The 133,198-nt window shown below is 52.9% G+C and overlaps 1 protein-coding gene across 1 annotated transcript; it reads left to right on the top strand.

Annotated features, from left to right (window-relative positions):
- Positions 1–25,604: 25,604 nt before the first annotated feature.
- PRDM5 (PR/SET domain 5) lies at positions 25,605–107,001 on the top strand. Its single transcript, XM_053658739.1, has 15 exons — positions 25,605–25,788; positions 37,915–37,998; positions 50,438–50,560; positions 61,584–61,719; positions 63,753–63,927; positions 65,283–65,404; positions 67,885–67,964; positions 69,785–69,869; positions 70,884–71,041; positions 78,177–78,270; positions 80,901–81,061; positions 83,708–83,801; positions 91,668–91,753; positions 105,083–105,187; positions 106,286–107,001. Exons 1-15 carry the CDS (start codon positions 25,696–25,698, stop codon positions 106,448–106,450), a joined length of 1,761 nt encoding a protein of 586 aa, XP_053514714.1. The 5' UTR covers positions 25,605–25,695; the 3' UTR covers positions 106,451–107,001.
- The last annotated feature ends 26,197 nt before the right edge of the window (positions 107,002–133,198 follow it).

Genomic DNA, 133,198 nt, shown 5'->3' with positions numbered 1-133,198 from the left:
GGCTCCCCGCCAAGTTCAGTTCCGAGTGGGAGATCAATACAAGAACAGTTTCAGGTGGAGCCTGAGTTTTATGTAGAAGGATGGTTAGGAGACTTCTTTCAGATTTTAAGTGTGAGTTGTTAATTTCTGAGATATTCACTGAAATGTAAGTCCAGAAGTCCAACTTTAAATACATAAACTTGAATTTGTAGCAGGGGAGAAAGCACTCCTTAAAACATAGAGTGAAACTTATGGCGACCACTGCAGCCAGCAGCAAGATTTAAGAATGTTTTCCTTGGGTTTTCGTCCGACTTTGGCTTGCCTTTCTGGCAACATCCAATTTGAATGTGTCCCGCTATAAGCTGAAAAGCTGACCAGTATCCTCGGCGAGGCAGATTTTAGCGCCAGCTGTACTTGCCTGTCAACCTCCTGTTTTTCAATCTCTTAGTCACACCAATGGACTGATTCTCTCGGAGGGGACTGATTGTGAAGAACATACAACTAACTGTTTTAATGCCTCCTATCTTTTCCACACTTCTTCATGTTCTTGAAGCATGCCTTTGTGGGCAATGACTTGCATCGTTTCTCATCTTGCTTGCCTGAAGTCTGAGCCACGAGAAGCGAGCCTCATCTCTGTGCCATCCCACAAAATAGTGTGGAGAAAGTAAGAATGGTTTTTCCTGGGGAGCTGAAGGAATCAAATCATGGGGATTTAATATTGGCCTGGAATTTGGGTTCCCGAAAATGTATTTAAATGTCAAAAATGGAAATTCTGAGATGAATAATTTTGTAGAGAAATTCTAAGAATCTTTGGCGTTTTAATAGGTGTTGCTCATGACGAATGAGGTGTTCTGTTGTGAACTTGGACAGGGTGCCTCCCCGGGGTGCTCTCATGCACTGGGGCAGGAAGGAGGCCACATCACTCCAGTGTCGGACTTGGAAAATGAAAATGGAATCATTCCCTGGGGTGGGATTTGTCTGTCATTTACTACCAAATAAGCTCAAAGGTTCAATCCTCTTTCTCTTCTTGGTAAAATGAATGCAAGAGGCAGAAGAAAATTAACTATTTCTTACTGCATTCAGATAGTTCTAGAAGTAATCCACATGCTCCCATGGTGCCTTTGCCTATGCCTGGTGGCAGGCGTGGTCGTCACCCTCCCAAGTAAAGTCAGCGTATTCAGTGAGAAGCCTCCCTCGTCTCCCATGGACCCTTCAGAAGAACAAGATGCTGCCCTGCAGCGGCGTGGGAGACCCGGGCATGAAGAGGTCCATCCTTGTTGCGTTCCACCTGCCTCAGAGGAACAGAGTAGAGTTTCAATGATAAAGCGAGATAGTCCCAACATCCTAGGGGAGTTGAAACTCTTCCCCGTTACCACAGAAAGAGGGACAGACAGGGACACCGAGGAAGTGAAGGCCACGGGACCTTAATCCTTGATCACTTTCTATGCAAAGGCAGATGCAGAGAATTTCTGTTTTCTGGTACCTTCTTCTTCCTTACTCCTCCTTCCATCGATGGACAGTTTCGGAGTCCACTGCAAACCCAGTGACTGGGCATCTCCACCAAAGGACCCCTGGGAAATAGTTGTGCGGGCTCAAAGCAGTTTCTCCTGTCACTGTCCTTTTGTTCTGCCTCTTCTGTAGTTGGAATTCTATTAGTATTGGTTCAGAATTGCCCAAGGGGGATTAGAGGCAAATAGCAGCATAGACTTGGGCAGTCAGTGATTTAAAGGCAGACCATCCCTACTGAGGACAGATGTGGTGTCTCTCGAGATGCTCCCCTGGCGACCCAGAGCCACGGGAAGCCTGTGTTCGTGAGACACGACCGACAGTCCTGCTTTCCGACTGCAGCTCTTTTCAGAGAGGGGTCGGTTGTAGAGCATACATAGCACTTTCCAAGTATTTCTCCTGTCAGTACCCGATGACCCCGCACTTCATCCGTCATCCAAAGAGCTCTGTCCTGAGGTCCACTCTGCATGATATTCTTCACCAGGCATGGAGGACACTGCAAAGGCCTGAGGTAGTTTTTTACATAAAGTAAACCCTCGAAATGTTTTTTCCAACGTGCTACTAGTAACAAAAACACCCGGAGGGGCCCTTCCTCGTGCCAACAGGAAGACTGTCTCCCTGGCACCTGTTGAACATGGCCTCTCAAGGACTCTCTCTGTCTCGGGGAGCTAGCTGTCAACTCCCAAACGTGATTCAGTGAGTGACGGGTGATCCAATACTTAATGCTTTGCTTTGAACATTGGTGGGTTCAGAAAGCTTCAGCTTTTCAAGAGGCCCATGCCTCCAGGAACCTCCTGGAGTAAATGTCCGTGTCCTGCTCCATAGCTTTACGGAAACATGTGAAACCGTGAAAGTTCTTTCAAGAGCTCGTAATGAATCGATTGTACAGTCGTCCTGCCAAATGCAGAGTGAGCTGATAGACCAAAGTTGTCCCCCATCAGAATCTGATTTATAGAGTTTCCCAAAAGGATACTCCCTGAAGTGGGGAGAATAAGCTGAGGCTTCTAAAACACATGGGGGCCACCAATCCCCTGGGTCACTCCTCACACAGTGGTTTTCAGGGTCCCACACCTGCACTTCTGTCATGCTTGGAGGACAGAGCAGACGGCCGTGCCTCCGATGACCCGGAGCTCCATGGGACATGCTGATCACTCACTTTCTTTCCTGCTCAGCTCTGTGTGGCCTCTGTGACCCGGAGGTGGGGTGACATCAAGCTTACGTGCTTTCATCACACTCAGTACAACTGCGAGAATAATCCGCCTCTGTTGGACGCTTACAGACTTGTTTAGGACTTGAATAAGCTCTGATCATTGCTCACCATCCTCACAGTTTCCGAGCATGGACTATTCTAGCCTCTCCCAGAACACTGGCTTTTAAATCTAGCTTTGAAATGCTATCCCTCCATCCATCCCTCCATCCATCCGTCCATCCATGCAACCATCCATCCATCCATCCATCCATCCATCCATCCATCCATGCAATTGCCCATCCATCCTGCATTAGCTGGGCACCTCTCAGGTGTGAACCAGTGTGTCAGGTATTACGGATTTTCCCATATTATAGAAGATAGCTGAAGAGTATGCTGCTTCATGCAAACTCAAGTAAGCAAAATTAAAGGTTGTAATTTTTTATTGTCTTTAAAGCCCACACCCCGTCAAGTTGAAATAGTTCAGCCTCAGTCATCACTTGCTACTACACAGAGGAAAAGTTGAGGAGCGGGTCTTACTGGCGTTTTATTACATAGTCTAACAGTCTTCTCATCCCCAAACCTCATATTATGTTCTGGGACTCTGTATAGAGTGTGAGCAAGTACCAATTTCAATGCTGGTGGTTGTCCTACAGAGCCAAATGAAGTGCAAGAGACAAGCAAACTCAGAAATCAAAGATTCAATGGGTTGCCACTCCAGCTGAACAGACACGGTTCACTTGTTCATCGTTCACCAGGCAGCCAGTGAGTATCCAGTTCTGGGTGGGCACAGAAAACTCAAAGATAAGATAAACACCCCTTCCCTCGGAGAACCCATAGCTGCATCCTTCTTACTGATAGCTTCATGCTGGTACAGATACTAAAATATGCCCTATATACCTCTGTGTGCCTTCTGCAATTGAAACAAATGAAAGTGTTTATGACCGGCAGCAGACTTAAAGGATAGGATGGCAGTTAAAAGCTTGCGGGGACATCCCCTAGTATAACTGGTGGTAAGTGGATTCTTGAATCACTTTACTCTCAGCTCCGAAACCCAACATAGTTACAACAGCTCTGACCACTTCTCAACCATGTAAAATAAAAGTACGTTTATGTACAGAAAACATACATCTGGATACACTCCCACTAATGGCTATCTCTGAATGATGGGTACTTATTACTTTATTCTTTATACATTTCAGAATATCCTGAGTGCTCTACAATAAACATTTACTCAGAAAAAATACTTAAAATAAAATTGACTAGATATGTTTCATTGAGTTATTTTTAAAGAGGAGGAGCAGCACCTTGAGTAACACGTGCCCTTATGCAGACTGTTCAACGGCCATTTCCATGAAGTGGTGTTAACCGGAGCTTACAGGCAGGCGGGCACACCTCCCTCTCCCCTCCCCCCCCCCGTGATTTACCCCCACAGCCGTGGTAACCCGTTCAACAGCCTGCAGCTCTGCACTTGATCTTTCAGCTCCCCCTTTGTGTGTGGGGTCCCAGCTATTCTTAGACAACTACAAGGGCAAACGAGCCTAGGTTTGTAAAGTGTTTCAGAGATGAGTCTCCATGTTAAATTGCTTTGCAAATTTTGGTGTGATTTAAAGCAACAACGAGGATGGTGATCAATGATCTTAAGTGTTGGTATTCTCGTGGTGAAAGCAAACAGAGCTCCACGTGTACAGTGCGAGCTGGCGTGGCGGCAGAACGGCGCGGTGAGCGAGAGCGGCGTGTTTGGGAATGCAGCAAAGGAAAACACTCACGGGTGAGTCCCTTCTCCGGGACCCACGGCGTTGGCTCTTTGAAAAATGTTATTTTTTTAATGTATTTTTGAGGCCGAATAGGAGTTGGGGAATCTTGAACAAATGACAACATTCTTTGCAATATTAATTAGAATATAAATAGGATGGAGAAAAAGTCCTAGAAATTTGAGAGATGATTTTTAGTAAAAGCCTCTTTCATTTGAGATAGCAAGCTGACAGCATATTATCAATTAAGCAAGCATCTTTCTGCAGGTCGAAAATAAAATCCTCCAAAGCTGACTCAGCCTGAATTTAATTTAGTGGGTGATGGTATTCTGGAAGTTTCTTAGGCTTAAGAAATTAATGGACTAGATTGAAACACTGATTAAGGTCCAACAGTTCTGAAATAACTTCTGGAAGCAAAGGTTACCAACTTTTATCTTTAAAAATCATTTCCTTGTCCTAAGTCAAAGTATGTTAGAGGAGGAAACAGATGTTTTTTGCATCATCGAAAGTGTAGGCAAAGAAAACACTCCGGAATGGGGAGGGGGGCCTGAGTGCAGAAGGACATTTAAAAGGCTGACAAAAGGCCCGTTTAAGTGTTTAAGAAGGTGGATCAGGCCTTTGATTCTGGTGGAGGAGCCCCTGTTGGGAATCAGCTGTGAGCATGTGGTTTGAGTTGCGTTCATGTCAACGCGATTTGTTCCGGGTCTTCTGTCTGCAACTGTCCTCCGGCCAGCAACACCGCACAGGAAGGGAAATGGAAGTCAGGGAGCCCCACCTTTCAGGAGCAAAATGTGGTGCACGGGGCATCCTGTGACCTTGGCCATGCCCCGTGGTGCGATCGCCTCATCATGTCAATCCATACCCCTCCTCACCTGGCAAGGGGCACTTGTGTCTGTATACTGAGCTAGTCCTGTGCTAGTGCGGAGCTGTCCAAAGCAATCCTTGTGAGGTGGAGGGTCACCTTCCAGACCCAGAACCCGGACAGCCCAAGGGTGGCCCAGAACCTCCCCAGACTCTCACTTGCACCCAAACAAACTCGCTGCCCATTACAAAGGATTAGCGGGGGGTCTGTCTTGCAATTAACTTCTGGCTCTGATTTTGTTCCTTTGAACCTTAGCTTAAACCTTCCAGGAGTTCCTTCCAGGTTTACAGTTTTCTCTCTTTGCCCCTTTAATGAACAGTGAGTGCATAACTCGGTGGTGGGAAGGGTTAGTCACATGTTTGCTGACCATATTATTTGCATTGCTTTTTTATGTTTATTATTATTTTTTCAATTTCTTTATTTTTATTTTTTAAATATATTTTATTGATTATGCCATTACAGTTGTTCTACTTCCCCCTTCATTCCCCTCCACCCTGCACACCCCTCCCCCACCATTCCCCCCCCCCCCGTTTAGTTTATGACCACGTGTCTCAAGTTCTTTGGATTCTACATTTCCCATACTATTCTTGCCCTCCCCCCATCTATTTTCTCCCCACCGTCTATGCTACTTATTTTCTGTACCTTCTCCCCCCTTCTCCTCCTCTCACTCCCCTGTTGCTAACCCTCCATGTGATCTCCATTTCTGTGGCTCTGCTCCTGATCTAGCTGTCCTCTTAGTTTGCTTTTGTTTTAGGTGTGGTTCTTAATAACTGAGTTTGCTGTCCTTTCACTATTCATCTTTTTTATCTTCTTTTTCTTAGGTAAGTCCCTTTAACATTTCATATAATAAGGGCTTGGTGATGATGAACTCCTTGAATTTGATCTTATCTGAGAAGCACTTTACCTGTCCTTCCATTCTAAATGAAAGCTTTGCTGGATAGATCAATCTTGGATGTAGGTCTTTGGATTTCATGACTTGGAATACTTCTTTCCAGCCCTTCTTGCCTGTAAGGTCTCTTTTGAGAAATCAGCTGACGCTCTGATGGGAACTCCTTTGTAGGTAACTGTCCCCTTATCTCTTGCTGCTTCTAAGATTCTCTCCTCCATTTTAATCTTGGTTAATGTAATGATGATGTGCCTTGGTGCATTGTTTTTTTAGATATGGCAGAAAAGTACGCAGTTTTTCAAAGGTCACGGACCCAGAGCTTTTGTTATGTTCTGAGAGAAATGTATGTATGGAGGGCTTGGGCCTCGTTTCAAGAAGAATATGAACCCTGTGTCTGGTGCGCTCTGTTGACAACGTCCCGATCACGGAGATAAAAGGGAAATGTGTGTGGGGGAGAAGAGTTTGACCCCAGCATTTCTTCAGTTCTTGCTGCTGACGGCCTTGACTCTGGGGCACAGACTTCTGGCCAGTTTGTCATTAATAAAGGGAGATGTTAATAATAGTAAGGGTTTCAGTGTTGAGATGATATCGGGGTGCAGCATAATGTGGGTTTGAACAAACTAAGAGTGTTTTCGGTTCAGCTTTAATGCTGAAGGCCTTGGCCAGCTCAGATTTCTGTCTTTCTTAGGATGTTTTTGTGTGTTGTCCATAAGCAAATAAATTTGAATAGCCAGTTAAAACTGCATGGAACTCTGGAAATTTTTCACACTTTTTTGTTATCACCAAATCTCATTCACTCGTTGATTCCCTAGGAAGTGGGTTGGGAAGTTGAGTATAACAGAAGATTCCTTCCTTCTGAGGGTATGTGGAGGATGCTCTATGTATCTCCTAGAAGCGTATCCATTGGCTGTTGATGGCAAGAGAGTTAAGATGCTGGGGCTTCCGTTTAATTCAGCTCCCAGAAATATCTTTTAAAGCCAGACTGCAAGTAGTGCGCCTTCTCTGTCCCAAGCACGCTTGCCCATGTGGACCACAGGTTTGGGGGCCACACTCTGCTTCCGTCCGCCTCCTGCAGAAGAAGGATGCGCCTATGCCCACTGCACCAGGGTGCGGGCCTGAGGAAAGCTGGCCTTGCCAAGGGACGATTGCACAGTGCTTGACATTTGTCACGTTAGTGTCATGTCTTCATGGAGTCCCAGCAGTCAGGCCTCTGTCCCCTTCCCTGGGTCGTTTGCAGTGGACCGACTGCGAGTAAAGTGATGGGCTGCTCGTGATCAAAGTCCTTGAGATTTTCCTCAAACCAACAGCAGGAATCACCTCGGAAGAGAGGACAGCATTTTCGAGATCCTGTGATTCAAAGGACACGGGCACCCCGCGGTCACTGCGGTGCTGCTCACGGGAGCCGAGACAGAGAGGCAACCTGGTGTCATTGACAGAGGACCGGGGAGAGAAGCGGTCGGTTCTCACGAACAATGGGATGCTATGCAGCCATAAAAATACTGAAACCTCACCTTATGCCACTACGTGGATGAACCTAGAGGGTGTAATGCTCAGTGAACTAAGTCAGACAGAGAAAGACAACGCCAGAGGATTTCACTTCTGTGTGGGATCTAAACAAACACAAATGAATGAGACAAAACAGAAATATTCCCACATATGCAGACAACAAGCTGGCGGTTGCCAAAGGAAGGGGGCGAGAATTTTTTAAAAAGAGGAAAGGCTGTTAAATTGGTGCCTTGGGGACCATGTAGAAGGAGGCTGTGCCTCAGGTAAACAGCAAAAATGACAACACAACGACAAAGCCCCCAATGTGGCCCCGGCCAGGCAGTTCCGTTGGTTAGAGCATCCGAGATGCCAAGCTGCAGGTTTGATCTCCAGTCAAGGCACATACAACGGTCAACCAAGGGAAGCATGGGCCGGTGGAACAGCAAACCCATGTCTCTCTCTACCTTTCTCTTTCTAAAATTCATCCATAAAAATTTTAAATTATTGTTTATAAAAACCATGAAGGTGGGAAGAAGACAGCTGTGTTAGAATAGAAAACATCCATGAGAAAAAAGAGGTTAAGAAAAGGAACCAAATTTCAGGTTAGAGGGAGCGTGAGATGTCTAAAATGTATTTCGGAAAGGTTGCCTACCATCTAAACAAACGTGATTTTCATAATGGAAATGTTGTTTGTCCACAGAAAGCGGTCATCTGTGGTGGGACTGGAGGAGAGGCACCAGGTCCACTCTCGGTGGCTGCTTTGACACTGAAACCACGTGTGTGTGAGAAGGAGTTGTGGGTGGATGGACGAAGGAGGCCTTCAAGGCTCAGACTGCAGAGAAGATGTGGGTGTGTGTTCTGGACTGAGGGGTGCGCTGCAGACTGAGGGGTGCAGGTGGGCAAAGGCAAGAAGGCAAGAACAAGAGCTCGGGCTTGCATGCCGTGCAAGGATGCACCTGGGAAAACAAGAGAGGCAAGGGAGAGGGGCCACGCCCCTGATCGTAGTGATGCATGAACCCTTTAAAAGTTATGATTAACACGGCATTTCCAACCACTTAACTGAAGAAGCCCGGGTTCAATAAGTGTTTCACCATGTGTTGAATAAACTGATAGGAAGGATGAGCTCACCTTTGCGATGCGTTTCCTTAGTATCCTGACCTTCAAATTTGTGGGAACTGTGTTTTTCTCAGGCTCCGGGAACTGGGGTGAGTACCACTGAATGGGAATGCACTGCCCACTCTAGAAGACTTGTGCTTTCTGGGGGAGATGCCCTGATGTGAGCTGTGGGAAGGATGGGGGCGGGACGGGGAGGGTTCAGATGCACGCCCATTACATTAAGTGCTGTGTTTACTGAAACTGCTTCCTATTGCCTGGAGGGAAGAGGAGGGAGAATTGTTTAAAAGTGATAAAAACTTGCCCGAGTCTGGTTTAAATGGCCTAATCTAATGAGTGATTTATTTCTGAAAGAAGACCCTCACACGTGCTCGCTCTAGAATCAAGCAGAACAGAAAAGTTAATTGCCGTGTTTGTCCATGGCCTGGCAATGGCTTCTTTATCAGAGTAAACACTGAGCAACACATGACTTGAAGACATACTCTTCATGGTGTGCAGCTTCTGAAGAGGAGAGGTTGCCCTGGTCGAAGAGTGAGAAAGAGTTGACCGCTGTGTTTTTCCAGGAAAGGCTGCCGTTTTGCGTGTTAACATTTTTAGTGACGGTAGGTGAGCATGAGTAGGAGAGGAAGCAGGGAAAATTATTACTAGTTTAATGTAACTAATAGAATTGGTGATTACTTTTAGGTGACTTCTTAACCAGGGTAGAATGAAAGTGGATTTTAAAATGGTGACGCATTTTACATAGTGAAAGGTTTCAATTAGCAAAGGAAATCAGCCTCAACACTTTCTTTATCGAGTATACCATCAACCGTGAAGCAGAAAGTAGACGGGCACAGTGTTTTTCAGTGTCTGGTTGATACCTTTTATGGGTGCTGTGGTTTGTATAGTTTCAGATGAAAATAAAAACACGTTTATTGGAAATTCAGCTACGTGACCGAGTGAATACTCTTGTATGCAGTTTTATACTTTCCACCCTTCTAATACTGGGCGACTTTTAGACCGTGTAATCAATATGCGCAGACCTGTTGGTGAAACCGAATGCTGGGCTGTGTGCTTGGGCGTGCGAGAGCGTGCACTTTACTTTTTATGAGCGTCTTTGAGGCCAGCGTGATGGCAATACAGAGAGCCTGCAGGGACATCGGCATCTTGACCTGTTGGCTGAGAGAGGACAGAGCCTCTCAGCTTCTCATGAAGGTAGAGGTGCGGCCATGGGTGGGGGTGCGGAGGGGGCAGGGTGGGAGGGGAGAGCAGCCCAAGGTGCAGGGGAGCCTGTGGGGCCTGGGCCACACCCCATTGGTGCAAGCCGCTGACTTCAGCACCTGGTACCTGTTTCATCCCCTTCCTCTGACACCTTAGGGTTCCAGGGAAACTATTTTCTAAATCTAGCTGCTTGATTTGGAAGGCAGAACTTATTCCCGTAAGAAAACACTGACAATTTGTCAAGGCTTCAACAGGAGTTTCCAACCACTTCCTGAACTTGACACAGAAACACAACGGCGCCTTCACAAAGGTCGGGGCTGCGGGAACACTGGCAGACGTCCGGTGGGTCTCGGCCCGGCTTTTCTCAGTCCAGAACTTAATGTGGGTTTATTAAATCCGCAAGCTTAGAGATGGGCTTCAGTGATTTAGAGGAGATGAAAGACAGAAATTATAGCGTCCTGACAATAACTTTATTAAAAATCCATCAATGTGACATTTATTACATGAGAAATGTACTTGAAGTAGTGTGTGTATGGGTTAAATCCTTTCTCATCACCAGATCAGCCCCACAAAGATATTGCGTTTTGAAAATCCCAAGAGATTAAGAGGAGGCGATCAGACTGGAGCGAGAGAAAGGCAATATAACTTGTTTTTCATAGAGGCTCAGGTTTCCCAAGGGACCTTTTTGGTTAAGTATCATCGGGGGCAGGTTCGATGCTGGGGTCCCTGTTACCAGCCACGTTATTATGGCCAGAAAGGATTAACATCTCTTTGAGAAGCAAATTGTTTCGTGTCTACATATTGGCCGGTCCTGATAAATGGTCCCCCATGTACTTTAAAATCTTCTTATTATATTGTTCTCATTGCATTCTTTTGACAAAGGGGATTGGGGCCAGCTGTCACTTACACTTAAGTGACCTAAGGCAAGGGTGGTGGGAGATTGTGGCACTTAGCGATGCGGCAAGCCCTAGCAAACTGCAATGAGTGAAAAATAAAATTGAAATCCAGAAATAAAAAGGGACTGATTGCAGGAACTCGCTGGAGTGTTAATTTTTTAGAATTCAGAGGAATCGTACAGTTGGGCACTTCCAACTCCCTTGTTCTGCAACCCAGGAAAGTGAGTTACAGCGAGAGCCTTGCCGTGTGCAGGTGGTGTATCGGACAAGACGGGCCCATCTCACGAGACGCTCGTTCCTGGTCCTCTTCTCCCATCAGCTACTGCGTTTGGAGAGAGAGTCCCTGTCACCCACATCCCGGAAGGCTATAAGGAAAGCAGAACAATATGGACGTGGGCATCTGACAGTCAAATGGGATGAAGGCTGTTTCTGAGAAGACCCAGGAGGGTGTCACAGAGGAAGTGGGGGGTGTGCTGTGTGGTGCTTCGGTTTTTAGGATGAGGGATGGGCAGGCAGAGTGGTGAAAGGAGCAAGCTGCAGTGCAAGACAGTGGAGTGCTGGGGGCATGAAAGCCAGGTGAGTGTGGAAAGGGGGAGGGTCAGCGGGATGGACGGATGGGCTCTCGAGGAGATTTCTGGTTAAGTAGGAGGAAGTGACACTGGGAAGGTGGCAGAGGCCAGGGGAGGGGCCAGGCCATGCGAACAAGTGACATTAGACCTCACGTACGGCAGAGGCACTTGGCTTTGATTCTGGGCCCAGGTGCCCCTTCTGTCAGGGCTCATTACTCTTCTGCCTGGCAGGAGAGCTCTGCGAGTGGGTAATTCAGATTTGATTATAACAGCGTCTGGGAACTACTGTAATCTTTGGCCTGCCTTTGATTTCTCGAATGTGGTTATTTAAGCGAATGCATGTGCCGTTATACGTGCATGCACAAGAGAGACCCCCAAGTGAAGCCCCCAAATACTACACATTGGCTCAAAAAGTGTTTATTCTAGCTGATCTCATGCCTTTCTGTGCCTTAAAATACCATGAAAACACTGCAAAAAGTGGAGGACAGTCCCTGAGGAGATTACACCCATTTGTCCCTGTCAGTCTCCAAGGGGAAATACTTTCTAAAGTTCTTCCATGCACAAATGCTCATCAGAAGCCATTTTTATTTCATGTGCACTTGGAGTTCTTACAAGGTCAATGCCAAATTGTGTAGTTAGTGTCCTACCTTTGCAAGCATTCGTTACAAGCCACTGAGATCACGGGGCAGCTACGCTGAAGGGCCGTGGCCCTGGTGTTTTCCTGTCCATGTGGGTTATCACCAGGTGAGGTGTTAACGACTTTGTGATCTTTAAGTTGTGGTATGAGGCAAAGACTGATTTTTGAATCAAGGACTAACGGAACTCCACGTAAAGCAATAATACTTACTCTGTTTAAATACCCATTGAAGCTTGCCTTCCCGCCCCAACTTGTCAAAGATTTCGCAGATATTTACTGTCATTTCTAAGACTTGTATCTTTATTTTTTAAACAAAAACATATGTGTTAACTTGGACCAAAATTATTTTTATCTCTCATCGATCGCTGCATTCAGACACAGTTCTGAAGGCCCGACACTTTCCGGGACGTGGCATCTCTGCTGTGACCACACAGTGAGTGGTGTTTGTGAGGAAGACACGCAGCATCACTCTATGGGGTTACGTCCTCAAGAACTTTCATCTCCATCAGGTTCACAGTGTTCACAAGTGACCGAGATCAGTGCGGTCCCAAATGTTTATCTCTGCATTACAGATGTTCTCTTTCTTCATTTTTCTGCCTTAGATGTATTCGATTCCTTTTCAACTTTACCATCATGAGTTCAATCAATCACGGTTTCTGTGGGGAAAATCGTGGACTTTCACCAGCTGCAAGCTTCACTGCGCCAGTAAATTGATGTTTATTCTGTAGTAAAACAGTAATGCAGGGCCCTGGCCTGAATTCACAGATAGGATGCGATCTGTGGAATTGGGCAGGTTCGGCCTGAGGTCCTCCTGTTCTTCACAAAACTGTTCTCGGTGGTTTACGATTCCCGCAAATCTCTGAGGGCCAGTTACGGTTTGGGGCTCAGACTGGGAACACGCGCAGGGTTATTCGGAAACTAATACCCCATCTGGGGGCACTTTATCTTTTTACAATGGGATATTTAATTTTATTGGGCTTAGAAATATTTGTCAAAGCGGCAAAAGAGAAAACTTTTTTCCAAGCCCTTTGGTTCTTTGCTCTTGTTTTCCAAGGTAATTAGTGTAATAGCGTCTCAATTCCTTCAACTGGAAAACAAGTGTTTTAGAGCTGCCGGAGGTTGTCCCCAAGGAGCCAGGGCTCCGTCCAGGTCAGCGAGTCATGTCAAGTCTGGGTGTGGGCCTCTCTGGAACCCCCCGGCAGGTGTCGCCCAGATGGAGGGAGTGCACCGGGGACCCCGAGAGAGGCAGGGCCTCGGGAGAAGGCTCAGCAGGAGCCGTGTGTGTTTGGTTTGCACTGAACAGAGAGAGGGCCCTGGCGTTCTGGGGTCACTCACTGCCAACAGACGCAGTGTGTGGAGCGTCACAAATGTTAACTCACTCCATCCTCTACCTCTCTCTGTTGTGTGTCCGTTGTCACAGATCTATACGCAGGATGTACGTGATTATTACGTGTATGATAGATAATAGATGCAAAATGATATTTTATTATATGTTATACTCTATATGCTAAATTATACATGATATTATTATATGGTATAAATTCTACATTATTTACGATATATGCTAAATAGTTATATTTGTATAATAATACATGTATTGGTATTCCTAGTTAGTAAAAGAGGAAACTGGTTTTAACACACTGAATAATTTTTCACTGTGGATCCAGATGCTAAAGCATGATCTTTGTGGCCCCAAAGTCTGTCCTCTTTGTTTCTTCATTTTTATTTTTATTTTAAAAAATTATACGTGTAACGAAAAATCCATTCTTGGAAACATCTAGAATATTATGGCTAAACTTAGGTCTCTTTTAAAACCTGCTCCGATCCTGGTCTCCTCCTACCCTCGTCTGAGGCCCACAGTCCAGTAGCCCCTTCCCCCTTGTCCGGTGACGGTCCTGTCCCCGAAACTTGCATTTCTAGGGAACGGCTCTCAGGCCCTGTGGGCAAAGTGGCAGAAAACTGATCTCGAGGGCACACGAAGATCATACACTTTCCCCAGGAAGTCGTTTTGGGGCACAGCTGCGTATTATCAGAGAGCTAGGGTGATTACCCTGTAAATTTTCCTCCTTTTTCTTCAGTCTGGGATGGTCCTGGTTCCAGCATCCTGCATTTTACAGCAGCGGGAGTCTGGACGCGGCCACCAGGGACTGGCTTGTCACCCCGCTGCACTTGCTTCTGTGAGCAGCATCGTATGCGGAATTGCAGCTGCGGAGGGAATCAAAAGATGCCTGTGTTCTAGATTGAGAGCTGAGTGACTTTGGAATGTTTTAATAAATCATTCCACGGAGGCTTCAGAATGTTTTCGCTCCTTCTGGGTACCTGGTTCCATTTCAGCTTAAGAGAGAGGCCCCTCCCCCGCCTCCTCCCTTCCATCAGGTTCCAAATCCCAGCTTCCAATTAGGCCAACTTCTGACCCCAGGGCTCCTGATAAAAAACAGCCTTTCAAGTGTCTTCTCAGGTTTCAGCCAGGACGCACAGTGAATGTCCCTGCAGCAATGAACATTGTTTTACGTTCAATTATTTTTTTGCCTTTTCTTTTAAACCAAAGGTGTACCTATTGAGTGACTTGAAACCCAAATCCTTTTATGACAATCTTGGATGCAAGAACAGCCCCAAAGAGGGTGTAGGGTCCAGTCCTCCCAGGACCCAGCGCTGCTCCGGAGGGAGCCCAACAACCCCACTGAGGGCGGGGACACTCGGTAGGATGGTGGCCCACGCTTCCGTGCCTGCTTCTGTGTGGGCCCCCAACCTGAATGGTGGGTTACCTGCTCATGCAAAACCCGACCACCTCCCTGAGCTGGGCAGGCATAGGCCACGCCCAGTCTTCTGGACACAAAGCAGACAAACAGGAACACAAGGCTGCCGCTGCGAGGGGCAGGTCAACAGCCCATGGGCCCCCGGATCCAAACTCGCAGAAGTCACCATTCAAAGACCTGATTCTTCCACGTGCTTTTCTCCAGCTCACCTGAATTTGGAAAGGAAGGGTCAAAGTGCACTTTTGCCTTCCCCTCTTGCCCGGGCACCAGACAGTGGTCCGGGAGGGCTGACTTCAGGAAGAGTTCGCCCCCTTCCCTGGTTTCGGATGGTTTTCCAGGCCCCACTGTGAACTGAACCAAGCTGGGAGGTCTCGGGACCGCGGTGGCTCTGATGCTGGGCAGCCTACCTCAGCAACCCCAGTCTGGCCTGTAAATGCCTCCAGGTTACCGCATCGAAGCGCTAGGGATGGGTAGTGACAAACAGCCAGCAGGCTCTACCCAAAGCCGACCAGAGCTTCCTGCTTTCCCTTCTTCCTTTGCTCCCTCGAGCCCCTCCCCAGCCCCTCCCTTCCTCGAGCTCCTAACCACTTCTGGTTCAGTGCTCCCCGATTTGAATCCACTTTTGCTCAAACTCTTAAAAAACCTTGAGGATGCCTCAGTTTACCTTTTAGCACCACCAACAGGCTTCAGATCGAGAAAGGATTTCTTCTTTGTCACCCAAGTTGGAAGGAAGAAAAGATAATGTTTCCCCTACCTTTCTGAGTTCATGGCTGAGACATATTGGAGAAAAACAGATGGCAGTTTGTCACTATGTCCCCCTCAGGTACATGTGGGTGGTACCCAGGAAGACCGGTCGACTCTCCAGATGACCCGGGTCTTCCCCTTAAACACCATCTTCAGCTGAAGACGGAAGAAAGATGCTGAGGGAGGAAGGGAGGAGCCAGTTATGGGAGGTGCCCCGGAAAAGCAGGGTGAAGAGGAAGGCTCATTACGCAGATCTGAGTCGCTGCCTTGTCCCTACGAAGTGTCTTGTGATTTAGAGTCACCCTTTCTCTTCCTGGTACCAAGAGGGAGGCATCCTGCGGACGGAGATTTCCTTTATAAACGCACATTTCCCCCGCAGAACGGGAACTTCCACTAACGACACCTCCACGGCTTCTCCTGTGTCTGTTGTTTTTCAGAACGACCAGCTCAGAATAAATCTCTGTGCCCGAACGGTGTATTTTGGGTGGCACATGCCGCTGCCCTTCAGTAGGAAAGAGTCCAAGGCATCTGTGACCTACTGAGACAAAGGGTCGTTACGGAACATTAGAGAAATGACTCGGGGCAGGCAGAAGTCAGGCCTGGGTCCTGAGCTGACGCAGTCTGCCAGCGGGCTGCCCAGGCAGCCACACACGTGCCGGGCGAGCACGGCCCCGATGCGGGAGCCCACCTCCCTCTGAACCGCGCCACTGTCTTTACAGGGGGTTTCCAGGTAAACGAGGATAGAAAATTAAGACAGTACCTGCCATCAGAGACCTTACCATCTAATTAGATAGTTTCAGGAACTAACACACAGACATGCCCACCCCTAACAATAGAAACTAGTGATTGTTAAACGCCAAACTGCCAGGAAGCAGTTATCGAAGGCCGAGTGACAGCAGGAGAGACCACTTCGCATTGTGGGGATCGGAAATGGTTTTGTGCAAAAGACAACACATAGACTGGACTGTGAAGGGTGGTAGAAGCTCGGAATGAAATTGTGGAGAGGGCATTTCAAACACTGGGAAAAACCATGCATGCAACCTTGAGCTGGGTATGATAAATTTGGGGGTGGGGAGAGGGGTCAGCGAATTTGATTGGCTGGGGGATTCTTAAAGGACAGCGGAAGGTGGGGTTGGAAGGGCCGGGCGGAGCCAGACTGTGGACTGCCCTTTGACTCAGGGTGAGAATGCTGGGATACTCTGTAGGTTTGTGGACTTGGTCAAGGTTTTGAGGACAGGATGTGTCAGACGTTATTTAAGGAATAGAGATCGACCTGTATTTCTGCACTGCACTCAGGTAAAGAGGTGCAAGAGTAACGATTGTACAGGACAATAGTCTGCGGGCGGCTCTGAGGGTCTGAACTCTGGACGGCACCAGGGACACGGGAAGGGCAAGACAAGAATGGAAGCGATGACAATCCAGGCCCTCTGCGAGGGCAGGGAGGGGCGGCATTTCAAGAGCAGATGCTGGCAGAACCGTTTCTAGAGAGGGAAAGGCAGAGGGTTAAGCGCACTGGGGCGGTGTCACGGCAGGCCCAGAACGACCTCGGGGCTCGTGAATTCAGAGAAAAAATAACTAAAGCCAGTTTTTCTTTTAGTTGTTTAGTTTCGTTATTTTACTATTTTCCCCTTCTGTTCTTCTTAGCACCAGTGGGAAAACCACCTGATTGCAACTAAATATGTTACGTGGATCTAAATGGTCCTTCTTAACGCAGGCAGTATGGCCTTTTCAGATTCCACACTGCAGCTGATTGTCATATGGAGTGTTACTGGGCTAGGAACTATTCATCCTTTGAAAAATTGATGTCGGTATGAATAAATATTGTTGAATACATAAAGCACTCTTTATTAGATGTGTTCTCCTTCTTTATTTATTTTTAATCCTCGCCCAAGGATACGTTTTATTGACTTTAGAGAGAGAGGAAGGGAGAGAGGGAAGCAGTGATGGGCTTCCTCCCCCACACACCCTGACCGGGCATCAACCCAGCAGCTGGGTGTGCGCCCTGACTGGGGATCAGACCCGTGACGGTCTGCTGCACGGATGGTGCTCCAACCAGCTGAGCTACCAGCCAGGGCTACTCCAAGTGCTCTTTCACATAGGTTACAGCACTTCAAAGCTAGTTAAATGAACGACTTCTTTTTAATTGAATTTTGCTGAGTGTTAATGTCTTCCTTTTGAAAGTTCTACCGCTGCTATATAATCATAAGCGTAAGAAATGTTTTACTTACCCTGCAATCATTTTAAGCTTCATGGGCCAAGTTGCGCCCTCAGATATGCCTTCTATGACTTCCTCTGAAGTGAGTGGAAACACAATTAAACTATGTGAGGGCAAATATGGGAATCACATTCGCAAGGATACTGACTTCTCCTGATTCATGTTTTATTGAGAAATTGGACATTTAAATTGGCTAGGATGATCTGTAATAAAGTATTTGAACACGATGCCATTTAGACATATCGGGGAAAGAAGAAGCATTACTGCAAGTTGCTACTTTTCAGATTTTGGCTTTCATTTCCCCTGGAAAAAAAAAGTAAAACCGGAGAATTAAACACCTCCACATTTTCCCCTACTGAGCCTGAAAGTTAAAAGCATTGCAATTGCATGAGTGAACTATTTTTTATGGTATTAATAACACCAAGCTGCAGGAGACTGGCAGGAAGAGGGAAGGAAAACAGAGGCTCATGTGTGTGAAATAGGGGACCCAGGAATCCAAAATAAATGAACCAAATAGTTTTAAGATTAACTCATATATTTTTCTCCTCTCCATTCTCATTGTGTGAAAACTATTGCAAAGATTTCAAACGGTTCTCTTTTTTTGGTGTGGACTTTAATTATCTTTTCTAAATATTAGCGTAATGGTATGTGTGTACCCAGACAAAATTCTGTGCCGGGGGACAGAATTCCACAAGGGATGTGCTTGTTGCGAGGTGTCCCTTGTGGTCACCAGACTTTTGACGGCAAAGCGCAGGTAGTGGTCATTCGGTTCTGCTGTTGACATTTAATGAATTTTGGTGGAATCTTTTTTTAGTACCTGGCGAAAGATTTGTTCAAGACAATGGTGCTCATCCTCTCAATGAGAAAATCTTCAGTTTATTCCTCACACCAACTTATAATCAGCCGTGTGTCTGATTTACTGCGTGTCCCCTATGTGCTGGGTTCCCAAGCTGTTCGTGAAGAGCCCCCGTGGGTCCTCCTCTGTATCTGCAGGCTCCAGGCGCTCTGCACCGCCGCCCTTCGGGCCCTGGCTGCCCAGTCTGGTCTCCGCGAATGCACTTTGCCCAGATGCACCTCGAGTGCTGGGTGGTTACCGCCGATGCGTGGGAAGGGCTGTGGGTCCTTCCGGGTGCTCTGCAGGCCGGTTACAGGGCACACGAGAGCACAGTGCTCGTCTGTGGTGTGACTGCTCTGTGTCTGTGTCCCCTTCTGCCTAGTGAAGGTCACGCTCAGGGGACAGAGTGCTGGGGAACCCGCTCCTTGTCGGGGAGACTTTCCGTCCCTGCAAACTCACTCTGCCTCCCTGAGAATTCTTGGTGCTTGGCACGTAATTCCTTGTTCTCTACACACTTGCTGCAGAAATATGTGATGACAAAGATGGGTGACTTTAAAAGGTTTTTTAATCCTCACCCAAGGATATGTTCAAGAGAGGAAGGGAGGGAGACAAGACTCTGAGAGAGAAACACGGACAGGTGGCCTCCCGAACGCACCCCTACCGGGGATCGCACCCACCACCTTTTGGTGTATGGGATGATTCTCCAGCCAACCCAGCCACCGGACCAGGGCAAGATTTATTTTTTAAAATAGATACTTTCAATTAAACATCGAACAACTTCTTGCCAAGTTCTGTTAAATGAACTGCGAGTGCCGTCTTGGATGACATACTGACCGGTTTGTGTGTGCCCAAACCATTTAACGGGCGGGTTTGGTTTCCCCTTCACTGAGACATGTGAGCGATCTGCGGGCCCCGAGAACAAAGTGTCCTGCGGGCCCTCCCTGGGAACTGTCGGGGTCCCGCTCACCTCCGCGGGAGCATCACACAGTCTCAGAGTCGGCTCTCATCCAGACGCCGATCATGCCATTCCTGGCCTGTGAGGACGGCTGGGGGCTGCCATGTGTCCCGGTGCAAGTTAACAGACCCCTTCCGCGTCACTGCGGCGAGGCCCGGGTGGCGTGGTGAGCGACACGGAAGATGGCTTGGACCCCAGTCCCCAGCCATGGCAGTTGTAACAATAGCTTCCATTTATTTGGAAACCGTGCCGGGCTTGGGGCTCTGCAAAGGCGGGGCTCCCCTACGATCCCTGCAGCAGAGACACAGAAATGGGGGTCAGAGAGGTGCTCGCCTTCCCTATGGTCTCACTCGAATACTCAGCTTTGCCATTCCGATACCACGCTCTCCCGGATTGCGGAGTCCTCACCGTCCCCAGGGCTCCTCACCACTCCACCGGAGACTGGGGGCCCTCTGTGGGTGGGGCTCCCACAGTGGGAACAGTGGGGGAGCCCACGCTGGCAGCGCGTCCGGAGGAAGAGGATTGCAGAAGCTCTTTCTGCGGGTAGCCTGTATAATTCAGCACAGACTGCGGCATGGTCTGTGTGATTTTTTAAAGGCCTTTTGCTTCCTCTGGTCTGAGGTCCTTCATGGTAATATTTTTGCAGAAATGCTCAGAACTGATGACTTGAGGGATCAGCGTGATGCCAATTTTTTCTTCGCAGCTGCGCCGTGGCCTTCAATAAAGAGAGACAGACTTATGATAACTGAGTTCCTCAAAGAGAGCAGTGGCACAAAGGCAGCGGGATTATATATAATTCATGGAGGAAACATCTGACCCAACGGTATACGAGAATCTGTTATTTTTGCCGTCTTTGATTATTTAAAATTTTTGGCATCTTTTCTCCAGAGAATACACCTGTCACACAGCCAGAAAATTTGGTTTTCCATATGTTGACAAGTTTCTTGTAACAAAGGATTTAAGTTACCTTCAGGACACGCGGCATTGGGAGCTTTCGTAAGAATTTATTGTTTCTTATTATGCTCACATATACGATTTAAGTGCTATTCTTCACAAGTTAGGTTTGGATATAAGAGCTTAAGGTCTACAGGCTTGTTCCAGTGATAGAAGGCTTTGTTGGTGTGTGTGGAATGAGAGGCATGTCTATGCTGTGGCCTAATTACAGAGACTCTTTAAAACAAAGTAAACCAATGTTGGTGAATGCAATTTCTTGAACTCACCTAAGAGTCCAAGTAAAAATAATATTCTACATTCATATGTAAAAGTATGTTAATATAGTATTTGCTCACAATTGGAAAATAGAAACATTCTAAAATTAATGACCCTCCCACAATGTTAGCTGGCTGTGGTCACACACTCAGCGCAGGACGGAGTTAGAAGCTTCTCTTTCTGACGGTGAAACTTCAAGCTGCCAGATGTAAGAAGAAAGAGGTCATTGCGAGAGGACGCCTTGGGGGGCCCTCATTCCACGGGGACTTACATCACCAGCGTGTACGTGACCCTTTTTATAAGGGTGTCATGGAAACATCAGCACTCAAGTGGCGTGTTTATTTGAAATAACATTTTCTATGGAAAAGCTGGTTCTTCTCTTGTGCTAAATAACTAGTGAGACATTATTATAATAGTCATTATTTCTATCCTCTACATAATTTCAGAATTTATAAAAATGCCTACTTACTACGATTCTTTCTTACTCATTTGGGAGAGTGTGTCATAATCGATAAAATGTATCTAAAATTTTTTTTAAAAGGAAGGTGAGTTTTTAAGGAAAAATATGTTTGGGCTCTTCAGTCACAATGTCACTTTAATGAAGGAGAAGGGAAACTAGTAAAACAAATTGTGAGGTTTCGACAAATGTAGGAGCATTGGCGTTGCTTTGTTGGTTCATTACTAATTCCTTTTAATGCCATTTCTACAGATTAAAAATTCGTGGGTGAGCTAGGGAGTAATTACAAGGAGACCAAGACACAGAATGGCTGCTTCAGAGAAACCTTCTGTGAGATGGTCCCATCTCACACCCTCTGCAGAGGAGAGAGCCTTGGAGCATCACAGGGCTCGGTCTTCTCTTAGACACAGTGGATCGGGCCAGACTAAAGCCTCTGACCATGACCTTGACCAAACACACTGCCTTCCTGGTTTTAGAGGAGGAGTGGGAGGGGAGTTGGGTAGGGAGATAAAAGAAATGGACAGGGAGAGAGAACTGGAGAGTTCAGCCGGAGCCCCTGCTCAGCCTCGAGGGAAGTGAACCTGGAGAGAGAGGCAGTCCGACTGGGCTGGGTCCAGAATTAAGGACATCGCCGTCGGCCTGTCCTCAGGTTGCGTCACCTCCACCACGTTGTGGACGTATGAAAGTGTGTGAGATGGTCACCTCCCAGAGGTTGTTTCCCGGTGTGAATCTGGGGCTGAGGATGAGTACTCGGTGGGGCTGTTCTGGTAGGACCTTTCGGGCTTTGCGGTGATGGATCCAATGAACCCTGTGCAGTCTCTGGAGTATGAGGCTCAATACACAGAGACTCTCATCCTCTTGGTCTCTGCCTTCGCCCTCCCCCAGCTTCCTGCCGCCCCTGCACACCTTGCTCCAGGGTTGTTGCTGACTTGGGGGTGCCCGGACCACTGACGTATGCTCTGGTTTCCTTTTATAACACGACTCTCTCTTGTTCTGACAGTGTCTAGGCTGCGTCCGATGAAAAGGTGCTGTGCTTCTCTTCTCTGGTTCAGCCTACCAGTCAGTCGTTGGTGTCGTCACTGCGAACAGGAGATGACGAAGTGGGGATGCACAGGCGTCTCCAGCTTTCAGGGGCGTGTGTCCAGGCCCCGGGGCTACTGCGGAATCCCTGCCAAGGGGAGGTGGTTTCAGAGCCCGTGCCCAACTCGGAACCTTATTTTCAAGGAGTTTTTTTTTTTCTTTTTGCAAGTCACACCAAATCAGTCTTCATTCTTTTCTGCTCAGGAAAGTTGGTTCTATATTCATTCACTCCAAAATCCTTCTGACTCTCAGGAAACTGAAGACAAATAAAGCTCAGTGTTCCCTCCTGCCAGGCTTTCATTCTCCCATTGCAGTCATTAACGACAGTCATTAACGACCAAGACACCGTCAAAGGAATTTGACAGTGTGTGCGGCAAAGTCATTAATTAATACAGAATTAGAATTCAGGTCTTTCCTGGAATGCACCAACAGGCTCTGCATCAGTTTGAGTTCAATAACTAGAGTCGCTTTAGGCATATCAATAAAAGAAATTTCTGCCAAAAGACAATATAAAAGTACCAAGAAATGTGCTGGGAGTCATTTCTCTTGTGTCAGTGTAGTGAAATAGTTTCTGGAGTAAGTAAATCAGGAGCATGGTAGTACTTTACTGTCAATGTTTTGATTTTCTTTGTTTTCTTTTAAGACTGGATTTAAACGTTTGATATAAAGCAGACTTTTAATTTCCCTTTTTCAGAGATAATATTGAAAGGTCACTTTCTGGGTTTTAGGGTTTTGGGAGATGACTCATCGCACCGCCGCCGTCTCACTGGCTTTGAAATCCAATTTCCGGTCACTGTGGTGCATTTTAGTTTGGCAAACATGTATCTGTTTTCATGTGCTGTAATAGAGATTATTTTTATTGCTGGTTCCCATGTTGCTGGTAGTGGATCTTCAGAACACTCCATCAAATAGATAAAAAGAGCATGGCATACTTTGATGAAATGTGCTGTTTGCCCCATAACAAAATTCCTGGTGGAGATTATAAGAGATCTGGGAAGTTTCTCAGCTTATTACTTTCAGCTTTATCTTGGTGAACGCATTGATCAATTAATTTATTTATGTTACCGTTTCCTTACTGGTACGGATGACTACGGTACATTGAGAAAGGTGAGCATTCTCTGGGGCTCACTTTGTTCCCCAGAAACGCAGCGGCAGCCAGTGGGAGACAGGCCAAAGCCGGGGCATCTGTGATGGAGGACCTTTCCCTCTGCGTCACAGAGCTTTCTCTCTCGGTGATCGAACGTGGGGGGACTCTTGTGCCCACAGAGACCCTTGCAGAGCATTTGCCTGGGTGATCAGTGTGGCTTCAGGGCCAGAGCAAAAAGACAGTCCTCTGATAAAGGGCCATTTCCTGGGGAAAGGCCATGGGCCACCCTCTGCTTTGGTTGCAGCTGGGCCCGGTGGAGCTGGCCTGGCCTGGCCTGGCCTTAGCAAGGGGTTAAGAGGCCCCGGGAAAGCTACTCGGTCCGGATTCTTTGAGGCCCAACCATGACCTCTGGGCTCACCATCGACTAGCCTGGAAATCCCCACGTAGAATCGTTTTCACTTGTAACTAATAAATATTTGTTGAACACCTATTCTGTGTTTCAAGGCTGTCTAACTTCCCCCAAACAAACTTTGTGTTTATGTATTGATTCATTTCCCCAGACAGAAAGTTAGGTGTTATCTTCAACAGGGGGTCAAAAGGGCCCAAACTCAGAGAACACTTAAGGTGTCGTTTCTCCGACCCCTGGTAAAGCCTCCCTGAAAATCATTGTTAGAAGCATTTGTTCCATTCTTTAAAATCTCGGAACGTTGCTATTATTGATTTTCTTCATAATGCTTTAAGGAAAAAAAAAAACACTTTTCCTAAACGTTTATAAATTCTACTTGGGAAATTAGGAACTGTTTGTGTTCCAAGGCTTTCCTTAGTCCTGTGGACACAGAAACCGTTTCTATGGTGTTTGTTGTGGAAAACATGAGGACAGGCTCAAAATGGAGTCACTTAGGCTAAGGGCTGCAACCCAGCTGAGACTCAACTTGAGAGTTTCAGCTCTTCGGAAATGGATCTTACGCCTGTCAATCACGAGTTGTCTGATTGGTGCTGGTGAGGTCGTCTGCCTGATGCAGACAGGCCTCAGGACAGTGGCTTTGCCACAACCGGCTGCGGTGGGGAAACTTCCTTCTCTTGCTCTCTGCTCCCAGTGAAAAAGTCTTCCCTTCTGCACAGTTCCTCTGAGGTCCCGGCTGCTGGATTGGGTGCTGCCTGATCCATGGGGTCGTTAAATAAAGCCAGTGAGATCTTTCAAATGCATTCAGTTGGATTTCATTTTTTAAGAGAGTGGTTTTTAATTTCTCCAAAGTTATTATTTTATTGGTTTATAAGGAGCAGCAAATGCTTATGGGAGCATCAGTGGTTTCCGAGAGAAGAACCCGGGTAGAAAATGATCAGGACCGAAAGAGCCCCTGGCTCACCTTTGGGACGAACCGATCAGCTTTGTAAGCCTAGAAGCGCCCTGCACTGACTTGATCAAACACACTAGAACGAGATTGCGGCGTTATTTTATTGCTGCCATCGTGGGTTCCACCGTTTGAATGTCCCCTCGCGCCACCCCCTCCTCCGCCCAGGTGTGTTTGGAAATGCGCGAGGTCAGGTGATTTTCAAGCAAGAGTGGGCTCAGGAATAGTGTTGTTTCGGGAAATGTCTAACCAGGAGTTGGCACCATAAAAAAAAAAAAAAACCCAAAATCTAGTTCCTACTCCATTTAAATATTAGAGAGTTCGCGACAAATTTTGAATTAAATTTGGAAATGGATTGGGGGACGGTGTACACTCCCTCTCTCTGAACGTTCAACAACATTCTTAGGGGTTCCCTACGACTTCAGACCTCTCAAACCGGAAAAAACTAAGTAGCAGCAGTCAGACGTGGGAGGGACCCCCACTTCCTGGCGCCCAGGGCTGTTCCCAGGGGTCCGGAGCGCGGTGAGGCCCACAACCCAGGAGTAAAATCCCCGGCTGGCACTCGCCCTGTTTTCCGAGGGGCAGACCCAGCGCTGGGCGGGGCGCGCGGCGGCCGGCGCCGGTGGAGGCCCCGGGTCAGCCCCGTTGCGGGCAGCGCTCCCGGGCGCGGGTCCGAGCCACCGCCTCGGGGCCAATCAGCGCGCGGCGCCCGGCGCCCCTGCCCGGCCGGCCCGCGCCCCCGCCGGGGCAACGCCGGCAGCCGCGGCTGGGGCCGAGCCAGGGCCGGGGCGAGGAGGGGCCGAGCCGCGGGGGATCCTGGAATCGGCGGGGAGGTGGGGATTCTGGGAGGGAAGCTCCATTTCCTCCTTCCCGCCGCCGCGCCCCTCCGCCGGCACCCCAAATTTCGACGCGCCGCCTCCCGCGGCGGGAGGATGCTGGGCATGTACGTGCCCGACAGGTTCTCTCTGAAGTCGTCCCGCGTGCAGGACGGGATGGGGCTCTACACGGCCCGCAGGGTCGCAAAGGTGGGTGACCGGCGGCCCGCGCGCCCCGCCCGCCCCGCGCGCCCTCCGCGGGCCGGGCCGCCGGCTGCTCGCCCGTGGTGTCGCCGAGCCGCGGGGTCCCGGAGGCCGGGGGCCGGGGTCCCCGCAGGGCGGCCTTGCCCGCCAGCGTCCGGGCGGCAGCGCCACGTCAGTGCCGGCCTCGCCCGGCTGCCGGGTCGGGGGGCGGCACTGCCCGCGGCCCTGCGGCAGGATGTCTGTCCTCCCCCGGCAGGAAGTGTCCCCGCGCAGCCTTCCCTGCCCGGCACCCGCGCGACCGCGGCTCCGCGAGGGCTTCTTCGTCCGTGGGGCGGGGGTCCCAGGGCGCACGCGCACCCCCCTCCTTCCTCGCCTCCTTTGGGACACCCACGCGCGGCCCGCACCGGCCTGAGTCTCGCTCGGACACCAGGGGTGCTTTCCCTCCCGCGGATTCTGGGAGCTGCAACTGCACGGTCTTTCTTCTCTGACGAGGTCTCTCCTCCCAGAAACTTAGAGGCAGTGGAGCCGGGCGAGCACATGGCACTGTGCACGCGGGTGGCCTGGGAACTCTGACTCTTGAAAGCAAAGGCCTAGGAAGAGAGAGGACTGGAAACTCCCAAACCTTCGGGTTCGCAGTCCTGGGCTGCAGCCCTGTCTCCGGCAGGGGTGCGGGTCCGGAGGGCAGCGTTTCCGGAGCAGACGCTTAGTGCCCTGGCGCACCAGGTGCTCCGCCGGCGCGAGAGACGCCACCAGCCCACGGATCCCGGGGAACAGTCCTCGAGTGAAGCTGCGGCAGCAGAAGTACTGCAGGGTCCGATTTCCTGCCCGGCTAGTGAGTTAGGCCTCGAATCCGCGGCTTCTGAGTCCGGAGCTCACGTTCTTTCCAGATGGTTCCCTGTCAGCTTCCCAGCACCCCCACCCCACCCGCGTACCGGATATTTTCACAAATGGCAGTTTGGGCAAGAGCAGGCTTGTGCGTAAGGCATGCTGTCAGGAGGGCCTCGGTGCACCAGAGACGCCGGGATGCATTCTCTGAGCGTGGGTCTCCCCCACCCCTCACCTCAGAGCAGGGGAAGAGGGTGGTCGAGGCCAGCCTTTCCCTGGCTGCAGCCTCCAGGGCGGACTGGGAACAACTTTCTCAAACGGGGGTTTGGAAGAACGCTGGAGGGGCGCCCCCGGAGCAGGCAGCCTCCGTGAGTTAGAGGCGCACTGAGGAGACGCTATTGCCATGGGTGGATGGGCGTTAACATCGCCACTCTTTGAAAGCAGGCGCTGAAAATCTGCTTTTAGTTCTTTTTCACCAGGTAGGAAAATTCCCACGTGGATTTTTCTCGAAGATCTCAGCCTAAATGTAAATACTTAAAAGTTAAATACAGTCCTTAAACAAGATTTTGTTTAATGTTATTACAAAAAATATGCTAAAAAGTTGTGTAAATATTAGAGAATTATCACAAAATGCCTATTTCTTGCCTTATATTATTATGTAGTTTTTTTTTAGAAATAGCCGGCCAATGTGCTTTCTTTCGATGTATTCATTGATTCCAACTTGTTTGTCCATGTCAACGATCACATGGACGTTTCCAGTATTTGGGGGCATCACATGAACAGCTCCCCACGTCGTCACGTGACTCCACTTTGCTCTCTTGGCACCGAACGCACACGTCTGTTTTTCCTGGCTCCTGGGACTTCCATGTGTAAAACACCGAGATTCCCACCCACACACATCCGCAGTGCTGACCTGTCCTTCGGGTGAATCTGCTGCAGGTGTGTGCGGAAAGTCCAATGACAGCCTGCGAGTGACACAGGCCTATTTTGATCACGAGCTGCGGCATCCTGAAGCCATGGGTCACAGACGGGCTCCCTGAGGCCAGATGTGATCTCGGACAGGCCTCGGCTCCCCTACGGTCCGCAGGCTGAGGCGGGGGCTGCAGCTGGATTCAGACTTCGGGTGAACGGAAGCCTGATGTTGAGCGTCCCTACACCTTTTACCTGTTTGCCTGTGGTTTCTTGATTCCTAAGTGTTTCCCAAGTCACCTGCCCTCGGCCTGCCCCAGCGATGTTCTGGGAAGAGGAGTTCAGCTGTTAAGTGAGGGACCCGAATGTAAAGATCTCATGTTCTCTGGCCAGCTTTTCGAGGAGATCACTTTAGATGCCCGAACTCAGAGACTCTCAGCCTGCCCTGTCCTGAGGTGCTGGGCTCTTGCTGCCGGGTCTGGGTTCATTGCCGGCTGTTGGTTTTCCTTCCCTCTGACTTTGTCACACGCAGCGGGCCCTTTGCCAGGCTCTGGGGGCACAGGGGAGCAAATGGACAAGGTCTGTGTCCACAGGAGCTTGTCCTGCGAGGGGCGATGGGCGGTGAGCAAGTGAATGCGGGAAGATCCACACAGGGATGGAAGGGCCGGTTGTGCCAGGCACCGTACGGGGCCGCGGCACTGCAGAGTCCCAGTAATGTTCTGTCCGGTCAGGGGGCGGGAATGTAGACGGTGCCCATGCCCACGACGACGGCAGGAGGCTGTGAGGCTGTGCTGAGATGAGACTGCAAGAAGGTGGCAGAAAATGCTGGGGGTTTGCAGAGGCCTCACGGAGGAGCTGAATCGCATGGGGTCACGCTGTTGTTATTAATACTGTCTTTATTATCGAGCTTTAACTGTAGTAGAGGCATTATTTTCTTCACCTCTTCTGTTAACACTGCGGAGTAGGCACTAGATGACACCCCTGCTCACCTGAGGCAGCGAGGGCGGCCATGTGAGACATCGTGTGTTGCCTGGGTGACACAGGACGAGTGGTGGACCCGAAATGCTAACTGCGGCCAGCGAGTCTGCCAGGATTTGGGGCTCCCAATGCGAGTGGACGGGGCTGCGTGGTGTGTTGGTGGGACTGCCGGGAACTGGGGGCGACCCGAAACTGCCGAGCTCAGTCACGTGTTTCGAAGTCTGCGTTTTCTGTTTTCTGTGCCCGGGCGTGTGTTACCTCCTTTTATTGTACAGCGGGCTTCAAAGTTCTAATTACTAACCCGATTTACTGATCACGTACTCGATTGCTTATTACTTCTTGGCAACTTGTTTGCAATGGTCCTATGTTGACTTTAAAAATTTTTCTGCTTTCCAATCCATTCTTCACTAGTGAACTAAAACCTTACCTGGTCTTCAGATATGTTTAGAAGCCCTTTAAGTTGCATATGGTTAGCATAGCTGAGCTGGGTTTTCTTCTGTAAAATGGATTGTTTAAAAGAACTAAAGACTCAGAGGAAGGGTGAAGAAAAGTAAAAAAGGAAATAACTAAGTATCCGGGAAGTACAATATGGTGCCTCCCCCAGGTTTCTGGTCCCCTCGTTCCCCTGGAGGCAGGGAAGGGCATTGCCGAGCCCCTGGAGCGCAGAGCTGGGTGCACGCTAGGTTCAGGGGACTGCCTGGCTGGGCCCCCCTCGTCCCTGGCTTCTTTCCCTCCCAGACCTCTGCTGCTCAGCGCAAGGGGCTCCTGCCCATGACCCTGGAGCTATCTCCCACTGCACTCGGCCTTTCTCTGGAACAGACGCAGGTCCTAGTTTGAACTTGCCAGACACCCTCCGTGTTTTTCAGGATAAAGCATGGCATTTAGTGGCGTAACACAACACAAACGTATCACACTGCCGTTCTGGAGAATATACATGTGAAATGGGTGGCAGGCTGCCCCTTCCCTGGCCCTCATCGATGTCTTGGACACTGCTCCTGTCCTCTGCTCAGGGTCCCACAGCCTCCAGCCTCTGCCTCCTCCATGAGGACCCTGTGGTTAGACCAGGCCCAGCCAGAAACCTGGGTCCCTACCAGAGACACGTCGGCAGAGGCCCTTTCATTAGTGCCGTGTGAGGTGACCTGCTGCTGGGTTCTCAGGGTCTGGTCGGGGACGCCTTGTTGGGCTGTCACCCTTCCCTCCACTGCCCGACGCACAGCTCCTCCTCTCTTAGCTCACTCGGAACATTTCACAATGACCAGCCGGGGTGAGTCCCCACGTGCCGGTCCCTGTGCACTGTACCCACTGCAGGTCCCCCGTGGGATGGGTGCCTCGTTCTCCGACGGGTTCTGGTGGTGGTCTCAGCAGCAATGGTTTGAAGAGGTTCGGGAGCGATCTCCAGTGCATGTCCTCAGGCTGCGGGTGGAGACGCGGGAGCCCAGAGCAGCCCTGTGAAGTCCGGCTGAGAACCGTCGCCCACACTTCCGCAGTCCCCGTGCCCTGTCTGCCCAGCGGGGCCAACATCTTGATAGGGGACTTGCGGTTACATGACATGTAACGTGTTGTGGGGTCAGGGAAAGTCTCAGGGAAGGACACCTGACATAAAGGTTTAAATTTGAGCTTTTGAAAACACAGTAAGCTCAACAAGACGCAAGGTGGACACGGTCAGAGAAACGTGGCGAAGAGGAGCCACGAAAGGAAAAGGAAGTAGACGCATCCCGGGGGTAACGCGCGATGCGTCAATGTGTGTGCAGGCGAGAAGGCGGGGCTCTGCGGAGCGAGGCGCTTGGTGGTCAGCTCTGATTTGAAGGTGACTCTGGGAAAGAAACGAGGGGTCTCTGTGCTGGGGCTGAACTTCCGCCCGTGGGTGTTTGCTTGCGTTTCCCGGTGGCCGATGATAACTAGTCTGGAAAGTCACCGGCCAAGCCTGCCACGGGGGCCTGTCTCCTTCTGGGCCCCAAGGTGGCGGCTCCATCCAGCTTTGCACGTCGGGGGTTATTACAGATTTAAAAAACAACAAAAAACTGTACAACCAATCCACTTAAACTAAAGTTTCCTTTGAAACTTCCTAGTTTGTTTATTTGTGATAATAGCAGCTACAGTTAATTCTTTGAGCAAATATTTGTGGAGCCACAGTCTTGTTCGGCACTGGGCTGGCTGCTAGGGACACGGGGTGAGTGACAGGATGACAGTCACTGGCTGTGTCACACGGTTTGAATTTAAGTCCTACGCAGGCCTGTGGGGGAGGGGTGGCTGTCCGTGTTTTACAGGTGGGGGGCTGATGTGGAGGGAGGTCGTCGGGACTGGAACTGAGATCACCCCACAGACCCTTTTCACTGAAGAAAATGCCTCCTAAGACTTTTCTCTATACCGTTAAGAAGGTGCCACACTCACTCAAATGCTTTTAAAACATTAGTTTACAAAAGTGAAACAAGAATCCACTCACTTCATCATCTGGCATTTCTCATGCACGAGTGTCTTGTGGAAATCCCTGCAAGTGGTCTTTGTCACTTGAATATGTTATTTTTAATGAGCGAACATGTTTCTGTGCTGTGGGCGGTGCCATCATTTCATTGACTTGGGTCTCGTTTTGCACAATTATTTGATGCATCTTCGTCACCCAGATCTGCCCTGGCCGTTTGGAGGACGCTAGCGAACCGAATACCAGCTCTGGTTCTGTGAGCCTGTGTCCTGGCAAGGGCAGACGGAAGCCGACAGGGACTGCGTGGCTGAGTTCCGTGCTGCGTGGAGAGATGTGAGCAGTGCCATGGAGGAAGGAAAACATGGAGCCGGGCCAGCGGACCTGGTGCAGAGTGTGGGTGCGCATGCGGGGTGCTCCAGTGCGCAGGGGGCTCAGCCAGAGACCTGGGCAGTGACCTGCAGAGTGGCGGAGGGAGAAGAAGTTGGGCGTATTTCTAGGGGAGAGCGTTCTAGGTAGCTGCTAGAGCAGGGGCTCCCTGGTGGGAGTTTGCCTGTTGTGTCCAGACAAGAGGCCAGTGAGGCCAGAATGGGCGGAGCCGGGGGGGCCGAGTCCTGGAGGAGGCCAGAGAATGGGTGACGGGAAGGGCAGAAGCGGAGCAGCCCCATCTCTAAGGCCCTTCGGGTCCCTGTGAAGACTTTGGCTTTCCGTGGGGTGAAGGGGAGTCACTCACACAGGCCTCGGGGCAGAGGGGTCGTTCCAGCTTCAGTTTACTGAGCCCTCGCTGGCTGTTGTGGACGGGTGGGCCCAGGGCGCGTGTATGACCTGGCACGCTTGTCAGGGTTCTCCCGCGGTCATCCACGTGAGAGATGGTGGCAGCTTGGACCAGGATGGTGGCAGTGCGGGTAGACAACGGTGACAGAATGTGCTGCCGAGATGTGGGTGAAGGACAGGGAAGGATCGGGAACATTCTGAGGATTTTAGCTCAAGACATGGGCAGGGCTGGATTGTCCAGTTCGTTCCTCCGCCCCTGGAGAGAAAGCCCCACGCCAGTTCCGGGCCGGAACCTGGGGCCTCACCTGCACCCCGTTACCCATGCATGAGAGGAGCAGTGGTTTTACTTGTGAGAAGCAAGTAGTTCAGGGAAACAGTGCAACAGGAAGGTCACCAGGTGCCCAGAATCTCCTTCCTCACAACTCTCCTGCACATCCCATTTCCTATGTATTCTGTCTGTGATGCATCTCTTCAAGAGTAATTTGGGTACCTGGGCACCTGGACTTCTTTTCCCTGGCTTCTCCCATAGCAGCTGAGAGTAACAGAGACAACTGTGGTAACCTAAACCCGGGGAATTTCCTTCTCCCCATGACAAGAAGTTGGCAGGTGGGCTTGGCTATCAGTTCAGTGACGCAAAATGTCAGGGTGGAAGACTCTGCAATTCTCCTGGCCTCAGAATGGCTGCTGTAGCTCCAGCTCTCATGCTCTTATTCCAGGTGGGAAGAAAGAAGAAGTAACCAAGACTCACCAGTTGACCCAGCTCTCATAGAAGAGCTTTTGTGGTTTCTGCTTATTAGCTCTCCTTCCCGTCTAAATGGGGAGGTAGTAAATGTAATTTTTCTACCTGGTTACACCAGTCCCCTCAACAAGGTTGGCTTTCCGGTACTAAGGAGAATGCAGAAGGATGGGTATATGGAGGCAACTTGTCCCTGCTGGGCAGTCACAGTAGGGAAAGAAGACTGGATATTTTTCAGAATTGCACTTTGTTGAAGGCTTAATTGCATTGCAAGAGTGCATGTGTGCACAGTAGTTTAACATTGAAATACAATTATGTTCCAAGTGGGAGCTCTAGGCCCCTTCTGTGAAAAATCATCATCTCACACATAAATGATTCAGCTGCAGATTGAATTCACTTTAATGTGTTTCAGCTATGTGTATATACATTTTTTATTTGCTGAACCATTTCAAGGTAAATTACAGACTTTATGACAATTTACTTCTCAATAGTTCAGCATGAGGGCATTCTCCTAAATAGCCATAATATCATTTTCACATCCAACAAAAATAACAGCAATTTCCTAATGTTGCCTAATTCCAGCCCATATTCAGATTACTCCAATTACCTCCAAAATGTTTTTATAGCAGTTTGTTTTTGAACCAGGATCCAATCAAGGTCCACATATTACATTTGGTTATGTCTATTAAATCTCTCTTAACAGCCTCCTGGTTTCCATTCCTTTTTTTTTTCTCTCTCTCTCTCCCCTTCCTCCTCCCTCCCTCCTTCTCTTTCAACCCAGACCTCTAAGTTTTAGAAGTGAGGAGACTGAGGCTCAGCTATCTGGTGTCCCAGGTCACAGCTAATTAGTGGCAGCGAGGACTAGGGTTCAGACCTTGGGAAGCCTCCCTTGTGCGGTCCCTGCTCTCCTAAGGGGTACATCTGCAGTAAGTCTTGCTTTCAACTTCTTACCAATTATATTAAGCAAAACAACAGAAAACAGCCCACATGTTTGCAATCATATATTTTATAAAAGTTATTGTCTAGCCCCGTGGGTGGCAAATTGAATGGATAATTATCTGCTCTGTTCAGAAACAGCAGAAGAGCACCCCCATCGGCCGGGCTTGGCTGGGTCTGGGCGGCGAGTCGGGCTGGGACGGTGTGGTGTCTGCAGGCTGATTCTGTCCTGCGGTGGCATTTTGTTGTACCTGCACAGTTCTGAAATGTTGGAATTCCATTCCAACATGGAAGGGCAGGGATTTCACCTACACACTCAGTCATCAGCATGTCTGAAATATTTGCAGCTATCTGGCAACGTTCGACCGTGGAAAACTGCGGGAGTGGGCGTGCCCTCCCAGCGCAACTCCTGGCCTCTCCCCGCCCCGCCCTGGGCACGTTTGTTCTCGGGGTCCGATGTTGCTTCCTGCCCAGCTTGGAAGCATCGGAGATGGTGGCCCTTGAGATAGTTAGAAGCAAAGAGCTTTAAGAGTGCTCTTGGGTGAAGTCACAGACCAAAGGCCATGCTGGTAGTGCAGGCATGTGGGGACAGAGGGGAGATGTGACTGTCCGCTGAGTTCTGCGGCTGGTGCGGGGTCTTCAGCCACTTGGTCGCAGAAGGGGAAATTGGCCATGGCAGGAGGGCGGCTGGGAAATCTTGCCGTTTTCGAGAAGCTCGTTTGAGATGTTGGTTTTCTTCCTGTTATTAGCATTACTTACGAACCCCACCTGAGGGGTTTAATATGCTCAGGTGCATGTAGATCATTTATATTGTAATGAATTGTAAAAAGTTTCATTTTTGTAGGTTGAAAATGGTCAAATATTGACAATTTCATATGGTCCAACTAAAAGAAAAATAATTATATATATTTCTTATGTAATTACATATGATATATATTTTATATATTATTTGAGGTCTGTCCAGAATGCATCCAGCCATGTAATATGAAAAATAGAGACATTTATCGAAGAAGATACAAGAAACACTGTAGGTAGGACAAGGATGTCTCAGTCCCCTTCAGAGGAGGCACCTCGGGGACCTCACACAGCTCTCTCAATCGCCATCAGCTGCCCCTTTGTATGGTGCTATTTTCCTGAATCTCATTGAAGTTCCAAAATTTCTTTTCTTTCAAAGGTGGTTTTAATTTTGGGAAAAGCCGGAAGCCACAGGTGCCAAATCTGGGCTGTAGGGGGGCTGAGTCACCTGGGTGATTTGATGTTTCCCTGAAAAACTACACGAAACGTGATGTATGAGCGGGAATGTTGTGCTGAAGCTGCCAATCACCAGTTGTCCATAGCTGTGGCCTTCTGAATTATCCGAATAGTTTCCACAGAGGAATGTTTCAGCTTAACACAAAATCTGATGCAGATTTGTTTCCCTACTCACTCAGTCATTTTGAATGCAATGGCCACACAGTACACATGCTCACTCAACGGCATCTACCGCCCCCACTGACTAGGGCAGTGAAGTCATTGTTCACGCATGTGCACGCCAGTCCACTCTCCTTGGCTGCCAGGTCACATTGATGTCATGCAAACTGTTCTTGTTATTTTAACAATGGCTGGTTTTTTCCCTAGACCGACCTTGTATTATAACATGCCTGTGTTACCCAGGCTGGTGTGAGGCCCACTAGACAGAAGAAGCTCACCCCGAGGCTAGAGTTTCCACAGGGAGAGGTTAGTGAATAAAGCAGTGTATACAATGAACTTACAACGATAAGAAAGTGCTGTCCCCGGCAGGGTGGCTCAGTGGGTCAGAGCATTGTCCTGTGCACCAAAGGACTGTGGGTTCGATCTCCAGCTGGGGCACTTACAGAAGGCAACCGATTGATGTTTCTGTCTCACATTGACGTTTCTCTCTCTCTCTCCCTTCCTTTCTCTTTAAAAATTAGTTAAAAAAAAAGGTACCGCTTGCACAGTGGAAACCACAGTGAACAAAGCATTAGAGAGGGGGCGGTGCAGGTGCCGGGGTCCTCAGGGGAAGCTTCAGAGGGAGGGTGGGTCTGCTGAGTCTGAAAGCCCCGTTTGAAGTCCCACGCACACAACACACCCTAGTGATCCGCAGTGTCCCTCGCCGCCAGCGCTCTGGGTGACCGCGAGCTGGCTGCTCACATTTTTGTCATCTCCCAGCCACAGAAACTCGTGTGCACTTGACAAGTTGTTCTGACACAGCCACAAGAGTGCCAAGGTCGTCTCACGGAGGCCAGGGAGCTAAATGGCCTCACACATTCCCTCCTCTGTGCACGCCTGTGTGTCAGTGCCTTTCAAACCGTGATGGCGGCCCGTTGGGGAGTTGTGACATTAGGTTATTTGGCCAAAACTTGTATATTTGACCCAAGTGATTAGAATCAAGTTGACAATATTGTGCGTTGTGCAGAGTAAGGGTAGTGTCGTTTCACGAAATTTCTGTTTCAGTTTCACACGCGTGTGTTTCTGCGTGTCTACATGACTGTGCTCCGCTGAGATTTCACATGCATGTGTTTCTGCGTGTCTGCGTGACTGTGCTCCGCTGAGAGGCACAGCATGTTTCTGGCGGTGGGTCGGGGAGAAGCACTGAGAGCCGTATTCGTCAGGGTTTGGGTTTATGATGGAGTGACTGGACAGCGAGTCCCCATGTTGGTTTCCAGTCTCATTCTGAAAAGTCAAAGCTCTACGTCCTTCCTGCGTTTATTTGGGTTTCCTTCCTTTTCAGACTTTTGCGGGCCTGGCCGGTTCATTGTTTTCCCTCCAGATTCATGCTGACGGTCTTGGGTAGACCAGTTGTATCGGGAAGTGTGTGCACTGATGACCACCGTCCGCCGTGGTTGGTCAAGGCCGAACATGTGACCAAGTGGGGCAAATGGTTGAACTACATGTGTTACCACGACACCCTCACATTTGTCACCAAAACACACCTAGCTTTTGGTCTGTCTTTGAGACTGGCTCTGTCCTTGGTTTCTCCACTCAATTTGCCTGCTGCGGACAGGCCCCTGGCCGGCATGGTCATCTGCCAGTGTTTTGAGTGGTGGCCCCGGGACAGTGCCTGGGCCCTCGGCTGAGAAGATACCATAGGTTCCCAGTCCTTTTTCTGTCCTCCCTCAAGTGATAGCAGCTCTCGGAGTCCCAGTTTTCCTCCCTGTTGGACGGGGACATCCTCACATGGTGTCATCTGTCATGTGACGCATTGCAGGTTGGGAAGGGTCAATTTCCCTTCCTCCTTGCCATCCAGCACAGCCAGTCAATTCTGGGAAGGTCCCCTGTTATGGGGAGGACAAATCCCCTTTACAGGAGCCTATTTGGGCTGTTGTGTCCACTAAGGAGTGATGCTGAGTGTCCGCTGTCAGCGTGGAGTGGCCGGGACGTGTGGCTCTGAAACCTGTGCCCTGAACTCTGTGCCAGCACCTGTATGCTGCTATAAATAGCAGTGTCCCTGTGCTGGGCCATTAGGGTCAGGGTCTTGACTGGAAGGGTCTCTGTAGCATTTCCTGCCCCCGAGTTAACCCCAAGGACGGGGCCCTCCAGCTCCACCACTGCCCACAGCCTCTCGGGCCCCTTTCCTCATCGGGGAAATGAGGGGCTGGTTAGCGGGTAGCAACCCCTTTGTGCTTTAACCTTGCACCGTCCCCGGCGGCTGGGTTTTCTGTTGCTCATTAAGCCATTGTTTTCCTTCAGATGCTGTTTGGTGGTGATTCTCCCCCCAGCTGTGGTCATCCCAAGTCCCCCGCCTCCTTAGAAAGGAAGGGCCGCTTCTTCTGGGGCACAGGCAGGGTCCCTGAACACGGATCACCGAACACCTGGCCGCCACCCCGAGCCTGCTCCCTGGGTCTCTCCAGTCCGGGCCTCCTTTCCCTTAGTGAGAAGAGTGCCCCTGAGCTGTTGACCCACCTCCCGGGTCCCACTGCAGCCACTCCTGGTGCACGGGGGGCCTCTGACCCGGGAGCTGGTCCGGACGCAGCTCCCAGCCCCCCTCCCGGGACCCCGAAGTCGAGGCTCTCTCTCACGCAGGCGGGCTGCAGGCGGGTGCTGGGGCAGCTCTGGTTTCCCGTGTGCCCCTGGCTGTTTGAGAGACTGGCAGGAGAATTTAAACTTTATTTACGGAGTCTTCCTCTGAGAATGGCAAGCCTACTTCTTTCTTTGTCATAATTGGGATGAATTTATGATTTTGATGCAAACCAGGCGATTTTCAGCCTGGTGGGCTTGTCTCTCAAGTCAGGCAAAACCCAGGGCCTGTCCTCCGAGGGCCGAGTGCCCGAGGCAGCCCTGCCGGGCCTGGTCGGGATTCGAAGGTTCCGCAGTTTAACCCTTTGATCTCGACTCCTGTGCTTTAGAGTCAGGATCTTGGGCTAAAAACAAGATTAAGTTGGATTTTAAATATGTAAATGTTTTGTGTTGTATAAATTGGTTAATATTTTAAATGTGTCTCAATCACGGAGCACGAAGACTTAGCAGGAAAATTTTTTCCAGAAGAGAAGCGATAGTTTATTTTAGTATTTTGAGTGTTGCGCTCACGCTTCTTCAATGTAATCCCCCCCCTGTGCAGGGCGAGAAGTTTGGACCGTTTGCTGGAGAGAAGCGGATGCCGGAGGACCTGGACGAGAACATGGACTACAGGCTGATGTGGGAGGTGAGGCTGGGCCGGGACTTCCGACGGTTCAAGTCTGTCTGTCTGTATGCTCCTTCTTGCGTTCGCAAGGTGGGCTGATACAGATCGATCGGAGCCGACTCGTACCGCGGTGCAGGGTTTCTGGTTTAGGGAACCCGAGTAGCTTGGATGTTTGGCATTCAGGGGAAAATACTGTTGAAATATCTTACCGGGCAATTTCAGAACTTGGAACTTGACGGAGTTCACTGCTGAAAAAGAAATTTTCCATGTGTCAGGGTATTCGGAGTTCAAAATAAGCACATTCTTGTGCTGAATGTAGGATTTGATTTCTGTACATGAAATGACACTCTCCCTTTATTTCCCAGTTGTAGTTGTAACCGCACAGAATCAATGCTGAGCTCCGTGTTGGAATGAAAATTCCCACCTTAGAAACATACCTTCCTTTCGAAACGTGACACCGAATCAATCTCAGTACAGGGGTGTGGGGGGGGGGGAAACAGAGGGGGTGTAAACTCCGCCTTTCAGACAGGCTGCGCTCACCCCCTCTTCAGAAGGTGGGGTCTCACGAGGGTCCTGGAAGGAGCACAGGTGGGTGAGGTGCTGGGAGCACAGGGGCTCTGAGAGCTGTCTGCTTTAGACCTGCCTGCGCCCAACTCCGTGGCGGCGTAGTTCTTGTTTATTTTCCTAAATCTGCCCCTGTGAGGCCCGAGGAAAACTCCATTTTTCACAGCAGAGGCCGCTGGGGTCGCCAGGGCAGGCAGCCACCTCCACCCCTGGATGGTACACGTCACAAAGGGCAGAGTATCCAGCCATCGTGGTTTTGTCAGCAGAACAGAAGAAAGAGGCTTTGTGCCTCTGGCTAAATGACATGTTTTCAAAAACATAGCTACAAAAATATATGGGTTACAAGGGTCACAGGTATTTTTATAAGAATTGTTGGTCTCCTATCGTTATAGTAAATTATTATTTCATAATAAACGTAACATATGAGTGAGTGGGGACTCCTCATATAATTGGGCTTTAAGAACAATGGATATGGATTGTTTGGGGAAACTTCCTTCCCAAGCCCCCACTGTCCACTTCACCTGCAAACTGGGGTGGCCCCTAACCCATCCCTCCTCTCTCTTTGCTTCTAACAAGCATGCAGCAACCCTCACTTCAGGGCTCCAGGGAAGCTGGACTGGGGACTGTGAGTGGGATCCGAGACCAGAGTGTGGACTTGCTATGCAGCTCCCTTAACCTTGACCTTTGTACCACATGTGGCATGAGTTGGGCCTGCAAGGGAGCTTCTGAATATATGTGCCCATCAACTGCATGGACACCTGGGGCTGAACTCCCGTGGAGGACACCAGCAGGTGTGAGCAGGGACAGTCCCTGGACCGTGGAGAAGGCCCGCCCGAGAGGTGGGATGAGGCGGGTAGAGAGCACGGGGCGGTCAGGGTCTCAGCAGTGAGCCGGCAGGAGAGAGGCTGTGGCGGGGAGAACCCAGGGCACAGTGACTCTGCCCCCCCTCCCGGGAAGTGGACCGAGGTCACGGATGTGGGGTCTCAGGGTTTCTCTTCTCTTACCAAAAAACGAGGCAGTTGTTTGGAATTCTGCCCAAAACCAAACTGGGCCTGGCGGCGAAGCAGGAAACAAGACAGGGAGAGGGAGCAGGCGGGTGTTTGCTTCTGGTTCTAAAACAGGTGCAAATGCAGAGGCCGTGAGTGGCCGAGGCAGCTTTGAGTGAGGGACTGAAACTGGAGGGCTCGTACTGCCTGCTGTCGTGGGTTGTCATGGGTTGTTGTGAGAGAACGTTGATCCAGGGCCGTGCTGGCACCGGGGTGGCCGAGCAGCGCTGCCATTTGACGAGGGTGTCATTACCAGTGTGGGGGGAGGGCGGCATCTACAGTAGTGCCGGGTAAAAACGCTGCCCGCGTGGCAAACAGGTATTCTCACCCTTTCCTCACGTCAGATATAAAGGGTCAATTTAATATCGTCGTAAATGTCAGGTTAGAAACAGTGGCCTTTAGAGGAAAATGCAGAAGAATGCCTCCATGAGGTTAGGCTGGGCGGGGGTTTCTTACCTAGTAAACACTGCGAAGGGGAAAATGATAGACTGGAGACCAGCAAAATGCAGAACCGTTCATCAGAAGATGCTGTGAAGAGAATGAGCAAGCAGGTAACAGGGGGAGAAGATATTTCTAATGCATTTCTCTGCAGAAGGACTTGTGTCCAAAATAGCTCAAGAACCAAGCACTGATTTCGAAACAGAAAAATGGGCGAAACACTTGAACAGGCGCTTCACACAAGAGGAGACCCAAACGGCCAATGAAGAACATGAGAGACAGTTAACTTCATCGTCGCCTGGGAAATGCCAAGCAGCAGCAAAGGGAATTCACAGTGGTGGGCAGGGCCGGGGGCCTGTCACCCAGCTTCCGTGTGCTGTGTTCACACCTTGACAAGAGCCCGGGACTGCTGTGCGGAGGAGAGGCCCGGGGAGGCAGCAGTCTGCGGGGCCCCCCTGCGGGATGGAGTCTGCTCTGTGGTCCAGGAGCGACTGGATGGTGGCTGGACTGGGCCTTTGCATTGGAGTTGGCGAGGAGTGGCTGGCTCCTGGCTGTACGTTGTCAGAGGTAACCTTGCCCATGGGGCGTGCTCATGGCTGTGTGTCCAAGAGAAGAGTCCAAAACGACTTTGAAATGTTTGGCCTGAGCCACACGGGCTGCACTGTGATCTTCTGAAGACCAGGTATCATCACACCGACCTCTACTTCGTGGTTTCTACATCAGTGTTATTGGAGAAAAGTACAGTTCATGCCATAGTCTATAATAGGTAGTAACTCATTAATACTTAATAAACACATTAACTAAATGTGTGCTATTGTCACTGCCAGTGTTTTTAGATGATATGAAATTTAAAGGTTAAAGAAACGGCTTATGTTCCCTTGGCGTTTCACCACCGAGAGTTTCCCTGCCTGGCAGATGGTTTTCTTTGTTGTGAGGACGGTGGTTTGACTGCAAATGGCTTTTGGGGAAGCGGTGGGCTGGCTATTGGACTGGACATTTTGTTTAGATGTTTTCCTCTCTCTTTGCAGTTATTTTGTGATTACAGCTGTTCTGCTGTTTGGGAACTTGGTTCAGAACCAGGTTTCCAATGTGTTTTTGTTTTCGGAAAAAATGTTTTCAATTGTTTAAAATCTGTTATTTTTCTCAATTGTTTAGAGAAGTCTCTTTAGGTGTTTGGAACAAAGAATTGTCTTCGCCAAATGTTTTTATTTCGCAGACGATAACATTTTGTTTTAGGTTCCAAATGGAACCACTTAGGGTAGACATCAGTGGTCAGCGCCACCCAGGAAGCCCAGTATAATGCTGGGAATCCCAGGACAAATGTCCTGACCATGCCTCCTGACACTGGTCCTCACGTGGGGGATGAAGCAGAGCAATGGGAGGTTTCGTGTCTTCCGGAAGTTCTACATGGGTTCGGTGGCTGTCGTCTTCTGCTTTTCACAGGAAGGCTGCCACCTGAGGGTGCCAGCCAGCACCTGGCCGTTCAACCAAGCCTGACGTCCGAGTAAAGGATCCCGGGAATCCAGGCCAAGTCCTTTGGTTTACAAGGAAAAAACAAGAAACACAACCCTGTGGGCATTATCGAGGGCTCGCACCAAACTCTGCGCCAGGAGCTCGGGCGGCCAGCTTCCCCGGCCGTGCGGACCTCGGGACGTGTCTGTTCCCGCAGGGAGGAGGGCAGGGTCCGCTGCTGGGCGCTGCTGTCCGTGAGGACCACACGGTCGCTATTGGTTCACGCAGTGGCTTCTGTGTCTGCACAGCTTGCCCTGTGCCTTCCCATGCGTGTTTAATACCAACAGGAATGGTATGAGTTTCCTTTTACTCCCACGTGCCCAGTATTAACACTGCTCATCTGGTTGGTGATCACGGAGCGAGGCTTCCCTTCCTCACAGTTTACACACCAGTGGCGGAGGCACGTGTGAATTTTTTATAGCAGCTGTGTTGAGATCATCCACATACCAGAATCTACCCTTTCAAATGTATAATTCAGTAGTTTTCAGTATGTTCATAGTGTGAAGTCATCAGCACTAATTTTGGAATATTTTTACCACTCAAAATAGAGACTTGGCGCCTATTAGCAATTGCTGTTGAATATTTTATGAAAATACTATGTTTTGGGGTAATATTTCATGTAAAATTACATTTTAGAGGGCTGTGTTTCTCTAAGGAATTTTGGAACACAATATTCCCATCTTTTCCTGTTCGGATCTTATCTGACTTTGTCTTCCTGCACGGCCACCTTCTCACCAAGATGGGGGGAGCCCGTGCTGACCTGACCTGGCCCCCGGGGAACCACTGCAGGCTCTCCCAGGTGCCCTGCCCCCTGGGCGCTAGAGGACCGAGGGTGTTGGGGCTGCCCTGTGGGGCTTCGACGCGAGCGGCCGGCCGAGCCTGGCTGGGGAGACCCGCTGCCACGTTCTCTGATTGTCCACCTGGTGAGCACAGCGGCCTCCCGCCTTTGAAGCCTCAGAGTCACGGTCAGCTCAGCACCTGGGCAGCCAGCCCGGGGCTGTCGGAGGGGCACACTGCTCAGTCCTTCCCTGTCTTTGTTGTCGCTTGTTCTCTGTGTCTGTGAGGTGCAGGCTTGGCCTCCAGGGTGGCCTGAGCCAGGGCCCTGGGTGGGCTAACCGGGGGAGGTTGACCACACGCTGTAGGTCGCCACATCCGGCCAGCAGTCCGCTTCCTCTGCTCCCGCTGGCTCCTCGGAGACCCAGACAGCCCCTCGGGACATTGTCGTGGGCTGAGAAGCCGGTAACCTCTGCCCCGCAGAGGGGCCCTTGCCTGAGGGCCTGTGCTCTGACCTTTCACCCTCGTCCTTGATATTTCTGGCTTCTCACTTGACCTGCCCGCGCATAGGTGCCCCTGCTGCTGCTGCCCCTCCCTGGGCCCGGCCCCCCTTTCTCACCCAGACGCCCCCTTTTCTGCCCAGCCACCTGGCCTCTCCTCACTGCTCTGAACACCTGATGCAGGTGTGGTGCTGCGGTCACCACACAGAGTGGGGTCTGTCTCTGCTCGGGGACTGCGAGCTCCTTCCCAGTGACTGAATGGTGTTGACCTCTGATTTCTTGGTGCCACAGCCATGTTTATCCAGTGAAGGGAAAAGGGGTGGAGTCTTGACCTGTGTGGCCCTGGACTTGACCCCCTGTAGTTGTTTATGGCTTTGGAAAACGGGAAGCGTTGAGTATGTGTATTTGTGTCAGTTTTGGTCCTAATACCGCCAGAAATGGTTCTACAGACACCCCCCTTCCCTTCTCCTCGTTGTCCTCTCGGCCTCTTCTCCCTCTTATTCCTCTCCTAACTCCGCTCCCTGCTTTTCTAACCCCTCGCCACCTCCTTTCACGGGGCTGTCCCACTGAGTCGGCCGGCTTCTCCGTTCGGATCTGGGGCATCGGCGAGCCGACCCGGAGTGGCTCCCGAGACCTCGGATGCACTCGCCCTGCAGAGACCCACCCACGGCCTCCCGGGTGTGTGGACGTGCGGGTTCTTCTCCGATGTGGCAAATGAGGTTCCAGTGTACCTTGTTCAGTCTCCACATTTGCCGCTTTATTTACTTGTCTTTCTAGTTTTTTTCTTTTTGTGTGTGTTGATTCCAGCCTCCTGATGCCCACCACCTGTGGCTTCTCTGATGTCACAGCGACACAGGCTGCGTCTGTGTTCAGGGCAGTTTACGTTTTTGTTCGTCAAGGCCTTTCGCAGTTATTATGCAGCAAATCAGACGTGAGAGCAGCGGGCAGGCCGAAGGCCCCGAGCAGCTTGCTGTGTGTGTGTGTGTGTGTGTGTGTGTGTGTGCGCGCGCACGCGCGCTGTTGTGTGCTTGCTTCGTTTGCGGTCTGTTTTATTAGCGAATGGTAGTGCTAACTTATGTTTAGTATAAAGAGTGGATCCGATGGATTTTTCTAGAGTGAGGTGCGGAATTTTGTGTAAGTCAGAAACCGCCGGCAGGCCTGTTGCTGCTCCGTGTGCCCTGGAGATTCTCCAAACGCCGCCAGGCGTTTGCACCCAACGCTGCCTGAGGAATCCACGTTTTCATCTTGTACAGAGAAGATTAATGTTCATGGACGTGAATAAATTTCCTTTAATGATTTGGGCTATAATTTCCGTGCTGTATGATAAATGAGTATTCTGAAAGCACTTTGTTCTTCGAAGAATTTTTAGGACAGCTCTGATAATTAATGTTTTGTTGTGCGTATTTGTTACTTTTTAACTTTTGATTAACGAAGCCTGGTTTTTGCAGAGTCTTCCATTCTGTCAGGCCCTCGAGATGAATGGAAACACGTACATATTCTTTTGTCCTCATTCAAGGTGGTGATTTTGCATTTTTCAACCGCAGACATTCCCGTGCACCCGAAGGGGGTTGTGTTGACCCACTGCCCCGGTCCGGCTTGCACACCGCCTCCAGTCTGCACGTTCCTGTGGAGTTGCAGGTGGCTGAAGGCGAAACCTGTTCTTTCCTCCCGAAGAGACTGTAGGTCTGAGGGGTCTGTGCCTCATTTCTAGTCTGTGGGCTCCGCTGCCGGTCGAAGGGAGAGGACACTCTCCGGCCTGCGAGGGTGTGCTGAGCAGCACGGTCTGGAGGGCCCGCCGCCCACGCAGCCTGTCGGACTTTGCACGGCGAGGGGCTCTGTGGAGGTCACTTGGCGCACTTTCCTCAAATTCCACGCCATCGCGTTCTCCCTGGACGCCACGGCCAGAGCGCCGGTGACCATCCTCATCCGTTTGTCTCGTCTCCATGGAGCGGAACTCTGGTGGGCTGTCTCCTCACTCGTTTCAAGCCCGAGGGTTGGCGAACCTCCCCTGGGACCCCAAAACCCAAAAGGCTTCTTTTCCAATGACTTGAACTTAGGTGAGGCAGCTCGGGGCCTTCCGGTCTCTCCCTGCTTGGCACAGCTGGTCACACGCCGAGTCAAGGGGACGGGAGCCTGTTCGGTGATGGGAGGATGGAGCGCCAACCCTGGGGAAAGCATCCCCAACGTGATCGCGGCATCTACACCGTGTCCACGTCGGCTTTCCAACGTCAGTGGTTAGGAAAGGCGTTGTCCGGGACCAGCGGTGAGGGTGTCGTGCAGGGGCATTGCCGGTTCTCGTCTGGCTGAGAGCTGAGAATCATAGCCACTCCTGCAGGAGAGAGCCATTAGAGGGACTCTAACCGGGCAGCGGGAGGGTTGGAGTCGAAAGGGGCTCTTGGGGCATGGAAGTCGGCGTCGTTGTGTGCGTGGGACAGCCGTGACAGCGCCCCCATGTGCAGGCGGCTCGTCCTCGGGAGTGGGCTGTGAACACCACGCCAGCGTGGTCTCCACGCAACCAGAGGTACCGCGGGAGGCTGCGTCGGGGGTCCCGGGAGCCGGTGGTTGGAGCCCAGCACCAGGGCTCCTACCAGGTGTGCGGGCATGTTTTCCTCACCCCGGGGCGGCACCCTGGACCAGATGGTGGTTTTGTCACTTTGTAATTTCAGAAGGCTTATCCGAAAAGGTCGTTGGTTGCAAAATTAAAAACACTCTCTTAGGGAAAGCTCGCTCTTAAAAACTCAAACCGCCATCACCTGATACCTGTGGCGTGTTGGCGCCTGCTCCCCGCCCTTCCCTCCACTGTGCTCTGCATCTGTGTTGCTAATGGCTCTCTGTGCCTTTATGAGGTGAAAATGTAATAGGAAAATATTTACAGTCCATTGTTTCCTTATGTGTTAATGTCTTGGTGTCGGTTTGATGTCTTCATACACATGAGTGAAAATGTTCTCAGGCTAAATGCAAAAACAGTGGAAGATTTGGAGACGACTGGCGAAACAGGAAATGTAGAAATATATATACATATTTCTCCATTTATATGTAAATATATATAAATTTTGTAAAAGAAGCTGATTATAAAGAATCAGTTAGAATTTTAAAAGAGTACGTATAGGACCCTTTTCTACTTTTTTCCTCCCTTTGTTGAACATAAGATGAAATTCCTTATGTTAAGTGTACGTTTCTGTCACACTGAGAGACGTTTGCATTTCTCACACAACCACGTGACGTGGAGCATGAAGCCTCCTTCATCACTGCCACTAACGTGGAAGGGGCAGCTTCGGGCCCCTGGAGTGGGCCGTCATCGGACGGGGCGCAGCAGCCGCCCCTGCACACACAGCCTCGCCTGCCCCCCGGAGTGGAGGCCCGTCCAGCCGCCCAGACTTCGGACCCGTGGGAAGAACCGTGCTGTTTGAGCCGTTCTGTTGGTGGTAACTGTGCAGCGAGCCCAGGCTGACACTGGTTTGGGTACCAGGTGGGACCGTGGCTGCCTGTGACAGGTACCCCCAACTCAGGGAGTCACCAGGCTCAGACGCAGGCGGACTTTGGCTTCCCTTCTTCTCCTGGAGGACGGTGCATTGGCCCTGCGTGCTCCCGTCACCCTTGCCCAGAGGCGCGTGGGCACCAACTGTCTTCCTTTAAAAATACCCTCAGAACCGGGATCTCCGGTGTCTTGGAGACTGGCATCGTTTTTCACACGATCGGCTATTTCTAACGATTTGACGTCATACTCTGGCCTTCAGAAACTGGAAGGGCTCCACGTGGAGGAGAAGTGAAAACCTCGGAGGAGGCTGGAGCCGCAGGTGGTGGCTGTTGCTGGTCCCCAAGCCCAAGGGCGTGCCCACCGACTGAGAGGCACCCGCCCTGAGGTCAGGCGTTCAGGCCGAGGCCTTCTGACTGTGCACCGGGATGTGAACGGTGGCGTTTAGGATGTTGTCAGGTTCGTTCCTCGAAAACGCCAACAGGGCACAAAAACGGCCCTCGTGTTCCCAGCTGCGCCATCGGAAGCAGCGTTTGTCCCTACGGAGTCTGTGAGCCTGCGGAGCCGTTTCCTCGGTTCACTTGTACTTGTGATGGCAAAGCCTCATGGCAGTGGGGCACGAGCGGTTCCCGCGAGGTCGCAGGGCAGACGCCGCCGTCCCCCCCACCCGAGAGGTCAGGGGAGCCGGCTCGGCCCTGGGAGAGGAAGCCAGTCGCCCTCAGCGGCTCGGTCCAGGCTAGGGCCCATCGCCTTCTGGGTTCTAGCCCGGCATTTTTACTGCTCTGGTGGGCCGGCGGGGGTTCCTTTCAGCCCAAAACATGCAGGGCACTGATGGTCGTAATGAAAAAAAAATTTGTTTTTCTCACCAGGCTTTTTAAGGCATTTGGTTTTGTGCGTATTACATTCTGGTGGCTGTTCAGGAGACACCAGGACCCATGCAAGCCTGTGTCCTCTCTCCATCTGCTTTCCCATCTGGTGACAGGGCATCCACGGGCCGGGACTGTTAGTTGGTGTGGGGGGTGAGCTGGGGGGGATAAGGCGGACACGCTCAGTGTGTACCTGTTTGTACGCACCAAGGTGAGCGTGAGTTTTAGACAGAATCCTCTGAAAAATCAGCAGGAATAAAGTCACACCCTTTGCTTAGAAACGATCCATCACAACAGCTTCCTAGAGACGGCCCTGGCTGGTGGCTGGACGTGCGTCTCTTTAGTTCAGACGTGACCACAGCGCGGGTCAGAACCTGTGACCTGAGTGCCCCCGGGTTCTCGCGCTCCTGGAGGTGCCCCGAAGTGTGGTCGGCGCCGTGGTGGGTGCAGGCACCCGGCCTCCTCCCAAACAGGGGCGGTGAGAATGCCCGTAGTTTCCAGGAGAAAACGGCGCTTCGTGCCCTGAAGCTGGCCGCCCTTCGAATCTCAGGGCTGGAAATGGCCTTCTTTGAAGAGCCTGTGGGCACAGAGGGCACGTTTCCCTGGTAAGTAAGTCGTACAGCGTGACGCTTTGTGGCTTCTGGAGGCATCGTCGCTCTGTTTGGGGATCTGAGTCTGCAGCAGCTTCCCTGTACGTGAGGTCACGTTCTCCTGGTGACGTTTCCCCACGTCTGGGCACAGACCTGTCTGGTGGCTTTGCCCTGGGGCCCCTGATGGCTGGTGGGTCGTCAGTGCAAACGTCTGAGGCGTTCAAAATAATGGGGGGAAATATTAAAGTAACATCGTACTTCTGTGAAAATCAACCACCCAAAGAATGAACGCGCTTCTCTGCCTGTTGCCGATCGAAGCTCTGCGTGTCTGAGGCTCTGTGGATCCCCGATTTCCTGCCCCCCGTGTGCCTGGTGGGGTGCTCTCTTACCGAGCCGCACCTTTTCACCGTTTTCCTGTCCATTGCTGGTCAGGAGGATGAAGTCGGCAGTGGCACAGGGTCAGCTCTAGTCATCTTTGGACTGGAAAGGGACAGGCCCAGACACCACCCGTCCTGGGTGCCCGAGAGGTGACGTCGGCGGCATTCGACAGAAACGGGGGCCTGCCGAGGTCCGGGACAGCGATGACTGCGTTTTTGAAGTGGTGAAGGTGCAGCCAGGTGCAGGGCCGTGCTGACCCACGAAGGCTCGCCACCCCTCGGGCTCCTTCTGCTGCCCCACCTGAGCTGGCCCGTGAGACGGAGTCGGGCTGTGGGTGGGTTTGAGGCAGGAGGAGCGTGTTGACCTCGCCACCAGCGCTGGCGGGCAGAGGACGGTCCCCAGGTCCCCAGCAGGACACTGACCAGCACATTGCGTTTCTGAGGACAGTGTTTGGAAGATGAACTCCGACCGGCACAAAAATAGACCCTGGCTGCAGAGGTTAGTCAGATGCTGGAACGGGATACTAAGAGGAATTCCGAATCTTCTTTCTTTGTGGGACTTTCAAAATGTTCCATTTATTACCTCAGGGTTTGGTATCGCATGGAAATAGATAGATGGAGACTTTAATAACAGCCATCTGTCTGGAGTGTTGCGTTTGGTTTTTCTGTAAAGAGAAAGGCTGGGTTGGGTTTCCTCTGGCTGCCTCTGCGAGGTGTTTCCAGAAGGAGGCCATCGTGGTCAGGCAGGAAGGTGCCAGTCCCACGCGCAGATAGTCTAAGGCTGGAAGGGACCCCAGCAACGGTCTGCGACCGGCCACAGCCTGGCCTCCGCCGGCCTGTCTGCTCTCACGCCTGCCGCTTTCTCTGCAGCTCCTTCCGTTCTGGCCACGGCCTCCTGCTCTTCTCCCAAAGGACCTGAGTTGTTTCCGACCCAGGGCCTGTCTACCGCCTCCGACTGCTGCCCCCTCTGCCCGCCCACTGCTCCCCTCACTCCCCTGAACGTCCCCTTCCTGCAGAACTCTCCTCGGGCGCCTGCTCCGAGGGGCTCTGCCTGGCCGCCTCCCCCGGCAGCGCTGTGTCCCCCCAGCCCCCTGCCGTGCCCTCCTGCTTTGCTGTGTTGGTCGGCAAGCGCTTCTCTGTACCCGAGGCCGTGTCCTGTGCTCCTCACTCAGGTGCTGGGACCTCGGGCTTCACCTGCCTTGTTCGCCGAGAGAGTCTGGGTCGTAAGCAAGTTCCTGGCCCACGGTAGACACTCAAATATTTGTCAAATGATGAACGAGTGATAGTCTAAATGTATCATGAAAATACATGTACTGGGCTGGTTGTGCTTTATCTTATAGGATAAGATTTCAGAAATCTGGAATTTGTTTTTCCTACCCCAAGTCTGCGGAGGAGAATTTACAGTCTTTCTCTTCGTGTTGCTCGGTGTTGGAGACCTGGAAGCTCCCCACGAAACGAGGGGTTAGCTGCCCACTCCTCCCGCCCCTCCTCCCCTGGGCTGCAGTTGCACCCCCACAGGGAAGGAGCTCGGCACAGATGGGTGGTGTCCTCCGAGGCAGAGCCTGGGCCCCGTGCCGACAGCGCAGGGGTGTGCGAGAAGCCAGCTTTGAGCAACTTGGATTTGGGGGTGCCGGTGGGCTGCCTGCTGTCTTGGCGGCTCCCCACTCCCTCCACTGGAGAGCTGGGCGGATCTGACCTGGGCAGCTCACGGCGTGAAACCGAACCCAGACAGCCCACTGTCCTTCATAGCAAGCCGTGAGCAAGCCGAGGAGAGACGGAATGGAACTCGGGTTGTTCCCCTGCTCCTTAAAGCTGTGACATGAGGGGCAGTGGGGGTCAGGTCCCCTGGTTAAGTCGGCATGTCCTCCTCGTGGCAAAGGGATTCAGGAAGCAGGGGGAGAGAGAAAGTAAGGGGGTCATCCCACCCCTCGGCCCCCAGCTGGGGAGCCACGCTGCACTGTCCCCTTCCGTGGGACACAGAGGAGGGGCTGCAGCCGGGGGGGGTGTCCCCCTCAACAACTGCACTCGCGACACATGCGTTAAGATCTACCTACGAGTAAATAAAGGGAGAGCTCTCAGCGCAGGGGGTTTCTGAGAGTTGACTGCGATTGTGAGTTGTCTAGACAGCAGCCCAGTGAAACGGGAGGCTCTGTCCGGGTGTCTTCTCTGGGCAGATAGAAGGGTGCTAATCCAGCACCTACCCCACACCTGTTAGCGGGCACGGTATATACTTAGGAAAAACACTGTGCTCTGACCTTGATGTTTTTCAAATGGCTTATACGGACCGTGCGGGTAACCTCCAGCCTTTTGTGTTGCAGGTGCGCGGGAGTAAGGGGGAGGTCCTGTACGTGCTGGATGCCACCAACCCGCGGCACTCCAACTGGCTTCGCTTCGTGCACGAGGCCCCGTCGCAGGAGCAGAAGAACCTGGCTGCCATTCAAGTGAGCGGAGTGGCTTCTCCTCTGTCCTGAGCGCTGGGAGGGGCGTGAACCTGTGATAGCCGTGCCCCGTGTTTTTGGTGGATTTCCCAATGACCTGCTTCAAAGCGGAGAAATCCCATCTTGTGGGCACAGGCAGGAAAGGGCGGGCTGGGTGGTGAGTGGGCACAGGGTCACTCGCTTTATGAGAATTCAGGGCGCGATGAATCACAGGGGCTGATACGTCTTTCGCAGATCATGCTGCTGAGTGCTTTTAATTCATTTTGTGAATGTGTATTGGTAGTTTTTTTAAAAAGTGGATGGCTTATCCAGCTGATGGCACCATATTCTGTATTATTGTTTGGAAAAGGTGTTCTGGGCAAAGTTTACTCGGGTGTGTCCCCACAACTAGACTTTGAACTTCTTAGGGATAGGGTGTTAGGGTTCTCCAAAGGAGCAGAGCCAATAGGGACTGTGTCTATCTGTCTGTCTGTCCGTCCACCCGCCCACCCACCTAGGGATGGAGAGACACACAGATGCGCTGTGAGGCCCTGGCTCAGGCAGTTAGGGAAGCTGGCGGGAGCGGCCTCTGCCGGGCCAGTGCCCCACTGTGGGCCCCGAGGCCGTGGGCGGCTCCACTGCCGGCAGGAGCCGAAGCTGCACCCCAAGGCCTTCAGACCAGAAGAGCAGATGCTCTGGTGGGAAGGCCACCAGGCGGGACAATGCTCCTTCTTTGGGGGGGGACCAGCCTTTTGTCCCATCCAGGCCGTTCATGGACTGGAGGAGGCCCGCCTACGCTGCGCAGGGCCGTCTGCTTTGCTCACGTCCATATTTAAACGTTCATCTTGTGCAAAAGTGTCCACACAGAAACACGCACCATACGGTTTGGACAGCTATCTGGGCACCCGGTGGTCCAGTCAAGTGGACATGTAAAATGAACCATCCCGGGTGGGAGCCCTACTTTTGAATCCTGTGCGCCTGCGGCCGGATCTGGTGCCGAACACGCCGCTGGCCCCGGGACCAGCTACGGGCCCGGTTGGGGGCACCCTCTGTGGGAGCTAAAGGAAGGACAGCAGTTAAGGCAAGAAACTTTCAGAGGGGCTCTGTCATTGAAACTCATTAAACAGATGATTAAGAGAATAAAGAAGTAGTATGTCTGCTGAGAAACTGAACAGTCGCAGTAGCTCCTGGATTCTGAGCTGCAGAGGAGGGGAGAGAATAAGGGAGGTGGCGTTTTTTAGAGCATTGACCCCAGGCGACGCTCTGGAAGCTCCACCTGCATTTATTGATGAAAACTCAGAGTTTCGTATTTACTGAGTGCTGTGCTAATGTAGCTCAATTACAAGTGTAAAAACCAACAGCGGCGAGAGGAAAAATGCACAGAATTGGGATTTAAAGGAACCAGGAGGGGCCTGTCATTGAGAATGTCCTGATGTCCTTAGCCGTCCACATTTTTTTCAGTGCAAATAAGTATTGCATAACCAATATGATTACTGTCTTTTTTATATGAAAGATGAGAGGCGATTCTTTCCAAAGGGTTGGGTTGGATGGAGAATTGCATCTTGTGACTGCCAAGTATATTCAAACCACTTTTAAAGTTATTTATGATATGCGCCAGTCCAGCTGATCCAGCCCCAAATGTAAACGGATCTATTTGTTCATGTGTAGACATTATGAAGCATCTTACATGTTTTCATAGTTTCCTGAGGCAAACTCATCTCGAAGACCTCAGTCCGGTTATAATTTTCATTTACAGGCTCAGGCTGTGTGTCTTGCTAGACTTACTCATTTCACAATTGCCTATAGAATTATGACATTCTTGCTAAACTGCTCTTTGGTAGGTTCTTTCCTGTGGGGTTTTCAGAAATAGTATTCTTTTCAAACTAGCTTACATCGTGATTTTAAGCTTTCCTCAAACTCCTTCAGCCGAAGACCCTTTCCCTGTCCCAGTCCCCTCCGCAGCTGTTCCCGCTGCCCCCCGGCCCGGCAGGGGCTGAGCCGGGCTTGGAGCTCTGCCCCAGCGTCTCTCGGGCCAGCCTCGTCCCCGTCCCCATTGTGCCTGCAGCTGAATGCTCGTCAGTACCGCTCTCTCCACCTTCTGCTCCTGCCTTTGCCCGCTGTGCTCTTTTCATCCATCCCATGAGGCCGGAGCCTCCTGAAGGCCTCGCCTCCTGAGTAGCCTCCGTCTTTGAGGCCCACCCAGGGCCACACTGTGTTTCTGTCCTCAAAGAAGCCCCGAATCCGGGGAAGACGGCTCTGGCCACCTCGGTGTTTTCCTGCTTGCCCTGCTGAGGGCTGAGGTGCAGCGGGACTCCCGTGGAACTCAAGCCGGCCAGAGGCTCCGGGAGGTGTCCCCCTGGAGTCTAATTAGAATCAGCGGGGAGTGCTCACGGGCCCCTGGACACCTCTGGTGTGGAGGGGACGACAGGGCCTTCCTTCCTTCTCTCTCCACACTGCCCCTTACTACAGGGGGTGGTGCGTGCCGTGACCAGGGAGGCCACCGTGGATCTCTGCCAGCTCCCCGAGGTCACGTTTGTCCTACCTGAACAGTAGCTGGAGTCGTAGATGGCTCAGGGTTCCAACTGACATCTGCCCTGGGGGCAGAGTGAGTTGTGGCGAGGCCACTCCAGTCAGCCCTCCCAATGGGCCACCCCCCTGAGCAGGGCACCCGGGCGCTCTGCACTGGTGGGAGGGGAGCGTGATGTGTCCCGAGTGACATTCCGAATCCCTCGCATTCCAAATTGCATCTGAAATTTGGGGCATTCAGGAAATTTTTTATTTGAGCTGCAAGTCCCGAGAGTGGAGAAAATGAGAACCATTTGTGGCTGTGTGGCTTTCTTGGTAGAAAATGTCAGTACCCGGTCCAATTTTTTTTGGACGAGGGATTAAGAATTCGAAGTCTGTTTTGGCAGAGGGTTGGAACTTCTTTTTGGAGACGCGGTTATATTTCTCGTTTGGCAATTTATTTAATTTGAGGAAATTTGCTTTGGAAATGATGATTTGAGTGTCCGCATTATTGCAGAAGGTTCTCTCGGGCAAACTGTCCTCCCCACCTGCCCGCATTTCAGAGCGGTCAGGTGACCTGTGTGTTTAGACCCCTGAGCACAATTTCCAAGTAACCAGAACACTCTCAGAATGAAAGATGGGGCTTAAAACGAACCGAAAGAATCCTTAAGCTCCATGAGAAGTGGGTGATTCTTACTAAAGGTTAATAATTCTTACTAAAGGTTAATTTGATCACACTGAAGGAAAAATGTGTATGTGACATTTGAAAAAATATTTGACCTCCGTGTTTGGTAGGCTTTCGAAACTTTCTCATCCTTTGTGATAGAAAACTGTTTAAATACAGAATTAGGCCACTTTGGGTTGAAACTCAAAGAGAGTGTCACATCGCATGTTCTTAAAGATATATGTTCCTTACTCTTGCCTGGGACTTTTTTGCAAAACATTTTCAACATAAATGAAAGGTGGCTTGGTGTTCTCAGAAAGAGCAGCATGTGGAAAGTTGGCCGGGTCCCGCTCACCCCACTGGGGGTGCTGGGCTGTAGGGAGCGATGGTCTGAGTGAGTGGAAAGGAACCGGGCTGGGTGGAGCTCCTGGTGTGGACCCAGCGCCGCCGCAGTTCCGCAGTGAGTGTGGAACCCCGCCCCAGGAGGCCTGTCTGAGTCCCTTGCGTTTGCCCTCCCGGCTCCACCTCAAGTGGGACCCGAGACTGGGGCAGGTTTCCAGGAGCCTCCTCTGGCCACGTAACAGTATGGCGGAGCTGGGGGTTCGTGGGAGAGTCTCCAAATAGAGCAGCGATCTGGGTGTTGCTGGGCACGGATAGGGCTTTCCCCACGGTCCTCCAGCCTCCAGGGTCCACAGGCTTGTCACTAGGGAGACACAGAATTCCTGGGCCCACGGGTCCGGCCATGCAGCCAGGGACCCAACAAAAGGGAACATCCACATAGCCCCAAATTAAAGTTGCCTCCAATTCTGTGTCTTTTCTATTTATTTCTTCTCAGATTTACCCAAGTAGATTGCTGCAATATTTTCTAGGCTTTTATAGAAGAGTAAGGTGCAATTGGCTAGTGATGTTCTTCAGTAATACCATAAAAACATCTGTTCACTAGCTTGCAGATCTGTCTTTTCATGTTATCATCTAGTAAGGTAGGTATGTGACTTTCAGTAGGTGAAGTTTACACGGACGTAAAAATACTAGCCCATGGTCCCATGAAGTTTGAAATTCCAGCCCTGCCGTGGTCACATGTTCCTGGGGGGAGTCGGGAACTTGACTACTTATCAGTGAATTATTTCACTGGGGAAGGCACATCCGGTTCCCAGGCAGAGGGAGCCCACGCATGCGGTGATGCCCAAACCTTTCGCTTGGACACGGTTCACTTGGCTTGTAATCACATTGCATGGGTCAGGGCAAGTCACCTGCGAAACCTGACACGTGTGACCTTCCCCCAGCAGCACCGGGAGCCACATGGCAGCCGAGCCAGTCCTGCAGGACAGGGGTGAATGTGAGAACACCCCGGGCCATTACAGTGTGTGTCATTTTGAAGAGTTTTGGTCTCGTCCCTAGGTTCGTATTAATATGTGCGCATCTGCCACACTGCGGAAATGATCGCTTTTCCTGCCGGGCGTCAGTTTCACCTGTCGGGCTCTCTACAAATCACACTGAGGCACCTGTCGGGGCGGAGGAAGGGCTCCACAGAGGAGAGTGAAGTGACAGGTTGTTAACTGTGAAGTCCTTACGAGCTATTTTGGTGTTTTTCTTCTTTTCTTCCCCATCCACTGTTCCCTCCTCCTGTTGGTTGTTAGCAGGAGCCCACAGCGCACACTCCGGTCCGGGTGGTTTAAATTCCTAAGCTCAGCACTTGTTCCGAAGCTGCCCTCCCTGTGTGCTGATCCCCGCTCGTCATTTCAGGCCAGGAGGCTGGATTCTCTCAACTCGCTGCCTCTCTGGTACAGCGCCCCACACCCTCCCGGCCCCGGCTTTCCTTCCATCGTCCACATGTGTGCGCCAGCCTGCCGGCGAGTAAACAAACGCAGGTGACGTCACGGACAGACGCAGCTGGAACCCCCGCTCGCCCACGGCCTCCTCTGGGTCGTGTGCTTTTGCTCACGGTGGAGATTAGTGTTTCCTGGAAAACCCAGAGGCAGTTACTTCTGCCATTTTGAAACAGCAGGGCTGAGCCCCAGATGCCCGGGTTCCTGGAGTCTGGTCTGATGAAGCACAGAGGGAGGGAAGGGGTGCGGGCGGATGGTCGGGGGAGGCTGAGGTTTGTAAATCCTGTGGAGGTGGACGGCAGAGGGGCAGTTTGGAAAATGGGTACGCCCCCCAGAGACCCGGGGGTCAGTGCGGTGAGATAGTGACAGAATCGGGAAGGATTAGATGGACGGCATTGTGAGGTCACCTGTCCCGAACTCTGACCCCCGTGTAGGGTGTATGTTGTTCTACCCAATTCTCCTTCAGAGAAGAGCCCCCCAACCCCCCTACAAGGTCGTGTATTCCAGCTTGGCACCGACACCTGAGTCAAATGTCCTTTTGGGTTCCATGGCACCTGCCCTGTCTGTTGGGTGAGGCCGAGAGGGAGGCACAGCTGTGATTTTACAGCCTGGTGTCCTTTCCCTGCACGTTTGTCCCCAGGCTGTCCCCTGTGGCTGACTCCAGCTCTGCCAGGGATGAGCTAATCCAGCTCGGAGTCAGCACAGATGAAATGAAGGGGTGTCGGAGGTGATAAGGGGCTCGCCCAAGGTGACAGAGCCCAGGAGTGGGGGAGGCAGAGCCGGAGGGACAGACATCCACCCCCAGGAAGCCCCTTCCTCTGGAGACCACGTGCAAGGAACCGCTCTGAGAACACATCCGGGTTGGACCGAGGCCGCAGAGTCAACAACAGGTTCCGAGCCCAGTGTCTGACCAAAAACAAAGTTATTTTGTGAGTCAGTGAAAAGTAGACAGAAAGAGTGAAAAAGCCTGTGGGGACAGATTCCCTTTGTCTTGTAAACTCATCCAGCTATTTTAGGCTCCTTCGGAGCGTGTGTGATGTGGAAACACTGAATCGTAGCTGCACAGACGAAGTGGTCCCTGTTCCCAGCGAGCGCCGGAAGGCCTGCATCGGAAGGTCACCTGGACGGTCTGGCAGAACAGAGTGCAGGCAGCTGTGGGAACCTGCAGCTTGCTGGGTCGGCGAGAGACGGGGCCGCCCCTGCTGGGGGTCCCGGCCACTTCGCGGACCTTAGCAGCGAGGCCCAAGGCATGGGTCAGGCTGTGGCGTGGTGTGTTCTGCTCCACGGGTGAGGTGACAGAGGCCCAAGGGAGGAGGAGGACGCTCAGACGAGCCCCGCTGGCTCTGGAGCCCACTCTGCCGCCTCTCCCTGTCCCTCCAGGCCCGGGTTCCTGCCTCCCACTCCCAGGCTGGGATCCTGTCACTGCTGTGGGAGGGACAGCGGTGCCAACGGCTGTGCTGTTACACAAGACCTTTTCCCTCAAGTTAACCAGTCAGAACGCACGTCAGTTGAATGCAACTCTGTGTATATGGTGACGCTTCTAGACTTTCTGCATTTGGCAACGGCTGTTGTGGGGAAGAGTGTGTGTGTGTGGGGGGGTCCCTGCCTCGAGGGACAGCTGTCTGGTGACCCATGCGAATTCCCTAACAGGGTGTCAGAACCGAGTCCAGTGAAACCCCAGCCTCTACCATTCTTCCCAGCTTCATTCAGAGAGACAGACCAGAATTCTACTATGCTTATTGTAAAAACTAAATGTATTGGGGTGACACTGATTACTAAAATTACATAGGTTTCAAGTGCACAGTTCTATGATACGTGATCAGCACACTGCATTGTATGCCCAGCACCCAAAGTCAACTCTCCTCTCATTGCCGTGTATTTGACCCCTTGACTCCCCCGTCCCCCGTCCCTCTGGTCACCCCCACACTGTGGTCTGTGTCTGTGAGTTTTTGGTTCTCCAAATGAGAAGCTCTGTGATTATCTTATGATCTGCACTAATGTATTTTTTTTTGGCTGGGGGTTATGAATGAGTCGTATTTTGCAGATTGGTTGAAGAATAGTAATTATCTTTAAAAAGGCTGAATTGACTGATATTCTTCTCACCTGCGAGAAGGACCCTGTGAAAGCACATTTCTATGTGGAGAGAAGGGGGAGGTTCCAAGCGGCAACCTGGTTGCTGTTTTATTTTGGATGCCTAAGAAGAATGACTATTAAATAGAGTCACATCTGTGAAGGGGAAGCTTCACCTTGGACTTCCCGCTGACCCTGCTGCTTTGCCCATCCCCCCATGTGGGTACGTCTTGGAACTGCGGTGGAAGCAAATGAGGAGGAAGAGGCTGTTGGGCGGGGCAGCGGCAGGAATTAAAGGTAGAAAGCTCACTCGCTAGCTCCTTCAGACACGACGCAGGGTGGCGTCACCGCTGTAAGGGCTTGTCCCCTCTGCCCGAGTTCGTGGTGCAGCCCTAACCTGTGGTTGGTTCTTGGAGCCTCGAATGCTGGCGTGACTCTTACTGAATTGAAGTTGTCACTGCTGCATTGAAATTGTCCTTTACTGCGGAAGCCCTGAATAGGCATGTTGCGTCTTGTGATTGTCATTTAAGTGAATGTATCATGTTTTAAAATTAAAAATGGCTATCTTTTCCTGGAGCTATGAAGCCCGTCACAAAATTAATGGCTACTGAGTGAGATAGGCATTTCCATTAACTTCTGTGGATATTGGTCAGATAAGCTCTGAGATGGATGATCGTATTCTGAAATCTTCATTAGGCGAGTTCTTTGCTGCTCTGGGTAACTCAGCGAGGGGTTTCCAGCCCCCGGAAAGCGCGGCTGCTGCCGTGATCTAACGGGAGGCCTCTCTCGGGAGGGTCGACGTCGGATTTTGTCTGCCTTTGCTGCACCGAGGGTATTATTGTGTGAAGTGCGTTCAGGGTTCTCAGTCAGATATAACTTTCCTCCATCACTTTGTCTCTTCCACGGCATGTCTAATGTGTCTCGTGTTTAAAGGTACAAAGTCATCGGTTTGTGGGAAAAGAAGCTAAAACAGCCCTGACCGCAGACTCCCCTTCTGCCAACAGAAAACGAGTGATAACTGCATAGCGGTTGGATGCATGTTTCTGCAGTTGTTCACGGGGTCGTGCCTGTGTGTGCGCGTGCAAACAGACATGCCTGCAGGCACGCGCACCTACACGCATTCCTCTTCCTCCCTGCTCGCCCCTTCCCCACCCTCTGGGCTCCTCTCCTTTTTTAAAAAAATATATTTTATTGATTATGCCCTTACAGTTCTATTTCCCCCTTCATTCCCCTCCACCCTGCACACCCCCTTCCTCACCATTTCCCCCTTTAGTTCATGACCACGTGACTCAAGTTCTTTAGATTCTATATTTCCCCTACTATTCCTGCCCTCCCCCATCTATTTTCTACCTACCGTCTATGCTACTTATTCTCTGTACCTTCTCCCCCCTTCTCTTCCCACTCCCCTGTTGCTAACCCCCCATGTGATCTTCATTTCTATGGTTCTGCTCCTGATCTAGCTGTCCTCTTAGTTTGCTTTTGTTTTAGGTGTGGTTGTTAATAACTGTGAGTTTGCTGTCCTTTCACTGTTCATCTTTTTTATCTTCTTTTTCTTAGGTAAGTCCCTTTAACATTTCATATAATAAGGGCTTGGTGATGATGAACTCCTTGAATTTGACCTTATCTGAGAAGCATTTTATCTGCCCTTGCATTCTAAATGAAAGCTTTGCTGGATAGAGCAATCTTGGTTGTAGGTCTTTGGATTTCATGACTTGGAATACTTCTTTCCAGCCCCTTCTTGCCTGTAGGGTCTCTTGAGAAATCTGCTGACAGTCTGATGGGGACTCCTTTGTAGGTGACTGTCCCCTCACCTCTTGCTGCTTCTAGGATTCTCTCCTTCATTTTAATCTTGGCTAATATAATGATGTTGTGTCTTGGTGTGTTCCTTCTTGGGTCCAAGTTTTTTGGGACTCTCTGAGCTTCCTGGATTTCCTGGAAGTCTATTTTCTTTGCCAGCTTGGGGAAATTCTCCTTTATTATTGTTCAAATAAGTTTTCCACTCATGGCTGTTCTTCTTCCCCTTCTGGTACCCCTATAATTCGGATGTTGGAACGTTTAAAGATGTCCTGGAGGTTCCTAAGCCTTTCCTCAGTTTTTTGAATTCTTGTTTCTTCATCCTTTTCTGTTTGGTCATTTTTTTTTCCTCTTTCTGGTCCACTCCCTTGATTTGAGTCCCAGTTTCCTTTCCATTGCTATTGGTTTCCTGTGCATTGCCCTTCATTTCAATTAGTTTAGCCTTCATATGTTCCTCTAATTTGTGACTAAAATCAACCAGTTCTGTGAGCATCCTGATCACCAGTGTTTTGAACTGTGCATCTGAAAGTTTGGCCATTTCTTCATCACTTAGATTTATCAGCTCTGGGGCTCTGAGTTGTTCTTGAGCCATGTTTTGATCTGTTCGTGCCTGTTACGTTTGAGGGTCGGAGCCATAGTTGTTCACGAGGGCGGGGCCACCCAGGTCGCTGGTTTATGACGCTGTATGTGGGGGCGGGGTCAGAGAGGGACAATGGCGGTCCCCTCTGCTGCTTCCTGCCACTGGGGCCTGCATGGTCTGTCTCACCGCTCGCTCCTTCTCGGGTTTATCTGCTCGAGAATGTGTGACCGCGGTCCGCCTGCCGACTTGCGCCCTCAGTGGGTCCGCCCGCTTCTCCACACCTGGGATCCGCCCACGGCTGCCTGGGCGCCTGGGTCGTGTGCCCTGGTCGGTCCGGTGGATCTTTCCTGCCCGACCCCGCTCTGCTGTTGGTTCTGCCCCTCTTACCGGTTTGGCTAAAGGGTTCATTGTTGTCAGACTTCCATGTAGTTCAATTTTCTGTGGTTTGGCTGCGTTTTTGTTGCTAAAAGTTTGTTGTTTTTAAACTTGGTTGTGAGAGAAGGTGCAGTGCTCCCACCCACGCCTCCATCTTGGCGGAAGTCTCCTGGGCTCCTCTCCTTAACAGGAGCGCCGTGATAGCGCCAGAGGAGAGAGGCCGCACCGTGTGCTGGGCCTGTGGCATTTCTCCCCCCGGGGGTGGGGTACGTGGTCCAGCACGTTGTCCTGTCCCCTTCGCCCTTCTCCCACTGCCGAGGTTCCATAAAGGCAGGCTGCGCTTGCTTCTCTGTGTCCCTAGCAGCCACCCCAGGACCCCACCCAGAACAAGCCCCCAGGTTTGTAAAAGCCCCAGGGGCCCTTCTGCCCCCTCCCCGTGTCCCCGGAGACTGGCCCTCGCTCTCCGCGGCTTTGGGCTCCAGTGGATGGTGAGTGCGAGCTTCCCTGGGCTTCTCTGTGCGGCCGTTCGGGGGAGACTTCTCCCGCAGTTCCGTGTCGTTTCAGCCCCATCTGACCTCAGTCTCCTGGAATTTTCTTTAAAGCGTCTGCATGGTGGTGGGACTTGCTCCTTCCCCTGCTGTCACTGGAACAAGATGTCGGTGTCCTGGTGACACCGTGATGAGGTCCAAGGGCCTCTGCTCCTCTCCCCTCTGGTTCCGGCCCAGCGTTTCGGAAGTGCTTTCAGCCACGTTTGCAGTTTCTTTGGTCTGTAACTTGGAAGTTCATTTTTCTTCCAGTTTTGCAGTAAGTATTCTCCAAAATGACACCCTGGACACCTTGGTGCTCGCAGTCTGACGCTGCCCCGTCACAAAGCACCTCCTCCTGGGCCTGCCGGCCTCGCGGCCTGGACAGCAGGGTCCAGCTGGTGACGCGGGTTCCCTTCAGAAGTAGGTGATGATCCTGATGTCACCGATGGGTCTGAATGTCACTGTCCCTGATACGTATTCGTGTGTTATTTGAAGGTGGCTGAATATTGTCCGGCTCCTTGGTCAGTGTCCAGATTAACTGGACATGTAGAAAAAGCAGTGGTAACTTTAAGGGGGCCTGGTCCTGGCGCCTCTGAAAATGCGGTCTTCATCACTGTTAGCAGCACGCGAGTGGCTCAGCGGCCTTGTCACTGGTGTGGAGACGTGTTTGCCATACAGCACCGTGTTTTTTCACCTGTGGCCGCAGGAAGGGGAGAATATTTTCTACCTGGCGGTGGAGGACATAGACCCGGACACCGAGCTGCTGGTCGGCTACCTGGACAGCGACATGGAGGCCGACGAGGACGAGCCGCCCGTCGCCACAGGGGCCCCGGACGGGGAAGGTAAACACACCCTGGGATCTGGGAGAGTGGGAGTGGGGGTGGGGGCCGCGCTGGGTGCAGCAGGGCCGCCTTGTCTGGGGTGTGCTCTGCACTGCTGTCCGGGTGAGGCCTCGTGCACGGCTTTCTTCCCGGGGGGTGGGGAGCGGGCTGGTGCATGGGGGTGGGAATGCGCCCTGCATCGTGGCCATGGCCCCAGGAAGCTCCCCGCTGTCCCTGTTCCTTGGGGCAACCAGGAGTGAGGACCCACACTCCAGCCCAGCACTGTGACCTGCCAAGTCACTGCCTGTCTGACACTCCCCTGCACACGGGGACAGAGGGCCGGAGGGGCTACTCCGGGGCCTCGCTCTCACTGGGGAGTCTTTGAAAACCCGAAGCTTCTGGATACCGCCCTTCGCTCTGACCATGGAGGCCTGCGGGGCTGCTGGGGTGCCCTGGTGGGGTAACCAACACCCTGAGGACCGTGGGTCGGACCCACCCTGATCCCTCTGCACCTGAACCCGCACCCGGGAGAGAGTACCTCTCGCTGTGTGTCAGCAGCAGGTGTCACGGGCCGATTCCCCTCTGCTGGGCTTTGCTCCTGGGGGGGCGGAGGCAGGGACCTGTGAGTGACCTTAAGGGGTCCTCCGGCCCTGTGATCATCTGGCACTCATTACAGGGCACCTCTCCACTGCGTTCTCGAGACCACTTCTGGGGTGACCCCGCCTCTGTAGTCTTCGACGGGAATTCTACAGGAATTCTCCCCGTCGTTGGCTGAGAACGTGGGTGTGTTCTCGGCTTGGCCGTCCGATGTTCGTGGCCTTATTTCGCTCGGAGAGTTACAGGGAAGCCACAGCCGGCTGGCTGCTCTGCTTTGCAGAGATGCATGATGCCGCCTGGAGTGTCAGAGGCTGAGTGACGGGAACTATTTTTGCATTGTTTCATGGTTTGTTTTTTGTCTTTGCATTTATTCTCTGCCTCCGTTGCCCCCAAGCATGTTGTTACTCGTGTCCCTTATTTAAATTTAAAATCTCCTACTGACATATTACTCCCCGTATTTTTCTTTTGTTAAAAAATATCCATTTTCATTTTTGTGTGTGTGTGTGTGTGTGTGAAAAGAATCAACAGAAAGTGGATTTTTAAAACATATGATTTAGGTACTTAGAATGCTGCTGGTTTTGTCTTAGACTTTGGAGTTTAGTTTAACCAAACCCAAACCGAAACAACCAAATCACCAGCAAAAGAAACAAAGAAAACCGCCCAGATGTCCAACAATGGAGAGTTTTGTTAACTCAGTTACGGTACCTTCGTTTAAGTGTTTCTCTCATCCTTCCATTTCAAATGGAACAAAAGAGCAGCAGGCAACACTGCGTGTAGAGCGTGACTGTGAGTGGGCTGCTCGTGAACACGTGGCGCGTGAGACACGGGTGTGCAGAGCGCACGCCTTCACCGTCACGGGATTGTGGGTCACGTTTATCTCCTCCACATTCTCTGTTTCCCAAATCTAATCTCGTGTGATCATCAGAAAAATATGTTATGGGAACACACACCCGGGCCCACTGGGCAGAGCCGTGTCTGAGGGTCCGACCAACCGGACCGCCTCCGCTGTGTCTGAGCCTGCTCTGTGGGGGTCACTCCCCGGAGAGGGGACGTCCCCCTTGGTGACTCGGCACAGTTTTTCTCGGCTGGATTTGTCTCTCTGTGCGGCTAACCGTGACCTCGAGACGACCCATTTCAGGGAAAACTTCTATTTTCCAATTCTGTAATTGTGGTATAATAGCTCTTGGATGTGAACAGTTAGTATCACGGGGAGAATTAAAAATTGTTGGACTTGTGATAATTTGGTAGAACCCAAGTGAAATGATTAAAAAAACAATGCATTTCTCTCTAGTAACACTTCCCATTATTTTTCGTGGATAAACTATTAATACTGGTAGAGACTGTAAGTCTCTTCAGTGCTGATGCCATTGAACAGAATTAATGGGACTTTAAAGTGAGGGGAAGCCGATCAGAGCTGGTGGCTTTCGTCCGATCGACCCTCCCCTTCCTCACGGCAGACGGCCTGGGCTGTGACGAGGACCACGCCTGTCCGCAGTGCGAATCCAGCTTCACCAGCGAGGAGGTCCTGGCCGAGCACCTCCTCAGCCTGCACCGCACGCCCGGCGAGGAGAAGGAGCCCAAGTGCCAGGGCTGCGGGAAGACGTTCCCGGTGAAGCAGGCCCTGCAGAGACAGTGCGTACCTGGAGGGCGGCCTCCCTCCCACTCGGGCCCCGACCTGCGTGTGTGTGAGTGCGTGTGTGCGTGTGTGCGAGGCAGAGACAGAGTGGGGAGGTCAAGTGTTCCAATGTCACTGCCATCGACTCGTCTTTTCTTCGTTCAGGAGGTTGACTTTGGAAACGTTCTGGTCGGGGATTGCACAAGCCAACAGTGCTAATGTGCATTCGTCCCTTTGCCACTTCTAACAGTGAATCATGGGATCACGCCTCTGGAACTAGATACGCAAAGTGTAGCGAGTGCTCTGAGGGCAGGTGTCGGCTGTCTGCAGCCACTTCCCGCTGAGAGCAGCCCAGGAAGAGTGTGGGGCTGGACGGGTGCAGAGCAGAGCGAGCGGGGCCGGCGTGGGAGGGGGGCGCGTTTGCGTCCTGGTGCCTTTGGAGGAGTCGTTTGGGGGAGTGTGCAAGGACATGAGCGCAACCCTTTACCACTTTATTCATCTATTAACAGCACATAAATTTATTCTTTTACTGAAGCAGCTTACGGTACCGTCAATTATTAAAAGTGAGAAAGTGGATACATATATTTGCAAACTTTTATTTTTAACAGAACGTCACTTTGCATACGAGCAAGAAATCTTTAACATAGACTTCATGTTTCGTTTTTTCTTAGTCATTAAAGTAAAATTCTGAGATTTGCCGCATTTGAAATATGCCACGTTTCACGAGACTATTGCTATATGATGTATACATCCATTTCGGCTTAGCTGAAATTCAAGATGAAGAATTTCTGCTCAAAACTTAAACTGAAATATGTTAAACTTTTATAATAGCAAGAGATTAAACATCTGGAAATTCTGTTATAAGCGCTTTAAAAAAAACAAGGGCTACACACTTTAAAGCTGTGTTCCAGTCAGCTTTTATTGAATTTAGCATTATCTATTCCACACCAAAGACACTTTTGCTAAAAATCTCCAAGGGCCCAAGACGGAATGGAAAAAGCGATCACACGACTTAATTTGAAACGGGTATCTTTGTAAGTTTTGATCTTGGACTTGCGGTTTTCGCTGCTCGTCTTGCCGTCTCCCCTCAGCGCTCTTCAGTGTCCTGCGAAAACCAGTCAGAAGGACTCTTCCAGAAGTTTCCAGTGCTCCGCCTGTGACCCCCCCTTCAGTTCAGTGTCCAGGTTTGTGTCTGGGTGGGCCAAGGGCTGTCCCAGGGCAGCGGGTCTTTCGGGGGGCCCACGCTCAGGGTCTTCGTGAGTTAGCATCGTGGCCTCCGGAATTGAGCCGATTTTCCCCCACCTGCCCAGGTGAGGCGTGCTGGGGGGCGTGCGTCACAGCTCCTCCCCCGGCCCCTTCCCCTGTCCCGCAGTTGCGAGAAGCACCAGGAGCCCTGCCGGAGCAGAGCCAGGTTCGTGTGCAAGGCTGGCAGCTGCGGGAAGCGGCTGAGGAGCAGGGACGCCCTGAGAAGACACCAGGAGACCGTCCACGCCGGTGAGGAGTGCAGGGTGTGGCCTCGGTCTGCCGCTGGCGCTGTGGAGCGGAGAGCGGGTCGCAGGCAGACGTGGGTGCTGGCTGTGGTGATTTCCTGTCACCTGCCACTGTCTCCTTGCTGAGGTGATTTCGGCAGCATTGTCATTTTCCCGTCGCGTTCATCGAGACCGGAAACCTGCACCGGTGTCCAGCTGGACTGACGCACTCGAGTTAGCGTTTCTGCGTGGTGGTTGGTTAGGCTTCGCCCTGCGACCTGCTCCCTTTAGCAGGCTGGAACTACCCAGTGGTGCCCTCTGCCCTCCCGTGTTTACGGGAGGGTCCTGTGTTTGTGGCCTCGACTTCCCTCTGTTGGGGAACATGCCGACTACATTTGAGATGGGAGTTGGTGAGTAAAGCAGAGCCTGTCAGAGTCCTTCTCCATCCTGTTGGAGATCCCGGTAGCAGATCCTGGCTGGTGGCTCCACGGGAGCCACCGTGGAGCCGGCCTGTCACTCAGGTGTTGGCTGCTTAGCCCCCGGTGCCGGGCGTTGGTCCGGGGACGGAATCCACCGTGCCTCGCAGAGCAGGGAGGGTGGCGGCCTCGCCAGGGCGACGTCCCTCCCCGGATCCTGTCCTGGAAGGAGGCGGAGGTCCGCGGGGCCCCTCTTCGGTACCCACGCTTTCCTCACGTGCTTCCTGTTGCCCTTGGCTTCCGGGAAGAGGGTGGGATGGTCTTTCCGGACACGAGGGCCCTGGCTGTCTCTTTTCCCATCCTGGGGCCTCGCATTCGGGACACAGGGTCACGGTGTCAGCCTCGGTCCCCCATGGTGTCCTTGGATGCTGAGGTCCTAGACAATGGTATGAGTGTGTGTACTGGCCCCCATGTGGCACCCGACCTGGGCCGCACGGTAGGTGTGCTCAGTGAGAGCGCAGGTGGGAGAAGGAACGGCCTCACGGAACAGCTGCAGGGCGGCGCCCATTGCGCAGACCCGCGGGGCGCTGCCTCCTTCCCCTTGGAGCAACCTGGCTGATTGAAGGGAGCTGGCGTTTTTTTCTTTTCTTTTTTTATTGTCGTTCTAGTGCAGTTGTCTCCATTTTCCCACTACCAACTTCCCCCACCCCACTAGCCCCACCTCCCACCCTCAGTCCTTTCCCACTTTGGCTTTGTCCACGGGTCCTTCGTTCACGTCCCTGGAAGACCCTTCCCCTTCCGCGCTCACTGTTCCTGGGCCTTCCCTCGGCTGGCGAAGGCAGGCCTGGCTTTTCGTTGGACCTGTTTCCATAGACTTTTGAAAAGCTATTGTGTTTGAAATGCTGTTCTTAATTTTCTCCATCTTGGTCTGTAACGTATTATAACAAATCTTTCTTGTCATTTGTAACGTTAACTCTGCTGAACTAAGTGAAAAGCCAGATGCTCGCGGAAACCGTCTCTGGAAACTCGGGTTCCCGCTCGCGACGGGCATGTGGTCTTCAGGCTGTCTTACATAAGCATCATTTCTTTGAGGCTTCTTGTAATTGGCCTTGGATATTGTCCTATTACTCATTCAGGAAACTCATGGTGATTCTGTAGGAAGTCGTTTGCAATATGAAGTTTTTGCTTTGCCATGCTGTGGGTCGTGTAAAACGCGGAGCTCTCTGTCTGCAGGCAAAGGTCGCCATGCCCACCCCCTGCTGGGGCTGGCTCACAGGCTGTCTCATTCCTAGCCTCTCCCTGGCTCCCCCTCCTCTGTGACTATACGGACCCTTGGAGGAGAGAATAGTCCATATTCCAAAGCAGAGCAGTGTCCCCCTGGGGGTTGTAGAACCCTGCACTAGAAATAGGCAGGTATTCCAGGAAAGAGAAGGTCTTGCCGCTTCTACCGCTGACGATGAGGAACGGTCGTTGCGAGTGCTTTGGGTTGAAGATGCTGAGAAGAGAGAAGCTGAATTTTTAAATAAGCACCACATTTTTCTGTAGAAATTGTACATGTGGGGGACAGGTTTTCAGACCAGCTTCTAGAAGCATGCGCAGCCCACCCGGTGCCGAAACTCGCAGTGACTAAGTGACTGTGTGTATACACTGTCCCACTGTTAATTAACCTGCCCTTGTAAGTACTGAGTTCCTACTGATGGACCTGAACACGGGAAAAGCAAAGTGGGATAAAGGCCAGTTGACATGGTGGGGGCGGTTCTCCTTGAACCTAGATGCTGGTAGGGTGGCAGGAATGTCCACGTCACCCAGCGGGAAACAGAGAGAGGGGGCTCCGATCCCCACTCCCCACCTCTGTCCTTGGTTCAGGTTCTGTGGCTGCCACCTGTGGGGGTTTGCGTTCCCGGGAGGCGGCGTCTGTCTGTGTGTGGGTGAGCTGTCGTAAACTGTCCCCGAGCTTCTTCTCGGAGGAGCCAGGACCCCAGGTCTCGAGTGAGGAGCGGAGGGTGTGAGCAGGGAGATGCAGAAGCACTGCCTCTGAAGCCCTCTCTGTCCTCACCTAAATCATGGTGGCCCTTGGTTTCTGTCGCAGGAGATCCGAAGAAAAAGCTCGTCTGCTCGGTGTGCAGTAAGAAGTGTTCTTCAGCCTCAAGCCTGCAGGAGCACAGGAAGGTCAGTAAGATCCGGGTGAAGGCTCATCAGAGTGGGAGGTTTTTAATGTCGCTGGTGGAGTCTGCTGTGGACATCTACGCTGATTTCTTTATATTGCAAAAGCAGGGCTTGTCATGAGCTTAAATACAAACGCAGTCTAACGTGCGAGACTCATCACAGGAGAGTGGGTTCTTCCAAAGACTATTTTGAGTTACTGTTCAGAATTGGTAGAAATGGTGTTCGAATGCAGCGTCCTGTCTGCTGAGTCCTCACCTACGAGCCCCGTGGGTTGCTGGTAGTTCATACCTTGGTAGATCTCCATCCTTCCTGGGTGTGGCGGAGCACAGCAGCTAAGTGGTCCCTGTGGGATATCGATGACCAACCGAGGAGCTCAGTGCAGTGTTTCTCCGTGACAGCGGAGCTCCTCTAACAGCCTTTCTGAAGCCGCAGGCAGCTGTGACTGGCCTCGTCTAGCTGGGGACATCTAATGTCTAATAGAGGTTGGTTGCAGTATTTTCAATTGCCAGTAGGTGGTGCTCTAAGATGATGCCAAATTGCATTTTCAGCCAGGGTTGCAATAAGATACACGACTCTCCTTCTAGAAAATTATTTGATTTGGGACTTGAAATTTAAAGTATTACCCTCCCTATCAATTTAGTGCAGTGGACATTTTATGAAATGCATGTTACTTGGTGTCAGGCATAAATAAATAGCATCGCCTATCATTTTCACTTTATATCTGATTGTTTTGTTAACCCTTTTGAAGAGTTTTAAAAATAGCTTTGGCCTAAATTTTCCACAGAAAATAAGATGCAGAAATGCTTTTGTGCACAGTAAACACTTCCATTTTATAATCGAGGGATTAAATCTGTTCGATTTAATGTTTAAAAATGTTTCATGTTTCAGAAGCCATGAGCATTAAGAAGTAAACAAGTGTGATTATTATTCTGCAGTATTTTCACAGTTTCCACTTTACGTATGCATTAATAGTTTTTACATTTCACAGGCTAGTAGGAGCTTAGCATTGAAATGAAAATAAAGTGAGTGTGGCTGAAGAGGCGCCCCCTCTTCTGTAGAGAATCTGGTCCTTAGAAAGGTGTTGTGATGTGTGGCAGAAACGCAGGCCAGGAGAACACTAGTCTGCTCTCAGTGCGACAACTGTCGGGAGGGAGTGTCCCGCCTGGGCCTCGGTGAGGCTGTCTGCTGGGGAAGGGGCTGCTTCTCAGACGTCTCAGGCCGGGTCGTCCTTCTGTGCCGGGTGGTGCTTGCCCTCTGGCTGCCCGGAGGACCCTGCACTGCTTTCTGTGGGGGCTCAGAGGTCTCTGGACTCCACCCCCACCCCCGGTCAGATGAGATGCCCCTGGTCCAGGGGTGGAAGCCAGACTCAGGGGGTGGCATCTTCCTGCTTCTGCCTTGTTTCTCTGCCTTTTCCCGGCTTTTCACAACTGAGTTTACAGACTCTTACAGGGTCGGCTCTTCCCAAAGCAGAGTGTGGGTCAGCAGCCTCCCACCTGCCGTGTGGCTGGGCACAGCGAAGAGTCAATATAACATACTAGTGTGATTTGTTTACAGAAAGGCTGGATGTAATATGAACCACAGAGGTCAGCGGTATTACATGTTTAAGCGGTGTGCACTCCTATGTGCTTTAATGACATGTTTTCACCAGGTAACGATGCTCACTGCAATTTCAGTTGATATAGGACAGAATGAATACATTGGGACTGAGTTATAACATATAGTTCGGTTATTGCAGCTGTCTGCACTCTTATACTAGGATTTGCGCTCTGTATAACTTATTTGGCTTTGATAGTTGATGTAACTGTCAGTTTAACCTTTTGCAGATTCACGAGATATTTGAGTGTCAAGAATGCATGAAGAAATTCATCTCAGCGAATCAGCTGAAACGTCACATGATCACCCACTCAGGTAAATACGCTTGTTTTATTCATATGGGAATCAGGACAGATGCTGCCCGCCCGTGGTTGCGAGGAGCTCAGAGCAGGGCTGGCAGGAGCCCCGGCTGTTAGCTTTGGCCCGCCCACCCCTGCCAGGTGATTGCAAACAAGCTACATAACTTCCCCGGACCTCAGTCTGTCTGCAGAGCGAAGGCAGCTGGACTGCATGCTTTGGCAGATCTTCGAAAGCCACCATTTAATCTGTCCCTTGGTCCTCCTCAAGCCTCGGTGTCTGTGCCGCTCTTTCTGTGTGGGGTGGGCTCCTTCGATTTGGGGAGGCCGTGAAGGTGGAAGCTCAGAACCTGCCAGTCCAGCGGGGGCCCGATGCCGAGCAGCGAGGCAGCGGTCCGCACAGCGCCTGTGCCTCGGGGGGCTTCGGCACCGAGCCATGGTGGTTTTGAATATCCCATTTGGAGATGGAGATATTTTGGCAGATGTACATAGGAGGTCGGGAACACATGCCCTTCAGGTGTGCCCTGAAAAATACTCTTTGGAACAAAGAGTATTTTCTTTTACCTCGTTGTCAGCATTCCACGCACGCCGTGTCCCTGTGGGTTTCCCACGCCCACCTGAGTGGGTAGTTTCTGCACAGATGTGGGAGCCCCACCTGCATGTGGTCCCCTGGGCGGAGCTGGGGGCAGGCACGTCCCCACTGTCCATCACCATTGGGCCACTCCTCACTGTGGAGCTGGGCCGATACACACTCTCACCCGTCAGCAGGGGTTTCACTCGGAAGCAGGGTCTCTTCATGGGCTTTAAATCTTTGTGTCCGAGCTACTGCAGACATTTAAAAGAGCAAACCTGCCGTTTGATCGCGAACAGGCTCGTGTTGGCGTAGATGAATCAGGCAGCAGATTTTGTTGAGTTGTGCGGGTCACACTTTAGCCGACGTGTCCGTGTGAAGTTGTAGGAGGTGAGGCTGTTTCTGTTTTCGTCCTTTCCTCCGTGTACATCACATGAGACTGTCTCCACTCATTTTCCACAGAGAAACGGCCCTATAAGTGTGAGATTTGTAATAAATCCTTCAAGAGGCTGGACCAGGTGGGCGCCCACAAAGTCACCCACAGCGAAGACAAGCCTTACAAGTGCAAGCTCTGTGGGAAGGGCTTTGCCCACAGAAACGTTTACAAGAATCACAAGAAGGTAAACACTTGTTATGCGGTCACTCGTTTTTCTTGCTGGTTTGCTGGTATGATTTCCAGTGCTTTGCCTTTTAAAGGAGGTTCTGCACATCTGGTGCGGGCTGTCCCTGGGACAACTGGAGAAGATCTTGCGGCGATCCCCCCCGTCGGGCCGTGTCCGTGGGACCCCGTTTCCATCTTCCATTCTCTGCAAGCCGCTGTCCCAGCAGGCAAACTGCCATCCAGCCCCCGAAGGCTTGTCCTCAGTGTGCAGTCCTTGTTCTCCCCCATCTTTCTGTGACCGTGCACCTGCCTGTGCATCTTCCCTTCCTGGAACGCTCTTCTCTGCAGGGCCTTCTCAGTCTCCACTGCTGGGTCTCTCCCGGTTTCTCTGGGCGCTGGGGTCCCTCCTACCCCGGGGGGTGGTCCTGGGCTCTCTGACTGGACCACTTCTCTGTCCCCTGTGCCGACTGCAAACTCCACTTCTGCTGTCTGCTCTGCACTGATTGATTCCAAATGATGTATTTTTTAAACCCCAAGCTTCAGGCGCCTGTTTACGACTGCTTATCTGGCATGTCACTGGGCACCTTTCTGACCCCGTGAGTGAGCCGTGTCCCAGAATGACCTTTCATCCTTTCTGCTGCCTCTTCTGGAGTTTCCTATATCTGCCGACGACCGAAGCACAGCACAGCCCCTGTGTCTCTCTGTAGTCTTAGCCCTCATCGGACGTCAGAAGGCAATTCTCGAAGGTTCTCCCTCTGCACAGTCTCACTGCCGTCATGGTCACACGTCGCTGTCCCACCCTGGGGGCTGCTCATCACCATCCCACTCATGCCTGTCACTCCCCACTCCAGTCCCTTCTGCCAGGTAATCGACCTGGAGCACACCTGGCATGTCCGGCCTGTGCTTTCGGGGTCCTAGCTGACTCCTGAAGCTGAGGGCAACCGTGGTGTCCACGCATCGCCACTCAGGTCCCCACGCCCTGACCTCAGTGAGCTTCTGCCACTTCCTGGGCTTCAGTCGCTGCGTCACCACCCCTGACACAGTCAGACACTTGCCCTCGTTCGGCGTGACCCCTCTAACCTCCCCCTTCCTCCTTTCGGACGGGACTCTCGTCACGTTGTCTTCCTGCAGTTTTCTCTGTCGACCTCTGTTTGAGTTTTGTATTAGTTTTGTCATACCCACTTTGGGTCTAGAATACGTGATGTTCGAATCGAATTCACAGAGCATGTCCCATGAGACTCAGCACCTTAGAATCGTGTGTTTAAACGTGTTCGTGATACGGTGAATATTTGCTTCTTGACTGTGGTTGATAGAGGCTGCTGCCAAGTAGCATGTACATGGACTTTTCACTGACTGGTCGCACTGACTTTTCACTGACTGGTCACTTCCCTCCGAGCCCACAGAAGCTTGAGTGCTGGGAGTCTGCTGTTGGCCTGACAGCTCACCAATGACATCACGGCCGGCTCGCATGTGTTTAGTGGGTTGTATGTGTTGTGTACTGTATTCTCAGAATAAAGTAAGAGGAAGTGAAAAGAGGAAAGGAAATGTTTAGAAGACCATAAGGAAACAAAAGTGCATTTGTGGTATTTATTGAACGGAAGTCTGCATGTGAGTGGACACGTAGAGTTCAAACCTGTGTTGTTCAGTGGTCGGCTGTGGTTATTTTGATATTTTTGCGGAAACTTCAAAGATATCTTTTCTGAAATCATTTAAAAAGTTATGATTTCAGCTTCAGTTTTAAAAGAAGGAAGTGCAGATTTACTCAGAACAAGCAGGCTTCATTGCGGGGGGTCTCAGGTGGACTCTGCCGACTTCCTCGCCGTTGCTGCCGTCTGCGTCGTGGCCTCGTGCGCTCAGGACAGCAGCTCCCTGCGCCCGCCGCTCCGGAACCTCCTCACTGTCACTCTCCTCCGGCCGGTTTCCTGCTCAGTCTCTGGGACTCGCTGGCCCTCTTTGATGAAACTGGTGGACCCACAGCGATGAGATTTTCCCGGTGGGAGCCCGGCCCGGGCTCTTTGCAGCACTGCCCCTCCTTCCGGCCGTAGGTCACGGGAGAGCACCGGCGACAAGTCGGGACGGACCGAAACCACGATGCCCGTCATTTCCAAAGTGGGGGGTGCACGCAGCCCCCGCTCAGACCTGCGAGCTGCTCACTGGGCCGTGGGCCCGGCGCATCTGCCGGGGCTTCGGGAGGCTGTCTGAGAGGGTTCCAGGGCCACGTGAGAGCAGCAGGTCCGCTCTTCTGTCGTTGTTCAGTGGCAGCCGGTGAGGAAACGGAGACGTGAGGGGTGTGCAAGGAAAGCAGGAAAAAATCGTAACGAGTCAGATGGATTCTCATCGCTTAGCGCGGCCCGAGGCCGCTACTGTGAACCAATGAACTGTTTTTGGTTTTTGACTATGTACCCTCTGCATTTTTATTGTGCTTATTTGATTTATTTTGGGTGCTGAAACATTAAATCCCCAAAACAGGGGGCTAAATGTTAAACGAATACTTAGATTTGCTTGGAAAGGGAGTATCACCTCTCACCGCGATGCTGATAATACATAGTGAGCTTCCGAGGAGGTATTTCCGTTTGTAAAACCCGGTTACGGGCTCCACCCTCTTGCCAGCCACGTGGGTCGAGGTCGGTCTTCCCGCCCCCGGACCCGGCCTGGGGCTGCCGGCCCTGATTCGTCCTTGTGTGCAGGAGCCAGGCCGAGTGAGGGCAGCTGGACCGAACTGCCCTCAGGTTCCGCCTGGAGAGGCGTCTCAGAGCCACAGATGCAAACACGTCTCGATTCGTCCTCACCCTCTTTACTCCCTCTCACACCTGATGCAGAGTGAAACCGGGGTGAGGGGACCGGCCTCCCACAGGCCAGACGACTGGGCGGACTGAACCAGCTGGGACTCTGGAGCTGGAAGGGCTCGCCCAGTGGTGGAGCGCACAGGGCTCTAGTCCTGATGGTGTTGTGACCCAGCTCCGGGGGACAGAGGTGTGTCTAGTCCAATAATAAAAGCCTCCTTTTCTCGACCCTTTAATAACCCCCCAGAGGTGAACTTTTAGAGGCCGGTTGAGACCTCTGGTCCCACCCTCTCTGGGAGTACTGCCAGTGGCCTCCGGTGGTGACGTGTCCTGCAGTGGTCTGGGTCAAGACCACTTTGTGGGTCTTTTGATGAGTTTAGTGGGCCATGAATAGCCTCTAAACATCGCACAGAAAACCTAAGAGGGAGGGTCATTGAATGAAATAATGTGTCTGTGCGTGTGTGTTGGATTTTCCTTACAGAATGTGTGTCTTTCATCCTGGTCAAGCAGTTGGAGAGAGAGTGCAGATCAGGCAAATCTCTCTAAATAGATCCAATGGATGAGGTTCTACTACCACAATATGCGGCATGAGGTTTACAAAGTAACGAATAAAAGAAAGCTCCTGACCATCTCTCAGGAAGGCGCTCAGGGGGCCACTTTCCGCTCCAGCTTTGCATCAGGTTCCTCATCTCCTCATACGCTGCTGCAGGAGTAGGGTCCTTCACGGGCCGGCTGTGCAAAGTCACCTCCCTCTGCAGGCTGGACACACAGGACGCTGTGTTACCTGGACGTTGGTGAAGAGACACATTGTTGCTGTTCCGTACACTCGAAGAGCTTTGTGGAGCAGGAGAGGAGAGACCTGCGGGGCTGGGTGGTTAATCCGAGGCAGCGGGCAATGAGGTGGGCCTGTGAGCCCCTGGGCAGCGCGGTGCCCCCAGCCTTTGTGGTTGGGACCTCCAGGTCTCCATGCAGGGCGGGAGAGGGGACAGGCCCTAGTGGGGGTCCAAAGTGCTGTCTGGGAGGCAGACTTCTGGGAGTCTGAGGTCACCCCTTCTGTGAGCAAATTCATATTGCCCTCACGAGGGTTGGCCTTGGGCCTGGGGGTCTCGGCCGCTGGCTTTATGGGTAACGGCTTTGTACCAAGGGAGTCGTCTCTTTGAGGCAGCACTGGGGTTGGGCTTGGCCACACGGGGCTCTGATTCAGTAAGAACGTCACCTAGATTCCGTCATCGTAATTCTCCGCGTGGAACAGACTGCCTCTTCCTGGACTGAGGTTAAAGAAACAGGATCATTCCGAATCCCCCCAGTTCCCGTTCACTCAGTGAGAAGGAGCCAGGCGAAGAAGGAAGCTGGTTGTGAAGCCGACAGTGAGCATCCAGTCCAGACCCGTAAACGGCCGCACGGCACACACTTTATGTGGCCCAGTGGGATGGCACTGTGGTTGTGCTGTGCAGGCTGGAAACTTTCCTAACAAAACTCTTAAAAAAATAGTTCTAACACGTATTTCTGGGATATTTTCTCCAGGTTTATTTTTATCACAGTGTATTTCCCCTGAATTTTATGGAAGTGTTCTTGCTTTGTACGTGACCTGAAGAAGAATACTGCTTCCAGTAAATTCCGGCACTGTGGAGCGACAGCTATTACTGCTGGCCCAGGGTTTCATTTTCAGTTGCGAATGGCCCTCACAAACCTTTTATTCTGCTCTCGTGAAATTGGTATGTGGTCTGCGTGGCTGGAACGGTGCTAATTAGGTAATTATTATGTAAGAATCATGCTGCAAACCTGCTGGGGCGTTTTTAGGACATTTTATTAGATGCCACGATACTGTGACACGTTTTCTCGTGTTTCTGCATCTGCAGCAGCAATTGGACTCACTGCATGAAGGGACCTGTTTTGTTGCCGGAGCCTGAGGACACGTGCATTTGCTGCTGGCAGATGTTGGTGTTCTTGGAGGCTTGGCAACCACGCAGGGATGTTCTTCTGTAGCTCGAGGGTTGCGCCGTGAATGTCCCGGAAGAGCTTATCTGCTTTGCTACAATTGTATCTGGTCCCTGTAAAATGTGTCTCCAAGACAGAAGCCGTCCATCCACCGAAGGCAGCATTTCCCTCCGCCTTCCTCCCACTGAGACTTCCACTTGTCACGTCATCACAGTTCCCTCGGTGGCGTCTCGGTCTCCTGACCGAGGTGGCTATTCCCCTGGTCATGTGCCCACAGATTCCCACTTCCGACATGCCGTTGGCTTCAGGCCGGCGTCTCCTCGTGCTGGCTTTGGTGTGCAAAGCACTTTGATGCCCCGAGTTCTTCCAAAATCAAGCTATCAGTCACCCCCACTGGCTGTTTGGCCCTGGCCTGGGAGAAAGACAGACATAAGTTGGGGGGGGGGGGCGTGTAATATTTTTGGAAGCCCAAAGCAACCCTGTGTTTCTAACCTTTTTCCTTGCATTTAAAAATTTAACTCTTTCTCTCATATGCATACCTGGGTTTCCAACATACTTAGAATGCCTTTCCTCACTCAACAATTTTATTAAAATCCACTTATATTTTTTTCTAGTAAACTTAGGGCTTTATTCCAAACATTTTAAAAGACACCTGAATTAAAATGGAACTTATTCTAAGGGGTGTGAAAGAGACTGGACTTTTTTTCTCTGAATGTCTGTAGAGTTGTCTGAAAGCCATTTACTAAACATTTTATGGTTTTCTTATCAACTTGAAATGCCATATTTTCCTCTACTAAAAGTTCATATATTTTATGCACAATAAAAAAAACTATTCTTTTTTTCTATTTTAATGACCTGGTTATTTCCACCTGTCATTTCAAATTTCTGTGGCTTAAATAGCACATCTGAATGTCTGCAGTTTATCCTTATTTCTAAGCATTCATTCCTCTCGCCCTTTCTCTGTGTTTTCAGAACTGAAACCAGGTGTGATAACAGCTTTTCCCCCAGCTCTGTGTTTGTAGCTCATGCTTGCACCCCGAATGTTACAATGTCCATTGGGCTAAGAAAATGTGTAAATCACTACGTTGTGAATAAAGTGGCTTTCCTCTCATTCCCTTTATTTTTGTACCACACGTATCATAAAAACCCACCGATTGTGTGACTGATTTTATTGTCATAAGAGAGCACACTGCAGTGTTTGACACTGGCGTTCTCTTACCACCCACAGTAGAGAGGGCTTTATTTACCAATCTACGCCGAATGGATCAATGCTGGCGGAGAACAAAAAACTGGTTTTTGCTTTTGAAAGATTTTCGTAGGTTCCTCGGAGGAAGAAGTGCCAATCAGCCACAAAGTCGGGCAATATAGAGCTTTATTGGGGTTTGCCCGCCCGGGCCAGGTTCCCCAGCCCACAGAGTGGGGCCGGGAAGTCCTGCCCAAGCAGGGAATGCGGCGGCGGGTTTTATTTTGGTTGCATCTCCATGGGAGCTGCGGATTGGTCCCCCTGAAGGAAGCGGCAGTACATCATTGGTGGTTGTCCTCGGCTCAGGTTGCTATGCGGTGAAGCCCGCCCTTCCGGGCCCTGGTTTGACGTCAGCCGCCTTTTCCGGGTTGTAGTTCAGCTGCCATTTTGTCCTATCGCCCATCCTGACAGCTTTGTGGTTTGTGTTTTTGAATTTTGGGTCCAGCAGGTGGGTTCCTGAGGTTTCCTGTTCATCGGCATATTGTGTGGGTGGCGTGTGTGAGGGCACTTGCCGCATCTGGGCTGTTTGGCATTTGGCAAATTACCGAAAGTGGCTGAGCCTTAGTTTTCCCATCTGTGAATGGGGACAAGGACAGTATTCTTATTCACTGAATCGCGGCTGGAAGTTGGTGAAATAATTCTTGGAAAGTATTAGCATCTGACAGAAAATAAATAGTTAATGCGTGTTCCCTCATGTTAACTATGGCATGACACTCTGGTTTAATTCAGGGGAAAGCATCCCCTGGGATGAAAATGGACCTGACGTCACTCACTGATGTCGAGGGGCGGGGCGCAGTCCCCTCGGTGATGAGAGGCTGGCCCCGCGCAGGCACGGCCTGTGTGGCCGGGGAGGGGCTCTGGTCTCGGAGAAAGGGCGCGTTCACCAGACTCCGAGGAGAGCCGGAGGGCGCCCTGTGAGTGTTCAGAGTGGCCCAGTGCGCCCGCAGGCAGGGCGGCCGGGCCGTCCACCAGCTTTCTCATCGGTGAGAATCTGGAAGTACCGTCGCTTTCTGCTGTGACCGTGGCGTATTTGTGTGACTGGCTGAATTCAGGGGGCAAGAAGGTCACCAGGAGCAGCGAGATGCCACCTGTGGTCCCTGCTGTCCTCTTTCTCCTCTTGAACCCGCATTCCGGCTCCAGCGAGGACACCAGGGGCCTGCAGCCTCCTGACTCGGTTTCTCTGTCTGCAGACTCACTCGGAAGAGAGGCCGTTCCAGTGCGAGGAGTGCAAGGCGCTGTTCCGCACGCCGTTCTCCTTGCACCGGCACCTGCTCATCCACAACAGTGAGTCTGGGGGCAGGGGCGTGGGGGGCGGGGCGGTTGGGGGACGGGCAGGTCCAGGAACGTGTCTGCGGTGTGGGGGCTGGTCACATGCCCGCCGTCCTCTTGTCCTCTTCCTCCATTTCCCTGGACAGACCCCTTTATGAGACGTTTTCTCTTGTATCGCGTCCTCTCATCAGTCAAAGTCTGTGCAGGAGGACGTTTCCCGTGCTGGGTAAGGAGTCTTTGAAATGTGCTCCGATACAGTTGCTTCAGCCCCTCTCACTCATAATGACCAACGGTGCCGCAGCGCTTTCGGTTCTGCCCCAGGCCGCAGTTCCCTGGGTTTCCATGCAAACAACCCCCCTTGCGATGCGGACGCTTCCCCGTGAGAAAGGGGTGCCGCGATGAAAGGAACAGGCAGGCGGACTCTGGCGTGATTTCACGAGCTCGTGGACGTGCAAGGTTGGGAAGGACTGGAGTACAGATCAAACTTGACCTCTTAGTCTGGGGAATTGAGATGCCAGAGTCACCGAGCAAGATGGGGCGTCCTTGGGGCTCCGTGGCGCCAGGTCTGAAGACCTCTGCTCGTCCTGCCCACCATGCAGCTTCCACTCTGACTTCTCCCTCGTCTGCGGGCACAGGGCTGTCTGTCCACGTGTCATGTGCACTGACACCTGAAAGCCTGTCTGGCCATCACACATGGAGCTGGGTCCCAGTCGGCGGTAGAGGGACAGCTGTGCGGCTAAAGGCCGGCCCTCTGTCCCAGAGAGTGGAGTGTCTCCGCTCAGCGGGGGCTGAGAGGGGCTCACTGGCCCGGCACTGCGGTCCCCAGCGGTCCCTACATGGTGGCATCTGACATTGAAGAGAAAATGGTGTGACGTGGTAACACTGACACGTCCTGCTTTTCCTTTGAGTCGTTTACACAGCAGAACAGCCTCTACAGGTGCGCTCCGCACTGCGGATGACATTTTTACTGTCTCTGCGGAAAGGAGAGGCATCACGAGGCCCTGCAGCAGGTAAGACGGTGTCTCGGAAGACAGTTTCTCTGGTCCTCGGAAGCATCTACGAGTCAACGAGGTAAAGCTGTTGACGTGTGTATGACCTCGGAGGGCGGCGATGGTGACAAAATGCATCTGTGCTCACAGAAACGCTTGTGCTGTGGCCTTGGGCTGTTCGGCCGTCACCTTGAGGCCCTGGGGACATTCTCAGCACGACTTGCCGTTCTCCTCATACAGGACAGCTGTACCTTTCATAGACAGCTTGTCATGCAGCCGCAGGAACTCCCATCCCACGTGTCACCAGATTGTGAAAAGTGACTGTGATGAGATGAATGGATTTCAGAATAGGGACTTACGCAAGTGGGCCGTGGGCGTGCTGCCAAGACTGATAAACTTGGCCTGATGCTCAGGACATTTTTCTTTGGAAAGATGAAATTTTGTTTTTAATACCAGCAAGGAATTTTCTAGAGAAGGAATCCAGTACTTTGGGCTTCAGCCTGTTTGGTTCCCTCAGTTTGAAGCCGAGGATCGAGGTGCCTGGGGATAGACTGTGCTTGTGTGTTTGGTGTAGCATCGTGTTTCTAAGTGTTTGATACAATGTTGCTCTCACGTTTCTGCGTGTGTGCTGGTTGGAGTGGAGGGGAGCGAGAGAGAGGTCAGCGCTGAGTCATCCCTTCCTGAGACAGGGAGAGTTACCTGTGTTTTGTGTCAGTGTGTCTGTGAATTGGTGCTAATGGGACTGACCTCTGAGAGGGGAAATGAGTGCTCGTGCCAGTCTGTATCACTTATATGATCGTGGGCCTCGTGCACGTGGTAACCCCCCGGGAGAGATCCCGTTCTTCTCGTGCTGCTCACGGCTGGAAAGTGTAGCAGAAGGGGACCGTGACGAGGTGGGTGATGTCCCGTGGGACGGCATTCTGTGGAAGCTGAAAAAGCACCACGAGCTTCCTGCACACGGTTCCTGGCGCGGCTTCCCTGCCGGCCCAGGCTGCGCCGTGAGAGATGGCACCCGGGACTCAAGGGTGTGAAAGGGGGATTGCCACTCTGGGGCTCCCTGCCCCTCACCCCCAAACTGTCTGAGGGCTGACTAAGGACCTGAGTCAAAAACCCCCGAGACCCAGCAGAGGCCGGAAGGGGGCTGCGGCCTCCGCTGCCCCGGGACAGGCAGGCCCCTCTGACCACTCCTGTCTGTCCTGGGGGCCTCCCTCCTGGCTGGCTGTCTGTCTGTGGCCAGGCTGGCCCGTACCTTACCCCCCTGAAGGCTACAGGGCCAGCTGTGGGATTGAGGGGAGAGAGATGGGGTCCCCAACGCGGCCACCCCACTCGCAGAGGCCCTTTGTCACCACGAGAATCCACCTCCAAGCCCGGGCCCTGCCCTGGAAACTTAAAGAAAGCGCATCGTACCTGAAGCAACTGAGTTCAATCCCCACCTTTTTTCCACCTGAACAGACCGAGACTCTAGGAAGGTTGAAGGCTTCCCACGGGTCACACGGCGGGTGGTGCCGCGGATAGGGAACGGAATTCGCCGTGGAAAATGGCCTTTTATGTTGTGACGAGTGTTCAGGGCTCTGGGGCCGACTCGGGGGCACAGGACGAGCCCTGGGCCCTGCGCCCGCCTCTGTCATTTTCCCCCATACGACCTCTCACTCTCAGGTGAGAGGACCTTCAAGTGCCATCACTGTGACGCCACCTTCAAGAGGAAGGACACCTTGAACGTGCACGTGCAGGTGGTCCACGAGAGGCACAAGAAGTACCGGTGCGAGCTCTGCAGCAAGGCCTTCGTGACCCCGTCCGTGCTGCGCAGCCACAAGAAGGTGAGTCCAGCGGCCGTGGGTCGGGGGTCGCACACGCAAGCCGTGTGGGGCGTTGGTCAGCGCAGGCAGGCAGCCACTGAGTGACGCGCCCGGAGTGTGCGAGCTGCAGGCAGAAAGGCCCGCTTCCTTCGCTTGTTCAGAGCAGGCGTTTCTCGCGTGGCGGTGAGAACCTTGAGTCTGCGCCACGTGGGCCTGGCCGTGCCGACCTGGACCGGGGGGCTCGGGGCGCGGAGCTGATGAGTTTCGTGGGCATTTTAGATGAACACCGGTGTTTTAAAAAGAAACGTGAAGTGCCTTAATCATTGTATTTCTCAAAGCTAAGTTGGAAGGTATTGGCTGGCCAAAATGTCCAACTCCGGTCACATAAGTAAACAAGGAAATACTTATGTGACAGCGAATGAAATCCTGTGGATTTTATGTAGGTAGTACGAATAAATTGCCATTGCCCGGTGGGAAGGTCCCCTGTCATAATAACAGATACGTACAATCTCTACACAGCTTGGTAGGAATCGAGAGGAACTGTGACGTGTTTGCCCCTTCGGGTCAGGGAAGGGAAGGGAAGGTGCCGTGTTGAAATGTTATGCCGGCCTTGAGATGGAGCCTCCGTGAGGCTGGGGGGAAGGGTCTCCCCGCGGTGAGAAGAACTTGGAGCGAACACGGGAAGCTCGGGGTGCCCAGTGCGGAGTCGGAGGGAGGTCTGTCTGCTGCGGGCGGGGGTGGCTGGTGGCAGTCGGTTGCACTGTGCCTCTCAGACTGGAGTGTGACGTCCATCCTTCCGGGGGGGAAAACAGCTGAGGGGCCCTGGCGTGGACTCAGCTGTGATGTATGGAGAGCTCTTTAAACACCACCCATACGGCACTGATGCCCGATTCCAGGTGACCATGCAAATGTGAACACGGACAAGGAAAAGGCCAGTAAGACCTCGCCTCCCACTGCATCACACTGAACATGGGAGTGAGTGGAAGACCAGAGTGTAGGGCTGATCGGGGCTCTGAGTGTCGGGTGAGGAGGCGGCCGGCCAGCCCCTCTCCTCCTGGGAAAGCCTCGCAAACACGGGTCCCGGTCTCTGTCTCTCTCCACCAGCCCATGGCAGTCCGGTGGTACCTCCTGCCTGCCATTCACATAGAAACCCACACGGGCTGGGGCCCGGGGAGCACTGCGGTGCGCTCTCGACCCACGTGGCCACTCAGTGCTTCTATCACGGACACTAAACAGTTCTGAAGCAGCCCCTAGAAACTGCACAGAGCCTGAGGTGGCAGCTTCCTCGCCCTCCCTGTCCCCTCCCTGACCCCAGGCTGGACGAGGCCCCTGACCCTCCGTTAGGGGGGGCGCCTGTTTGAATGTTAGCACAAGGACTGGTCTCCAAATTTGCGATCTGTCTCTTCTTCCTGGAAATGGTCCTTCTCTTCTCTTTGAAACATCCTAGTGAAAACTACTTTAAAACATTCCTTCAGTGTGTGAGTTTCAGGTTTCTTTCACTGTGAGTTTCAGGTATCTTTCACTGTGTGAGTATCAGGTATCTTTCACTGTGTGAGTTTCAGGTGCACAGACTATAATGCTGCATCCCTATGCTACACAGGGGTCACCATCTCAAGTCCAGTTGCTGCCCATCACCATGTGTTGACTCCTTCACCCATCCCCCCACCCTCCTGGTAACCACCAGTCTGTCCTCTGTGTCTGTAAATTTATTTTTGTTTGGTTTGTTTTGCTTCCTTTGTTTTCTACATAGGAATGAAGTCACATGACATTTGTTTTTCTCTGTCTGACTTATTGTGGTTAGTATAATACCCTCAGAGTCCACCCACATTGTCACAAATGGCAAGATTTTGTTCTTTTTTATGGCCGAGTAATATGCCCAGAAGTGGGAACACTGGGTAATAAGGCAGTTTCGTTGCCAATTTTTTGAGGACCGGACCCCCCCCATACTGTTCTCCATGGTGGCTGCCCCTGTCTGCATTCCCACCAACAGTGCACGTGGGTTCCCACATATCCACACCCTTGCCAGCACATTGGTTCTTTTCTTTGGGATGACAAGCCATTCTGACCGGCGTGAAGTGTGAAAACTTGCTTTTGATGCTACTCATTTACCTTTGTTCAATGCCCAGATCAAAGGTGTGTCGCGGGAAGGAATGTCCTTCCCAAGTGACCACTCAGTGAACACCTGCTGACTTTAAAGGTCGAATCAGATTCATATTCTCTGTTTTGCACTAAATTAGTCCAGTCAGACAAGCAGGATGCAAGGAACATTCCTTTACTGAGATCAGTTCTGTCCTCAATAGTTAAAGGCGCACAAAGAATGTGGAAATACATTAAGGGAGCCCTCTGTGGCTGCGGGCAGCAGCCATGGCCTCGCTCTGGTCACGTGGTTTGAGGTGGGCACTGTCTTCGTGTTACTTCATCATTGTTTTGGGGGAGGCTCCATAAAGGCTTAGAAAGTCAACCACAGAGTTATTCTGAAAGGAGCGCTAATGCGTGATTCGGATGGGTTTCTCGACCCAGGGGGACCCCCGTGATAAACGGTTTCAAGTCTCCTTGCGATACTAAATCATCATAATGAATCGTAATCCAGGAAAGAGGGGGTTTACCGTTGTCAGGGCACTCCATCATCTGTCCCTCCCCCTCTGTCTGCCCTGTTGTCCCACCCAGACGCACACCGGCGAGAAGGAGAAGGTCTGCCCGTACTGCGGCCAGAAGTTCGCCAGCAGCGGCACGTTGAGGGTGCACGTCCGGAGCCACACAGGTGAGCGGGTGGCACAGCGGCACAGCTGACTCAGGCCACAGTCCTCCCGGAAAGGGCGCGCTGTGACCCCATCACAAACACCCCCGTGTTCTCTCCCTGAAAGTTTTGTAAAATCCGGTTTTCCCTCCAGACACATTTTGAGTAAGTACGCTCTCTCAAACGAAGTTAGACGTCTAACGCAGTGTGACCTGCACCTGCGTCTTCCCCAGGCATGACTCTGTGACACTGTGCAGGTCATTTGGAAAATGCTGTCTCACTGAGGGACCATGTCCCCGTCCTTGTCAGCGTCATCCCTGTGTCATGCGGCGAGCCCACCCTCTGTCACAGGCAGTGGGTGCATGGTTTCCCCCTTCTGCAGGGAGCCGGGCTTCTCTACTTCTGTGTTCTGTCAAAATTCCTCCCTCCCTCCCTCCTTCCTTCCTTCCATGGTGCGCTCACTCCTTTTACACTCAAGGTCACTGAATACCCACATCCTAATGGCCGTAGTTTGCCTGTCAGTCACTTCGTTTCAAGCACAGATGGAGCCCCCTGAAGTGGCCCTCCCGCCCAGCACCCCCGAGGCGGCACACACCCTCCCACGGAGCCGCTTTCGTCTGTCCCGCTGCCTCCCAGGTCCTCGCAGGCGCCCACTTCCGTCCATTTGGCACCACCCTCCCTCCGCAGCTGTGACCTGGCACCTGGTCATCTGTCTGCAACTCCACTCGGGGCAGAGCAGGTGCCCAGCCTTCATCAGCCGAGGGGGGTGGGGCCCCCTCAGACGCTGCCTCCCTCAGGGCCCCCCCACCCCAGCGTGTGGTCAGTGTCCAAGCCCACGCTCACTCCCCAGGACAAAGATGAGATTCACAGAAGCAAATGACCTGCCCGGTCAGGGCAGCCAGGTGATGACTCATCTGGTCAAGGACGTAAAATCCGAGTCTTGGCTTCAAACCCTGTTTTAGTTTTCACTGTCTCTTCTGCTTTGCTACACGGCTATTGTAATCAACACAAGAATTACAGAATCCTGTAAGTTCTCCAGTAGAAAAGCAGGGGGACGACATTCTAAAAGCCTGACGTTATCTCAGTAATTTGAAAGTTTTATGCTTTAGAGCCCAATGAAAGGTGCTTTAAAAAAATTTAACACTCCCGTTTGTTTATTGTGAGTCACCTTCATAGTGAGCTGTAACAGACAGAGAAAGGATGATTAAATTTAGTTTCACCTGATTTCTTTTTTTAAAAATGGACTTCATTTTCTGGAGCAGTCGCAGGTTCCCAGTGAAAGTTAAGAGAAGGGAATGACATTTGCCTGTCTACCTGCCCCTGCCCCGGACACACCTGCCCCCCCGCTTCCACCCCCGCCTCCACCCCAGCCCGGGGGTGTGCTCTTCACAGAGTGTGGACCTGCTCCGGCACGTCCCCGTCACCCAGGGTCCACAGTCTGCCTCAGGGTCGTCCGCTCTGGGCGTTGGGCATTCTGTGGGTTTGCACACATGTGTGATGACAGCTGTCCATCCTGATGGTGCCTCACGGACTAGTGTCACTCCCTAAACTCTTCTGTGCCCTGCCTGTCCATCCCTGGCCCTCCGCCCCTGGCCACCGCCGGAGAGTTCACTGTCTCCACAGTTTTCTCCCAGAATGTTCTGTAGTTGGGTAGATGGCTTTTTTCATCTCGAGGAAATGATTACTAACCGATAGTTCGACCTTCGAGTGAGGCGATGTGCATTTGAATACACTGCAGCGTGATGAGGATTTTACAGAGAAAGTGGTCTTTTCCCTGTCTTCCCGTTATGTTGAAGGAGTCGATTTCATTTGGTTCTTGTGGTATTCAGACTGTCCATCAATTTTTGGGAAGCAAACTCTCTGTTGGAACTTCAGCTAAGTTTTATGAGGAGGAACTCTGGCTGCAGTCGCTTGCCAACTGGTGGTGGTCTTCCCTCTTCGCACAGTAGGGCGGCGCTGTTGGTCTGCGTCGCGTTAGAGGGAGGTTGCTTTGTGTCAGCTTTCCCGGAGCAGGTCTTAGATGCCTCTGGTCCTTCCTGTTCCGACTGATTTCATCCTTTACTCCTAGACAACCAACTGCGTGCATCTCGTCTCTCCTTCTGCCTCCTCTGCCCCGCCCCCATTCCCATCCCCACCATCGGGGGGCAGAGTCCGACGAAACTTGGTTCTTTTCCATCAGTCTCGAAAACATCACTTTCCAGACGTGTCCTAACTCTGCGACTACCCTCTAAAGTCCTTTCTTCCTTGGTAATTAGGGGGTTAGAATAAGGGCGTGTGCTGCAGGTGTGCACGGGACATTTGCTCTTATCGGTTATTAAAACAACGTTCCTGACTTGTGGAACAGACAGGAATCTCGGAAAGTTTCTCCTTCCGGCCTCATCCCTGAGCTCCTGGCCATCGAAAGGCCGGGGCTCGCGGGGAACACACAGCTTGTGCCGGTTCCGCTGGACCCAGCTGAGGCCTCAGGGTTTTCCACTGAGTCGTGTTGCTGGTCTTTTTATTTCTTACTCTGTGACAGCCCCTCCCACTGCTCTTGGACCCTACCGGAGGAACTGCCGACCCCTCCCTCGGTGTGTGATGGTGTTACCTTGGCGACCAACCAGCTGAGGATCCTGGTCTGGACTCGGGAGGGTCCGGCTGTGCAGTTTGTCACGGTCTGCGCCCTCAGCTCCGCACGGGGGAGGCTTTCCCTCCAAAAAAACCGGCCACTGGTGGTGCCTCACCCCTTGGTGCTGGTTCGCATCCCAGCAGGTCCCGGCCACAGATCCCCGGCTCCCTGCCTCCCTGCAGAGCTTTAGTAAATCGTTTAATCTGTTTAGTGCCGATCTCGTCAAAGCTTCACTTCCTCATCTGAAACCTGGTCCAGGCGCCCTGGCCTCACAGCCTCCTTCCGTGACCCGGGGAGGTGAGTGCAGATGCCGTGCTGGGTGCCCAGCCATGGCCAAGCGCACCGGGACCTGTGACCTCCCTGTGCTCTGCTCCTGCCGCTCCTCCTGGATTTCTCCCCAGACAGGCACGCTCCTGGGTACACCGTCCGGCCCTCTATTTAGTGTCTCTGTCACCATCTCTTTTGTCATTGCCGGTGGCAGTGTGCAGATCATCTATGAACATGGCCAAGGGGCGTAATCCATCTCCCCTTTCCTGTGCCAGAGTGACGGCGGTGGCCCTGGGGGTCTCCCGCTGCCCAGGGTCAGTGAGAACTGGGGTTAATCTGCACAAAACCCATGGGCTGTGACGGCAATGCCGTCAGCTGTTCATAAATTATGAAGGAGATTCTGGGACCTGCTTTTGGGGGTTGAAAGCCCTGGGCCAGAAGGTTAATTGCTTGCCTCCAGTTCGGAGCAGCTTTCCGGGTTAATGGAGACGGGCTGGGCCGCCCTCCTGTCCCAGGCTGGCGTGCCCGCCCTGGTGGGAACGTGGCAATAAATCGCCATCCTGGGGAATCTGATTTTTTAGTAAATACCTGCAATCAGCTGGCAAGTAAAGGATCGGTACGTGATCATTTGATTCTTCGTGGACTTTAGTTGCTGATTTTCTTTCTTCTCTAATATGTTACTAAAGGAGTCTAGTCATTCTTTTTAGAAAATTTGTCTACAGTTTTGAAAAACAGCTATTAAATAATTCTAATAGCTATATGGCAATGTGACAATTATTAATACACAAAAATAGACACAGAGTAGTTATAAACACAAATGGACATTTAAAGCACGCTTTTCAGATTTTGTTTAGAATTAGGTGACCCTCACCTGATGAAAGGGAATTTATTTTGCTGTATTGATTTTCTAAGTGGTTGGTTTCTTCGGTAAACTATTAGATGATGCTAATAGCGGCCTCTGTGGGTTTGGAACCCTGCCATTCTCCTTTAGGCTGGAAAAGCGAGGAGATTGGGTTCCGCCTGGGAGGACCTCTCTCTGCCCTGGATGAGGTTCTCCCTGGGGCGACGCCCTGTGCCGTTTCTCTCTGTGACTTGGAATCGTGCTTCAGGGCTGGGAAGGTTTTGCAGCGGCTCTAGTTTGTAGGCGAAGGGAGCCATTTTCTGGGTACTTGCTGCCCAGAGTGACCGAGTCCTACAGCCTCCTTGCTGGCTCCGTCAGCAGGAAGCCCTGTGGCGTGGGCATCTGAGGTGTCACTGTCCCGTCAGGCCATCGGGCACCCTGCACCGCCTGTGCTCGTGGACGCCGGTTCAGGGGGACTCCTGCAGAAACTGCTCGGAGCAGGACACGCTGCGGGAGGTAGTAATGACTTCCCACCGAAGGCCGACTTCCCGACAAGAGCAAGCCAGTCCCTACCTGGCCGCCTACCTGGCCGCTCTTTACCCACCCACCCGCCTGCCTCAGAAGCATCCCTGGCCCAGCATCGAGGACAGCTCACAGTGGCAGCCTTCCTCTCGGTCTGAACCCTGACAGTTGGCCAGGGTCTGGGTGGTACGAGGGTCTCCCCTGTGTGCCATGCCCCTCATTCCACCGGCACCGGCGACAGAGGCCTCGAGGGGATGTCATGCCCCCTCCAGGCCAATGACGTGGAGAGGGCATCCTTGTACACCTGGTCGGCCAAAGCCAGGGTACCCTCAGTGGGGAATCTTTTACTTTCTCTCCCTGGATACGATATTTTTAAATTATTCATTTGCTCGGTTCCCTTTTTATTCTGCATCTTATTCTGTTTTGTTTGCATCAGTAAAACTCACATTCTGTCTGGCTCTTCGTTCTTTGACACAAGTTAGTGCCATGTGGGCCCCCGACCCCCTGCATCCCGCTGACCCTCCCTCCACAGTGACATCGGGCTCTGGGACTGCTCACTTTCTACGGAAGAGGACACGCCTTTCACTTTTTAATGGCTCCGTCCCTGGAGCCCTGCAGTAAAGAAAAGACTTGTTTCGATTCGAGTGGTAAAAGCATTTTGAGAAGTAAAGTTCCCCCCTTCAGTCACTTCTCAATTCTTACAATTTATTGCCCACTCCCTTGCAACAGTGAGCTCTTTAAGCTTTTAAAGGCAGAGTGTCTCTGTAAATAAATTTCTGCAGTAAATGTCAAGTTCAGATTTTTGTTGTCTTCCTTTTGACATGGTGTCCTCGGGTTTCACTTCTTTAGATCAAGTGAGATTCTGTAGGACTGGACTAAAAAGGGCGTCTCAAGAGTGACAGTGTGGAGCGCGGTGGGGTCGGGGTCTCGCAGCTCTTTCTGCTGTGGGAAACGTGTTCCCACTCACAGAAGAGTGCCGAGGGGGCCTCGAGCTGCTTGCGTCGGTCAGGGCAGCGTCTCGCCCTCTGTGGTCTGCCCTGGGCAGATGCCCCAGCCGTCGGGGTTGGGGGTGCTGTGGGGGTGCTGTGGGGGTGCCATGGCGGAGCCGGAAAAGCCACTGGGTGATGCTTGCACAATTAGGTGTTTGGCTTGAATTTTCCTTTAAAATGAGCCAGCGTCAATGTTTTGCAACATTTCCTTAGTTCGCAAAAGCAAAATAGGCTCATCCGATGATATGTGTGGAAAAGAACTGTGAAGTTCTAAAGAATTCTATACGACACCCATATTCCAAAGTTGGACCACTTGGAACCATTGTGGAGTATTTTATGGAACATACACTATTGAGGTACTTTTTTTTAGAATTTGGGATTTGCCCTCTCCAAAATTGATTTTTGTTAGAAAAGCCAAAAGTAGGAGGTGAAACTATAACTCCAGAGTCTTTAAACATTATTTAAATTCCATACTTAAACTTTATTTAATTTGGATTCATTTTTCATCTTAAATTACATTTGCTGTGCATGTAAATCTTTTCATCTTTTCAGAGAATTATGAAGTTCTCTGAAATCTATATAGCTTTTAAAAATGTACTGACTGACAAAAGTTAAAATTATTAAAATATCTGAAAATGGTCCTTTTTTATTTTGATCAAAATCTCTTGAAATGTATACATTACATATTAAGCTTTCCTGCTTGTTGAACATATTTTCAAAGCATAGAGATCATTTTATATTCACTTTTCTTTTTTAAACTTTGGTAGACTATATGTAAAATAAAACTTTTTTTTTTTTTTTACATTTCTCATCTTCAAAGGCGATCATGGCCATTATTGATCAGTCTGCTGCCTTCGATGTGTTTATCAGCATGAAATAAAATGTGGTCTTCTGAGCCTTCTGACCCAGCGGTCAAGTGTATTTCTTAAATTAAATCCACGATCTGATTTACGAATATTGAGATCTCTAGTTGAAGAATGGTTTGCCAGACTTGTCTTTATTCATTTTACCCTCTGTAAACACGGATCTTTAGGAGGGATTTGTGTTGAGATGTCGCACGTCGAGTGGTTATGTGGCCGTCGCCAGATGGGTAGTAATCGGTGGCTTTTAGATCCTTGTATCTTGAACACACACGTTCCCCTTCGCTGCCTCCCCAAACTTACGAAGCTGCTTCACTGTTAGTACCTGAGTCCTTTGCCGAGGGCCAAAGTTCTGCTCATGTCTTGAACTAACATCACATCACATACACTAATAATGATGTCGAAAAATTATCATCATAATGACCTACCTTACACTGGAATCTGACTTTTTCCCTGCTGCTTTTATCCACTTTTGCCAGTGCTTGGTGGCTGTCGTTAATGCGGTTTCTTCAAAGACCCAAGGGACTTGTTTGGGGACCGGGCCAGACTCCAGCAAGGTGTCCCACGTGGCACCCCAGATGCCCCTGTGGAAGGCCGAGCCCCCTTCTGAGGGTCCTCCGCCTGCGCCGTAAGCTGCGTCCCTCTCAGGTGCGCCAGTCGTGAGCGTCTGGAGGCGAACCTCCTGTGATACAGTCACGCAAAGATGAAGACCCATCAAGTGCACGCTCAGGTCTTGTTCAGTTGGCGTCAGGGAGCTGCTCTCATTCAGCTCCTTGGCCTTTTCTGACGGCCTTGCCAGGCCCTGCTTCAGCCCACGCCTGCGGGCATCTCTCCTAGACCTGCCTCTTTGTTTTGTTTTAATCGTGCAGTTTGTCAGATCTGAAGCAATTGTGCACCTTTGAACTCTTGCTTGTCTTCCCATTACATTAGTAACTTTGCAGAGACAGTGCTTTTGTGCGTGTATTCCTAACTCCCTCCCCAAGCCCAGGACAGTAGCTGGAGGATGGCAGGTACTCAAAAAGGTTCTGTTTAATTAGTGAGTAAATTTGCTTCATGGGGCACCCACTCTGTGGCACCTTTTACCATCGACCTAACCTCGGCCCTTTCCAGTGTCCACCGTGTTTCTGTTTGTCCCTGGCTGTGTTTGGAGAAAACCCCAGTGGACTTCACGTTGCTGACCACCAGCACATAATTTAAAGAAAGAAGCAGATGCAAAGAACTCATCTGTGTTTCCTAGTGATGTGGAAAGATATTCACATAAATTTTTTCTTAAACGTCTGAGCTTTGGGTTCCTTCCCTGGTCAGGGCACATGCAAGGATCAACCAATGATGCACAGATAAGTGGAACGACAAACTGATGCGCGTCTTTCTCTCTCTTCCCCTCCCTGTCCCTCCCCCCTTCTCTTTCTTTCTGAAATCAATCAATAAATAAAAATAGAAGGAAAGTCTCAGTGAAATAATTGAAGACCCTCACAGTGAGCAGCACAGTGCTCACTAATTAAATAGCTCGTTAATACATTGACTCACATAAAATCTTTTTCACAAATGATTGAAATGAGGAGATTTCATTGCGGCTCAAGTATTGAAAGGAGAATGCATCAGGCCTGCTTCTGGGGACTGTCACTTGTGTCTGGGTCCTGACCGTGCCCTGGGCGTGGTCCCTGTCCACAGCAGGGCAGCTGGTGGCCCCCCGCCCACACAGCCCTTGGTGTGTGTGGGGCCGGGGTCTGAGTGCGGGAGGGTGGCGAAGGGTGCGTGCCCCCCGCCCTTCCCGGTGTCTGACACGGAGCCCCTGTCTCGCAGGCGAGCGCCCCTACCAGTGCCCCTACTGCCAGAAGGGCTTCAGCAAGAACGACGGGCTGAAGATGCACATCCGGACCCACACGCGGGTAAGGGCGTCGGCCCCGCTGCTGCCGGGCACGGCAACGTTCTCCCTGGAAAATGTTTAGTTACGTGAGGAAAATAGGTGGCGTGCCTGAACGTGTATGTTTGTGTCTATGATGGATGTTTGGGGGATACATTTTTTAAAAGACAAAACAGTGACAAGAAGCAAAAATCCATGGCCTGCATTGTTTCCACTGTGACCCAGTTTTTAGAAGGCAGAGGAAGTTATAAGGGACAAACTCCAAATAGGTAGATGGTAACATTTTAATACTAGAAAATACCAAGTGGCTGTCTTGCTAAGCATCTGCCAGGAACGTTCTGGAATGGAGGCGTCTGTTGGCCTGTGGCCATTGGTGCAGACGGACAAGTGCGTTTGCAGAGGGGACGCTGAAAGGCAGCGTGGATTGTTGGGAGAGGTGGCCGGCAGGGCAGCTGGTGGCTTGTCACCTGTGCCTGGTGCCCTCTCCCTGCCCCGGGGCCCTGTGTTCCTCCACCCAGACTGTCGTCACTCTGTCCTAGGTGGCTGTTCCAGACGCAGCCGTCAGCCTACACCCCGCCTCGTTCTGCACCCGCCGCTCAGTGGAGGGCACGTGTGGCCCTGTGCCTGGTGGGGGCCGTTTCCCACGGCTCCGTTGGAGGGGACCCCCCCGTGTCCCCTGCAGCCTCTCTCTCGGCGCCTTTCAGGTTCGGCCCTGACAGAGCCTATGGTCTGTGTGTGAATGGCCTACTTTTCACATTTTAAGAGGTCGCCTGATCTCCTAAGAGCCGTTCAAATTTGGGCCTGTCCTGGACCTCACGTTCTACCTTCACAGTAAAATAAAAACTCGGAAAACATGTGATGGGAGTAACAGCCGTTCCCAAGTCAGGGCGCTCCAGCCCGGCCCCGCAGCACCCTGGGCTGGGCGGACACAGCGAGGGGGGGACCCGGGGGGCACCGGGAGAGGCCTCCGGCGTGTCTGATGGGCCCCTCTGCACCTGCTGGGCGTCCGTGGGTCTGTCCTTCCGCCGTAGGTCATCAGGTTCATCTGGTATGACTCTTAGGAGCTGGGGTACTGGCTATGTATAAAATTACTCCTTAAATAGTAGAATGACTTAAATGGGCACATTCAAAATATGTATTTCACAGTGAGCCTCGTTGAAGAGGTTTAAGTGAGTCTCAGTGTGGTTTTCTCATTTCACACGTGTGCAGCTGCCACAGATGTGCCAGTAACGTGTTTTAAAGGTGCCGGTGTGCAGGCAGAGGGCCCTGGTCTCTGCTGTCAAACCTGGTGCTGTGCCCGCCCCTGGGCAGGTGGGGGCTGGTCCCCGGTTTCCATGGTTACTGCAGGCACATGTGGTCATACCCCAGAAGGGCTGCTCAAGTCACCACGGGAAAACAATTATCTTTTGGGTTTTACCGAAGAAGGTGGGCTATTCCAAATTCAAATCATTTGTTTTTTGCTTTTTAATAAGAGCTTATTTAAAAAGTTTTAATAAAAGTTTATTTATGAGAGTAATAAAAATAGTTAAAATAAATCCAAAGACCACTTGCCATAGGCCAGGGACGACTCTGGGCCTTCACATGTGTTAACCCCGTGAGCCTCATGGTTCCCAAGTCACCGAAGCCACTGCGAGTCCGGCATCCTCATGGTCCCTTTGTCAAAGTGGGAAACCGGGTCACGGGCAGGCAAGGAGCAGGGCGAGATTAGGGCCCGTGCCGATGGGCTGCCAGGGCCAGTCCCTGACCTGCCCGTCCGCCTCTGGTCCTGTTGAGCCTCCTTGGTCCCACCGACTGGTCTACTCGCCCATGCACATGCAGACAGACAGCGGGAATAATGTGTCCATCTCACGTTCATTCGAATCTGGAGCCTTGACTCTAGACCCCGAGGCTGCCTCCAGGGGCCGGGGCAGGGGGCACACTCACTGCATACCTTGGGGGATGGTGTGCAGGGGCCGACCCCCAGGCTGGGGGCCCCAGGGCCTGGACCTGGAGTTTGGGGGTGGACCGCAGACTCCAGTGCTGTTGGAGGGGGGAGCCCCGAGGGCCACCGGTGGTGAAACCAGCCCACCACGGGTTGCCTGTAACTCTTGTCTAACTTTCCTTGGCACCTGCCATTTCAGTTTGATCGAAGGCAGCTCTGGTTTTGAAATCCTGGGTCCTAAGTGTCAGATAAATCCAGAGATCTTTTGCATATCAGTGCAACTTTTTGAAAGTGTATTAAGATTATGAGCTGATGGAATCACATTAACACCAAGAACCAAAAGAGACTTTTAAACACATTCTAGAGGCTCAAGCTCCACAGGTTCCTATTTCCCCAATATAATTCGGGCTCGAAGAGACTGCGTTCAGAAGAGACCCCGTCACGGTGGTTGGGTTGTGATCAGTAGCGGTAGTTTCACCTGTGTTCTTCCGACCCGCTTCTGCTGGCCTCGCCCCGCCTCCGACACAGGTGAGACAGTTCTGGGGCCGTCTCCGTGGCCTCCGCCCCCACGGGGCCTCGTGACGTGCGGTCAGCACGTTCGCTGCGCAGTTGCGCTCGCTGGCCGGCCCGGTGGGATCCCTGTCGTGTCCCCAGCCTTCGCGCAAGGACTTAGTGGCAGCCGCCTGGGCGTCGGGCTCTCTTCTCCCTTCAAGGCTGCAGGTCCACGTGCTGCTCCGTAAGTGGATGAAAACCTTATACTCGGGTCCGGGTAGCACCCCTACCAGGCCTTCCTCTCTGCCCCAGGGGTACGGGACCCAGTCCCAGGGTGGGGTGGTGGGGGCAGAGCCCCTGTGGGGGCGGGTCTCACACGCTGGGCGCCGTGGCCTGAGTTGAAACCAGGACTTTTAAGCCATGTGAAGAGGAAACATGAAATATCCTGGGTCTTAAATCTGGGCTTGGGCAGCTCCCGGCGCCCTGCCTCTGGGTCTGGGAGGTGAGCCCCCTCCCCCGATCTAACCGGGCAGACAGCCGTCAGCGGCTTAGCTGCCTCAGTAGCGTCTGCTGTGTGGTGTCTGCCGTCCACTGGAGCACATGGCACTCGGGGCCGGCACGTCAGCTACGAGTACGGGCTTTGCTTTTGTTGTCCTAGACACAGTGCGTGAGGGCGCGAGCTCATAAATAGCTATTTTGTAACCACCCCCCACAGCCTGCCGCGTCTCATTTAACTGCTTTTGATTTTCACCATGAAGAGCACCTGGGTGGGTCAGAAAGGTATTTGCAAAGCTCTGCCTTTTGAACACTGCTCGTCGGCCCACGCAGGTGCTCAGGTTTGAGGGGTCTCCGCTCCCAGCTGCCCCTCCAGCCCTGTTTGCAGGAAGAGCCGGGTCAGTTCTCACACATGTTAACATATGGCCCGTGGCCGGCAGTTAAAGGAGCAGCAGGTCTTTTATGCTGTTTGATGGTTCACTCCTGTCGTGAAACTTCCTGTCCCCCACCCTCAGGTGGTCCGGAGGGCTGGAGGGCGCGACTGCCGTGTGCACACGGCACTTGGTCTTGACAGCCTGCCCTCCACCCCCCTGCGGCTGCAGCGGGTGCCTCAGTCCCCAGGTCCCTGCACAGCTGGGTTTGGCTACGGGCTTTTGGGTGCCATGCTGATGGGACCACGTGAAAACTGAGCAGAGCAACCTGACCAGAGCGTCCAGCTGGCAGATGCCATGGGTGCCGGCCAGCATGACGCTGCAGAAAAAGGAAGGGTTAGGTCCTGATGGGGGCACATGCTGGGGGGGAGGGCTGGGGCTGTGGAACCAGAGCTGGAAAGGGGTCTTGTGGGGGGCGGTCAGTGCGGCGTCCTCATGGACGGATGGGGAGGCCTGCATGCCTACTGAGAGAGCCCAGGGGTCAGGCGGGGCGGAGCTTGGAGGAAATGGGGAGGGGGTTTGCTGGCACAGGTGATCCCCAGGCCACATGAGGGAGCGCCCACAGCTCGGTCAGGGAGGCCTGCCCACAGCAGCTGAGGGTGGGGTGCGCCCCGTGGTCTACGTGCGGTCGAGGGGGGCTGGCCTGGGGACCTGTGTGAGTCCTGGCAGCGAATGTATTTTGCTTACAGTGGCGGGTCCTATTTTGAGTGGGGCAGTGACAGGACCAGCCTTTTGGAAAGGTCGCCCTGAGGTCATGTCCGAGGGGGAGGGAAGGAGGCAGCTGCAGCCAGGCCGCTCGGACTGGGAGCCACGCCAGGTGGCCCTGGGTGGGCTGCCAGGGGCACTGATGGGGTTTGGACGTGGGGTGTCTGTATCAGGAGGTAAGTAACAGGAGATGCACCCCAAAGGACCTGGGGCCCCTAGGGGGCGCTGTGGGGCACGGGCTGTTCCCACGGACGTAAGGGGACGGGGGCCTGGGGGCAAGCCCGGCCCTCCTGTTTTCATACCCAGGGAAGAGGAAGAGATGAAGCAAACTTAATAACTTAAAAGCTTATTGCAAGTTCAGGGGACACTTTTAAATTTGTTTTCACTTTTCGTCCTGCGTGGACCAGAGGGTGTGTGGCATTGCCGCGTGGGAAGTGCCTTCGGTTTGGTTTATCATCCCTGGAACCCACACATTTCTTCAGGGGTTTCGTGTGCCTTGTAGACGAGTCAGTTAAGATAAATGGCTGGAAGGTACCACCGTGTTTTATTTGGCTCAGAAAAAACTACCTGCCTGAAATTGAACATCCTCCTTTCCTCTGGAAAAGGGGAACTCGGCCCACGCGGAAAACAACTTCCTTCTCAGGGAGCCACGGCCCCCTTTCTGCCTTTCTCCGACCCCTTCTCACCCTTCCAGGCCGGGCTGCTCGCACCTCGGCTGCGCCTTGGCTTCCAGAGCAAGCGGTGAAATGGGGGGGACTCCGCACTCTGGACGGGTTTATGGGCAGGTGGGTCACCCCGTGGGGAGTCAGACAGAAGTCCTGTGGGGGGTTACGTTGTTTCACTGGGCGCAGGTTTCCAAGGGCAGAGTCACACTGACTCGAGGGGCTGAACTGGGCCCAGTTCCACTGCAGTTGCCACCATGTCTTTGGTGGTCGCTGTTACTACTGGGTGAGGAACACTGAAGGTCTCGGCACCAAAGTTTCTCCGTAAGTTGGGAGCTATTTGGGGTATTTGTTGAACTGACTAGAAAGTGTCAGTTAATCCTAAGTGTCACGAGGGGGCTTCAGATCAGTGGCGTTCCAGTCCCAGCGTCATTTCCTGTGGCACTGCCGTGGCAAGTGCCACGCCGCCCTGGGCCCCGTATCCCATGGGGCGCGTGGGGTGCGGGCCAGGCACCCTGGGTCAGGGCAGCCTTGTGCCTGGTAGGCAGCCCGTCTGTGGTAATCACGTGGATGTTTCCGTGGTGCCCGTGGAACTCGGCCGTGAACTTGGTGTGAACTTGAGGTATCCATGGGGAGCATGCGTAGAGCAGTTTGCAGATTTCGCTAAAACAAAAACTTGGCACGTATTAGCACGTGGGCTGGTGGCGGCCTCACCGCTGCGTTGCCGTTATCTTTAGACTTAATAACACACTTCAGGGTGGAAGGGGGTGCAGCCGTCCGACGCTGCCGAGAGATTCTCTTTGTCTCTGAGACACGCAGCGCACAATTAATGCTTTAAAGTGGGATGGTTATTCTTAGGAAAGTGATACATTTTCTGTGCTATTTTCTCTCTGAAACAGAATTTTATATTTGTCTTGTACTCCATTCAAGGGGGTTAATTACTAAAATATCCTAAGAATCTTGAAATAAAGGACTGTCTATTTAGATGAAGAGTCTTGAAATAAAAGACCATCTGTTTATGTTAGTGGATTTCAGGAACACGGCTCTATTGAGAGATCCACACGTAATTCCCTTTCTTCACGAAATCACCCCGGTTACATTTTCGTAAAGTGTGCCCTTTTCCATCTGAATTACATTATCCACATGCATACTCAGATAACACACACAGAAGAAAGGAGGTCCATGTAATAGATGAAATGCCTGTCAAATGTTATCACGGGCCAAGCATTGTGACACAGTGCACTGCACCTGTTACAGACGAGGGCGGCAGGGCTTAGAGCGAGGTGGCTTGTCCCCAGTCCCACGACTAGTCTGTCATGGGCGTGTTGGAGACGGAAATTAGGTCTCTTGGCCGCCCAAGGCTGTTCCCACCATTACTGTGTGTTCAGCGGTGAGATGTCCAGGGTTCTGCTCCCTGTGGTACGAACCAGTCTTCACAGAGACTCAGGAAACGCTGAGCCCCACGCATTCAGAAGCTAGTTGGTAAAGAGTCACTGTTGTTTTCTGTTTAAAAAGTGGGTTCCGGTTTGTCCCCGGGTCCTGTGGGTGATGGCGGCCATTTCCTTCTGGGGTTAGGAAAGGTACAGAAGGCAGCACCGCCAGAAGTTCCGGTCTCTGTTCATGCGCGTGGCCCGTTCATGCGCGGACGGGGCTCAGGCGCGGAGCAGCGCTGTGTCGGGGGAGAGGGGCGCGTGGAGCAGCAGCTGCGTGCACAGAGGCTGTTCTGCGGGGACCTCTGGGCTCGGGAAATGTGGACAGCCGTCAAGTCTGGGAAACGAATGCGCCCCACTCCCTCTGGCAACCCTGTTGGGTTGGCTGCTTTTTGTTCTTTTCTGGACTTCTGGGCTCACTGCTGTTTTGTTAAAACATTTCGAGACCTGCACACATTCCAACCTGGCATGATCTCCGCCAGGACGGTGGGGGACCCTCACCCACACAGGCGGGGGGCGGGTTTTCCTGGCGTCTCTGAGGCTGAAGGGAACACTCTGCTTCGAGCTGCCTGCCCTCTGGGCGGTGTGCTGACCCAGGGGCGTGATGCGGGTGCGTGGCCTGACTTCTCCGCTCCTGCCCACTGCTTGATGGCTCTGTCTCACCTGTTGACGTGAATTTGGCTGAAATAGATGCTCTCAGCTGTGGGCGAATCATTTGCATGTGTGATAGTACCTTTCTGCTGTGTTATTATTTTTGAAGTTGTGTAATGGGATAAGTATGTTATTTCTTCAGAAGGAGAGACCAGGTCTTCTTGGAGGCCTTGCATTTACATAATTCCTCTCTCCGGTGGACCTCAGCGTCCGCTTGGTGGTTTTGTTCAAAGATGGATTGCACCTGCCACCGGCACATATGTCGGACAGCACGCTTGTTATTTTTGGAAGCAGGCGAGCGGCATTAATTGGTTCTCGGTGGACTGATTGGATCTGCCTCTGCCGGGTGGGAGTTTGCATCTGGACCGCGTTCGCCTGGGGCATCAGGCTCTGCACCCCGCCGTTGCGTCCCCCAAAGCGGCAGGGGTATTTGATGTGTCCCCCCCCAGTACTGAGTGGCCCCGAAAGCTCAGGGTGCGGACAGGTGCACCTGGGCTCTCCACCAGCTCCCTGCCTTTGTCTGCGCTTTGCACACCTTGGGGCGCTTCTCAGACACGAGGGCCACGTGTTCAGCTTGTGTTTCCCACAGTTCCCAACAGGCCACGTCTGGCTCAGTGTGCAGGGAGGTGTGAGCCGGGGAATGTCCCCTCGGTGACATCGTCTGACAGCAGGGACTCTCTCCACAGCTGTCAGCTCACCTGTCAGCAGGGCCGGAAACTTTGGAATTAAATGGTTTTCGCGCCACAAGTACTGGGTCAGGGGTAGCAGAGGGACTTTTCGTGGGACGTGGTTCCATTCCCCTCATGGGTCTGCCTTTGCTGGTGGGTGACTGTGTCTGAGACGGTGCGGGTTCCAGGACGTCCCCCTGGTGAGCGGGGCTCCCTGGACATGCACAGGAAGAAAACCCGAGGCTGCCGTGAACCTGTAAGACTCTGATTCCATCAGCAGGTCTCTGGGACACAACCAGCAAACGTGCTGGGGACGGCGTGTGACGGGTGCACTGTTCAAAACTCAGCATTTCTGCCTTGGAGGCGTGCAGCAGATGTGTGCATATCTGTGTGTGTGCCTGAGTAGGCGTATTTTGTCCCTCTAGCCTCTGTATTTTTATTATATTTGTCTCCTATTTCTCTCCCGTATACCCTTATATTTTCATTACAATTTACATTTCAGAGTTTGTTTTATAGTTTATTAAGACAGTAAGCCTCATTTTTTCCTTATAACATTTCCCTGTTTATCCATTTGGTCTTCTTTTGTAAGAGTTTTGAGAAAAAAAATAATCTAAACAACTAGTGACTAATCAGGGAAAGAAATATCTGAAGTTCCCTGTAGATAATTTGCATGATAACAGTCTCCACTTCGCCAGCACTTCCTCTTCTGAGGGTCACAAAGAGCACTCCTGATCGGGGGCAAGTCTTACATTTGCTCAGAACCCTCCTGGGCAAGTGTGTTTGCACTTCCCGAGACCCGCTCCTGTGAGGATTCACTGCTGTCCCAAAGAACGCTCCCCCCCTGTCACCCCCCGTCCAGAGGGGGCTCCCGCAAAGGGGCAGTGTCTTCTTCCGTTATCAGCCCCTGACAGGGGGGTTTATCCCCTCCCACAGTTTTGTGCTCCAGTTTGAGCCCTACGTCGTCTGGGCCACCCAGGTGGGGCCAGGCAAAGCTGCCCACCCCCCCGCAGCCGGAACACAAGGTTCTGAGCTGGCTGGGGGGGGGGGGCTTCGCCTGCTGCGTGCCCCGCAGGACCTCCTCCAACCACCTAGCCAGTGGCGGGGGAGCTCCCAGCCACCCTGTCCCCACACACTGTCCTGTGGGCTCCAGAGCAGACGACGGAACCAGGGCCCGATGCCTTCTTGCCCCTGCTCAGAGTCCGTGCAGCACGTCAGGGTAAAGTTGTGTTCTGTCGACGGTGCTTATTTTGCTGTTCCGTGTGCGAGCCGTGCCGTTCACTTTGCTGGCGAGTGTGTCCCCGTTACCTGTGAAGCGAGCCCCATGGTGGTGCACGGTGTGGGGCCCTGACTCTGTCGACTCCCCTGCAGGTGACCGATTTTAAAGGTGCGTCATTACTAGGCCATGGGCAGGGTTCGTCCTGTGCTGAAAGCTCACACTGGCTCTAAAATAAGACGGTGAATAAAAAGCCGCCAAAGTGTAAACGTGTGTGAAAGAAGTTTGCAGTCCGTGTTGGGGGGCAGGCGGTGCCGTGTGTGTTGGTGGCGTGCGGCTGGCACACGCATCTGCAGGGACCGTCACAAGTGGCAGGTTTGCTGTCCCTGTGCCTGTGCCGTAGCATTGGGGACCATGCTCGGACCCTCCGCCTGTGACTCGCCGTGAACTGGAGGCTCTGTGGGACTGGGAGTCACCCCCGGGCCACAGGGCCAGCTCACTCAGAGAACTGGCAGGCTCCAGGGACGGTGGAAAAATCTGGAAATATCAGCATGGGCTTCTCAGCCTCAGGGCTGAGCTCTGGTCAGTGGTCAGGGCCACGGTCAAGGCAGGATGCTGCTGGGGCTCTCCTGGTCTCCGGGGGATCTGTCACATGAAGTTCCGGTGAGGGGGACATGCAGACTTGATGAAGCAGGTGACCTGCCCGCAGGGGGCACGCACCCGGGGACCAGCCTGGGTGGGCTGGGCAGGGGCTGTGGGGACAGCCGGGCCGGCCGAGAGCTGAGTCGTCTCTGCGCACATTCCTGAGATGGTGTGTCTGATTTCCGACGGCTGCGTGTTTACACGATCCATGTCCCTTATATCAAAAATAGTTCCTGGAAAAGGACAAAACATCTGTCGGATGGAAGGAGAATGGTGATGTTTTAAGTTTTAGAATAACATGAAAGCATTTTTATTTTTAATTTTTAACTTGCCCAGACCAGTGCAGCTCAATGGCTTGAGTATTACTCCATGAAGCTAAAGGTCGCCGGTTTGATTCCTGGTCAGGGTACAAGTCTGGGTTGTGGGCCCGGTCCCAGTGGGCGCCCGTGCCAGCCGGTCCGTGTTTCTCTCCCTCCCTCCCCCTAAAAACAAACAAATAATCTCTAAAGAAACAACAATTCTCTTAACTTTTCACAAGGGAAATTTCAATCCCACGGAAGCAGAGAGAGTGGGGTGATGAACCCAGGGGGCCTCACCCAGACCCCACACGAACTCGCCCCTTTTCCGTTTGTAGCCTCCCTGCTCCCCCACCATAAATCGTGAAGTTTTTATGTGTAGCATTGCAATGACACTTATTTAATTCAGGGTTCAGACACCATTCTGGTGGTAGGCATCCTTTTGTGTCAGGGGAATCAGAGAATTTGTTCTCCGTATCTGGGTCTTAAATACCTGTGATCAAAGATGTTTTTATTCGAGAGAAGTGCTCCTCAAAGTGGGGCTCAGAGGCCACCCCAGCCCTGGAGCCCCATTTCCAGGCTGTGAGGGGACCAGGAGGTGCTGAGAACTTGGTGGTGGCACGGCCATTTTCAGGTACTTCGTTTTTACTGTGTTCCACAAAGTCAGCGACACATTGGGGAGCCACGGTTTTTCTCTTCAGAGAGTTTGAGGAGCGCTCCTCTGAACGGTTCTGGGCCCGTGGGGACACGTGGCATGACAATGGGGGTATTCTGAGTCATCACAACTTGGGGGGCCCTGGGGTGTGCTGCTGACACCGAGTGAGTGCACGGAGCAGCTCCCCAAAACAGAGCCGGAGCGGGTCTTCTGTGTCGGTGGCGCAGGCTGAGACCCCCGCCCCAGGCCCGGTCTCAGGGAGTTTGTCCTGGGCCTGGCTGCAGAGCTGGACTGGCTGTGTGTCCGCCTTCCCTGCGCTGGGAGCGCTACGTTCTGCAGCTGGTAGTGTCGGAGGATCCAGTAAACGACTTTGCCCCGAATCCTTAAAAAATATGAGGGAAGCGTTTCAGTCACACGTTGCCTGTCTCATCTGTGCCGAGGTTTGTCCTGTGTCCGGTGGGAAAGGGCCGACCACTGCCGTGGCACCTGAGAAAATGCAAAATCAGACACTTGTAAAATTCCTGTTTAGTTAGGAATTTTATGCTTAGGAAATTCTTGCCAAATCTCTGCTTCATGAGGTTTTTAATTTTTTTTTTAAAATGTAGAACTAGAAAATGATTACCTTGCAAATTTCTGTGAATGCTAATAGGGTAACTACTTCTAGCTGTGTAGTACTTTAAGCTAGGAAAAAAGCAAGCAGATGAAATGAATTTGGGATAAAAGATGACTTGTAAGTCCTACCACACTTGTGTATGTGAGAGAGAGAGAGGAAGACGAAACATTTCTACACCTGATCCCTCAGCTTCTTCTCTGTGTGTGTGATGCCAGCGTGGCTCACGTGGATGCTGGTTCCTTAACTGTGCGGGGACACACTAGCCTGTGACACTCTGAGCACGACAGTGTGTGTCCACAAAAGACGGAGCCACCGAGGAGCTGGGGCTTTGCTCACAAACAGAACCTCCTTTCCCCTGTCATTTAAAGCATGGGGGGCTCTGCCCACCTTTGCTGCCCTTACGGGGGCCGCTTTCTTTCCATCGCTTCCCAGGCTTCCTGTCTGAACTGTCGGGCTCAGGCTGCCACCAGTGTGAAGGTATGTTGCACATCCTTCGTTCCCTACTCCCTGTACCTTGGCCTCTGACTGCAAGGGGGAGAGCTGACCAGCCGGGTGTTCTGTTTCTGTTTGATTGCGGCCTCAGGTGGTATCGGCCGTAGGGGATGTCAGGATTCCGTGCCCACATGTGTGGCTGATCTGCCCACGGTCAGGCTAATCTGTGGGTGTGGGTACAGTGGGGGGCACATGTCTTTTCCTCCTGGCGAGGCATCCTTAGCTTTTAAACGAAGAGGAAGCCACCGTCTGATGAACTGTTTCAAAGAACTTCCCCGTCGTCATTCCTCCTCAGTGGACAAAAAAATGTGCCTTGGTCTCTATAGAACCTTCTCAAACGATATCAAGGTTTACTAACTCAGTTTATGTTGGCAAAACTATAACATTAGAAGTTCCGGTTCTTTTACATAGATGGGCCTTAGCGGCACAGAAATAGGACTTTTTATTAGCTACACAGCCAGGCGCCAGGCGGAGAGCCCCTTAGACCCCACCTTCTGGGTGAAATCTGCCGTGCGCTGTTTCGTCAAAGCTGGACGGATTAGACTTGATTAATTCGGCCTTTGATAAGTTACAGTTTAACGGGCGCATAGATTGCCTCCATTTGGTCCCGGTCCCCCTGTCCTGATGACAAAGGCCGAGCTCTTTGTCAGTGTAACTGTGTGATCATTCAGAAGCAGAGTTAATCAAGACGCTAATCACTTTGTGTCTGTTTACTCCCGCTAACCAGTTACATGTGCAGTTCGTGCCGCGCTGCACGCAGAGCGGAGTTGGAGCCCGAGCCCATCACGCTCCGTGGCTCCGACTGGTGCCCCAAGGAGAGGCTGTCACGGGGAGAGACAGAGGCAGCAATTAGGTCACGGTTCACGTTACAGTGATGTCGGGGGGTCTTCGGGAGCTCGGCGGTGGCACCTTGCGGGGTACTTGCCAGTGTTAGCACCCTCTGGAGCTGGCTTTCTGTGGGGACAGGAAGGCTCTGGCTGTGGGGCCCACCGCCGCAGTGCCGGGGCTCCGGGGCGGCTACACTCGGAGTGAGGTCGGGGACCGGAAGGCGTCTGCATTTGCCAAGTGGAGCTGCTCGGGGCTTTTAACTGCTTTAGTGTGATTCCTGGCCGGGAAGCAGTTCTTCTGAGAGTCTAACCAACCTCAGCATGTTTGCAGTTCAGATTTAAAATGTGGGCTTGACCAGAAAACCCTGAGTCAGGAAATAAAGGGCCTTTGACTGAGAGGCTTCAGGTGCAGAAGCAAAAAGGCTGTCTGGGGGGGCCTTCCCTCAGCCGGGGGTCGCAGGACTTCCACAGGTCAGGCCACCAGCGGTGACCTCTGGTCCCAAATTCCAGCAACTGCCGAGGAAACAAGGGTTGTGAGCGGGAAACAGGGGGGACCCCTGATAGCAGCACCCAACTTCCAAAAACTGAAGATAATGACTCATCAGATAAAGAAAACCACGTACGTGCCTAGAATATTGTTAAATACGCATAGGCAACATGAGTCAAAAACCCCCAAAAGCTTCTAGAAGATTATAATGGAAATGAACAACTCTAATGATCCTATTAAGTAGCAAGTTAGACCAAAAAAGAATCGATCGCCCAACTGTAAAGAAGTTCCATAGTGTAAGACTCACAGAGGGGAGAGAGGCAGGCAGACCTGGGGCACCGCCAGTGTGACAGGTTGGTCACTGCACGGAGGTCTCGGGCCGAGCTGGGAAGGCCCAGGTGCAGCCCCGCTTCTATGTCCACACGGGAGAATTAGCCCTAAGACCCAAGGGAAATGGGTCCAGGCCGTGGAGCAGGGCACGGCCAGCCGATCGGAACCCAGCGTCACACAGGTGCGGCTTCCTGCGAGGCAGGCAGGGGGTCCGACAGGGGGCCTAGGGCCCCCTGAGCCAGCAGACGTGAGGGTGGCTGGTTCCCTCAAATTGAAACACCCCTGTGGCCCTGCTGCGGCACCCTCTTCCTGGCCCGGGACTCACGGTCTCCCCTTGACCGCAGGAGAAGCCCTACAAGTGCTCCGAGTGCAGCAAGGCCTTCAGCCAGAAGCGGGGCCTGGACGAGCACAGGAGGACGCACACCGGGGAGAAGCCCTTCCAGTGCGACGTGAGTGGGCCCTGCACCGCCTGGGGGGGGGGGGCGGGCGCTGTGGGCGTCTGAGTGTGTGCATCTGTCAGGTGTGCGGAGTCACAGGGCCCTGGGACACCGTACACCTGACATTTCTATAATGTCACTGACTTGTGTCCTGCAATGCATAGGAATAAGCACAATTTAACTTCCGTATCGCGCGATACTTACTTGTAATTTCCAACGTGTTACTATATGCGTCGGGCTCCTCCCTCTCCGCACAGATGGGCCTGCACTTCCTGTGGGGGGGCGGGTCATGTCTTCCCTCCCCATGAACACAGAGCACTTTTTTCCTCTGCTTTCAAGTCTTCCCGCCTTCTCCTCACTCAGCCCCGTGGCTTTCTCTCCAGTGGGTTTGTTCTCTGTGCATGCATGACGCTGCTGTTCAGGGTGTTTGCCTGGGTGTCACACAGGCCTCAGGTCACCGTAGGCATGCTTTGCAGGAATTTCATGTAAACGGGACTTTTGTGACCACCACCAAAGTTGGAAGGAAAATTTGGTGGTGGTATAAGAATTCCGTTCCACTTCCTTTTATGGCCTGAATGGATATGCCTTGCACCTTCTGTGTAAACGTGGTATTTTCAGTCGTGTGGGTCTGATGCGTGGTGGGCCGGGGCGGAGCTGGAATGAGGAAGCGTACACGCCCCTTCGTTAGAGGATGGGCACGCAGGGAGATGAGGGGTTGGAGGGTGGGTGTGGAGGCCGAACTCACCTGCTCAGCAGGAGGGGGAGAGGGGTGGCCAGTGAGACCCGTCTTCTGCCATTAATGCCATTTAGGAGGTTAAATAGGAAGCTGCCGATGCAGCCCATGACCAGGAGAAAGGCATCGTTTTCAGGAGTCCTCTCCTTGACATGTCTACAGCAGTGGGGGGAAGGCGGGCAGTGCAGAGGGCACATGTGAAGGGCAGGAAACTCGGGAGCTGGCATTAGCTCTCCTTCCCCCTGAGCGGGTGCTCCAGTCCACCGGTGTCAGGGGCAGTGCCCCCGTCGGCCATCCTGAAGGCAGGAACGGCCTGGCGAGCTGCGTTCCGCAGGCTTCTTGTAGCCGTGTGACCCGTGTCTCCGCGTGTCTTCCAGGTGTGCGACCTGGCCTTCAGCCTGAAGAAGATGCTGATCCGGCACAAGATGACCCACAACCCCAACCGCCCGCTGGCCGAGTGCCAGTTCTGCCACAAGAAGTTCACCAGGAACGACTACCTCAAAGTGCACATGGACAACATCCACGGCGAGGCGGACGGCTGAGGTGGCCCACGGGCGGCTCTCGCGTGGCCAGCGTGGTGGAGGCGGCCAGCGCCACTCACGCCTCCCGCGTCTCTCTGGCTGACCTTTGGCGTCTGGAGACACGTATGCAAAAACAAAACAGAACAAAATCCCGCTTTTACCGAGAAATGGTACAAATGCAAAACAGCCCCTTTGTAGCCTTAAGAAACACCACGCACGCCCTGTTCTGATGCAAATGGAAAGAGCCCGGGCGCTCCCGGCCGTCTCCGTGGTGAAGTTTATTCGACCGCTCCCTGCGGGGCCCTTTAGCGTTACCGTTGTTTTTGCGTGTGCGCGCTTTGTGCAGAGGCTGGGCGTCCGCGACTCGGCCCCAAGGAGCTGGCGAAACCCACACTCGGCCCCCGCAGGTGGGGACAAGGGGATAAAGCTTGCTGTCACCAGGCTTTGCGACACTGACCCAAATCGACCCCGTTGACCCTCTCCCTCCCGCAGGTCAGTTTAAAATAAAGGGGTATTTAAGGTCGGATACGCCCCCTGACGTGGTGCTCATTTCCAGCATCTGAGGAAGCGTGACCCGCTCTTGACACGCGGGGCCTGGGATACTTTTATAAGATCGACGCGAAAGTGAGTTGCACTTAACTGTTTAGCAGGCTGGGTCACCCGAGTCTACATGCGTCCTCTTTAGAAATCACCCACGTGCAAACACGAGTGGGTTGTAGGGGCCCCCAGGGTGCCGTGGCGGTGTCGGCAACGACGGACCCCCGCCCTCCCCTCTCACTCTGCAGCGTCACCAGACCTGTGCCCGCGGGAGGCCCCAGAGCAGTAACGTTCCGTTCCCCAGCGTCTTGGTGGTAGCGGCTCTGGAGCACGCAAATACCCTCAGCCATCCTGAATTATTAGGGGTCCAGATGGAAAAATACACACCTGGCTGTTGTTCGGGTTGAGATGATCACTGGTGCCTAGGGGGAAACCGAGGCAAGGAGCCTCGGTTCTGGCTTCAGGTCACATTTCCATCAGACACTTGAGAGCAACATTGAAGGAACAGCTTGTTTCGGGAGAAGATGCGGGAACACGGGGTTGTGATGTCAAAGTAGCACGTAGAGGGAGGAACCCAAAGTCTGAACGAATAAGCAAGCAGCCCCAGATGCCGGGCTGTTCTGTTTGGAGCCCTCCCCAAAGAGGGGAACCGTAGCTCTGAGAAGTGATTGGGTTCTGACGACTTAGGGAGAAAGGTTATCTTTTAAGTCTCGTGTTAGAATTATAGTCATGCTTAGTTTCACTTATGGACAAAAATATTCAGCATACATATTTCAGCTCTGTAAAAATATTGACTTTGAAACTCACCAGAGAGAAGTTTAAGAAGCCCGAGTTCCCACCTTGTAGTTTCGGGGTCTCTAGCCATGGCTGTGTGTGGCGTTTCGTAGATGACAGCCCGTGCGTCGTGAGAGCAGATGTCCGTCTCGTTTCTCCCCGCTCCCTTGTTCCCACGGGGCATTTGTAGAGACTCGGTGTCTCCAGGGGACACGGCGGCAGGGTGCCCATGCCTCCGAGTACAACAGGGCAGCCGTGCCACTCGGCGGGGCGCACCTTCTGGCACATCTGCACGCACCTTTGGGTGCTGCCTGCTCTAGTGGGACGCTGCTGACCAGCGTGACACTTGAAGCCCGACACCGATTTTGTGACCTCAGTGACTCTCAGTTGCCCGGGCTGCTGGGGTAATGACCCCTGAAGCCACACATCACTGTGTTGCGGAGCAGGGTGACCAGAAAGAGGCACCGGCTGCATCAGGCGGAGCGTTCGTGGCCAAGGAAGTCGTGAGAAAGGGGTGTGGGGCTCCGGGCATGGAATCTGAGCCGGGTCTGAGGAGTCAGTTCTGCTTCCAATACCATTCAGAACAGCATCAAAACTGCAAAATACTTTTGAGATAAATCTCATAAAAGACGGGGAAGTTCTAAAAAGCACAAACTATTGCTGAAAGAGACAAGATTCAAATAAAGAAATATGCTCTGTTCATGGGTTGGAAGGCTGAATAGTGCCAACATGATAACTTTTCCCAAATTGATCTCGCCCTACAAAAGTTTCCATAGGCTTTTTGGCGTGTTTAGAAATCAAAAAGACGATTCTGAAATTCATGTAGAACCACAAATGATCAAGAAGCACTGAACCGGAGTAAAACAGAGAACGCACACTGCCCAACTCAGCCGCAGTGGCCCGGACAGCTCAGCACAGCACAAGGATCAGAGAGACCCACGTGAAGACAGATGCAGATATTTTTGACAAGGCACAAAAGACGCTGATGGGGAGAGGGCTGTCTTTGCACCGAGTGGGGCGGGGATGACTGGACAGTGGGGTTGAGTCACATGAGCAGGACCGGTCAGCCCTGTGCTGACCTGGGTGAGCCAGGCCGTGGCCCGGAGGCCGTGACCAGCCCGCCACCTTCAGTATGGCTTTGAGAAACAATGAGCAACCCTTGGACAAGCTCTGGGGGGAAAAAAAGGCAAAACAAAACGAAGCAATTCTATCCCAAGTGGGTGGTGGGTCCCTGGGAAACTCAGCGTATAAAGAAGGGTGGCCAGCGTTGAGCGAGTTCCCGCCTGGGCCTAACGCGGGCTGCCCTCTGACCTTGCCCTCTTGCCACACCCCTTCCTCTCTGCTCCGGAAGCTCTCAGGCTGTGGGAGGGGAGGGCCGAGCGCTCCACCTCTCACTCGTTTCTCCGGGGGTCTGGGAAACTCAGCTGAACGTCCGAGGCTCTCTGGACTTCTCCCTGCTGGTCAGCCTGGGAGGAGGAGCCTTGTCCCCCTGCTGGAGGAGACAGACAGCTCGGTGCAGAGTGACCAGAACCTGCCTAGGGCTCTCAGCGTAATCAGCAGACTCACAAACTGCCCCGAGTGTGTCCTCGGCCTTGTTTTCCTACAGCCCACAGTCATCACCGTTTGTCAGCTGCCTCCTGTGGAAAGTCAGGCGGCATCGTCAACCAGTCCCCAGGGACCTTTATCCTGAACACTCTTTGCGACCTTTTGCGACCTTTCTGTACAATTGCCAGATTCGACCAAACAAAATGCACGAAAGTCCTGAGAAACAAGTTGGATCATCGAGCAGCTCATTTGTCACATCCTCAGGGGCAGGAGGTGGGGGCACCACTGTTCTGAACACACACAGACATTGGGCGGAGCCCACAGGCCGCACCGTGTGCAGTCTCCACGGCCAGGACGGTGGGGGTGTGTGTGGTGGGGGGCCCTCTGGAGATGCACGTGGACAGCCGTGCGCACCGGGGCAGGGCCACACAGCAGGGCATCTGTACTCGCTGGGGCCTTCCACCCCCAACGAGGACTTGTGGCTCGGGATTTCACTGGCCGGGACGTTCGGTGGAAGGCGGCGAAGAGCGGTGCGTGGCCGAGAGCCTCGCGAAGCCAGTGCTGGCCAAGCCTCCCTGTGCTGTCTGCGGGGCGACCTGTGGTCTCCATCCCTCAGCAAGATTAAAGTGCGAAGCTTCCATTTGCAGAGGCTTCACAGCAGAGTGAACTCCCCACACTCCCCGCCCCCGCCACGTTTCTGTTTCCACACACGTGTGTGTGCTGCTGGCCGACCACCGGTCAGTGTCTGTCGGAGGTGAAGCCGGCCCTGACTCGGAGGCGCGGTGAGTCCCTGACGGCCGGCGGGTCCCCATTTCCGAAGGGCCACACTTCGTGCCCCTCCCCGCGGCCTGTGTCGCAGCCACCTCTTCACCAGACCGCGGCGTTTGCCACCTGCCTCCGTGTCGTCATTCCTGCTGTCTTCAGTGTTTCTGTCCAACCCCAGGGACACGTCCCCCTGGCTCTGACAAAGACCTTGTTGGTCCCCACTTGGGACGGAACAGATGGGGAAGCCAGGCAGCGTGTGACGCAGGGTGTGCAGCAATGTGGGCCTCGGCCATCAATCTCGGCTCGCAGGCGACAGGAAGGGGACAGTGATGGATGCGCCCTGTGCGGAGCAATCTGGAGCCGCTGCGCCCTGGGAGAGCGCGCTCATGCGCGCTCTGCTACTGCGGAACTGCTGTGTGTCATAAACGCTGTGCGGGGTGCTTCGCAACGCCGGAGTTTCTGGGGCAAACCCCGCCATGCAGCCGCCTCACAGTCATCCATTTTCCTGGCTTCCCCCCTGCAGTGCCTGTCACTGAAGGTGACAGGCACTGTCCAGGAGGACAGAGCTGTCTTACCCACCGTGCGTGGTGCCAGTGTGGGTCGCCTCCTGAGTCAGGCAGAGCCCTGGGGCCCATGTGCCAGTCTGCAGCATCTCAGCTGGGTGTCTGTTCTGGTCAAATGCCAAGGTGGGTGTGTCCCCTTCACCGGTGCTCCGGGTGGGACACGCAGCCCCACCCTTTCAGATGTGGCCTCTGCGGAATGTCCTTCCCTCAGAAGGTGACATGACGCTCCAACGGGCGTTTTGCTTCCTCTAGAAGATGACAGCACATGCCCACGTCCCAGCCCAGAGTGGGGTGGGGTCCCCTAGGATGTGGCACCGCGCGCGTCTTCTCCGGAGCAGCCTGCATGTAGGAACTGGGCCCCCGGGGGCCGCGGGACCGCTGCCTTGTCTGCAGACAGTGGGCTCTTCCCCGTCGAAGGGAACGGGCCTCGTTCCTCTCAGCACAGGGACGACACCAGCCTCCTCACTCAGTCCCCGCCTCGGAAGGCCGCGGGTGACGTGGAAGGGGTGAGATGAGCCTCCCCCCCTCCCACCCACTGGCAGCGTGGTCCAGGCCAGCAGTCGGACGCGGTGGGCGGGTTGCTGTGTAGTCCCCATTACTGCATCTCCAAAACAAACATGTGGCTTAAAAACTCTCTGTAACAAGCAGCAGCAATAATATAGTGACCAATGAAAACCACCACCAAGGAACAGTCACGCGAGCACCCCCGGCGCCCATCTCTGTCGCCCACGCTGTCGTCCAATCAGGTCTCCTGACGTGATGGCCGCTGCGACTTGGAACGGCCGAGAAGCCCGTCTGCCCCCAGCGTTTACCTTCACTGTCGGTCACGGCCGTTCACGGAAGCGCCAGCGCTGAATTTCAAATGCAGCTCCCCCGGAAGATGCAGTTTATTCTGTAACACGTCATGACGCGTAGTACGTGAACACAGGGTGCGTGTGTGGTTTGTGGATAGATATTTACTGAGTACACGTGTTCCAAATACCAAAGAGCCCGAGCACACTCTCCAGTGTAGACAGTTTTCATATTCGGGACGAGAGGGCAGGGAAGCGTGCAGAACGGGGCCGATGCTGAGCACTCGGCGTGCGCGGTCCCAGGGCTACGCCATTTCTGGCCGCACTTTAAACCAGCTGCGACAGTCACACGTTCATCGGTTGGTTTCGGTCTTGGGAATCTCGGGGGCCGTGTGCGTCCCAGTCAGGTGGAACGAAGGTGTCCCTGGGGCAGGGGCCTGACACGAGCCTTGTCACCTGCCTAAGGGGAGACAGAGTCCCCGCCTTCCAGGCAGAACCCTTCACTGTGTCCAACCCCAAACCAAGCCGACGCCTACGACCCACTAACATCAGAACCAGGGCCGTTGCACTGTGACCTTGCGGGGGGTGTGTCCCAGGGACGGAGTGAGTCGCAGTGCAGCGTGGTGCCCACGGACCAAAGCAGCCCTGAACACTGTCACCAGGAAGGGACTGCTGGCCCTGCCGCAGGACACCGAGTGCAGCTGAGGGACGGCGGTGCCACCATCTCCCAGCACGCTCTCCACGCTACGGTCCCTGTCCCCCAGACGCCGGACGACACGGACATCCCCATGCCCACGTGCACACGGGGACGTGGAAATTTAAAGTGGCCGATGGATGTCACATGCTGATAAACACCACCTCCGAGAGAGGAATCCCTATGAGAAATGGGTTCAGAAGCAGAATCGGACGTGAAGTTCAGAGGAACAGGTATTCCTTCAACGTTAGAAAGAGTTCGGAAGAATTTGGTCTGCCAGCTCTTGGAGCTGGGGGCTTCCAGAGGGGGCTGCTCTCCCTCTGGAGAGGCGGACGGCGGACCTGGTTCTCACGGAGACGTCTCGGGCTGGGGGTGGGGCTCATGGGGGCTCAACGTCGGGCTGGCCTGGGAGCAGATGTCGTCTCTCAGGGCCCTCACTCTGTCACACCGTGATTTTAACCCCACGAAACCTTTTTCAAGGTTCCAAAGTTTTCTGAAGCCAAGAGGATTACATTTATTATTGTTCTGTGTATTATAATCATCATTCATACCAAAACACTATCATTTTTAAGATAGGCAGAAATTTAGCGCAAGACTTAAAGTCAGCTCACTAGCACACACTTTAAAGGAGCATTTCCTGTGTCATTCTGACCAGAAAGGGCCCGCTGTCTCCTTTTCTGTGCAGCCGGGATCTGGTTATTGCCCTGATAATCGGTAACGAGCCTACCTGTAACAGACAAATATACTTTTGAAATAACGCAACGTGATTCTGAGTTCTGCCTGTGTAGGCGCTCATACAAAAGTAGGCGCTTTCTTTCCAATTGTCCTATAACGAACTATAAAATGAGAGTTTGGGGATGCACGTTTATCCATAACGGTAGCTACTCGTCACACATGTACACACAGAGGTGGGTACATAGGTGCACGATATGCACAGCCACACACATGCACTTATACATGTGACAGCCATGCCTTTGTAAAACGCTATGGACCTAAAACTACATGTCAACCACTTCGAAGGGTCGGAAATGTCACCCTACTTATAACGGAGCAGACCAGCCCGCCAGTGTCATGGATGCTGGCAGAAGACTGGAGACACCCGGGTCAGGGATCACGGACGGTTTATTGCTCACAGCCACAGCCAGAGTGTCTTCATCTCGGCACTGATTCCTGACCCCACGTCACGTGGGACAAGGGCCGAAGGCCAGGTGCACGTGCACTAAGGTGTGTGAGGAGAGGGACACCCTCGGCCTAGGGAGCCACCTCTGTTGTACCGGGCGGTGCACCTGTGCCTGCGCTGCAGGGGACACGGGGCTTTCACTGCACCGGGCGGTGCCGAACCCGCCCTTCCCGCAGGAGGACACGGCGTGTGCCTTTGCCAAGGCCACTCGCTGGATTAACATCCTGAAAAGACAGGGTGGAGGGCGTCAGGGACTGTGTAAGACACGCAGGAGGCTGTGGAGAACTGCCTGCCAGCGCCGGCGAAACACTCGCCCTTGGCATTTGCTTTGAAGAGGGACAGACACACGGTGCTTGTGAAGTCGTCTGTCTGGGCTTTGGTCCCTGAATGGCCACACAGAACATTGAGATGCACGAAATGTATGGCCTTTTCCGCATCACGTCTCCTGGGACGCACGTGTTTTCGGTTCCGGGCTCACTCGGACACATGTGGCCTTGGAGACCAGCGCCACTGACCATGTGGTTGTCACTGGTTTCCTCGGAGCTGCTGTGCCAGCTGCCTCCCCAGCCCCTGCAGAGGGTTGAGTAATGGAGCGTTCCATACCCACAATCTGGCTGTCGCACGGGCTCGATCCCTTTCAGCCTCGCAGGGATCTGGGCAAGTGGCAGAATCCGCACACCACGTGCGGCACCCATCGACTACAGGCGCAAAGGGCTGACACCCGGGCCAGTACACCCGAGGCTCCGGACGGTCTGTTAAATTGCGTATTAAGACGCACTCCTCGAGGGCAGCCACGTGGGTGAGTCCGCGCCAGACGCCCTGCAGTCTGGACTTGTCCAGGGCTGCACAGCCAGGGCTGCAGGATGGAGCGGCTTCCGCTTCTTCCCGCACTGCAGCCTCCGTGACCTGCTCCGCAGTGACTGCTCTGCTCCTTGCCAAGCACGGTGGTGGTGGCGGTGGTTGGGTGCCGCGGGGCGTGGCGATGTTTTCTGTTCTCATGGCCTCTGAACATGGGGGCCCAGAGTCCGGCGAAGGGCACGGATGTTCTGAACGGTCCGGGGTGGGACCCCGATTCTCAGCCAGTTGTCCGTTACAAATGTCGGTTTCTCATTCATTAACTACAGGGGATGGTTCACTCCTGTAGGTCTGAAGACGTAAGGAGAAAGTACACAGTTGACGCTGCAGAGAGCCTGTGGGGCGGCCCGAATCCCAAGTTCTGCCCCTTCCTGGGGTTTGGGCCATTCATTCTGTGGGCCGTAGGACCATGTGACCTGGGCCATGCCCACTAAGTACTCCCACCGCCCAACTTGGAGGGAGCTCAGGGAAAACAACTGTGAATAAAAACTGCCGGACTCGCTTCCTCCACAAAAGAACCTCCTTCCATCCTGGGGCTGGGCTGACGCTGTAGTGTCAGGGCAGGGAGTGGGGACCGGAGTCGTCTGACAGGGGAGTGGCTGCCCCCCATGCGGGGGAGACAACCATGCTGATGGCCCTGGGGACAGACGGACCCCACCAGCAGGACACCTCTGCGTGCGTGGGCCTGGCAGAGGGCTTTCCAGTGCGTTTAACCACCTGCCCCCAGGAGAAACCGCGCTTCCAGCCCGCATTGCCCGCCCGCATCTGCTGCAGAGCTTCGAGTGTGGCGGTTTCAGTGGCACAAGCCCCGCTCTCCCAACCCAGCGCCATTCTGGCCGTGGTGCCAGGTGCCTGGTGCCTCCCTCACATGGTGCCAAGCGCCTGCAGCTTTAAGGATTTGACTTTGTTGGCACAATTAGTGCTCTTTGTGTTTTATTCTAAATCGCCATGTGGGAGAAATATGTTTAGATGCAGCTTGTTGGATGTGTTTTATAAAGATGCATTTGTAAGACGAACGCAGTCCCGATGTGTCGGGCTGCTTGCTTACAGGATGGTTCTGATTAACGTAAGTGCAGACCCTACATATGTTATGTGGCATGAAATGCACTCCATCATTTTATTCTGAGTTATTACAATGGTTTAGTTTCTCCAATTATGAAGGTATAATAGAGTGAAATAATTGGAAGAAATGTGTGATGAACTTCATCTACGCTGCAATGTGGGTCTTCCTTCAACAAGTCATCTCTGAAGATACATTTACAGTGTCTTCTGTCCAGCTCCTCGACACGTTCTTCACCTGGACCCGTCACAGCTGTGTCTAAACAGGGACTGTTTTCTGCATGAACTTTCTTTTTGTTCTGCCGCCGTACACGTTCCGAGGCCTTGCACTGAGTCTGTGCCTTGCAGGACAAGCCGAAAGGTCCTCGAAACCTGGTCCTTGAAAGCCAGGCCTGTGCAACACATCTGAGGACACGTGTGGCCCACAGCGACCCGTCTCCGTGATGACCCTGCAGGCCACAACCAGCCAGGCGACAACAATACTCATGTGCGACAACATGCACTGAGATACCCAGAAAAACACCTTCGGACGTTTTCCAGAGACCCCCACACATGTGGAAACAGCAACTGCTCAGCGAGCCGCCGCTGTGAGTCTCCAACGGGGGGTTCTGAAATGCAGGTCGCCGCTCGCCGCCCATCGTCTGCGCAACACGGTTATCGGTTCACAGGCAGGATGTGGAAATGGGCTTCAGAGAGACCAAGGAGAGTCAACGGAGCAACGCCTCCGACGTCCAGCATTTTTGGAGAAATTACGTGTTTGCCAGGATTAGCATATATATTCTTGAAGTGGTCCGATACAAGACCGCAACTGTTTTGATGTTTGTCTTTGATCCTTAAATATTACGCACGAACACCGCGGTCCCAGTGACGCCACGTCGCACTCTCGAGTCGTTCTGTGGGCTCCCACGGGCGCTTGTCTGCTGAGGGTGTGCCTCCCAGATGGCCAGAGGCTTGGGACACGCTGCCTCCGATTTGCTGTAATTTGAGAAATCACATCTGCAATGCTGTTTGAATTAAGTATGAAGTCAGGGTCCGTGTGTTCTGAGTGGCCACCTCAAGGCCTCTGTGGGGGGCTGGGGCCCAGCGCAGGGGCGTGCGAGAGCACATGGAGCGCGTTACAGTGTGGGCGTCATCTGGCGTGTGCGTGCGCGTCTGTGAGACGCAGGGAGCCCCTGAATGTGTTTCCGTGTACGCGTGCAGTGAGTGGTGGGGACGGGCGGTTTCCAGCCATTAAAATACTTCGGTGCGCCACCGTGTCCCCGTGCTTCTCCCAGGAGAAGGAATGGCTTCCTCTCAGTCACAAAGGGGACGTTAAGGTGCCTGCAACACTTCTCTTTGCTGAGAGGGTTCAGACCTGGTCTTCCGACCCGTGAGCACTGGACAGACTGGGAAGGAGGCAGGCGAGGGTGGGCCCGTCTGAGGGTGCGGTGGACCCTGCTTCGGACCCTCAGGAACAGCCTCCTGGTGTGGCTGTGCCCCCTGACCCCTGACCCCTGACCCATCACACCAAGGCTGAATGACTGCAGGCGAAGGAACCCGGGCCTGGAAACAACAGCAGAGTGGACTGATTTCTGATGTAGCAGACGCCCCGACGGAAGTGCTCTCAGTTACAGAATGAAGCCGAAGCGCTTTGTCACTCCGAGGTCCTTTCTAACAGCCTCACCGGTAGGTAACATCACTTACAAATTCTAAGCAAATGTTACCAGTCGGGTGAGTCCAGATGCCCGAGTCACAAGGTCACGTCCGAGAGTTACTCAGGGCACACACGCAGCCTCCCAATCTGCCCCGGGGCCCCGCCTGTTTGGACAAGGGCGACTTTCGTCCCGGCGGCCCAGTCAGGGGCCTGCTCCCTCCCCCGCAGAGGGAGCAGGTGAGCAGAGGTGCTGCCCCTTTTCCCTTCCGTCCCGGGTGCGGCTCGTTGTAAAAGCCCCGTGTGTTCCTTTCAGTGACACTGGTCCAGATTTTGGGCTAGATCATGTGATTACTCAAAAAAAGCCAGATTCCCTCCATATGCTTCTATTTTTAAACACTACTGACCAGTCTAGAGAGGTCCCAGCGTTTCTGGGACCAAGCAGAACGCGTCCCCGGGCTGAGGAAGGCCTGCGGCCTGCCAGGCGCCGCCTTCTGTTTCTAAGGGCCTCAAAGCAGCGCGAACGACTCAGACACAAACACTCTTCTTTAGTCGCCGAAGCCGTCCCATGACGACAAAGTGAAATCCCACCCAAGACGACGGGCCACGCGGCCTGGTGGTCAGCAGCTCAGCCTCCCTCACGGCCGACCGAGTCCGGGAGTTCCCGGCCCACGCTGGAGAGTAATGTGCAAAATGCAAGTCCGAAAACTAGTAGAAAAAGCTGCTGTCAGCACAGAAATCAAGCACTGCTCACGTACATTTTCATAAGTTCTTGAGCATTTAATTTTTCTGTTCCTCCCTAAGCTATGAAGGCATTTTACACTTTCTCAATGTTTTCTGCCAGTTTTAAGCAAGTTCACTCTCCCCAGTGACGAGAGGGGAGGGGCCTTCAGGAGCACCCAGCCGTGTGGCCTCAGGGCCAGAAACGCGGCCGGGTGACAGGCGCGGAAAGCGTCAGGGCACCTGACAGTCTCCTCTTGGCTGAACACCCTGCTCCTGGTGGGGGAAGGGGAGGAAAATGTGTCCTCAAGAAATAATGTGCAGATGGAGTTTCGGTGACGATTTAATGACACTAAGCTGGCTCTTTGTTTGTGGAGAACGTGTTTTAAATTAGCAATTAGATCCCAGACTGACATGCAGGTCTACACACCACACATACGCACATACACACACACACACAGCGCACACTGCATGAGTTCATGCCCTCGTCTGAGTCGGCTCAGCTGCCATGAGGAGCCCCGGACACCGTGCATTGGAGACCAAGTGCTCATTTCGCAAGTTCTGGAGGCTGGGGGGCTGGGGCTGGGTGCGTGGCTGGAGAGCTGTGTCGGGGACCCTCTTCCTGAGGGTCCTCACACGGTGGGGACACAGCCTTGGCCTCTATCTCTTCTTATAAGGACACTAGTCCCATCATGGGGTCCCCACCCTCCAAACCTCATCACTTCCTAAGACCATCACTTTGAGAGAGAGTTAAAGCTTCAATGTGTGAATCTGGGGGTTGGGGCACAAACATTCAGCCCACAATGACTATATGGTCTTTAAAACAATTAACAATGGACCCTTCTCTGGTCTCACCTCGACCCTAGAGGTGCCAGGGTCTGTGTTTGGCCGGGCATCAGCCTAGAAGCCCGAGCTTCTGCTCCAGACAAGAGAAGGCAGAGCGGCCTGCTGGAGAGTGGCAGGCCCGGCGGGGCGGGGCGGGCGTGTGCTGTCGCTGTCCCTGCCTGGGTCCCTCCACGTTTGAATCCTAGAGGTTACACCACCCCCTGCAGCAGGGGCAGCGTGGTGGCCGCTGTGTTCAGAGGCCGAGCAGGGAGGTAGTCACCTCATCATTCACAGCCGGGAGATCAGCCCAGCGCCGGTGGGCCGGTGGGCGTGAGGATGCAGCCCTGGCACCCACCCACGGCTCTGCCTGTTCGCTCTGGGGCAGCCTGCGACTCACTCTCGGCCTCTGGAGTCCAGTTGTCGCCGACGGGAATGGCAGCCTGCTTGGAAAATCTGTCAGCGTTTCCATGACTTCACGCGCAGGTTCCGGCGGCTGTGCCCGCAGAGGGCATGGAACATGCCCTGGGGGAGGGGCGGCCGGGCGGGGAGGTGCACATTCTGGAACTTTCCTTGCCTGGCAGTTTCCAATTCCATGTCGGTGTTTCGGGGGCCCCTCCGTTTCAGCTGCTAACGAGAGGCGGAGCTCAGCGAGGCTCTCCCGGGGGGACAGGCCGGGCCGGGCGCTTCAACGGTCTCCACTCCCAGGGCCCAGAAGGGCACAGACCTCTGGTGACTTCTTTACTGGAAGGGACAATTTTAAAAGGTTCCTGGGCAGAGGCAAAGACCTGAGTTCCCATTCACCTACTGAAGCTTCAGATGAGCCAACTAGCGATGGTAACATGATCGTTTTAAGGACAAGGACAGCTAACACTTAAACAGTGACCGGCACAGACGACGTCTCTGTGCACTCGGCTTGAGTTTCCTCCGGATCGAACGCGGCAGCGTCCTTGGGTTCTCGGTGAACGACAGACGTTCTGCGGGTGCTTGCTTCCCTGGCCGGGCGGCACTTCACCGTCTTTAGCTGTGGAGTGAGCACCCCTATGAAGGGGCGGAGCGCTGCCCCCACAGCCGCCACCTCCCTGGCTGGCGCTCCTTTCTCTCTGGCTGGAGCGGAGCGGTGACCAGCCTTGGCTGTGAGAGTCAGTCTGCGAGTACCTGCCGCGTCACGCTGGGTTCGCTCACTTCCGGACGCCCTGTGAGCAGCATCGTGCTGTGGGCTGCCCTCCGCATCCCCTCTGTCGCCCACCCCACGTCTGAGACGGAGCCCCGTGGGAGCGCTCTGTTCCCTGCGAATAACATCCCATCGGGCGGTTGCACCAGGACGCACACCCCTGTCTGGGGCCCCCCCGCGCTGCCGATGCTGCGTCCTAGGGGCCACCCGTGGGGGGGGGGGCTTCGGCAGAGCACGTGGTTAGTCCATGAGGCTTCTAATTACATGCTGTTTACTACTGTCCATAGAGGCAGGAGCCGACTCAGTCTAGGAAAACCACACAAATATCTTTAAGAAACCTCCCGTATCTTAACAACACCCAGGTGATACATCCCACCCCAGGATGAGCAGAGAAATCAATCCTCGGTCGTCTTGGTCCTCCCTCCCTGTCTGAGAGCCACGGGAGGGAGCGTGAACTCCCCCAGACAGTCCGGGGTGAGGTGCCGAGTGCTCTCCTCTCCAATCGGGGGCAGCTGCGCTCGCAGGGACCCCGGACACTGTGCCCTTGGTAGTCCAGGAGCAAGTCTCCTTCAGGAAGAACCCCATCTCCCAGAGCACCTCCAGGGACGGCCCTCAGACCGTGATGCCCCTCGCCACCGGCTGGAGACCTGAGCCGTGTCCCCTCCCGGTGGCAGAGCCACGCCCTGTGAGGAAGGGGCCCGTGGGGGCGGGAGGCGGTCACGAGGACGACAGCCAGGGCTGCTTCTAGACGATAATGCACAGATAGCAAGTTGCAGACTATGAGGCCTCTTTCACAATTTGGGGTTTTTTTCTGAATCTGAAACAGATTCAAGAACAAAAAAGAGCCAACGGTATTTGTTTATGAAAAAATGAACAAACACCTCATTTATCCTGTTTCCACTTTAACACCATCAAATTCTGAAAAGCGGTATATTTATTGCTTCAGTAAACTTAGCATGAGTGGAAATTCACCAAACAGAAATAGAAACATGTTGTAAATATAAAATACAACTTCATAAATCAGCAAAAGCCCGCCGCGGGGCTTGCCCATCAGCGGGGCCGTTGGGACGTGATTGTGGGTGAATGTTTCATGTAGCATCTAACGAGCACACTGGCCCCCCTTGTCTGTGTTCACTTACTCAGGTGGGACAGGCCCGTCGGGGGAGGGGGTGTGGGAAGGAGAAAACCGACCACGGAGTCCGTCTGCGGGGGGGCTTGCGTTTCCGCCGGGAGAGGCCGGCAGGCCCTCAGATTCGACACGTGACGTGGCTTGTGGAGAAACCCAAGGGGCATCGGTTCAGAAGCGGGAGCCGGGAGGGGGCGCTTTGGGCTTTGATGAGGTGAGTTGTGTTTCTGGACAGTCACCCCTTCCCCAAACTCCAGAGTGACTCCGGAGCATCTGGAAGGCAGTCTTTGGGACATGGGGCACGACGGTGCTGATTCGCTGCTTTCTGGTGCCAGAATAGGAAGGAACAGAATCCCTCAGTCCCCAGAACGATGTTAACGGACAGAAGCCGCACACAACGTGTGGGGGGGATGTACAAGGTACCGAGCCCTCGGAAATTTCCAGAAGAGGCGGGGTCAGGTGTTCTTTGTCTGTCAAGCAGCGAAACTGCCGCGGTCAAGTTCGTTGCTGTTCTGGGGTGGAGGGTTCTCGACACCTCACCTAAATAGTTTCTGTTCATATTTTTAATGTATAAACTTAAAAACTATCTCTTTATGAGTTGTCTTTTTTTTTCCTTTAGACTTCGATCATTTCTTCACTAAAAAATGTGATAACATATTTTTCTCTACAAGGTTCTACTTTCTGAAGTCAAATTTAAACTCAAGTAGAAGGCATTCGGTGTGAGTTCAATCTAGTTCCAAACTCTCAGTCTGTCATTTTTGACAGCCAGGGGACTTTGTGAGGACTTAACGTAGCGAGATCCTGTAAAGCAAACAGCACACACTTCACAGGGTGTGAACATTTGCTACCACGACGCGGGTAGAGCTCCACCGGCTGCACCCGGACTGTAATAACTGCTTTAAAAAGGTGAGTTTCCCCCCCTTTCCCATGGTTCATACCTTCTCTGTGGGTCTCCTGTACTTCTGCACCCCTGGTAAGCACAGCCAGCGACAGCTTTTAGTGCCTCATTCTCTCTCCAAGGAAGTTGGCAGAATGCAGCGGAAGTTACAGTGTTTCCTTTCTGAGCGCAGGGAAGGGCGTGCTTCCTGTCTAGGAGGAGGAAGAGACTGCCCCTCCTGGAGACCAGGCTGACCGGGGTGCGTGTAGCTTGTTATAAAACGTCGGGGTCCCCTGAGTCTCGTGTCCTCTTCAATGGCTTGCCCTGCTGCATTGTCCTGTGGGAACCGAGGCTCAGAAAACCGGTCAAAGTGACGGTGTCGTAGTTACCACTATGGTTGTGAAGAAACTTTCCTTTGCCTCTGACCCGGTATTCTTCTGCCGGCATGCACGTAACCGGTTAGCTTCCAAGCACGGAAGAATCTCTCCACAGCTGGGCCAGTTCTCGGCACCTTCCCTCCCCACCGAATCTAAAATCTGCCTGTCTCTCCCTTGAAGTAATAAATGAGTGACAGAGTGCTGTTACCTTGGAGAGCCACGGGCAGGCTTATGAGAGCACATGTTACGGTTCCTTGGCGACTGCGGGAGGGGGAGGTGAGCGTCCACCTGCCCGTGGAGAAGGCCCCACTGGGGACTACCTGTCGGCGGACGGGGCGCCGGGCTTGGAAAACTGAGAGCTGTTTCCTTAGTGTCCAGACACCCACTTTCTTTAAAGTGAAGAGTTTGCAATACAATCATGGTAGGTCATCTTTGCTTTTACAGACGTCATTAAAACGTAATCTCCAACTCAAGGAAACTGTTAGGCAAATGATTTTTTAAACCTCCCAAAATTTAAAATTTAACTCAATTTATTTTTGTTAGATGGGATCCTGGCTGGTTTCCACTTCCTGAGGCTTTTTACGCTGGGTTTATTTTTAAGGTTAACCATCCTCACCTACGTAAACTTCCTGGACTTCAGAATACCTCACCAGTGGTCAGGGTCCCTGTCACCCAGATGACAGGGACCTCGTCCGGCGTCCTCACAACTAGGGTCCAGGCCACGTGCTCCAGGGGGCGGGGGAAGCTGGCATGAATGGCCGCAGGGCCGGCCGCCACCTGGAGCCCGTCACTGCAAGGCCGTGCAGAGTGTGGGGTCGCTGTGACCGTACCTGCTGGGGGCGGTCCAGGAGTGACTGGAGGAATCGTGCGTGAATACGGAGCTGGTGGTAGGAGGGCGCCGGGGCGGGTGCACGGACGCCTACCTTACTCCAGAAGTTCAGTAAGTGGTAGGCTGACTTCAGCTGGATATGCGAGCAAATTCTCGGCCAAAAAGGCGTACAGGTATTTGGGTTCTTGTTATTCAGAAGTTAATCTGGAACTTACACAAAGAAATTGGATTTCAAGGGCTGTAAGCAATTAACTGTCATATAAGATCTGCCTTTTATTGACCCGAAATTCAGAGTTCCAAGGGAATTCTGTCGTTTTCTCCATAAAGGGGAATAGAGTAATTTCCCCCTTGAAGGGAAGCGTGAACCCTTCGCCATCTGGGGTTTGCACAGCAAGGACAGGGTGGCCGGGGCCACTCACAGGTCGATTTCACAGGGAAGGCGAAATAAGCGACATTTTCACCTCCGTGTTTTCACGCGCAAAACAGGCACTTTTCAAGAGTAAGTGGCAAATTTTCTCTTCCTGCTGAAAAGCTAGTTTTGCAACTCAAAGGGCAAATAAGGAAACATGGTGTGTCGGGACTTTCCAGCTGCTGTGACTGGTACGCAGTGACCACCACTGCACAGGTGCCTGCATGGCCCCGGTCAGGCTCCCGGGCCCCCGGGTGCTGAGAGTCTAGGAATGACCCCTTCCAGCAGCCTGCCATGTACGTGACCATCAGAAAGGGTGTCAAAACTTGGCATTGACGGAGTTCAATTCTTTCAGACTTAGTTTCACACTTAGTTGCTGCTTAAGTTTTAATTGGCTAAAACGAGGCCCCTTATTTTCAGCTAAAATAGGGCACAGTTTTAATTGTGCAACAGTGACGTCACCCATTCTGGCTGTGACCCTTAGAAAGGAAAGCCAAGGGGGACTCTTTTGCATCTGTGTCCTTTACTTTTTGAAAATAAATTCAGAGACGTGTAGCCTGTGAGGGGCTGAGGATGCTGCGTTGCTAAGGACAGTGGTCCTCCGGGGTGACACCCACGGAAGCAGTGACCAAGGGCAGGGGACCGAGGGCTTGGTGCCCGCTGTGTTCTCAGGGCTCATTTGGTCAGTGAAGGAGAGTCATGTGACCTCAGGAACCATGGACCAGTGTCCACCTCATCACTCACAACGGTGTGGACACTGCATCCCTCTTTTCAGAAGAGGGTTGCGCCATCTGTGAGAGGCGGCAAGTCCCCGGGCTTTAGGCCTGTGTTTCTTTTCGCCCTTGGAGGGCAGCTGCAGCCTCTCCCCCTGCACCCACGGCCCTGTCTTGTCGGCAGAATCCTCTGTCTGCATGACTCCAGAGTGTTCACCCCCGGATAGAGCAAGAGCCCAGGAACACAGCACGTGTATCTCAGACTCGACATGGGATCTGCGTGACCGTGACGAGAGGGAGGGGGGCCTCCCCTGCTCTGTTTGGGAAATGCTGATTGTCAGGCTGTCCCCTAACCCACATTCACCTTCTCCCATTACGCTTCACGGCGGGGACGGGCAAAGCCACAGCCCTGGAAACGTGCTTGCGTGATCGGGCGGTTCAGTTTGGGATCTGGTGCTGGTTTATGGAAGAGACGATGAGGAGAATTTTCCTGTCCTGGGGACTTGGTATGTTTTCCTGTCTCCTAGACATTTGCCCTCGCAATGTGGTTGTGAAAGGCAGACGTTCAGTGCATCTGGGAGCCCTATAAACAGCCATCAGGGCACAGCGACCCCGCACTTCAGGAGAAGCCTCCGCAGCAGCAGGAGGGGCCTTCTGTCTGTGCCGACTGGGGGACTGTGCCCTGGACCTGAGGCGGACTACACCCTCTAAACTTAGCCTGCACTCACACCCAGTCCTATGTAAAGAAACCACACAACACCAATGAAAAGGTTGAAAAAAATCTTTTACATAACTCCACTGCAAAGTATTTATTCTGCTGACTAGATAGAGGCAGCCAAAAACACCCAAAATTAAATTTGCCCAGCCAATGCCAAGTTGCTCTTAAAATCCCACTGAGAGCTGAACTTGGCCTCTAATAGCAGTGTCCACTGCCTGGCACTTGGCAGCACAGAGGGAAGAATGGTCCTCACTGCTGTTTTGGGGTGGCTCGTCGCTGTGAGGAGACCTTGAACCTCACTCAAAGGGTCGCACACGAAGTTTCTAACCTACAGGAAACATTCAAATGTGGAGCGTTTGCTCGAACTGTTGTTCCTGTGAAAACAATGTGTCGAAGCCACCTTTATTTTGTGACATTTGTCTGTGTAAGCTATGTGATCCACTATACTGTTTTTGTATCGAAAAAAGTAAATTTGAAACAAAAACTTTGTTCCAGCAGATGCTGATACTCATAACCGGTTTCTCAAATACCAGGTGACGAATCAGTCACGGATGTATTACTGAGTTACTCACGGTTTTGTTTCCACCACGAAGTGGATAAAAGGAGGCGCTTTGGCCAGGGTGGTGTGTGGTTATAAGGATAGAGTGCTGGTAACAATTTGTGCTCAGGAAGCTCGGTAGCTGGCTTCCCATTCCCCAAGAAAACAAGTAAGCAAACTTCCAGCTTATATACAATCTTTCCTCAGTTTGTTACTTTCTGAAAATCCATTGGAAAGTTCATTAGGATATGGCCAGTCCCTAAGAACCACACGCGATTGGGAACACTTCATCAAAAAGCAGAGTGCAGTTTCACGGCTAGATTTGGCAGTGAGCTCCACGGACCGCACCCCAGTCTCCCAGATTAACCCACCTTCCTCCGCATCCCCGCCCACAGTTCACCCTGACTCAGCGCCCGGTGCCTGGTGGCTGCAGGCTCCTGAGTGGGTTCCGGAAAGCCCTTTCTGGTCTCTGAGTGCAGCAGCGTATTGTGGCCGCCTCTCTGCACCACGCACACCAGCCAAGGTAGAGCCTCCTCCCAAAATGTGTTCAGTCTGCCATCTGCGACCTGATTTCACTCATCGGCCAAAGTGTGCTGCCCCTTTTGGTCCCAGTCATTCCACACGGAGTCACCACTGCTCAGTGTCAAGCTAGACCAGCAATAGTCCTGGACGCACGAGTGTGCCGCAGAGAAATGGGGGCCAAGTGGGTTCCCCACGGCAGGCTGGCTGGTGCTGAGGCCAGAGGGCAGCAGGCCATGGGAGGGGCCGACTTGGGGGGGTGGGAGGGCAGGCAAAAGTGGAGAGGCAAAGAGGGAGTGAGCGAGCCAGCCGTGGGGGGCTCATCATGCAGCACAATCAACACCCCCCTTTTCTGGGCATCAGTCTGTGGACCAGCCAATTCAAGCTGTAGTGCTGCATTGGATAAAAGCGAGTGTGCACACACAGAATTTTTTTTCCTTTCTAGCAGTGGTTAGGTCTCCAGGAATTTTGTGTTAAGCATTCAACTTGAGGCCACCAGGCCGGGGGTTTCAAAACAGAGGGAAGAGGGAGTGTACAGGATTAAGCTGGCGGGGCTCTCCAGGAGAAAAAGAAAGACAATACGACCAATCGGGACGAGGGGAAGAGCTGAGGGTTTGCGCAAACACAGAAACCGTGGGGTTGAAGCTGTGGTGGGGAGATGCTGTGGAAATGAGGCCTGCAGAGAGAGTACCCGGGAAATCCGGTGTCCTCTGGGGGATCACACTGTTGGGAAATGGTTCACAAGGCCTGGATCCTTTTCTGAACTCGCTCTGAAGGAGACACACTAGGCCACAACTTAAGGAATCTCAGCAGACCCTCGGAAGGCCCCCCGGGATGCTGGAGTTGCTGGGGTGGCCAGAATCCACCGGCTGGGGTCCCGCTCGATAAGCTAGTTAGTAAAGGAAAAGAAACTTTTGGCCACCTCGGCTTTGGGACCACAGGGAAGTGTGCCGGCGCCACAGGTAAAGACACCCCATCTTGGCGTCCCTCAGCTCCTCAGGCGGAAGGACCCCAGGAATGAGGAGAGCACGCCCTCGGCCAATCTGAGGGCAGGGCGTGGTTGGGAGATGCGTCCCTGTGCCCCGAAGGTCGTCTGTGACACAGGAGTCCGGAGACTCCCGCCCCAGCTCTGGATCGGCCATGACCGGGCTGCCGATGCTCCCGGTCGCCAATGAAGGCTTTAAGTAATGTCATCCACCGGAAACACGGTCTGAAGAGGCTAGCGGGCTATTTTTCTAGCTGGCAGTGTGGGCTACCCAAGAAAAACATCCCGAACTTGGGTTTGCCTATGCACACACGCCAGATGAGACCAGCTCCCCTCACTACTCCGCTCCGCCCTCCTGGAAGCCGACATCATCTGTCACATGGCCTTCTGACGGGTCCACCCTGTCCCACTGGGGGCTGCTTTCCACACTGCAGCCAATGCCATCCCTTATGTGGCAAGCTGGGTCACGTCCCTCTGGTCAAAACCCTACAGCGCTGCCCCACCTTGCTCAGAAGAAAAGCGTCCCCGGCTTCTGGGCGGCCCTGGGTACCTCGCAGCCCAGGGTCTCCAGGTCTCCAGGCCCGTGTCCTGCTCACCCCGCCTCCCGGCCTCTTTGTCGGTCCCTGGAATTCATCAGGCCTGTCCAACTGTTATGCTCAATGCCTCACAAGGGTTTCCAGTTTTCTGTTGCCAAGCAGGGTGCTTGTTCACTCTTCCTTCCACAGATGTGAGATAATGTCAGATGGGAGGCAAAATGAAACCCACGGTCTCCAGAAGTGCACCCGACTTTTGTAAGCACGTGAGGTGCACCAGAGACTTAGTGCTCCACCCTCCTCAGGTTCACTTCCCCGCCTGAGCTCACACACGTGTTCCGGGGTCCGGGGATGTCATTTTGCTGGAGGGGAAGGTGACCGGTGCATTTGTGGATGTTTAAAGGGGCAAAATGATGAAAAAATAATCGGATGTCAGGTCTGTCCTTTGGAGGGGAGCTCGCAGAACAAGCGAGGGGAGACGTGAGATCATCACCCGCTGTTTCACCCACGAGAAGCCTGAGCGCTCACTTCAAAGTGGACGCGTCTCTCTTTTAGATCCAGAAACGTGAGGGAGGAAGAAAAGCGATACAGATGTTTCAGTGAGATCCGGCCACAGAGACACCAGCGGTTTCTGCAGACACTCAGTGGTAAGCCCGCAGGTTTGGAAGCCCCAGGACAGTCAGCGGCCGTCTCGGAGTCGAGAACCCCACAACGGGGCTCCGTGCTCCGCGGTCCAAGCAGCACGCGGTGGGTGACGGCGGGAGGGGACGCTGGGAGGACTGCCTTCGCTCAGGTTGTGGAAGGCTGAGAAGGGGACTTGGCTGGGGGCTTCATCTAAACACTGTGGAAATGGGAGCAAAATGCTGTGTGCACATGACCGATCTGTTCCTACTTCCTGGCCCTGGGAGAACCAGGCAGTGTGCTGGGGGGAGGGGCCGTGGGCTCTGAGGTCGGACGGGCCTGGCTTGGGACACTCACCCCACCATTTTCGGGCTTCGTGATACTGGCCTCCCACGCTGGGTTGCTGTGAACATGAAATGAGATGGTGTATGTAGTACATTCGCCCGGCGGCCAGGAGCCTGGGATGCAGCGGGAATTCAAGCCAATCCCCCTTCGCCTCTGCTTGTGTGCAGTGACTTGTCTACACCTAGAGTGTGATATTTGATACATCCAGTTAGGATTGTACGTTCCTAGAACACCACATCCTTGAAGGCGAGGGGTGTGTGCGCGTCTGTGTGTGCGTACGTGTGTATGAAGTACTCAAAATTACTGCTATTAGTAAATAATTATAACCTGTTGCTCACTTACTGGCATGAAAACATTAGAACAGAACCACATGTGTGAAATAAATAAGGAGAAAAGCTCCATGTTTTATCCGTCATTATTTCTGTGTGCTGGGGAGCCAATAGAAGGACCCAGAGTGACGGGAAATCGCCAGATGTGGGATTGAGTGGACGCCGTACAAATCACTTCTCCGCTCTCCAGTGGCACTCGAAGAACAGCCCCTCCCGGCCTCGGTCAGGCCCGGCAGCCGGCGGGAAGGCGGCCATCCACGGCGGCCTGTGCTAGAAACACAGAGCACAGCTCACTGACACGGGCCTGCAATGTGACAGAGAGAAACGCGTTCCCGCGGGGGAAAAGGCGCGCGGCCGTGCAAATGACACAAGTGTGTCACGTGCGGGAGGCGCCCAGGCGGCCCCGCGTGTCCGATCTGCACATGTAAATCCAGGCTGGGTGCGAAGGCCGTCACACCACGTGCTGTGAGGCCAAGGTGCAGAGCACAGGGAAGACTCCCGCCGAGGGCCATCAGAATAAAAACCAAGAATCAGGGCTGCTATTCGTCCGGTCATTTAAACGAATCCATCACTATTTACTGATTAGCGGCCACAGTTCAGTTGGCTGGACCCAGGGCAGAGGGACGCCGTCGCGAGGAGGCAGAGGCACAGGCAGGGCTACCCTGGAGCTGGAGCAACCAGCCCACGGACACGGACACGCAGCCGCCCTGGGCTGTGCAAAGGCCCCCGTAAGAGACGTGCCGCGACGGATGTAACGTGGAAGAATCTGCTCCACGCGGGGCTCTCTGGGGAGCTGACTTTTAAGGTACTTGAGTAAGCCAGCCCAGACGACCATGGGGCCCAGGGGAGTGTCATGTATCTGGGACACAGGGGGACTAAGGAAGGGAGGCTCATGATGCTGTCGCAGGGGCGAGGCCGGCGTGCCTGGGAGTGAGGACGAGGGGCAGGGTGGCGCCAGCGGGGTGGAGAGGTCAGTGTGGTAAGAAAACAGGCTTGTTGTTGTTCTTGTGGGTTTTCTTAGGCGCAGTGTGAGAGAGGACATACTTCAGGCACAGGAGCAATTTGTTCATGTCCCATTTTCCAGAGAGAACTCGGCTGCGTGTCGGGGGGCAGGGGTGGAAGGGGGAGAGCCCTGTCCCCGGAGCTCAACCCTGCGCGGAGCTGAGTACGCAGGCGACTGCTGCGGGGGTGGCCCAGGGGCGGGCACAGGAAAGGGCACCAGCTGGGGCAGCCAGAGCGGGGTGATGCCCAGGCCAGGAGAGAGGACGAGAGGCAGAGCATCCCTGATGGAGGCGCGCGAGTCTGAGACGTGCGTGGGTTGTTCACGAGTGTCCACGGAGGCGGCTCAGTTCTGAAACCAGGGTCCAGGAGCAGCGCTTCTGGCAGGGAACTAAGGGCGTCATCAGAACTCCCAGGGAGATAAATGGACACCCCTGGGAGAGGGGAGAGGAGAGCAGAGGCTTCCAGAATCCGGGCGGGGCGGGGCCCACTTCAGGACGCTGAGGAACAGAAAGCCAGGGAGTGTCCTGCGGAGGGAGCCAGCAGAGGGGACGCGTTTGGCAGGACAGGAGAGCAAGCGAGAGAAGCACAGAGCCCCGCAGGTGGTGGAGGGCACTCAGGGGGAGCAGCTTGCAGCGCAGGGAGAGGGGAGCAAGTGACTGTGGACACGGGGCCCACACCTGAGCAGGGTGCAGACGAGAAGACAGGAGGGGCTGCGCCTTCGAAAGGACTCTGGGTGAAGAGTGGGAGCTCATTTCTTTCCAGACAATTCCTAACAGCTCAGAGAAAAAAAGCCCTGTAAATATTTGCCACAACATTAAAAATGGTGAGTTCAAGTCCATACGCCATGATAGTAACAGGGACCCTGAGACCTACTGTCCTTGTTACACTGTCAGAGACTCAGCCTTTGGGCAGCAGGTTCCTGTGCCTCAGGATGATGTCAAGTCACCCAGAGCTGTCACCAACCCCACGGTCCCGCTGCCAGATGCCGGGGTGTCCCACAGCCAGGCTGCCCACCGGGCGTCCGAGCCTCCGGAAGCTGCTTTTGTGAGTCTGAGGCTAAACTGCTGGAACCGGAGATGCAAAGGCCGCAGAAGACAAACAGCATCAAACCACACACACCCTAGACGTCGCCATGGGGACGCTCAGATCACAAGTCAGAAGACACTGATGCTGAGGCGCCTGCTGGCCGATGACTTGCCCAAGGGCATGTGGGGACCCCAGGCCCAGGCAGCCCCCAAGTGACTCCTATTCCTACTCTTACACCTCCCAACACCCCATCAGCTGTGTTATTAAAACACAATTGCTACCACATGGCAGGAAGGCCCGGCGACCCTCGGCCTGAGACGTTAGCCTGAAAAACGGTTTTTCTGCTGTTCCGGCCCCACAGCGCAGAGCTCTGCGCCCCACTAGACGGTTCTAATAACTAACCTGCCTTCGAGAGGCTGCTAAAAATTGACACAGTTCTTTTAAACAGGCACGGAGCTCTCTTCAGACCCGAGGTGGTAAAATTTTTGTCAGTGCACTTGGCAACTCTCCCCAAGAATATTTAAAAGTTTGCCATGAAAGGCAAGAAGCGTTGAAATGCGAGATTTCGCTTCATTTTCCGTGCCAGCAGCCGGCTATTTCACTGCGGGGTATTTGAGGTGGAAGGGCGGTGAGATTCACAGTGAAAATCTTTAATCGGAGGGTGAACGTGAAACCCGAACAGGCCAACTCTCTCTGCTGGGCCAGGGGACAGCTGGTTACGGAAAGCTGTCCCCTCAGGTCAGCCTTGCAGGGGTGTGTGGTGGCGGGGGCGTCACGTTTCTCATGGAGACTGCGGCCAGACAGCCGTGCAGAGTGAGGGGGACCAGGCAGTGGGGCGCGGCCTAGATCCACCAGCGGGACCGGCATAGTCCAGCTGGCTGCACGAGGCTTCGGAGGGGGCGGGGCGGTTTGCTCTGTGGGCCGTTGCTCGTGGGCCAAAGCTAGGGCCGGATCCTAAATATTTCCCGGTTCTGCTTTCCACTTCACTTTACTTTTCATTTTACTTTGAGCAGAAACTACAGGTTTGGCTTCGGTTTCTCAGATTCTTGGACCACGGCGAGGGGGCACGATCCAGAAGATTCCGGGCCTGCCCAAATCTTGAACATTCACTTTGGTGTCTTGTGTTAACTCTACGGTGGACCCTCGAGCCACGCCGGTTGGGACTGCGCGGTCCACTCACGTGTCGGGTGCTTCTCAGTAAATTGTGTCGATGCACCTTCTCCTCCTCGTGATTTTCTTAATGCCTTTTTCTCTAGCTCACTTTCTGCAGCACACGACACACGGGTCGCACAAAACGGGCCTCCTGCCTGCCTGCCTGCGTTGCCCGCGGGGCAGGTCAGGCCCAGGGAGTTACTGGGTCGGCGTGGCTTATTTTCATGCATTTTTCTCTTGTTGGAATTGAAGAATACTTTCAATTCTTTTTTGCTGAAAAATGTTTACCCTGCCCTGGCTGGGGTGGCTCAGTGGATTGAGCACGAGCTGTGAAACAAAGGGTCGCCAGTTCAATTCCCAGTCGGGACACAGGCCTGGGTTGCGGGCCAGGTCCCCAGTAGAGGGTGCGTGAGAGGCAACCACACATGGATGTTTCTCTCCTTCTCTCCCTTCCTTCCCCTCTCTCTAAAAATAAATAAATAAAACCTTAAAACATATTTACCCTTAAATCAATTATTAATTTAAATCTCAGATCTTAAAATATATACTTGTGGCAGATAAGTTTCTGCATGTTCAGAAACAATGTGAACGATGGCGGTTGGTGAAAGGAAAAAGTAGATGAGGTTTCAACAGCTCTTCAAAATCCTACGTTCCTTTTATTTATTTAACTATTTGATTTCTGGAAATACCCTTAAGATGCATTGATTGGGCTTTTGGAGTGCATTTGAGATTGTTCAAATTTCAATGACTCAAAAATAGACTAAATTATTCAATTATTTGAAAAGAAATGAAATCCATGTTAAAACACCTTTTTCTCCAATGCAGAAAATTCACCATGCAAGAAGTGTGCTATCGTTCCTTGCTGAGACAGTTAAGGGAAGAAAAAACGGTATCTTGTTAGCTCTATTATTATTATTATTATCATTACACTTCACATATGGGGTGAGAAACTTATAGAAGGAAACACTACGGGTTACCTTTCTTGTCCGTGCTGCCATACACATCAGCTGTACTTGTACACTCAAAGCCAAGTTTGAAAAAAGTCTCAGAAGCCGAGAGCCGGGGGCCCTCCAACCTGCGCCGTGTGTTAACAGTGGGTGTCTCACCCCACCCCGTGGCGCCAGGCTCCCTCACTCAGAGCGCCCTTTGCAGTGGTTCACCAGGCCGGGACCGGACACCTCGGAGTGAGGAGACGTGCCCGCCAGTCCAGGTCTGAGACGGACCCACAGGGGTCGGCAGGCAGCGAGTCCCTCGCAGCGAGTCCCTCGCAGCAAGTCCGCAGGCTCGGGGTGGCAGACTCCCCCGGGGCAGCTACGACTGTGCCCCAGGGTGGCCGTGCTGCCTCGGACTTGGGGAGATGACGCTGGATAGAAATCCTGTCCGCCCAAGTCCACATTCATAAATCACCTTCGTGCACCGTACGGAGCTGTGGGTCCCCAATGATTTCACTGGTGTGCACATTTCCATGTGTTTTCATCCATGTTATATAGAAATGATTGTTAAATACTCAACTGGCAGAACCTAATCATGACATAACACTTCCATAACTTGTGTGAGCGGT

The sequence above is a fragment of the Artibeus jamaicensis genome, unplaced genomic scaffold (genome assembly GCF_021234435.1).
Source record: "Artibeus jamaicensis isolate MK-2021 breed Jamaican fruit bat unplaced genomic scaffold, CSHL_Jam_final scaffold_537, whole genome shotgun sequence".
Taxonomy (NCBI): Eukaryota; Metazoa; Chordata; class Mammalia; order Chiroptera; family Phyllostomidae; genus Artibeus; species Artibeus jamaicensis.
This window is presented reverse-complemented; position numbering and strand designations above follow the sequence as displayed.

Excerpts from the sequence above, each read along its gene's own strand:
- PRDM5 (XM_053658739.1), top strand. The coding sequence starts at position 25,696 with ATGCTGGGCATGTACGTGCCCGACAGGTTCTCTCTGAAGTCGTCCCGC. Across the intron at positions 50,561-61,583 it reads AGAACCTGGCTGCCATTCAA|GAAGGGGAGAATATTTTCTA; the intron begins GTGAGCGGAGTG and ends CTGTGGCCGCAG. Across the intron at positions 105,188-106,285 it reads AGAAGCCCTTCCAGTGCGAC|GTGTGCGACCTGGCCTTCAG; the intron begins GTGAGTGGGCCC and ends CGTGTCTTCCAG.